The 142,910-nt window shown below is 47.2% G+C and overlaps 3 protein-coding genes across 4 annotated transcripts in view; 2 read left to right on the top strand and 1 right to left on the bottom strand.

Moving 5' to 3' along the window:
- The first annotated feature begins 7,640 nt into the window (after positions 1-7,640).
- Positions 7,641-72,529, top strand: PINX1 (PIN2 (TERF1) interacting telomerase inhibitor 1). Of its 2 annotated transcripts, none has more exons than XM_068974398.1 (7): positions 7,641-7,766; positions 12,277-12,386; positions 14,661-14,753; positions 16,647-16,725; positions 24,738-24,830; positions 30,943-31,016; positions 71,820-72,529. In XM_068974398.1, the coding sequence occupies exons 1-7, from the start codon at positions 7,748-7,750 to the stop codon at positions 72,288-72,290; spliced, it is 939 nt and encodes a 312-aa protein (XP_068830499.1). In that variant the 5' UTR covers positions 7,641-7,747; the 3' UTR covers positions 72,291-72,529. The 2 variants fall into 2 exon arrangements, with proteins under 2 accessions (XP_068830499.1, XP_068830498.1); XM_068974397.1 differs by lacking the exon at positions 7,641-7,766 and adding an exon at positions 7,893-8,014.
- A 16,930-nt stretch (positions 72,530-89,459) lies between these two features.
- Positions 89,460-94,095, top strand: SOX7 (SRY-box transcription factor 7). Its single transcript, XM_068973515.1, has 2 exons — positions 89,460-89,697; positions 93,176-94,095. Exons 1-2 carry the CDS (start codon positions 89,460-89,462, stop codon positions 94,093-94,095), a joined length of 1,158 nt encoding a protein of 385 aa, XP_068829616.1.
- Positions 94,096-117,487: 23,392 nt separating this feature from the next.
- C6H8orf74 (chromosome 6 C8orf74 homolog) overlaps positions 117,488-142,910 on the bottom strand; it is a 27,217-nt gene continuing 1,794 nt past the window's right edge. The window contains exons 3-4 of the mRNA XM_068974751.1: positions 118,423-118,826; positions 117,488-117,724 (exon numbers count right to left, since the gene is read on the bottom strand). Of these exons, the coding sequence (XP_068830852.1) occupies positions 117,488-117,724; positions 118,423-118,826 (641 nt within the window). The remainder of the gene's footprint in view (positions 117,725-118,422; positions 118,827-142,910) is intronic.

A 142,910-nucleotide genomic window follows, 5' to 3' on the forward strand; every position in this document is an offset into this window, starting at 1 on the left:
CTGACCTCATAGTAGATAAAATACCCACCGTATAACATCCTAACCAACCACCTAATGCTACCTAGGTGTTCCAGTATGAATCTTCTCTGTTTCGAGGTCATAAAAATTGGGTACCAGCCCGCGAAAGGGGTCAGCTCTCCCTTGAGCCAGCTCACTGTTCTAACAGTGTCTCCCACTCTAATAAACTTTATTCTCTCATTTTGCCTCATATTTGGAAATTCTTTTCCAACCCATGCACAGATTATGACAGAACACAAAGGAACAGTCAAGAATTTTCAAGGGTACATGGAGCCCTCCTCTCCACCCCTCACAACTTTATTTGGATGGTACGCTCATCCTGTTATGCAAGCTCTCCTCATCTATCTGCTGAAGAGGAAGAACCTTAGGCATCTGGGGAGGAATTTTAGAAGCTGTACCAGGAAGATAGAAACTCTGCTATGTCTGGCCCTGTATCTGGAAATACCACATAAACATGAACAAAGAGAAGGAAAGAAAACACTTGGAAATTTTTTCATTTGCTGTTTGTTTTCTGGGAGCAGCTGATCCCTTATAGACCTTGAATCAAGAGCCTAGAATCGTAAAACGATGTCAGATGACTTCAAGAAAACATCGATACGCCTCCAGAAAATAAGCTCGGCCTAGAGCCTGGACTCCTAGAATTGGTTTTGTTTTGTTTTTCCACCTGCTGCTTCTCCTTGGGAGGGAGGTGTCCCAGGTTTGCTGTTAGTTGTCTGTGGTCCAATTATGATTTCCAAAAAAGGTAAAGTAGAACATACAAACAAATGGGATGAATGGAGAGAGTAACATGGAAGCGTATACACTGCCTACAATGTGCGAAACACACAACCAATGGGAATTTGCCGTATGGCTCAGAGAATGCAAACCAGGGCTCTGCAACAACCCAGAGGAGTGGGAAGGGGTGGGAGGTGAGAGGGAGGTTCACGAGGGAGGGGACACATGTATACCTACGGCTGACTCACGTTGATGTATGGCAGAGGCCAACACAATATTCTGAGGCAATTTTCTTTCAATTAAAAATAAATATGTTTGGAAAAAAATAAATAAAACAACTTCAGGCTCTGCTAGGTTTAGCCTTAGAAAGTGACTCTCCATGGGATATCTCTGTGCCTGCCACTGCACCAGCCCCAACTCCCTTCACTGCCGGAGCTTTCCAAATGCCCTTTCTAAATATCAGGTAAGAGTGAAAGGGCGACGAATACCTTTGCAAACAGCCAGGCTCCCACACTCTGGACTCCTCACCACATTCTACAAATGACCTGAGCTATTTCAGCTCTGGTCCCAGTGGACTAGCGTAGCCTCCAGACTATGTCCGCCTTTGGTAACCAAGTCAGCCCTTCCTCCTTCATCATCCAACTCCCACTCTATGTCTCCTGGCTCCCTTTGCAGGCATCTCCGTGACCCCACTCCTACACCTTTCCTCCCCACCGCCTATAGTCCTAAAACCATCCCAAGATAAAGAAACTAAGGTGTTATCGCTTTGCTCAAAGGCCAGAGAAGGCTCACCTAAGACAGTAAAGAAAATGATCACAAGGCAGTCAAAAAAATCAGATTTGATCTCTGGACACAATTTTCCATTGTTGAGATTCACAGATTTAGTGGAGGCTAAAGCTTGAAGTCACAACATTTTGATAGGCAGGATTAACAGAGGAGGGATGGCAGGCCAGAACTGCTGCTGGGGAGCCAGAAGTCATTTCTGGACTGGGATCAAGAAAGAGGGTACTCTGCCCACAGCAGTTGGCTAGGGCTCGGAAGGAAAGTTATGACCAACCTAGATAGCATATTCAAAAGGAAAGACATTACTTTGCCAACAAAGGTCTGTCTAGTCAAGACTATGATTTTTCCTGTGGTCATGTATGGATGTGAGAGTTGGACTATGAAGAAAGCTGAGTGCTGAAGAATTGATGCTTTTGAAGTGTGGTGTTGGAGAAGACTCTTGAGAGTCCCTTGGACTTCAAGGAGATCCAACCAGTCCATTCTGAAGATCAGTCCTGGGTGTTCTTTGGAAGGAATGATGCTAAAGCTGAAACTCCAGTACTTTGGCCACCTCATGCGAAGAGTTGACTCATTGGCAAAGACTCTGATGCTGGGAGGGATTGGGGGCAGGAGGAGAAGGGGACGACAGAGGATGAGATGGCTGGATGGCATCATTGACTCAATGGACATGAGTTTGAGTGAACTCTGGGAGTTGGTGATGGACAGGGAGGCCTGGAGTGCTGCAATTCATGGGGTCGCAGAGTTGGACACGACTGAGTGACTGAACTGAACTGAACTGAACTGTCTTCCTATTTGAGCTTCCACAACAGATAATGACTGCAAGAGAGGACAAGATAAACTACCCAGGTGGCCTGGAACATGAGGGCTGCGAGTTGGTATTTACTGGGCTTGTCGATTTGAAAAACAAAACAAAACAAAAAACACTATCAGGGACTTTCCTGGCATCCAGTGGTGAGAACTTCCTCTTCCAATGCAGGGCAGTAGGTTCGAACTGTGGTTGGGAGCTGAGATCCTACATGCCTCCAGGTCAAAAAACAAAACAAAACTAAAAGGTTAAAAAAAAAAAGAAGAAGAAGCAATATTGTCACAAATTCACCAAAGACTTAAACATTGTCCACATCAAAAACAAAGAAAATTTAAAAAAACAACAACAACCCAGAATGACTGACACATTCTCCTACTCAGAGGAAGTATAAGCAACTGAAATGGGATGGAATTTAAAGCAGATTGAAGGGGGAAGAATCCAGCAACACCAGACACTCCCCATCTCCCACAATGGGTAAATAAATCTCATCAAGCAACTATTTCCAGTGTATTGCATCTCAGGGTGGGTAGATGCTTCTCAACATGTGTTCCTCGTGGGGACTGAGGAAGACACGGCCAGGATTGCAGGAGAAATCCTCCAGGAGCAGTGAGCCTTTCCTTCTTTGGGTAACAGCAACTAGATCTGATTAAAGCAATTCTCTGAAAATCTTTCAGATTTTGGAAATGATCCCAGAGATCATCCTTTTTTCATAGATTGGAAGGAGATATCGAAAGAGGTGAATTGACTTACCCAAGGGCTCATCCCAAATTGGCAGCAGAACATAGGCTTTGTCCGTGTTCTCTGACTGCTCTGTATTCCCCAGCCCTGCCTTGTATCCCTTTAGTGCTGCTTAGAAATGAGCTAAATTAAACTGGCAAGATTCAGCTTTATTTCCTTTATAGATACAATGTTAGTGATATATCTGGGATAGAAAATAAAGATGCAACACAACACATAAGAATTCTTTTTTGTGATTGTACAGAAATGTGTAGCTAGTTTTTACAACTAAGATCATGGCATCTGGTCCCATCACTTCATGGGAAATAGATGGGGAAACAGTGGAAACAGTGTCAGACTTTATTTTGGGGGGCTCCAAAATCACAGCAGATGGCGATTGCAGGCATGAAATTAAAAGACACTTACTCCTTGGAAGAAAAGTTATGGCCAACCTACACAGCATATTCAAAAGCAGAGACATTACTTTGCCGACTAAGGTCCGTCTAGTCAAGGCTATGATTTTTCCAGTGGTCATGTATGGATGTGAGAGTTGGACTGTGAAGAAAGCTGAGCGCCGAATAATTGATGCTTTTGAACTGTGGTGTTGGAGAAGACTCTTGAGAGTCCCTTGGACTGCAAGGAGATCCAATCAGTCCATTCTAAAGGAGATCAGTCCTGGGTGTTCATTGGAAGTACTGATGCTAAAGCTGAAACTCCAATACTTTGGCCACCTGATGCCAAGAGTTGACTCATTGGCAAAGACTCTGATGCTGGGAGGGATTGGGGGCAGGAGGAAAAGGGGACAACACAGGATGAGATGGCTGGATGGCATCACCGACTCGATGGACATGAGTTTGGGTGAACTCCAGGAGGTGGTGTTGGACACGAGGACTGGCGGGCTGCAATTCATGGGGTCACAAAGAGTCGGACACGACTGAGCGACTGAACTGAACTGAACTGAACTGAAGTGTGTAATGGGGTGTGGCGGTGGGGTGCAGGGGGCAAGGATGGATATGAGACTTAGCAGAGGTGTGGAAAAGAAGCTGTGACCTTCAGTCCCTGATTCTGGTCTTTACTTGCCTGAAGGTAGGGGCATAGCACAGACGACTTACCTAAATCATCTGGGTCCAGTTCTTTGAAGTGCTTTGAAAGTGTTTATCACCATCATCTAAAGTGCTCTTCATAAAATATTTCTTGAACAGGAAAAAAAGAAAAGAGTATATCTTAACCCTGAGTTCCTTCCTGACTTTGGTTGTTCGATGGCCTGCTATACACAGTAAGGCCATCATCACCCACATCCTTGGAAGCTTGTTAGAAATACAGAATCTCTGGCACCATTCCAGACCTGCTGAGCCAGAAACTGCATTTCAAAAAGATTCCCAGTTGATTTACTCGCAATTTAAAGTTTGGGAAGCCCTGCTCTATGCGGGTCTGCCATAAGACTAAAGAATAGAATGGAATGTCTCACACTGCCACCTATTTTTTATTTATTTTATATATTTTTAGTATAAATTTATTTTAATTGGCGGTTAATTACTTTACAATATTGTATTGGTTTTGCGATACTTTGACACGAATCAGCCATGGGTGTACATGCGTTCTCCATCCTGAACCCCCCTCCCACCTCCCTCCCCATCCCATCCCACTGGGTCATCCCAGTGCATTAGCCCTGAGCATCCTGTATCATGCATCGAACCTGGACTGGCGATTTGTTTCACATATGATAATATACATGTTTCAATGCCATTCTCCCAAATCATCCCACCCTCGCCCTCTCCCACAGAGTCCAAAACACAGTTCTATACATCTGTGTCTCTTTTGCTGTCTCACATACAGGGTTATCGTTACCCTCTTTCTAAATCCCATATATATGTGTTAGTATACTGTATTGGTGTTTTTCTTTCTGGCTTACTTCACCAGTTTCCTCCACCTCATTAGAACTGATTCAAATATATTCTTTTTATTGGCTGAGTAACACTCCATTGTGTATATGTACCACAGCTTTCTTATCCATTCATCTGGTGATGGACATCTAAGTTGCATCCATGTCCTGGCTATTACAAACAGTGCTGCAATGAACATTGGGGTACATGTGTCTCTTTCAATTCTGGTTTCCTCAGTGTGTATGCCCAGCAACAAGTGGTGCTGGGAAAACTGATCAACCACTTGTAAAAGAATGAAACTAGAACACTTTCTAACACCATACACAAAAATAAACTCAAAATGGATTAAAGATCTAAACATAAGACCAGAAACTATAAAACTCCTAGAGGAGAATACAGCAAAACACTCTCCAACATACGTCACAGCAGGATCCTCTATGAACCACCTCCCAGAATATTGGAAATAAAAGCAAAAATAAACAAATGGGACCTAATTAAAATTAAAAGCTTCTGCACAACAAAGGAAACTATAAGCAAGGTGAAAAGACAGCCTTCAGAATGGGAGAAAATAATAGCAAATGAAGCAACAAACGAATTAATCTCAAAAACAGACAAGCAACTCCTGCAGCTCAATTCCAGAAAAATAAACGACCCAATCAAAAAATGGGCCAAAGAACTAAATAGACATTTCTCCAAAGAAGACATACAGATGGCTAACAAACACATGAAAAGACGCTCAACATCACTCATTATCAGAGAAATGCAAATCAAAACCACAATGTGGTACCATTACATGCCAGTCAGAATGGCTGCGATCCAAAAGTCTACAAGCAATAAATGCTGGAGAGGGTGTGGAGAAAAGGGAACCCTCTTACATTGTTGGTGGGAATGCAAACTAGTATAGCCACTATGGAGAACAGTGTGGAGACTCCTTCAGTTCAGTTCAGTCGCTCAGTCATGTCCAACTCTTTGCGACCCCATGAATCGCAGCATGCCAGGCCTCCCTGTCCATCACCAACTCCCGGAGTTCACTCAAGACTCACGTCCATCGAGTCAGTGATGCCATCCAGCCATCTCATCCTCCGTCGTCCCCTTCTCCTCCTGCCCCCAATCCCTCCCAGCATCAGAGTTTTTGCCAATGAGTCAACTCTTCGCATGAGGTGGCCAAAGTACTGGAGTTTCAGCTTTAGCATCATTCCTTCCAAAGAAATCCCAGGGCTGATCTCCTTGCATTCCTAGGGACTCTCAAGAGTCTCCTCCAACACCACACTTCAAAAGCATCAATTCTTCAGCGCTCAGCCTTCTTCACAGTCCAACTCTCACATCCATACATGACCACAGGAAAAACCATAGCCTTGACTAGAGGGCTCTTAGTTGGCAAAGTAATGTCTCTCTTTTCAATATGCTATGTAGGTTGGTCAAAACTTTTCTTCCAAGGAGTAAGCGTCTTTTCATTTCATGGCTGCAACCACCATCTGCAGTGATTTTGGAGCCCAAAAAAATAAAGTCTGACACTGTTTCTACTGTTTCCCCATCTATTTCCCATGAAGTGATGCAACTGGATGCCATGATCTTCGTTTTCTGAATGTTGAGCTTTAAGCCAACTTTTTCACTCTCCAATTTCACTTCATCAAGAGGCTTTTTAGTTCCTCTTCACTTTCTGCCATAAGGGTGGTGTCATCTGCATATCTGAGGTTATTGATATTTCTCCCAGCAATCTTGATTCCAGCTTGTGTTTCTTCCAGTCCAGCCTTTCTCTTGATGTACTCTGAATATAAGTTAAATAAGCAGGGTGACAATATACAGCCTTGACGTACTCCTTTTCCTATTTGGAACCAGTCTGTTGTTCCATGTCCAGTTCTAACTGTTGCTTCCTGACCTGCATACAGATTTCTCAAGAGGCAGGTCAGGTGGTCTGGTATTGCCATCTCTTTCCAGAGTTTATTGTGATCCACACAGTCAAAGGCTTTGGTATACTCAATAAAGCAGAAATTGATGTGTTTTTTTTTTTTTCTGGAACTCTCTTGCTTTTTCCATGATCCAGCAGATGTTGGCAATTTGATCTCTGGTTCCTCTGCCTTTTCTGAAACCAGCTTGAACATCTGGAAGTTCACGGTTCACATATTGCTGAAGGCTGGCTTGGAGAATATGGAGCATTACTTTACTAGCGTGTGGAGACTCCTTAAAAAACTGGAAATAGAGTCGTCACCCTCTTTTTAAAAGTGCATTATCTACTGAAAAATAGTTAAAAAGTTGCGTCGCTCAGTCGAGTCCAACTCCTCGCGACTCCATGCCCTGACTAGCCCCGCTCTCTTCATGGAATTCTCCAGGCAAGAATATTGGAGTGGGTAGCCGTTCCCTTCTCCAGAGGATCTTCCCCACCGAGGGATGGAAGTCGGTCTTCTGCCTTGCAGGCATTTTCTTTACCGTCTGAACCACCAGAACTTCCAGCTGACAATTTAAAAATATCAAGATTCTGTAATTTAAAAAAACACCCAAACTTAATAACGGTTCTTTTTAGTGGATGTTCCTCATAGATATTTCACAGACACACGGAACGCTGAAGTTGAAACAAGCCTTGGAAACCATTAGTCTACCCAGTTTCCTACCAAAGAGAGGGCTACGCTGCCCGCACCCCGCCCATTCGCCGCTGCGCGCTTCAGGAGCGAGTCGCGCCTCGCTGACGTCATCAGAGTGCGCCTCCCGCCGCCGCCACTGCCGTTTCCCCGGCGTGCGAGTCCGGCAGTTTCAGCTTCTCCTCTTGTCTGCCCTGCGGTAATTGCGGTCGTTCAGGTCCCGAGATCCGCAGCGTCACAGGCTCGGCGACATGTCGATGCTGGCTGAGCGTGAGTGTTGGGCGCGGAGGTTTGATCGGGCCCGAGGGTGAAGGTTCCGGGTGACACGGTGGCCGGCGGCGCTCAGTGGGCCGGAGGGGGCCGGGGGCCGGCGTCCTGGAAGCCCATCTCGGCTCTCCCTGGCTGGCGCGGAGATTTCCCAGCTCAGCCTTCCTCGAAAGTTAGCTACAGGTCTGCTGATGAGACCGAGTGTCCGCTTGGGATGCTTGTCCTCGCTCTCAAACCTGGACACGTGGGCGGTGGGTTCCAGTGGGGGGTCAGGACTCTGGTTTGGGGGACCTGAACTCTTACTTCCCCAGGCCTCAGCGTCCTCTGGCTAAAAGGAAGTTGTTGGGCCAGCAGTGAAAGCCCGTCCTTGAAGATATATTGAATCAAGAAAAAGAAAAGCCAAGAGCTTAGAAGCAGTAAACACTGGAAGTTAGTGTTTTTTAGGGGAGGCAGGACTAATGAGTGATTCTAAGTAAAATCGTGGTGGTTGTGACTTTGGTAGTTGGAATTAGTAACAGTCTTCTTTGAGAGGAGTGTTGGCCGCAACGCCCGCGGTGCTTGGGTTTGCCTTTGACATTCACTATTATTTTGTGAAGTTCGTCAATTTCCTTTTTTGGCGCGGCTTTTTAACTTTTGAATGGCACCTGTAGTTAAGGCTCCCGGCCACCAGAGAGCAGTCGTGCTTTGGAACTGAAAAGACGGCCTGTCCCTTTGAAAGTGTTTAGTGAAGGAGAACCAGAAACAGTGTCTTTAACAGACCAACAGCAACTACACAGGGACTCCATGAAATAAATGCTGTCGGCATCCTCTCATCTAAAGAGGTGGGGGAATGGGAGCACGAAACTAAGTGGGTAAGACACCATTCAGGCTTTACAGGGGCAGAAGTTGAGATTCAGAGGAAAATAATTCACCCCAAGTCACTGAGGTAGAAAGTGACAAAATCGGTCTAGTTGTCTCTGTTTCTTTACATTCTTGTCACTAGGGTCAGCAGACTACTATTGTTTTTTAAATATGGACTTACAAAAGTGCGTATGTATGTGTTCGTGTGACCCCGTGGGCTCTGTTTCTTCATCTGCATAACCAGCGTGGCTAAATCTCTTCTGGTTTTAATATTCTCTGATGTACACTTAGTTCAGCATGTAGGTGGAAACATTAGCCCTAGTTCTGCTATTCATTTATGTCTCTTTCCATGATCAGTTTCTCTGGGGCTATTAAAAACATCTTCGATTACGGTCATCACTAGGTTGTCTTAAAAAAGTCAATGAGATGGTGAATGTGAAAATAGTTCAAAATACGGATTCGCGGTGCCATCTGTGGACATCAGTAATTCAGACTGCAGGATTTCAAGAGAGTATTCTCCCGCCAACCCCATGTCTCCAGATCTTCATATCTTTGGCATAGTAATAGGTAACATTGGGTTGGCCAAAAAGTTCACTCAAGTTTTTTCCATGCCCTATGCTTTGGCCAACCCAGTATTTTCTGTTGCCTTTTAGTATGATTTACTAAATTAGAGGCAGCCCCTGTGATTAGACACTTAGGACTGGTGTTCTTGTTTCAGAAGTGAGAAAATAGAAAATTAGCGAAATCCCAGCCCGCCATTTCACTACCCAGCAATTATTTTCTCTGATAGTTTATACAATTGTAACAGTTCTGTAGATACAGTTTTGTAACCTACTTTTTCCCGATGATTCACCTTAAGTTAACATTTTCACTTCAGTAAGTGCTCTGTTTCCTTTGTCTTCCCTTGCCATGTGGACTAGATTGTGTTCTCTTTTATCTTCCCAGGCATCTGTTCCTGTTCTAAAAATCTCGCAGTTTTCTTTATGTTTCTCAAAAATATCCTTTATCCTGCATTTCTCTAATTGTCAAATATATTTTATTGATTTCCCCCTATTTAAGGTAAGAAATCTAGCCTACCAAAACATAAGAGAAGAATTTCATTTATCACTCTCACTTCTCAGTCCTTATTTAATTTGGAGTCTTAGGCCCACATTTTATTAGGACCAGTTTTCGACACTTGCAATTATTACATTCTCTAATCAAATGACAGTGCTATCATTAACGGATTTTAATGGTCATTGCATTACAATTTTATGCTGCTGTTTCCTTAATCTTGACTCTATTTCAGGATTAATCTATGCCTTAATCTATGTCTCAAAAAATGTTTTAATAAGAATACATGGGTGGAGGATATTTTTTTGAGGTCTTGAATATCTGAAAGTGTCTTTGGGCTAAAAGAAAAAAAGATAAAACTGCCCCTGGCTCTTGGCACTCAAAACTCTTCTCAGGGTAAGGTGAATCCTGGCATGAACTTTGTGGTACTGGGCGTGGAGTGATCAGACCTGGCACCTCTTGTGTGCAGGGTTGTTTGTTGGGGTTACCCTGAAAACGTCTGGCTAGATCTCCATATAGGAGGAGTCCCTGCTAGAGGATGGTTACCCCTTTCATCCCAAAGAGTGATTCTGCAGATTCAGGACGCTCTATCCTGAGTCCTCCCCTGCATTTAGCATCCTTGCTTGGGAAACACTACCCTACTCCATTGCTTCCCAGGTAGTACACTGGTAAAGAATCTGCCTGCAGTGCAGGAGACACAGAGATGCAGGTTTGATCCTTGAGTTGGGAAGATTGCCTGGAGAAGGAAGTGGCAACCTACCCCAGTATTCTTGCCTGGGAAATCCACTGGACAGAGGAGCCTGGCAGGCTACAGTCCATAGGGTCGCAAAGAGTCAGACATGACTGAGCGCATATGTGTGCACTCTGTTGGTTGGAGATACCTGCCGTTTCCCTGGGGAAGAAAAGCTGACCTCAGCTGACTCGCCAGTCTCTTGCGCCAGTGTTATAGTATATGCATTTGTGACATAAACTGTATGCCGTCTTTATTGCAGAAGATGGGCACAGTCATTCTCAAAAATGTCTCTTTCACACATGCCCCAGTCAGAGACCCCTGGCTGATACTAGTTTGGAGACATGCACTCCAACATGCACCCAGAAGCAGCCTTGCAGAGAGAGCCCTAGTTAGCCAGGCTCATCTCATATGCTGTTCGTTAGCAGAGGTGACGTGAGGCTGTGTATTTACTAAGATAAGTAAAGTGGTAACTTAGTCTCCTTAGTAGCATTTTGGTGTCCCCCTTTCCCTGCGAAACAGGATACATCTGAGGCCAGCTCATTTTCCTTTTTAAGTAGTCTTCTTCTGCCTGCATGCCTGTAAAGGTTTACCTATTTTTGCTACAGTGTGGATGGTTAAGAGTCTCTGTATTGGTTTTACGTGCAGTAAATCAATTAGGACACTGCTGAGGCATGAGCCGCTGTTGGTACTCTGCTTCCATAGGTGCAACAGGTAAATGATGATGACATTTGACCTCCAGATTTCCCCCTTGGCCACCATTTACTTTTGGGTTTCATATGCTTGTGTAATAAACTTCTGGAGTCCCTTTTTTCTGTTGTCATTTTCCTTAAAAGTGTAGTGATAAGTTTGAGTTTCTAATGGTCAGTTAGTTATATACATTAAAAAACAAAAACAACTGTAGGGACTCAAAGCAGTTTCGTCAATTCAGTTATCTTCCTTTTTTCCCTTTTCCCCTTTTCTTGTTGCCTTTCTTCTTCCTTCCCTCCTTTTTTTTGTTTCTCGGTCGTTTATATATTCAATCATGTTTTTCCTGAATGCCTGCTATGGACAAATGCAATGAAGCATAAGGACAAATAAGAACATAGATGTGAGCCTTAAAGAGCTTATGGCAGAATAACAAATATGAGAGATGGATATAAACAATCGCAATACAGAGGAGTGTTAAATAAATGCCAAAGAAAAGAAACAGGGAATTTATCGTGTGAGTTCAGAGAAGGGGTCACATATGGCTGTAGGCTGTTTCAGTGAAATTAGTTATCTGCAGGTCATGATTAGTACCTGTAGGTTGTTTCTCCCCAAGTTCATGACAGTTTTGTGTGCTGTGGATTAAGAATGTAAGCTTTGGAGTTGGTAGGACCTTGGTTTGTATAAAGACTCTGGTGCTTGCTTGGGGGTATTAGGCACATACCTCCTGAAGGCCTCAGATTTTCTCATCTGAAAAGTAGAGATCAGACTGCCTCCCCTCATTGGGTTACTGTGGAAACTGAGAGTATATGGATGCATTTGGCACTTACTGTGTGTGTATTGACTGGTGATGGCGACCTTGGTGTCACAGGTGCCTTATGTTGCTGCCAATCACTGAATGGAAGGCCCGATTGACGGTACATCATGTATTTCGATTTGTCACATTTGGAGGAAACATTTTTATTTCACTTTTCCAAGATCAGTTTGTATGTTCAGATTATAGAGTTTTTGGGGAAACCAGGATAAATGATCCAAGCTGATGCTGTGTCCCAGTGGATGCCAAATCTGATATCTGTATCTAATACAACAGTGTATGTTGCATTTATAGAAGTATCGTATGTATGCCATAGGTATGTGTGTGTTTGTGAGGTATTTTCCTGGTTTGAAAGATAAGCTGCTGACGCAATACTTTGTCATTGACAGGTCGGCGGAAACAGAAGTGGGCTGTGGATCCACGAAACACTGCGTGGAGTAATGATGACTCCAAGTTTGGCCAGAGGATGCTAGAGAAGATGGGGTGGTCTAAAGGAAAGGTATCTTGAAGAAGAGCCAAGGAATTGGAGCCATGCAGAGAGATTATAGATCAGGAGATTATATCTTTCTTAGGAGACTGGAAGAAATTTATTTTGGATCAATAAGTGATTTTGGAAGAATAACTAAATTTAAAAGATGTTGTGATAGTAAAATTAGAATTGAACATAAAGGCCAGCTGTCTTTGTTAATCGTTTAACCTGTTGATTGTCATAGATGGTGCCTTTTAGTTGGTTGCATTTGGAATCACACTTAACCATCAGAGTTTTATGTTGCTTGGACTAAAGTTTAGTTACCCTTATAACTGGACTACACATTTTCTCCTTTTCCTCACATTTCATTTATTCCTTACTCAAATAGGGCTTCTGCTGACATCTCTGTACTTAAACGGTTCTTGCCAAGGTCTTTAAAGATCTTGTTTCCAAACCCAGTGGATCCTTTTTTGGTTCTCATATCACTTTGTCCCTTAGCGGCTTTGGATGTCACTGACTACCCCTGCTTGGCTTCCACAATACTGCCCTCTGTCCTGGTTTTCCCCTCTGCTTTACCAACCACCCCAAAATGTGTTGCTGGCTCTTCCTCCTCTAGACTGTTGAGCTTTGGAATTCCTTGGGGTTCAGCCCCAGGCCCTTTTCTGTCCTCTGCTTGGGTGAGCTCATTCATTCCATGCCATGCTTTGAATTACCTACATTCTGAGAGTTGTCACTTTTCTGTATCTACTCCAGATTCAAGTCTGTCCTTTGAGCTCCAAGGTTATAAATTCATCAGCCTGCTTGGCATTTTTACTTGAGTTAGCATCTTAAGTTGATTATTTTTATTATAAAACTTTTTGTTCCCTCCCAAATCTTTTTCTTCTCAAGTTTTCTTCATTTTGCAAATATCCCCTGTCAAGGGTTTATTTACTTAAGCCAGAAACCCGGCACTGGTGCTTGGTTCCACCACCTCACTCACTTCCTGCCCCTCCGGTCATCATTCCTCTCTGCGGGCCCTGTCCTGGACCGACCACCACCACTGCCTGTCCTGATCAGCACAGCAGCCTCTCAGCTGCTTCCCTGCCTCCCTTCTTTTCCTTCTCTGGGCCATTTGCCTTACAGCAGCCATTGTGAGCTTTTAAAATATAGAAATTAGATCATGTCATTCCTTTGCTTAAAAGCTCAGTGATTTCCTATTGTTTTAAAGAAATAAAATCTGGAAATTCCATGGCAGTCCTTGATTAGGACTCCACACTTTCACTGTCAAGGGCACGGGTTCAGTCCCCGTCGGGGAACTGAGATCCTGCAAGCTGTGGGGCATGGCCAAACCAAAACAACAGCAGAATCCAAATTCCTCCCATAGTGCCCAAGGTCCTTGAGATCTGGTCCCTTTATATCTCTTCTTTGTTTTCTCCATCCACTCTACTAGAGCCACCTTGGGTGACTTTTAGCACACTAGGTGCTCGGGGACAAATGAGTGTTAATGAGGCAGGGGCACTTGGGATCCCCTTCCTCAGGGCTGTTTTGTAGAATTATCGAATGGAAAGCGCCACGGACTTGTAGTGCCTCCAATGGGCCTCTGTTGGTTTGGTAGTACTGTTCTGCTTTTGCGCATCAAGAAAAGGCATGTTCTTTTCAGTGTTTCCATGGTTTTTAAAGCTAGCCTCAGGGTGAAGAATTGGCATTCCCTGGTGGCTCAGATGGTAAAGTGTCTGCTTACAGTGCAGGAGACCCACGTTCGATCCCTGGATTGGGAAGATCGCCTGGAGAAGGAAATGGCAACCCACTCCAGTACTCTTGCCTGGAAAATCCCATGGACAGAGGAGCCTGGTAGGCTACAGTCCACGGGGTCGCCCAGAGTCGGACACGACTGAAGCAACTTCACTTTCACTGTGAGTGCAGGGCTTCCCAGGTGGCGCTAGTGGTGAAGAACTCGCCTGCCCATGCCGGTGACATAAGAGACACAGATCTGATATCTGGTTGAAAGATCCCCTGGAGGAGGTCATGGCAATCCACTCCAGGATTCTCGCCTGGAGAATCCCACAGACAGAGGAGCCTGGGGGCTACAGTCCACAGGTTCTCCAAGAGTTGGACGCGACTGAAGCGACTTAGCCCAGCACGGCACTGTGAGTGCATCCTTGGTGTTACAGACACATCTTGAAAGACTCCACTAGACTGTCCTCTTTGAGGACAAGGGTAGAGCCTCCTAATGTGAGTGATGAATCCGTTAATGAAGGAAGAGAGAGGTAATTTCTTTTTCTCCCTGATGAAAATGCTGACTCTCTTTATGTTTAATCTCCACAGGGTTTGGGGGCTCAGGAGCAAGGAGCCACTGACCATATTAAAGTTCAAGTCAAAAATAACCACCTGGGATTAGGAGCTACTATCAATAACGAAGTAAGCAACAGTGTGTCTGCTGGGGTTTTCCTTGCATCGTTGTTATTTTTGTCAGTATATATATAAAAAAAATTAATCCAGTCAAATTGATTGATCAGTTTTAAGCTGTTCAAGAATGTACAGTCCATGTTTTGGATAACAAGCCAGTGACTAAGCTTCTGTGCATCATGTAACATGCAGTCATTTTGCCTTATTGCTTATGCATAAAAGATTCCAAGTAGCCTTATTGCTGAACTTTGCAAAAAGTGGGGTTTTTTATTTTTTATTTTTTGCACTTCAGGGCAGAGAGGAATTTTCATCTTGACCTCTGTTGGAATATTAGCTTATTGCTAAAATTGGTGGCATTTTGTTTCGGAAATATTGCAAGAGAGTACCGTCCTTTTCTTGTCCCATTGTCTGTTTCTGACTGTTGGTGTATAGCAGTTGAGATAATTCACATTTCCTAGTAAACACTAACACTTTGAAAATATGACTCTGTAATTAAAAGTTCATGGCTTGCCCTGCCTTTCATTTTTGGTATCGTTGCTCACTTTAGAAAGCATCTAAACTGAAAGCTCTGTTCTTACATTTTTGCAGCCAACAGAATCTGGTAGAAAATCTGAAGCATTACTTTAGGTGAACTGGATTACTGTGCTTTGTTCAGTTGCTCTGAGGGGTGGACTGGAGCAGCTAAGACTGTTTGGGCTAACAGCTGAAAGCTTAAACCACTAGAGGAAGAGTTTATAGCTTTGTCAAACCATCATGTTGTACACCTAAAACTAATACAATGTTTTATGTCAGTTATGTCTCAATAAAACTGAAACAAATGCTGTGACTATCTGACAAAATCCAAGACCAGTACTTCAGAAGGTTCACAGTGCACACATTTAGTAGATGGAGTGCGTAGCAATATCTTCTGTATTTTCATCAATTAATAAACACACCGTGGACAATTTTTTAAAGAGTTTACATAAGGTTGATTTTTGCAGGTAGCTTTTTAGAGGTGGATATATAGATATACTTAATTTTTTAGGAGAAGCATTGCCTATTCAATAGGCTTGAACATTTTCAAAGGTAACATATTTAAGCATTCTTTGAAAAGTACCTATGAGGCAAATTCCTAAAGGGAAACCCTGCTGTTTGATATCAAAACAAGTTGATATTATTTTGGAGATGCTCATTCTGTTTTAAAGTCAGATTCTCTTTATTATGAAGAAGTTACTAACTGAGCACCTTATCAGTGGGTGCTAATTGATTTGGGGGACTTAGAGCCCTTCCCCCACCCTTCCCCAGTGGTGTTTTCTCAAATTGGGATGGATGTAAGCAAATAGAATTGGCATATAGGCTCAAAAAAGCAAAGCAGAGAGCCCTCAAATCTATCCCTGTTTTTTTTTCCTGTAACCTACATAATTTTCCCTTAGTGTGAAAAAAAATTTTTTTGTTTTGCTTTATTTTAATATTTAACACAAAGGTTGCCTGCTGTTTATTTGACTATAAGTTGACTTGATAAGTTACCCACATTTGAAATCAGGGCTTAAGCTTCCAAGATGCTCAGTGGCTCAGTAGTAAAGAATTTACCTGCAAGGGCAGGAGACTGAGATTTGATCCCTGGGTCGAGAAGATCGCCTGGAGAAGGAGATGGCAACCCACTTCAGTATGCTAGCCTGGGAAACCCCATGGACAGAGGAGCCTGGTGGTCTGTAGTCCATGGAGTTGCAAAAGAGTCGGACACAACAACAAATAGATAAATTACAGTTCAAATTTTTACTATTTCTTCTTCTTCTTTCAAATTTATAAAGTAATATTTTGGTGAAACATTTAAAAATTCAGAGATTTCCTTGATTCCAATTATATCTTATCTTAGCATAGGTAGATAACAGGTTTGCCTCTAATTGTTTTTTTGGTATTTTTCAGGACAACTGGATTGCTCATCAAGATGATTTTAACCAGCTTCTGGCCCAGCTGAACACTTGCCATGGGCAGGAAACAGCAGGTGGAGAAACCTTTGCTTTTTATCCATTAGATGCAACTGAGTGACTGAACTGAACTGAATCTCAATATAAAATATTTTTATCAATTTTTTTTTTTTACTGTTAATATCATATCTGAAAGTTAACTGATTGTACCTGTCACAAACAGTCATTTCTGTTTACATTTCCAGGTACTCGCATTGAATTAACATTAGTCGTAACCAGAGGCTTTTTCTCCCCATTAAGAGTTTGAGAATGACAAGATCCATTTACTTAGTTTCCATTTCTCCGCTGCAGTTCCCTTATCCCGGCCTTACAATGTCCAGGGTCCTGCAGTTCAGGCCTTGTTCATCTTTCATCTGCACGCTCTTGTTATGCCATCCGGTCTCCAGGGGAGTGTGGTGACCATTGCCACCCTTCTCTCTGTTGCTTCACCCTCTCTCCTGAACCCCAGACTGGTATTGAGCCCCCTGCTCAGTATCTTCATCAGGGCTTCCTTGACTTCTAGAGCTCAACATGTCCAAACTTCAATTCTGCACCTCCCCAACTCCCACCCTGTAAATTCTTGGACCTGCATAACCCACAACCTGTTTTATCCACCATCTTCCCCATTTCAGTTGATGTCAGCTTCATCCTTCTAGTTGTTCCAGCGAAAGAACTGTTGTCGGTTCTGCCTCTAAAATGTATGCAGACCCTGACTTCCTCTTGTCACCTACACTGTAACCAATGTGGTCTGAGCAGCTGGTATTTCCTGTGGATTATTGCAAGAGCCTGTAAAGCCTTTCTCAGCCATGGCACTGCTGATGTTTTTGGCCAGATCATTCTTTGCTGTGAGACACGTCCTCTGCATTTAGGATGATTAGCAGCATCCTTGACCGCTATCCACTGGACACCATTTGTACCCTCTCCCTAGTTGTGACAAAATATCTCCTGATATCGCCAAATGTCCCCTGGGCACAATGCCCCAACTCTAAACTCTGTCCACCCATGGACTTACCTCAAGACCACTAGAGGTTGCTGTCTCCCTGTGATACGTACGGTGCTATTATTAGCCTTGCTGCTGCTGCTGCTGCTGCTAAGTCGCTTCAGTCATGTCCAGCTCTGTGTGACCCCAGAGACAGTAGCCCACCAGGCTCCCCCATCCCTGGGATTCTCCAGGCAAGAACACTGGAGTGGGTTGCCGTTTAGCCTTAGCTCAGTACAATTCAAACCAGGCCTTGCTAACTGCCAGTTTCAGTACTGAAAAGCCTTTAGAATATTCCTTTAAGGGAAAACCTGGCCAGGGACCTGGAGAGCTGAGATCATTTTTCTGCCAAATCATCTTTGGTAAATATAATATCTTCATCCAGATGAATTTTTGGTCATATTACTTGAATTAAAGCTGACAGGATAAGCTAGTAACCTATTTTTCTGTTTTAATATTTTTAAGTTCTTTAAGATTGCTTACCTAATTACACAGTTTGCCTTTCAACTAAACAGATTCCAAACTATTTTCTTCATAGAATCTTGCAAAAATTTTAGAAATAACCCTTATTTCTTAGTGGGACACAAGAAAACTCCATAGTCTTTAAATTTTTATTTTTTAAAATTATCCTATCTCAAGTAGTTAACTATGACTCTGCTTGGCCTTTTGGTGGGCTTACCTCATGGTTTTAAGAAATGCTTGTTACTTCTAACAGATATTTTGTTCCTTGTGATTTTAAATATTTTTGGAAATAAATTGGGATGCTGATATCCTGTCACCCACAAAGGACAAGAATCTTCAATATTTTTTGCTCCCAGAGCCTCTGAGGCAATTTGAAAAACAGTAAAAGACACTTACTCCTTGGAAGGAAAGTTAATATGCTGCCAACCTAGACAGCATATTAAAAAGCAGAGACATTACTTTGCCAACAAAGGTCCGTCTAGTCAAGGCTATGGTTTTTCCTGTGGTCATGTATGGATGTGAGAGTTGGACAGTGAAGAAAGCTGACCACCAAAGAACTGATGTTTTTGAACTGTGGTGTTGGAGAAGACTCTTGAAAGTCCCTTGGATTGCAAGGAGATCCAACCAGTCCATTCTGAAGGAGATCAGTCCTGGGTGTTCATTGGAAGGACTGATGTTGAAGCTGAAACTCCAATACATTGGCCCCCTGATGCGAAGAGCTGACTCATTTGAAAAGACCCTGATGTTGGGAAAGATTGGGGGCAGGAGGAGAAGGGGACGGCAGAGGATGAGATGGTTGGATGGCACCACTGACTCAATGATTGTGAGTTTGAGTGAACTCTGGGAGTTGGTGATGGACAGGGAGGCCTGGTGTGCTACAGTCCATGGGGTCACGAAGAGTCAGACACGACTGAGCAACTGAACTGAACTGAACTGATACTGTCTCACGTTTTTAGATTGACGTCTATAATGTTTTTAATCATAGTTTTAAATAGTTGCCAAGAATGTGTATCTGGCCTATTTGGGAAATATCGACTTTTGAAAACAAGAGCTTTTCATCAGTCCCAAATGTGTTCAGTAGGTATTTAATACTAGAGCAATTTGATATCCATGGTCTTCTGTTTATAAATAGAAAAGCAAGTCCTTTAATACTCAGCAATACTATATTTTCTAGTTTCTTTTCCTCTGAAATAATTCCATTGCATATACCCCATGATATTTTGTATTAATATATTTTTTGCTTGAATTTTTAAAAACTCATCACCTTGTCATGTTTTTCTGCTACAAAACAAATACATGTAAATTTTTGGTTTATTTCTAGTAACCTCAAGGCCTACATGTAAATATTTTTCCTTTGGATTCAGTTGTCATTACTAATTAGTGGGTTATAACTAGCAAACTAGTATTTTGGTCATCTGATGCAAACGGACACCTCATTGGAAAAGCCCCTGATGCTAGGAAAGATTGAGGGCAGAAGGAAAAGAAGGCATCAGAGGATGAGACAGCTGGACAGTATCACCGACGCAATGAATTTGAACTTGGGTAAACTCCGGGAGATGGTGAGGGAGAGAGAGGCCCGGTGTGCTGTAGTCCATGGGACTGCAAAGAGCTGGACACGACTGGGTAACTGAACAACAGTTAAAACCAGAAAAGGCAAGCTTTGATAAATAGTTGATAGAATGGTAAAACCTTTCTGGAACTGCCTCTCTTGATGAGATAGATAGGGTGGGGAGGGGACTGGCTTTGATGAAAGGACCCCTCCCTGACACCAGCACTGCGGCTTGTTCCTCACTGATCCTGGTGCAAGGAGACCTGTGCTCCTCTGGTGTCAAGTGGGAGGAGGACCAGAGTGATGTATCTGCACAGGACAGAGCAGCTTTAGGGAAGCGTGCGTGTGGACAGGCAGGTAGAAACTGGTGCCCTAGGACACGTCAGGGCTCAGGTTTGCTCTGGGAAAGTGGTGAGGCTCCCAGGAGGTTCTCACCTGCCCTGAGTGTGAGCACAGCTCTGCGGGGTCACAGTGCACAAGTTAAGGATGTGCACTCACACGTATCTGCCTGGCTCCCAGCCCCATAGCCACCTCCTCAGTGGGTCTTACTCTACCCTCCATGCTTCAGTGTCCTGTGAGGTTGGTTTAATAATCATAGCAGCTATCTTCTAGGGTGGTTGTGAGATGAAATTCAGGAATGCATAGAAAGCTTAGCCCAACACGTAGTACTTAATAAACCTTCCATTGGTAAAAACTACTTCAGTCTGGTATGATGCTTGGTGATTTGTGTTTGGAACATCAAAATTGAGAATGTAATGTGGTATATGAAGTTTTTTGCCTGCAAAAAGAGCAGGAGAAATTTACAGGTAGGATGTCTTTGAAAGAAGGTGCAAGTTGTTCTTGGGAAGTGATCATGGAGAATGTTTCAGGCTGTTGATGTGATTCAGTTCACTTCAGTCGCTCAGTCGTGTCTGACTCCTTGTGACCCCATGAATCGCAGCACGCCAGGCCTCCCTGTCCATCACCAACTCCCGGAGTTCACTCAGACTCACGTCCATCGAGTCAGTGATGCCATCCAGCCATCTCATCCTCTGTCGTCCCCTTCTCCTCCTGCCCCCAATCCCTCCCAGCATCAGAGTCTTTGCCAATGAGTCAACTCTTCGCATGAGGTGGCCAAAGTACTGGAGTTTCAGCTTTAGCATCATTCCTTCCAAAGAAATCCCAGGGCTGATCTCCTTCAGAATGGACTGGTTGGATCTCCGTGCAGTCCAAGGGACTCTCAGGAGTCTTCTCCAACACCACAGTTCAAAAGCATCAATTCTTCGGTGCTCAGCCTTCTTCACAGTCTAACTCTCATATCCATACATGACCACAGGAAAAACCATAGCCTTGACTAGACGGACCTTTGTTGGCAAAGTAATGTCTCTGCTTTTGAATATACTATCTAGGTTGGTCGTAACTTTTCTTCCAAGGAGTAAGCGTCTTTTAATTTCATGGCTGCAGTCACCATCTGCAGTGATTTTGGAGCCCCAAAAAATAAAGTCTGGCACTGTTTCCACTGTTTCCCCATCTATTTCCCATGAAGTGATGGGACCGGATGCCATGATCTCCGTTTTCTGAATGTTGAGCTTTAAGCCAACTTTTCCACTCTCCTCTTTCACTTTCATCAAGAGGCTTTTTAGTTCCTCTTCACTTCTGCCATAAGGGTGGTGTCATCTGCATATCTGAGGTTATTGATATTTCTTCCGGCAATCTTGATTCCTGCTTATGTTTCTTCCAGTCCAGCGTTTCTCATGATGTACTCCGCATATAAGTTAAATAAGCAGGGTGACAATATACAGCCTTGACGTACTCATTTTCCTATTTGGAACCAGTCTGTTGTTCCATGTCCAGTTCTAACTGTTGCTCCCTGACCTGCATACAGATTTCTCAAGAGGCAGGTCAGGTGGTCTGGTATTCCCATCTCTTTGAGAATTTTCCACAGTTTATTGTGATCCACACAGTCAAAGTCTTTGGCATAGTCAATAAAGCAGAAATAGATGTTTTTCTGGAATTCTCTTGCTTTTTCCATGATCCAACAGATGTTGGCAATTTGATCTCTGGTTCCCCTGCCTTTTCTAAAACCAGCTTGAACATCTGGAAGTTCACGGTTCATGTATTGCTGAAGCCTGGCTTGGAGAATTTTGAGCATTACTTTACTAGCATGTGAGATGAGTGCAATTGTGCGGTAGTTTGAACATTCTTTGGCATTGCCTTTCTTTGGGATTGGAATGAAAACTGACCTTTTCCAGTCCTGTGGCCACTGCCGAGTTTTCCAAATTTGCTGGCATATTGAGTGCAGCACTTTCTCAGCATCATCTTCCAGGATTTGAAACAGCTCATCTGGAATTCCATCACCTCCACTAGCTTTGTTCGTAGTGATGCTTTCTAAGGCCCACTTGACTTCACATTCCAGGATGTCTGGCTCTAGATGTGTGATCACACCATCATGATTATCTGGGTCTTGAAGGTCTTTTTTGTACAGTTCTTCCATGTATTCTTGCCACCTCTTCTTAATATCTTCTGCTTCTCTTAGGTCCATATCATTTCTGTCCTTTATCGAGCACATCTTTGCATAAAATGTTCCCTTGGTATCTCTAATTTTCTTGGAGAGATCTCTAGTCTTTCCCATTCTGTTGTTTTCCTCTATTTCTTTGCATTGATAGCTGAAGAAGGCTTTCTTATCTCTTCTTGCTATCCTTTGGAACTCTGCATTCAGATGCTTTTATCTTTCCTTTTCTCCTTTGCTTTTCGCCTCTCTTCTTTTCACAGCTATTTGTAAGGCCTCCCCAGACAGCCATTTTGCTTTTTTGCATTTCTTTTCCATGGGGATGGTCTTGATCCCTGTCTCCTGTACAATGTCACGAACCTCAGTCCATAGTTCATCAGGCACTCTATCTATCAGATCTAGGCCCTTAGATCTATTTCTCACTTCCACTGTATAATCATAAGGGATTTGATTTAGGTCATACCTGAATGGTGTAGCGGTTTTCCCTACTTTCTTCAATTTGAGTCTGAATTTGGTAATAAGGAGTTCATGATCTGAGCCACAGTCAGCTCCTGGTCTTGTTTTTGTTGACTGTATAGAGCTTCTCCATCTTTGGCTGCAAAGAATATAATCAGTCTGATTTTGGTGTTGGCCATCTGGTGATGTCCATGTGTAGAGTCTTCTCTTGTGTTGTTGGAAGAGGGTGTTTGCTATGACCAGTGCATTTTCTTGGCAAAACTCTATTAGTCTTTGCCCTGCTTCGTTCCACATTCCAAGGCCAAGTTTTCCTGTTACTCCAGGTGTTTCTTGACTTCCTACTTTTGCATTCCAGTCCGCTATAATGAAAAGAACATCTTTTTTGGGTGTTAGTTCTAAAAGGTCTTGTAGGTCTTCATAGAACCGTTCAACTTCAGCTTCTCCAGCGTTAATGGTTGGGGCATAGACTTGGATTACCGTGATATTGAATGGTTTGCCTTGGAAATGAATAGAGATCATTCTTTCGTTTTTGAGATTGCATCCAAGTACTGCATTTCGGACTCTTTTGATGTGATTAAGCCGTGCTTAATCTAAAGGTTGAAGCATCTACCTTTATGTTGTCCGGAGACTTACTGTGTAATTTCCTAGGAAGAATTACAGTTAGTTAACATGTTTAATCATGTTAAACAAGCATGCGCTTGTGTTGCTTCAGTATTAAGGTGAAACTTTCTTTTTTCTCATTTCTCTAATCTCATGTTTTTATGTTTCCTTATGACGTAACTATAGGGAAATTCAGTGTCCTTTCTGCTTATGAGGCTCTCTTTCTGCTACTTGAATTTGACAGATAGATAAAGGTGAGGGCATACAGGCAGCTTGTTAGAGTCCTGTCACTGACTCTTACCCCACATCTACTTGCTTTGATGTTTCAGGTGAGGGACTACATTCTCCCCCACATTTTCCTCTTTCGTCAAAGGGATATAACCACATGGCTTCATTCCTCAGCGATTTGTTTTTATTGTTGTTTTTACCCTGAAAGGTGGGCCTCCAGCTAAATCTGGAGTTTGAGGCGGTGGCTCAGACTCAGCGGAGTGCCAGCTCTGCTTCTCATCTCATCTCTGACCTGTTTTTGGATTATCATTAGTCTGTCTTACCTTTACTCACTTTCTAAAGAAACTTTTATTTGAAACAATTTTAGGCTTACAGGAAATTGCAGAAATAGTTGTAGAAAGAGTCCTGAATGAAAGAAGAGTACCTTTCATCCAGTTTCTCCAGCGATGAGATCCAGCAGAGCCATAGCATGATATCAAAACTAGGAAACTGACCCTGGTGTTGACTGTTAACTAGCCCACAGTTCTTACTCAGCTTTCACCAGTTTTTTGGGCTTTTTTAGCCTTCATTTAATTGTGTGTATGTAGTTCCAATGCAGTTTTACCACATGTATAGATTCATGTAGCTGCCACCACATTCAAGGTATGGAATTGCTTTGTCACCACAAAAGAGCTGCCTCATGCTGCCTTTCTGTATTTGTACCCGCCTTACCCCTCCAGCTTCCAAACTCCACTTTCGTCTTTGTCCCCTTTCAACCTTTCACTGTTCTCCATCTCTGTAGTCTTTCCTTTCCAGAATGTCCAAGTGGATCATTTAGTATGTAGATTGACTTTTCTCACTTAAGCATAATGCCCGCCAGTCGCCCGCCAGTGAAGTCCCTCCAGGTTGTCACACAGTATCAGTATCTCCCTCCTCTTTATCGTGGAGTACTGTTGCCACGTAAGGGAGTACCAGAATTTGCTTAGCCATTCACCCATTGAAGGAATTTTGGTTTATTTCCAGTATCTTATTATCACAAATAAGACTGTCATGAACATTCATCTGGGGGTTTTGTGTGAACACAAATTTTCATTTCTCTTCCTCCAGGATGTTATAAATTTCTGGAGAATAGCCTTGCCTGATGGGTAGTACACAGTTTAAGAATATTTCTAATCTTTGGGTACAGTTTAGTAATAAATGATAAAGCTCCTCAAGATTTTATTTAGACAAGACTGTGTCACCATAGGGGATTGAGAATGGAATGCAGAGAGTTTAATGAAATGCTTTTCATCCTTTTTTTTTTTTAAAGACTCCCCAGACAACAAGGAAAAGAAGTCTTTCAGTCTCGAAGAGAAGTCCAAAATCTCCAAAAACCGTGTTCACTATATGAAATTCACAAAAGGTAAAATTCTACATTTCTTTATTTGTTTTAAATCTCTGTGTTCACATCTGGGTTTCTTAGAGCATTTTTAGCCTCTTCACCAGCATCACTTGTCTCGCATACAAGATAGAGAAGGAGGGACTCACTGGCCGGCTTGATCCAGAGCAGTGCTGAGGTGTCCGCACTGTTGTGAGTCACCGGGGGTCTTGTTAGAGTGCAGACGCAGCCTCACTCATGCCGAGGTAGGCCCCAGCTTTGCCCTTAGACTGCGTGCAAGCCCTCTGGCAAAGCTGAGCGCGGACGTTAACTTGCTATTAATATTTAGAGGAGAAGGCAGGCTTTTATGTGGCTAAATTTATCGCTCAGTACTTTTAGTTACATTTCTCTTAGTTGCATTAAGCTATTTTCAGAATTTAATTTTGGTGTTGAACAGCTTTTAAAATGGACCCATTTAGAGAATCATGTAGAATCTATATGAGACTCATAAACATTCATGAAGTGGTCTCCATATTGAGTTCTCCAGTATGAAAGCTCTCACTGCCGAGCTGACTCTTCTATTGTTCCGCACCGTTTCTCTGTTTCACGTAGTGCATACTTAACTGTCCATGGTCGTTGCAAAGTTATTGTTAGAAGCCTTGTCTTCCTCCATCGCCTCCTCCCTACTCCGGTTCCAGGGCTGTACATGGTCAGTCGTGAGTGCAGCTGTCCTCTTTAACCAGGAGGTGGCAGTCTTGTATTGGAAACAAACCGTTTAACTGGGCTTCATCAACTCCCCAGATATTTTCCCATTGTTACGTATTAAGCATACTTCTCAGGTACAAACCCCTGTTTATTATATTAATATACTTAAAGTATAAGTGTGATGATAATTATGTTATCTAGTCACTTTGGGATGGTTCATCTATGGAAGACTGGATGTATATTTCTACCTCTATATGGCAGGAAGAGCACATCGCTTTGCTGTAGTCTTGTCGACCTGACTGGGAATTCCCTGACTCCTAGAACCCCCTGAACGGCAGTAGGACCTGGAGTTCCCACTGCTCTAAACTGTTCATGGTGGTTCTCATTTGGAGCAGGACCCCACAAGGTAGACTGGGCTCGGTGTGAGGGATGGCTCATGGCGGAGCTGGTTAGTTTTGGGGACATGTGCAGAGAGAGACTGGGGCTTCCCCCTTCCGTCTCCCGGCAGACATGGTCATCTGGCTCATCATGTGAGCCCCTCCTCTTTCTCCCAGGATAGAACCTTCTCTGTCATTCTCCTGTATGGCTTCTGAGCAAGGGTCCTCTCCACTCCTGACCTGCTGCAGGATAGAAAACAGTCCTTGGTGGCCCCTCAGTCCTTTTCAGGAAGGGCTAAATGGCCACTTCATCCCCATCCCTGAAATATCTTTCCTTTTCATTAGGCCTATAGGAAAAAAAAATTGATACAGCAGAAGGGTGCTGAGCAAACTAACGAAATTGAAAGTGCCCTGTGACTTTTGGATAGCATGGCCGCCTTTTAAGCTTTCACTTTTGCAAATAGAATCTTCTTCTTATGGCAGCCTGCACGCATGATTTCACCTGAAGCATTTGCTGAAGCCGGAATAAACCTCTTCGATCTACTTTAATCTGTGGGTGCCAGGAGCGTCTTCTTTCTGTTTCTAGTTGGGCCATCCCCTTGCCAGTTCACCCTGTCAGCCTGCTTGGTGTGTTCTTCCTTCTTTTTCTCTCTTTTGAAATGATGTTGTGGGACTCCCCTGGTGGTCCAGGGGTTAAGACTTCGCTTTCCAGTGCAGGCGTGCAGATTCATTCCCTGGTCAGGGAGTTAGGGTCCCACATGCCTCAGGACCAAAGCACACAAACCAGAAGCAATAGTGTAACAAATTCAATTGAAGACTTAAAAAAAAAATCCTAAAAATAAAATAATATGAGGTTTGCTTATTTATTACCTTTGTTTGGGGAGAAGGGAGGCATTGGTAAGCAGGGAAGATAATTCAAGATATATTTTAAAGGTAACAGAGAAGATTGGGCAAACAGGGGAGAAGCAGAGTGGAAATCAGTAGAAAACACAGAAGGAGGCAGAAATCCAGGGAGTGAGGAAATAATCAGTTGCCGTCTATTTTAACAGTCCACAGTGTAAGTTTATTTTAAAGTTCTTTAATTTATTGAAAGAAGTCTCCCTTGTAGAGCAGCTGTTGTCACTGAATGCGAATGATAAAGTGTGTTTCCTCCACGGCAGACTATCTTAGGTCACAGGAACCTGGGTTCTGGCTGTGACTCAGACAAATCACTTAACCTCTTGCCTTCTGTCAGCCTCAGTTTCCTTTTTTGTGAAATGAAAGATCTTTTTAGGTCATTGTTGAGTTCTAAAATAGGTTCTCTTTTAGAATTTATCAGAAATGATGCCATTATATGGAAATCATGGGTGTTCAGCATAATGGATAATAAGGATTTTAGCTCAGGGATCTGCTCTTAGTTACAGTAACTCACTCACTGGATGAGGAGGGTTCATATTGTAGCTCCATCAGTGATCCAGAAACCCCAAACATGAGAAGGTAGCATTTTAATTTCAAGATGTTAATTTCATCCATATTCATTTAAGGGCCTAAACTCAGTGGTAGTTTCTTTTAACCTATAAAACGTTTGGTGAGGCTGTATCTGCAGAGAAAAGAAAACTAGGGAAGATGGCAATTTCTCCGAAGCTGCTTTTGATGTTTTTAATATTTAACAGGGAGAGGTTGTCCAGAGAGCCTGCTTTTTGCTCCCAGTCATGTGGTGGCTGAGTGGATGGAAGGTTGTGTAGACAGTACTTGTGCAGCTTCGTTGTATTTAGACTTCTTTTTCCCGTAACAATCTCTGATACTTCTCTCCTTAAATAAGGAAAGGACTCGCGCGCCTCTTGCTTGTCCCGATGGTCAGCTGCTCGTCTGACGCTGGCTTTAGTGTCCTGACGAGGCTGGCTCCCTGCAGCCAGACTCTGCTCGAGGTGGGGGTCCTGCTGCTTCTGGCTCTTCTGACATTTAAGTTAAAGGAGCACCACTGCAGGTTTTAAAAAAATATTCCAGCTGTCTTATTATCAGGTGTGAGGATCTCATTTCACCCCCTGTTTCGATTCTCCCAGGGTTCCTGATTTTCTCACATTATTACCCTTTCAGAGAAGTTTCCTAATCTTCCATTCCTCGGCTTATTATCAGTTCTATATGTTTTCATTAAAAAAACAAAGTCAAAATATAATATTATCTGTTTTATCCTTCTTGATTGGGGAATGCAAATAAATTTGTGAAACAAGTGAAGCTAGCTACCTCTGTAACACTTCAGTGTTTTTCGTTTAACTGGTATATTTTTCAACCGGCATTTCTTTCCCTTGTGCCTTTCCTGTGAGTTGAAAAACTCAGCTTTTTGAGCTCTGGTTATAACACAGTGCTCACTTGTTGGGCTCAGTATGACTTTTGCCCTTAAACTAAGAGAGGCTCTACATCTCCATGATTCTTAAGTTCTTGTGTTGGTGTTTTACAGTTTTACTTGCTTCCCATGTGGACTTCTTGCTGTTATAAGTGAGTCTGGCTGTAGCGGTCATGTTCTTCTCTCCAAATTGCTACACTGATAGACGGGAACACCTGAAAGTCCTCATTATTAGAAAAACAGCTAAAATGATCATAAGTAAAGTGCTGTTCTCTGAAAGAATCAGATCATCCTTTCATGACTTTGTTACATCAGCTTGGCTACTGGAATCTCTTTTATCCTTGGTTCTTGGAGTATTGTGGCCAGTTGAAGACTAGTGGGTACAGAAACCAAATCCAGGCAGATGTCATATATTTCCTATTCTGTTCAATTTTTTGATGTCCTTTTCTCTAAGAGAGAAGTTCATCAACAGTATTTGCGGTGATTTGACCATGATTGAGAATGGAGACCAGTAACTTTCCAACTCATTTTTAATATACACATTGTATTCAGAACTGGCCAAAATTTTATAACATGTATAAACTCTTCAACCAGGACCATTAACTAATAACTATTTCAGTATCACTTCCATCTTCACATTTTCATCTACCTTTAAGTTCCTTTCCTTTGGTCTCTGACTCTTAATTCTTCTCTGTGTTTTGTTTTCCAGATCAAATCCAGAGCAAGGCCTGTAACAGTCCTGGTTTCCACATTTGCTTAAGTGAACTTTGCTAAAGGATAAGCATTTCTGATACAAGAACCCGTCACCAAAACTTTAGAAACACTTGCACTTTCATTGGTACATTCTCTTATTAGCTTGACAGCTTTCCCTTTGGTTTTTAGCTTCATTTTTTATCTCTGCGTGTTCATGTTTTGATATCCTGTTTTAGAATTGTGATCTTGCATGTTCGTTCCCTGCCTTTCTAATCCCTCCAGCATTCTTTTTAGTTGAGTTGTTGTAAAAGTGATCGTCATTTGCATTTCTTTTAGGGTGTGTGTTCCGTTTCAGAAGCTAGCTTAGGGGTGGGTGGCCACTATGTATTTTGATCCCAGTACAACTCCTTTTTCTGAAATAGAAGCTGCCGCCCTGAATGTTCTCTGCAGTGTGGAATGGGTTACACTGAGGACTAAGCTCAGAACAGACCTCAGGCCTCCTGAGGGTTGCCCATGTCTCCCCTCAGTGGCCAGCTTTATCCTCCACTATTCCTGTACATTGTCTGTGTTTCCGTCTGGGAGGCTTCATTTTGCTCATGAGTAGGCTTCCTCTGGGATCATCTGTCTGGGCTCTATGGACTAACCAGCTAGAGCCAGGAAGCTTCCTTCATTTCCAGCTCAGGCAGAGGTGAGAGCAGTGCAGAGCCTGCCCTCCAGGTGGGAACAGGTCGTGCCGACGGGACTTATAAGTCTGGTACGGCAGCCTCAGAGACTGGTTTTGGCACCTGGTTTTGCATTACATTGCAGGGTGGTTTTTTTTTTTTTTTTTTTAATTTCATGGAGTCACTGAGCACTATCATATTTGAATGCCCCAGCGGTAGCCAGTGAACTGGAACCCTTCTGGGTCACGACAGTGCTGTGCCAAGTCAGGCTGCTGCAGGAAGCCAAGAAGATAACTGAGTCCGTGACAGTGGAACCCAGGCTTCCAACTCAAAACACAGATTCCTGTGTCTAACCCAGAGCCTCACTCCCCCAGAGCTTCCAGACTTTATATATACATGAAGTTGACAAATGGGAATAGATTTGGTTGGCTGCTCACACAGTATTGTCGGTAGAAGTGGAAATTCCACAGAAGTGAATTTTAAATTAGTTGGTTTGTGGGTTTGAAATTAAGTTAAAGAGTTTAGTGTTTTTAATAAGAATCAAGGATCCTTTGGATACCGTTTTTGCCAGAAGCCATTTAATTTCCTACTCATTACTTATCCTTTTATTTAAAATGATGCACTATTACAGTGAAAAAAACAAACAGGAAAAGTCTGAAATCTTTTCACCCTAATGCAGCAATTTTTATTTGCATTTCTAAAAAAGTTCATACATTCAGTTAATTATTGAGCTCGTATGTGTCAATACAGGACGTTCTCATTCCTGTGCACAGATGGGGTTTTGGAGCTATGTATCTTAGCAGCATATTTTTATTCTGCATTTTGTGACCCTCATTGAGTATAACTCCTGTCTCCTTGAAGTAATGGAATTTTACTGTTTACTAAGGGAACCCAGAGGCCCAGAAATTATACCTTGAAAGTGTACCAGTAGTAGAGCTAGCTTGAGAATTTAGTGTTCCTCTCCACCTGCATGCTCAGGTTTGTTTGCACCATTAAGAGGAAGTCAGAGGTTCTGGTTCACTTGTTTGATTTTTAAGTTTAATTAACTGTATTTAGTAATTAAACAGTGTGACTCTGATGCTGGAAAAGATTGAAGGCAAAAGGAGAAGGGGGCAGCAGAGGATGAGATGGTTGGATGGCATCACTGACTCAATGGACATGAATTTGAGCAAACTGTGGGAGACAGTGAGGGACAGGGAAGCCCGGCCTGCTGCAGTCCATGGAGTTGCAAGGAGTCAGACAAGACTTAGCAACTGAACAACACAAAAGTCTGTGAGAGGGAAAGAGAAAGTTGGTCATTTACAAAATTGTTTATTTATTTCCAAAACCCAGTTTCATAGTTTATATTTGTGCTCCTTATTCTAGAATGTATTACTGAAGGCATCATGTATTTCTAGGGAAGGATCTCTCATCTCGGAGCCAAACAGATCTTGACTGCATTTTTGGAAAAAGACAGAAGAGGACCCCTGAGGTATTAAACCACCTACGATTGATACATTGTGTCTCAACACTGATTTTCAACTGTGTATAGAGCTATATATGTTTATTACTAATACTACTTTCCAGACAAAGTTACCAAAAAAAAACTTTTAGAGGCTTCATACAAAGGCTCTTAATAATAATTGATAGATGATAATAACAGTTGATAGATTATGAGGAGCCTTAAAAAGAATGTGTATTATCTGGGTTGTTTTTCCTCCTGATGTGTGGACTAGACTAACCTCGGGGAAGAACACCTTTTGCCAAAAGCCTGAGCCAGAGGCGTGTTTAGAGAAACAGAGCAGGAATGCTGGGGGCAGACTCTCGATCCTCTTTGTGGTTTAGGAGTATTTTCTCTAGTGATAAGGCTGAAACAGGAAACAAGCTGGATAGCGGAAGGAAACTGGGAACGTGGGGGAGGGAAAAACTGAGAGAAGGAAAAAAAAAAAGGAGTATCAGGAAGTTCAACCAGATAGGAACTAATGGAAATAGTTTTTTAGTGTCTCCCATTTCTTGCTGATTGTCAAATCAGAAAACTAACTTCCAAGCAGACTTTTCTTTTTTGGTTGGTTAAATTAAAAAAAAAAAAAATTATTGATTGATTTCACATGAGATCTTTAGTTGCAGCATGTGGGATCTAGTTCCCTGACCAGGTATGGAAACCCAGGCCCCTGCATTGGAAGCCCCGAGTCTTAGCCACTGGATAATCACGGAAGTCCCTGGTTGGTTGGTTGTTTCTCATTAGTTCTGAATTTTCATGTTCTTTTTTGTGAATTGGGCTGAGTTTTATCAGTGGTTTGCTAGATGTGGACTCTTGAATTTGAATTTCCCTTCTGCCTACAAGTCTCTGTCACTCTGTCTCCCCCTCCTCACCCGGACCTGCCATCACCATTCATGAGCTGAACTGCTTTCCCAGCCTAGAGTTTGCTAAGGTCGTTTTATAAGGAAACACCTTTTGGTTAGCAGTAAAATTAAACTAAGCCCACAAACAAGCTCATTAACACATTTTAGGTGTGTATTTTTTGGCCAGCAGTGATGACTTCAGTAATGTTTATCAGCGTGTTGACCTGATTTTGAATCAAGATTCACAATAATCTCTGAGCTGGGACATTTGACCAAAGTCAAATAGATCAAATTTTGTGAAGATGTGTAAAATCTCATTGAATCTTTGAAAAGAACTCATCTGAATGAGAATTAACTTAGAGGCTGGGAACATGTAAACTGACCGCAAGTCTGACCTAAATCAAAATAAGAAATGCAGTATGATAACTGTCCTGAGTTCAGGCTTGGGGTGCTTTAAGAGCAGCTGGAAGCAACAGATGTTGGGGGTGTTTTCTGCACTGGTGACTGTATTTGAACTGGGTGCTGTATTTTATAAGAATGTGTTCAGAGCACGGCAGTTGGGCCGAAGCGATCTGGAAAGCAAGTTTTGCACAGGACTTAGCAGATGAGCAGTTAGGAAATTCTGCCTGGACTACAGAGAGACCCTGACTGTGAACGTGTGGATGGTTTCAGGGTCCTCTAGGAAAGGAACAGATTGGTTTGGTGAACTTCAGAGGACAGACTAGAACTGGTGGGCGAAGTTCATGGGAAGATTCCTCCTCAGAGGAAGGAAACAGCATGGCTGGCAGAGCGGGCCAGCCGTGCAGGATGCGCCGCGTGGCTAGCTTCCTGGAGGGAGGCTTGTACTAGGTGACCGTGAGCTGTGCGCCTGTGAGCACTTCCGGGTCTAAAGTTCTCTGATTCTGGAGGAAAGCGAACACGAAATACTCACATTTGAAATGGTACTTGACTTGAAGGTTTACATTTTCCTAGACTACAAAGGAGAGACCGTTACTCCGATCGCTCTTCCTTATCTTCAGGTATGTGGGCAGTTTTGACTTCATCTACTTACCTTCTTTTTCCAGGAGATGGGTCTGAATTGTTTGATGTGTTTAAATAAGAAATGAAATAATGTTGAGGTGCAATAGCAGGCTGTCCTCAGAGGGGCCGGAAGTCCCGCGTGACCACGCCTCCCGGCTTTCACGCGCGCTCGCGGCCACTGCCGTCCCCGCTGGTTCTGCCTGCGGCTCTGCCCTGGTCGCTCTGGCCTCCAGTCCCTCCAGTCCTCAGGAGGCCCCCGCCTTGACTCTCGGCACTCGGTGCCTGTGCTGCATGGAGTGCTTGTCCCCAGCTCACAGTTTTGTGCAAATGTTGCCTCAGCTGGCCTTCCCTGACACCCTAATTTATAGCAGAAAGTACAAACAGTAACAACAAAAATCTGTGATGCTCTCGTCCCCTCTCCTTTGCTTTATTTTTCTCCATAGCAGTTATCTCCGTCTGAGGTACTAAATAGTTCACTTGTGCCGTCTGTCTTTCCTTAGTAGACTGGAACCTCCATGAGGGCAGGAGTTTTGTACTCCATACCATCTAGAGCCAGGCCCGCCATGGAGCAGGTTCTCCACGGAGTTTTTGTTGAATTGAATTCAGCTGTTGATCAAGGATACTTTAATCTTTGGGGGAACAACACAGACTAGGGCAGCATTAACACTACTACTGGGAGAAGGCGATGGCACCCCACTCCAGTACTCTTGCCTGGAAAATCCCATGGACAGAGGAGCCTGGTGGGCTGCAGCCCATGGGGTCGCTAGGAGTCGGACACGACTGAGTGACTTCACTTTCACTTTTCACTTGCATGCGTTGGAGAAGGAAATGGCAACCCACTCCAGTGTTCTTGCCTGGAGAATCCCAGGGATGGGGGAGCCTGGTGGGCTGCCGTCTAATGCGGTCGCACAGAGTGGAACACAAATGATGGGACTTAGCAGCAGCAGCAGCAGCAACAACACTACTACTGGAGAAGTTAGAAACAGTTACAGAGAAAATTGGTGGGCCCTTACCTGGGCCCAAAGGGCAGAAGTCTCTGAATAGACAACGCACAAAAAAGAATATGTATCATGAGTAACAGCTCTTCCCAGGCCCCAAACTCAAGTGCCAGTGGGTCCAGGCATGTGACTGGAAATGTGAGTAGTCTGACTTTTAAGATGACAGGGAACCAGGGAAACTCATAGCCTGGTCTGAAAGTGTGTAAGATTCACAAAATAATAACCATGATGATGGTGTTGGTGATCTCACAGGACGCAGACTGCTAGTTTGTAATCCTTCACTTACCAGCAAGTGAGAAAGCTGGGCAGTGTTATGTACGCAAGAGTGGAATTGCGTAGTGGAGACTAGCTGCTTGGACTGTCTTGTTGAGTGTGTTTGGCAGTGTATACTGAGCGTGTCTAAGATGTGCTTCCTGTCTCCTGGCTGTGTGAATACTCTTATCTGTCCTCTGTAGGAGCTTGTATTCCTCTGATACTCCAAGTTCTCCTTCTGCATGCTTTGCCTGGCAAGGGCACAGAGAAGGGTAAGAAGCTTAGAAAACGTGTAGCACCGTGGGCAGCTGCCTGTCTGCAGGTGTATAAATAGTGCCTTCAACCAGGTTCCTTGCTGGCCGCGTCTAATTCAGAGTGCGGGTGAAATCGTTCCAAGTGAGGAAGAAGCATTGCAGAGCGAGATTTTCTATTGAGCACAGCTTTTGATAAAAGCAAGAAGAGCTAGGTATTGACTTTTTGGTGCCTGTTTTATCAGTGGTCTGTTAATCAACAGAGGATAAATTATTGCTCTTGAGAAGCAGGAAAGGATCCCCCTTGGCTTGAAGGCATTTCCACCCTTCTTTTCTTTGTTTTTTTCTCTTTATTGGTAGAGAATCTTTCCTCCAGCCGTTTGCTCCTTGGGGGTTTTGTTAAGGACTGAAGGGAAACTGAAGGGAGCTCTTTTGATTTATCTTCTACCCTTTCCTTTTGGTCACTCCACGGGGCTAAAATAGCCGAGTTGGCTTTAATATGTTGCCATTAGAGACCAAACATTAGCTGGAGTAAACCATCATGCCTCACAATGAAAAATGTCCCCTGATTGGCTAATTAATCAGTCAAAGGGGAATGACATGGCTCTCGGCTTGAGGGACTCGGCTGGGGAGAAACAGGCTGTTGATAAATGGTTTTCCAACAAATTCATATATCAAGGAAACTTAGTCATTTTTTAACTATAGTTTGTGTGACTGCAATTTTTTCTAACTTTTCCTTTTCTGCTGCTCTTGCTGTTTAGGCTGTGTTTTCTGTTGTTGTTGATAGAAAAATATAGGATTTTAGATATGAGAAAATAAATGCTTTCTCCTTACTCGTGTCTGTGAGTCTGATTGCTTTTGATTGTCTAGGCTTATTAGGAGGTGAAAGAAAATCAGATAGCTGTCTCTAAAATAATTGATGGGTTATAAATTTTCCGGCCTTCTTTCAACGTTAATATCTTCAGATTTGGGTCCATACTGTCTGAATTTGAATCCTGGTTCCAAAGTAATATGTGCACATAGATTTGAAAAATTAAGCTGCACTAAACATCACAATATCAATAACCTCAGATATGCCGATGACACCACCCTTATGGCAGAAAGTGAAGAGGAGCTAAAAAGCCTCTTGATGAAAGTGAAAGAGAGTGAAAAAGTTGGCTTAAAGCTCAACATTCAGAAAACGAAGATCATGGCATCTGGTCCCATCACTTCATTGGAAATAGATGGGGAAACAGTGGAAACAGTGTCAGACTTTATTTTTTTGGGCTCCAAAATCACTGCAGATGGTGATTGCAGCCATGAAATTAAAAGACACTTACTCCTTGGAAGGAAAGTTATGAACAACCTAGACAGCATATTCAAAAGCAAAGGCATTACTTTGCCAACAAAGAAAGGTCTACCTAGTCAAAGCTATGATTTTTCCAGTGGTCATGTATGGATGTGAGCATTGGACTGTGAAGAAAGCTGAGCACTGAAGAATTGATGCTTTTGAAGTGTGGTGTTGGAGAAGACTCTTGAGAGTCCCCTGGACTGCAAGGAGATCCAACCAGTCCATCCTAAAGGAGATCAGTCCTGGGTGTTCTTTGGAAGGACTTATGCTAAAGCTGAAACTCCAATACTCTGGCCATCTCATGTGAAGAGTTGACTCACTGGAAAAGATTCTGATGCTGGGAGGGATTGGGGGCAGGAGGAGAAAGGAACAACAGAGGATGAGATGGCTGGATGGCATCACTGACTTGGTGGACATGAGTTTGGGTGAACTCTGGGAGTTGGTGATGGACAGGGAGGCTTGGCGTGCTGCAGTTCATGGGATTGCAAAGAATCGGACACGACTGAGCAACTGAACTGAACTGAAACATCACAAAAAACTACATTCCTCAGTCATACCCCTCACCTGTTAATCTCCTAAGCCTGTTTCTTACAGCCCCTTCATTTTTCACATGGTATCTTATCCAGTATTTATCTCTACATCTAAAGCACAGATCTTACATTGACTTTCTTCATGCGTTAGTTCCTGATGTTACCTGGACTTTTATTTTGGTAGGTTAGAATTTAGGCCTTTTACTGCTCAAAATACTGATACATTATTCTTATTATTTATTATAGTGTTATTTTAGTATTTGGTGTTTATATTTTTATGATATTTTTATGACTGTAAATGGCGTTCCCTGCTAAGCCAAGTAGTGTACTCTAAAGATGTTTCTTTTCACACATTTGTGATGTTTTCTGGTGGGGGAGTGGGGTGCAACTGTGTAATTTTCCCCATACCCTCTACTAGCCACAGTGTAGGAAACTTTCTGCCGTGCCATTTATGTCTGATGGTCTGTCAGCTCGGTGTTTTCCCCAGGACACCGCCCTCTTCAGACCCTCTCGGCCTGTTCACTCTGCATCGGCCGTTGGGTTTGCCTTGTTCCTGTCCCTGTAGGTGGTCCACTCCACCTGGCTCCTGTTACCTGCTCTGGCCTGCATCCCACGTCTGTCTCCTCATTCATCTTCCAGCAGCTTTCTGAGAAGGCCTGCAGTTCTGAAAATCTCTATCAGAATATCATGGCAGATTGTGTGGGTATAGACTTCTGGACTGAACATTATTTGCTTTCAGAATTTAGAGGGTATTGCTCTCGTGTCTTCTGATATCCATTGGTACTCTTCTTATTTCTCTCCATGACACATATTTATTTTGTTTATTTTGTCTTCAAGAGTTCTTAGAATCTTCTTAACCTTGGATTTCTGAAATCTTGTGGAAATGTCAATTGTTGCATATTTTTATTCATCAGACTCTTGCTAGGCCTCCCAGTGTGAAGATTCATGTTATTCTATCAGTTCTGAAAAGTTACTTTTTATTCTTTAATTTTTTTTTTCTCTTTTGTTTTATCTGGAATCATTAGGTAAGTGGTGGACATCGGGTTATTCCTCAGATTTTTCTTATCTTTTGTCTCCTATTTTGTTCTTTTGGGGAGATTTTCTTGATTTTTATCTTCCAATTTTTCTATCAAAATTTTGAGTTTTGCTCTCATATTTTTAATTTCCCTGAGCTATTTTTCATCACCTGATTGTCCCCTTTTATTTACTTATCTTTAAATGGCATCTTGTTCTTATTTCATGGATTCCATACATATTCCCTTGTCTCTGAATGCATGATGTTATGAGATGTACAGGTTGTTTTTCTGTCTTTGTCCCCCGGGCTCCTTTTCTCTCTTAGTTTTGACTTGTTTCTTTCGTGTTGGAGGAGTTCCCCACTGTCTGATGTTCCTTTGCTCTGTGCTCTAAGTCAGTGAGCAGCAGATTGAGAGCTGTTTGCCTCGGCAGCACTGCTCAGCGGCTGAGTTGTGCTGTGGAGTGGTCATGGTGAGTTGGCTTTTTCCTTAGGGAACCCCCAGAGATCAGAATTCTTGCAGGCCTTGTCTTCCGTGGGTTCAGCTTTTCCAGAAAGGCGCTCTTGCCCCGAGGAAGCCTGGGGCGGGAGGCCACTGCGCACACACTCTGTCTGCTCAGGTGGCTGTCAGCCTGCCCTCCAGCTGCGGCCTAGCAGAGCGTCTGCGTAGCTGAGCCACCCAAGCTCAGTCTCCCTGAAAGAGCAAGCCTGGTGTCTCCTCACACATTTTTATTTTAGGGGGGGGGAAATGTCTGTTCCTCATTCTGTAAGTGGATCGGGACATTCAGCTAATAGTTACTAAGGAAAGAAGGTTAGAAACTGAGAGAAAGCCCTTTTGCATCAAAAGAAAACCTTTGTTCAAAATTTAACAACCCTTTTCCTCATTTATCAGTTCCAAATTGTAAGCTGTTCTATCTCAAAAGACTTGGGTAGAGGTGTTTTCGTATCCTGGCCCCAGCATTTTTCCGATTCTAAAACAGAAAACCGAAAGCTTGCTTTATTTGCTACTCAGATTTTCCTCCTCATATGAAGTGTCTTTAAACAGGGTTGGTCTAGAAATAATCTAAACTATAAGTTGTCCCTGGCCTCTCCTGTGGACTTCTTCCTGCTCCCCATGCTCTTGGGTATCTCCCACTCCCACGTTCAGAACATGAACCTGGTAAGACTGAAGAGCCCCCACTTCAAAGTGAAGGAGTTTGTATTTTTTGTTACTCTTCTTTCCCTTGACTCTAATGAAAAGCGAAAATGAAAGTCGCTCAGTCGTGTCCAACCCTTTGCAACCCCGTGGACTGTAATTCTCTAGTCCAGAATACTGGAGTGGGTAGCCTTTCCCTTCTCCAGGGGGTCTTCCCAACCCAGGGATCAAACCCAGGCCTCCTGTATTACTCAGTCGGTAAAGAATCCGCCTGCAATGCGGGAGACCCCGGTTCGATTCCTGAGTTGGGAAGATTCACTGGAGAAGGGATAGGCTACCCACTCCAGTATTCTTGTGCTTCCCTTGTGGCTCAGCTGGTAAAGAATCAGCTCTAATTTTCACCTTTGTTATGAATTTTAGCACAACTCATTCGCCGAGCTCCTCGGTTGTCTACAGTGTGTCATGGAAATGTGCAGTTCCCGACTCAGCCCGTAGCGGTGTGTGAGTGGATTGCAGAAAGTACTCTGAGCGTCCAGAAGCACGTGTGAGTGGATTGCAGAAAGTACTCTGAGCGTCCAGAAGTACACTGCTGTTGCTGTGAGCCCGGCGCGGAAGCCTCTTAGGCTGATTCCTGTAGCCGGCCAGCCGCCTCTGTGTGCGTTCTCCGTGCACACGTAGGAGGTCGTGGGCCATGTGTCTGCCCCTGGCTCCGTTTCCTCTCCCACAGAAAGAATGCACGGCGTTCTGCTGGAAGACAGGGGCCTCGCCTGCTGCAGGCGTGCCTTTCTCAGAATTATAATCGCTCTGTTGGGAAAGCTGCGTGGACACTAGTCATGATGCTGAAGTGGAAAGGGTCATGAACTCAGGGACAAGAGCGTCTCCTCTTTAGTCTCAGGTCACCCTTGTGACCCCAAGCCAAGCTTTTAACGTCTCCGGGCCTGAGTTTTAGATGGAGGCATCGGCGGGTCACTCCAGGTGAGAACAACTGTGAGTGGAGGAAGCACGTACCCCAGGTTATAGGGGGAAAGCCTAAGAGCACGAAGCGTCTTTCTCATTGTGGATCTTATTTACCCTGCGTAGTTGGATCGTGAACTTGAGGATAATATTTGATTTGTTTCTTCCCTTTAACGTTCATATCCTGTCAGACATCACCAACTCTGCTGATTTTGTATGTTTAGCATAGCTACTGCATTCCTACTGGTTTTCCATGTTTGCTGAGGTCCTGATCATTATTGCCCCCGAATTTCTCTTGGAACTGGAGAAACTCTCCCTGACCCCAGTTTTTCTTCTTTTCAGAGTGTGCTGCTATCATCTATTCTCTCAAAGTCTCTCTCTTGTAGTATTAGTGTCTTCTCAGTCATCGCCTACATCCCCCCGACACACGCACACACACACTCACTCACTCCCTTTGACCAGCGCACCAGACCCTCCACCAGCTCGCCCTGCTCTCTGTTGCTGGTACAAATGCCTGCTTCTCCGAGCTGCAGAGCACCGTGCCCCCCACCAAGGACGGTCCCCTGCAGCCCCAGGCAGCGCCTGTCCTCTCACACCTTCGTGTCCCCGCTTCACTGCCTCCGCTTTCATTGCCCTTGCCTGGTCTGCTCCGCCTGTCCGAGCCCGAGTCCTTCCTGGGCAGCTCTAGCCCTGCTCCTGCCATCGAGGAAGGAAGAGGGGACACACTGTTGTTCAGGTGAGCAAGCACTGGACTTAAAGTCCTGGCTCGCTCATGCGTTCCACAGATTTTGACTAAATGCCTCTTTGCTGGGCACTAGTGATGCAGCCGTGGCAGGGCAGACAGGGAGTCCTGCCCTCGGGGGCCTGCGTTACAGCTGCACCTTCAGGAAGGGATTCCTCGCCGCGGCCTCTCTCTTCACCCACCTCCGCAGTCGTTTGAATTTGCTCTCCCTGTGTGCTGCCTTAGTGAGTTACCTCTTCATTTTCCTTTGCATTGCGTCTGTCTCACTTCTCTCTTAATTTTTTTTTAAGATTTTTTTTGTTTCACGCGGACCATTTTTGAAGTCTGCATTAAATTTGTTACAATATTGTTTCTGGGTTTTTTTTTATTTTATGTTTTGGTTTCTTGGCCATGAGTCCCATGGAATCAGCTCCTCAGCCAGGGATAGAACCTGCACCCTTGCACTGGAAGGTGATCTCAGCCACTAGACCACCTGGGGAGTTCCCATCTTACTCATTTACCCATTAGACCATGGCCATGACTTCTGTTCATTCATAGGCCCTAGCCCACTGTCTCTAGTAGTTGCTTACTAAGAAACTAGATAACTGTGAGTTAGTTGGTATAATTAAATGCTTAGATAGATTGAACTTTTTTTTAATACTCATGGGAATCCAAATGTATCGTTTTAGTTACAGGTTAATTTTCCTGTTTCTTAATCGGTAACTGTACTTAAGAATTGTTAAGCTTCTGGTTACTGTTTTTAAAATTACATTAGCCAAAAAAAAAAAAAAATTACATTAGCAAAGAACAAAAGAACGAAGTAATGATGCGGCAAAACCTAGCTAGTCATTGACAGAAATATCGGGAGTGCATCGATTTTGTATATATCTGAAAGTTTTCATAATATAAAATCTGCCAAAGAACCCGCTCGTTGTAATATTCTTTAATGTTTATTTCACTCTGCGCAAAGAATGGCTGGATTATTTTCCTGGTAGGCCAGAATGTCATGGGCATTCTTCAAGTGCAGAGTTGTTAGCGCCCAGCTTATTTTTGCCGCAATGTGTCCTGGTTTGCCCCTCCCGTAAGGCCTTCCGATAAGTCCTCTTGTCATCTATGTTAATATTCATAGACGTCAAGGACGGAAGCCAGAGGAGAGAGGGAATAAAGGTGGATGAAGGATGCGTGCCACCAGGGAGCAGATGTTTTTGATTCTTTCACAGAACGTAATTTGCCTGTTCTCTGAGCTCTTCCTCCCCCGGTACCTAGAGTTCGGCCGCGGTCCTTACAGTTCATCATCCTGATGGCGAGGCACAGAGATGAGGCGTAGAGACAACAGAGCCCTTGGTTTCTCCTGGGTCCACCCTCCTCTGTCTGTTCGTGCCTGCTTGGAGTGTAGGGTAACTCTTAGGTTTTTGTCATCATTTGCATTCTGGGAAAGAGACTTTAGTCCCAGAATGGGAACAAGTTCGAAAAATGGTGGTTTTATCATCAGACTTAGGAGTGGAATGCAAAGGTTTTCCAGGCCTACAATATCCAGATTTGATCAGTGATCCACAAGTGCGGGAGACTCTGGCTCAATTCCTGGGTCAGGAAAATCCGCCGGAGAAGGGATAGGCTCCCCACTCCAAGATTCTCAGGCTTCACTTGTGGCTCAGTTGGTAAAGATTCCGCCTGGAAGGCGGGAGACCTGGATTTGATCCCTGGGTTGGGAAGATCCCCTGGAGAAGGAAAGGCTTACTCACTCCAGTATTCTGGCCTGGAAAATTCCATGGGCTGTATAGTCCATGGGGTCGCAAGGAGTCGGACACAACTGAGCAACGTTTCATTTTCCACGAGTGAAAGTTGTTTTCATAGTGAAGTTTACCCTTGTATGTGCAGTGAGAAATTCAGAGGGAATTGTCTTTGTCTCGTGAGTCACTCACTGCGTGAAGTCTCCGAGGTTGGTCTCACCAGGTGTCGTTGGCTCCCTGAGCTTATTCCTGAAGCTGTTCTGTGTGCTCCTGGGGAGGGAGTTCCTCCGATTTATGACTTGCTCCTCTGCTCCCCCATCCCCCAAGCTCTTTATTTGCTCATCTCTCTGACATCTTTGTCTTCCTTTCCTTATCTTCACTGTGCGTTTTCAGCTTATTCATAGGACAGAGTCATGGCTTGTCAGGCATTTAATACGTCTCTTACTTCCTTTTCATGCTGGAGGGACAGTGTTGTAAGTTGGCTACATTTCAGTGGCTCCCTTGCAAGATGCGATATTTTCTTTACCACTCTTAGTCTGTGACCAGCAGGGTCTCTCGTGGGGCTGTGGTGAAATCGAGTGGTGGATTTCACGGTCCATGATAGAAGTGCTTTTATCTTTTAGTCAAACTTGTTTGGCTGGTAGTTAGGGTTCTTGAGTTACTGATCACAGGCTTAAAACATCCAGGATCAGATTAGAAGGACAATGGATGTTCTATTTATTAGAAGGGGCTTGTCATAGTTCAGTGAGTATTGATTGTTTCCAAAGCCAGAAAACTTAGGTGCAAATCCCCATTCTGTCACTCAATCCTCTGTGTGACTTTGAACAAGTTGTAGCGTTTTAGAGCAGAAAGGGACCATCTAGTTCTCCCCTTGACTTTCAGAAAAGGAAACTGAAGTCTGTAGAGGTTGGGCTCAACACAGGCTAGGTGAGAGGATTCCATTCTTCACTTGTGGTTGAGGGACTACACTGTTATCTGGCTACTTAATTGCCCTATGCTTCTGCTTCCTCATCTGGACAGTATGGATAAGATTGTGTGTGTGTGTGTGTGTGTGTGTGTGTGAGAGAGAGAGAGAGAGAGAGCATTTTTGAGACTCATTCAAACAAAAAGCACATGTAAAGAGTGTCATTATCTTTCAAATGATAGGCAGTAAGTACAAACAAATAACCTGGATCATATTCATTTTCTTCTGCTTTAGCACATGAGAAATTGAGTTTGAGGTGCAGCTGTGTGAGTCTTCAGTCTTTACTCCCACCTTGCTTCTCTCTCTGTAGGATGGATGAGCCCAGATTAATCCATGAGATTAGGAAGAATTCACTTAAGATTGTGTGTGTTCTGGCATTCTATTTTTAGTAGCAGTATGTACATGAAATGTATTTGTCTCTATTTTGCTGAGCTTGTGATGCTAATATGTAGCAGACCTCTGCCACGGATCCAGCGGGGCCACCACGTCAGCATAGGCAGAGTGCAGAGGGGAGAGGCGGGCAGATTTACTGTCCACGTGCTTTGTTATGTGGGTTCTGCTGAGTGCGTGTGTGACTGGAGGCTCTGGGGCGCAAGGACAAGAGAGTGGTGGCCTTCCCTCTGGAGGCTCGTGTCGTCTTAAGAATGTGTACTTTATTCCCAGCCACCGTGTGTAGATGAACTCCATTCTATTGCTTCAGTTAACCATGACCAAGAGAAATCCAGCTTACTCACAACAGTGCTTACAGTAAAACAGCCAGAAGATCATTCCCGTTGACACTGTGTGACTGTTGACACCGTGTAGAAGTCTGCGGTGACATCCGATCGCATCAGTGTAGTTCAGCGACACTGTCGGGTTGTCGGTCACTCAGTCATGTCTGGCCTTTGTGACCCACGCACTGCAGCCCACCGGGGTCCTCTGTCCACGGGATTCTCCAGGCAAGAATACTAGAGTGGGTTGCCAGGCCCTTCTCCAGGGTGTCTTCCCAACCCAGGGACTGAACCCAGATCTCCTGCATTCCAGGCGGATTCTTTACTGTCTGAGCCTCCAGGGAGCCCAGTTTAGTGACAGGGTCACCCTTACGTTGGCCACTGTCTTCACACATTTCCAGTGTCAAAGCAGCCACGAAACCCTAAAGCCCGTGCCAAGTAACAGACTCTTACTAGGTAATGTACCTGCGCCCAGGTACTTTGTGGCAGTGACAGTGTCAGTAGAAAATGTACTTTAAATTAAAACTAAGATGAACAGAAGTCTTAAAGAACAGAGGTGACAGATGGAAGAACGGTGTGGGTTAGTAGATGAGGTGCAGGCTTGCTGCAGACCTGGGTCTCAGTCTTAACTCAGCCCTGTGAGTTCTCTGACCTTCAGCAGGAGTTTTGCCAGCTTTCCAGGAGGCAGGTGGTGACAGGTAGCCCAGCCAAGACTACCTAGACTCCAGTTTGGAACAGGTTCCCTCTTCAGCTTTGCCGGAAGTTGGGAACAACCCTACTTTTCCTGGTGACATTTCTAAGATCCATGTTCAAGTCCATACTCCTCGAACACTGTCCTTTGGCCCCTGTCGGCTGACCTCTCATCGCTCGGCCCCTGTGCGTGCTCAGGTGCGTGCAGACACCTTGTTCTGTTCACTGCACCCAAGCTGAGAGCGGCAGAGGGGGACCCCAGACAGCTGTGGGCTGCTTGCCCGTTTGGCTTTGGCTCAACTGTTTGTGCTTCTTCCTGCATGCTTCCTCTGGCCTAGCCACTCGCCTGTGCATTTCAGATCCCATCAAAGGTGGCCTTCCATAAGCCAGGCAGATGTGGCGGCAATGACCTGGAATCTTTCACAGCAGCTGTAGGACGCAGAGTAAGGTGGGTAGCAGAGCCAGGCTGGAGAAAAGGAAAGCAGGAGCAGACAGGCCCATTCATCTCCCCAGCACCTGCCAGGCTTCTGGGGCCTGAAGGGAACTGTTTATCCTGTGACATAAAAGCAACAACGCTGAAATGCTTCAGGCGTGAACACACGTTTTGATGTCCTGTCAGTTTTACTGAGACTATCTTACACTGATAACATATTCAAATATAGCTAATAGTATAAAACATAAATACAGGCCTGTCATACATTTATCTAGGCCTACCATTTTTTGAATTTTTTTCTTCTGTCCAAATAGTAGAATAGATTCCAAATGCACTGAAACTTAAAATATGGACAAATAGAAAACCTTTCTCAAATTCTGTAGTTTTATTCAACTAAATCTTAAACATCATGCTGCACTTATTTTTCTAAGAAAATAGGAATAGTCCCCATCTCTAATTTCTTTTCTGTAAAAGTGTTTTTAGGTATTAAAACACTGTCTAACAACACATGTGTGATGGAAGGGGCAACTCTTCTTAGAGTAGAAAGTGAGGGACAGGCAACATGTGTAACTCAGCACATATCATCCCTAACCAGACTAACAACCGAGGAGAAGGGAGGGCTTTCTCACTGAGGCAAGCCTTTGTGGGGGCCAGGGGGAGTGATGATTGTTTTCCTAATATCAAATAATTGTTTCTTGTGGATAATTTGGGAAAACCATTATTTTCTGAAAAAAGCTGACACTAGAGGGAGCTACTGAGCAGTGACTTATTTGCAGCCCCCAGACCCGCACCATATTAGTTGCAAAAGCAATTGATGATGATGTGGAAGGGTTCCAGTTTCCAGCAGCTTACTGCCAAAGGACTTCTCCTAAATACCCACCCAGCACAGCTTTTGACTTTTCATAATCAGGAGTCCCAGCTGCAAGCTTGAGTGATAATAAGAAATTTTATTTTTTCTCTTCTTTAATAATTTGGATTTTATGGTTTTCTTTTATAAATATATATCAATTCAAAGTATACCTTCATATTGACTTTTCCTTTTTGAACCACCTGCTATTTAAAAGCTGGTAAGAAAAAAAAATTTTGTAGCCACACTACCTCATTCATCAGTTATGTTTGGGGCAAATGGACGTGGGAAGGCCTGAAAGCCATCTTTAAGTAAGGCCTTGGTGCTGACCATTATGCGTCTCTCAGTATTCCAGTCCTACGCACATGCACACACTTCAGTGGGCTCTGAAAGCTTTACCCAGATCACACATGCTCTGGGAGAAGTTAATCAATATACAGAAACCTACATTTCTATACACTAGTAATGAGCAATGAGAAAGAGAAATTAAGAAACAGTCCCACTTATAATTGCCTGAATAAGAATAAAATACCTAGGAACTTTGTAACAAGAACAAATTTAACCAAGGAAGTGAAAGACCTATAGTCTAAAAACTATAAAACACTGTTGAAAGAAGCTGAAGACAACACAAATAAATGGGAAGATATCCTGTGCTCATGAATTGGAAGAATTAATATTGTTAGAGTCTTCGTACCACCCAAAGCAATCTATAGACTGAATGCAACTGCTCTCAAAATACAGAACTGTAACTAGTAATCCTAAAATTTCTGTGTATCTACAAAAGATCCCAAATGGCTAAAACAATCTTAAAAAAAAAAAGAAGAACAAAGCTGAAGGTATCATTCTCCCTGATTTCAGCCATACTACAAACTGTAGTACTGTAGTCATCAAAACCAGTATGGTATCGGCACAAACATAGACACATAGAATATAGAGCCCAGAAGCAAACCCGTGTTTATATGGTCAATTAATTTATCACAAAGGAGCCAAGATTAGATTATACACTGAGGAAAAGACAGTCTCATCAGTAGTGTTGGGAAAATTGATCAGCTGTATGCAATAGAATCAAACTGGGCTACTTTCTTACACCAGATACAAAAATAATCTCAAAATTTATTAAAGACTTAAATGTAAGACCCAAAGATTAAGTAGAGTAGCAGTTGTTGTTTTGGCTTAATTCATCATTTATAGTTTTTACACATTTTAGGAAGACTGAGATTCTTCTGACATTGATGTGTTCATGCAGATTTCTTCCCTCCACCAGAAACTGAAAGGACATTCGTTACTATTGTACCATTTTGTAATTACCAAATAATTATGAATTTCTCTGTGACTGAAAGTATGCTACAAGTTTACTGTTTCTTTAAATTGTTAGAAATTACCAAAAGATGTCTTGGGAGCTTTTTATCGTGATGATGAAGCGCTAGGAATAAAAGTGAATTTCAGATATCTTTGTTTTTTTTAATATAAATTTATTTATTTTAATTGGAGGTTAATTACTTTACAATATTGTATTGGTTTTGCCATACATCAACATGTATCCACCACAGGTATACACGTGTTCCCCATCCTGAACCCTCCTCCCTCCCCGTACCGTCCATCTGGGTCATCCCAGTGCACCAGCCCCAAGCATCCAATATCATGCATTGAACCTGGACTGGCGACTCGTTTCATATATGATATTATACATGTTTCAGTGCCATTCTCCCAATTCATCCCTATGAGGTACCATTTCACGCCAGCCAGAATGGCTGCTATCCAAAAGTCTACAAGCAGTAAATGCTGGAGAGGGTGTGGAGAAAAGGGAACCCTCTTACACTGTTGGTGGGAATGCAAACTAGTACAGTCACTATGGAGAACAGTGTGGAGATTCCTTAAAAACCTGGAAATAGAACTGCCTTATGACCCAGCAATCCCACTGCTGGGCATACACACTGAGGAAACCAGAATTGAAAGAGACACGTGTACCCCAATGTTCATCGCAGCACTGTTTGTAATAGCCAGGACATGGAAACAACCTAGATGTCCATCAGCAGATGAATGGATAAGAAAGCTGTGGTACATATACACGATGGAGTATTACTCAACCATTAAAAAGAATTCATTTGAATCAGTTCTAATGAGGTGGATGACACTGGAGCCGATTATGCAGAGTGAAGTCAGTCAGGCATCTTTGATCCCAGGCGTCTATGATTTAGATTTCTTTCCTGTACCTCTGACTCAGAGGTTCTCTTTTTATTTTGAATAAAATATTTGTGTGCTGATACTCTCAGACTGCAATAATCTACATGACTCAAACTTGTTTCTGTCTTTAGAAAGTTTCTGCCGTTGTTGTGAGTTTCACTGTTGTTGTCACTTGGATCACAATTATATTGCCTGCTATAACCAACCGCGGGTTCAAAACTTTCATTGAGATCAGTAGAACCACTGTTGACCGGTTCAGACTCTCCCTGGCAGGTCTGAGCTAAATACAGAAGGTCCAGGCTGTTAAACTGAAGCCTTTTTATTAGACAAGGAGTCGTTCTGGTCATTACAACAACAACAGTAATAATAATGCCTTATTTTTTGTGGCGCTTTTGGGTTAGCTTTTACAGTCTCAATTTTGTTTCATTCTACATCATGAGATACCAACTCTGAGAGGTGGGCAGGGCAGGTGTTGAATATGAGGAAGATTCAGAGATTTTATTACTTTGTTGAGGATTCAAACTAGTGTGAGGACCTGTGCCGTAAAACAGGGATTTTGATTTGAACTCAGGAGCATCTGTGCTGTAGTTCAGCCTCCTGGTGCTGTAGATGGACCTAGGGGAGCTGTGCTGAGGGTCAGAGACTGGATCAGCTTCAGTTCACACCGTGGTGCTGTTTCTTGGGGTTGGTTCTTACTCTCAACATTGCTGTAAGGGAGGGATTCCCCCCAAAGATGTTCCTCAAAACACGAGACTGTGTTAAACAGATATTTGAGGGTGGGAGTTGATGATTGTCATGTCACATATTTGAATACACTTGGGAAACACCTGATGACGCGTGTAATTACATAACGTTTTTTTTTTTTACTGCATTCTTAAAATTCTTTATATGGTTATGAACATGGTATATCTTCAAAGCTTCTATTACTTATTTGACTGTGGACACCTCTTTTTGAAAAACCACCTGCTTATGCCTCTTGCAGAAAGTTGAGGTTACTAAAAGAAGAAATTACCCATAAAGAAATGTAGCCAGAGCCACAGATTTTTATTATCTATCTGGAGTTAACAAGTTAGTTTTCTAGGACTTTCCTATGTCCTCAACATTGTATGCTTAGAGGAAAATTTATTAGGATAAATCTAAACAAATAGGACAGCAGTGGACAAGGCATGCCTCGCTCACTGGCTCTTCTGTATAAGAGGGAATTAGTCATTTCTTTTCCTGCTCTGTTCTCTGGAGTGTGATTTGATGGCCAAGTGGATATCATAATGGAGGCTGTAATGTAAGTTTGAAAGGTTCTGACTCATCGGATTTCTTACAGATTGTCTTCACTCTGGTGGAAATTAACCAAATCAAAATTGCCAGCAGCTCCGTCTAGCCCGGGGGACAACATCTGTGCCCCTCACCTGCCTGGAGTCCTCTGACTTCAGATGGGAGCCCTCCTACACAGGCTGCCCAGTACCTAGTTTTTGCATACAGTTCCGTAGAAGTCTTTCTTATCAGTGCAAACAAGCTGCTTCGTGCATTCAGGGGTTCTTAGATATGCTTTGCAGCATTAGAAACCTTCCATCTCATTCTTTTCTGAGCCCACTGTTTCTCCAGATCTCTGAGCTCTTTTACCATTTGGCATCCCAAGTCATCAGCTAGTTCTCTTTATGCAGTGTCTTTACCTTTCTTCTGTGGGGACAATAGTTTTGCTTAAACTGCAACTGGCAATTAAAGGAGTCTCTTCATTTTATTCACCCGTACAAATTCTATGTTCAGTGGAAAGGAAGGGATGGTAGGCAGTGTGAAAAGGATTCAAGTAATATTCGTGGATAGGGGCCTTTTCGGTTGTTTTTTTGTGACTGTCATAATATTTGAAACTCCCTATCATAGACTCGAATTTTAAAAACTGTTGGATCACCTTAATTTTAACTTTACCAATTTAGGTATGCTTTGGCAGTCTTGATTTTTTTTTTTCTTTTCTTTTTTAAATAAGTAGTGTTACAAGGTAAAGACTTTCTTTTACTTAAGGTGACATTGATTGTTGAAAATTTTTGTTGGCACCTTTAGAAAGGACCCTTTCTACCTCATTGATTATAGCAGCTAAGAAAGACAGCATGTGGGAGTGAGCCAAGTTCTTTGTAACCAGGTCAGAGGAATTCTGTGAGCTTACTTGGCTGAGGAGGAAGCTTGATAACCCTTAGCCCTGTGGGTCTGGTGATATTTTTTTCCTTTGATATTAGCACTTTACCCCCGTCCAAGTGGTGGTTGCTGTTGCTGTTGAGTGCATTAATTTTAGACTTTTTCACTTCTAAAATCAAGAAACTTGAATTTTCTGATTCTCTAAATGAATGCCCACTGGCTCATGGGCAGAACATTGACCCTCTGTAAATATTTGGAAATGTGTGCTGTGCTTTTTCTGACTTCCACCTCCTTTATCACTCTTTCTCTTCTACAGTGATGTTAAAGTTCCCGTTCTGACACACGTGAGGAAGCTTGCCCTGAATAAGTACAGTAAATAAATGGTCTTTCTCTTCCTGGGAAGAATTCAGAGCACTTTCTGTTTTTGATGTCACAACACAAAAAATGCCATCTTAAAAATACTGGTGCAGTTGGATTTTAGTTTTAAATTCTAAAAGTCTAATTTGAAGGCATACATTATTTTCCCACTCATTTTAAAACTAGCAATAGGGACTTCCCTGATGGTCCAGTTGTTACGACTCTGTGCTTCCCTTCAATCCCTGGTCAGGAACTAATATCCCACATCTAGCACAGCTGAACAAAAGCCAAAGTACTAATAGGCAAAAGGTCTGATGCTTTTTCCTTCGCCATATTGCTTCAGCCTTCAGCAAATATATAACAAAGCTACTTCTTGTGAGAAAACAAAAGTTCCTTTTCTTCTTGGCTAAAGGAGGTGTATGTGTGAATGTTTACAGAAGCTATATATTCATAATTACAGATTTTAATTGGTGACAAATTACCAATCAGTGAGCACTGGTAACTTTGGTTCTTATGAGACCGTTCCTAGAAATACCCCCTCACGGTTCTTCCGTCGCATTCTTGTTTCTGAACGGAAAAGTCAACGAGGAGAGTTATTATATTAATTGACGAACAACTACTAGGCCACTAGCAAATCCATTTTTTAACAGTTTACATTTTTTCAAATTCCTGAATCTTTGGATGTAGTTTTCTTGTACAAAAGCTATGCTGGACAGCGTAGCTTTCACACACCCTGTTTGAGTTACCTTGCTTCTTGTTTGAATATGTTAATGGATACTCATTGCAATAATATTTGTTTTAAGTCTATCTTAAGTCAGATCTCCACAGGTAATAAGGAACACACTGAAATGACTCATGTTACCATGATTTGTTATAACAACATTCGTTAACTGTGTTCATGCTGCTGCTTTTTGGCAGAGGCCCCCAAGGCTAAATGACTTGTAGACTTACTCTCCTTTTATTTTTGAAGATAGACTCCTTTATGTTTGGTTATTAAAACTAATGACCATAAAAGTTAAAGCAAGTGCCTACGTTCCAGTGGCTCTCTGAGTTCTTCCCTTAGCGTTAGCCCATTAGAAGCTCTTGAGTGGGAAAATAATCGTCTAGCGCAAGACATTTGAACAGACCAGACCCAGGAACATAAGCCTTGGCTCAGAAAACTCTTGTGTCATAAGTAATCATTTGGCTTGACAATTTTTACACACCAGCTAATAGAGGATTATATAGACACTTGCTCGTTAAAATAGTTTAGGGAATGCAAGCAAGAGTGGATACACATTTGAGGGCAGAACTACTCAAGCTTATGCTTCTAGAAACTCCTCAAGGTAGATCTCCACCTCCAGCAAAGTCTTGGCATGCAGTAGGCACGCAGCAGATGGTGCGAGGGTTGGAGGTGTGCGTGCACGCGTGCACTGAGGGCCACAGCCAGGGCAGCATGGCTGGGGAAGGAGACTGTGTGGACTGGACTGGGAGTGCGTGGGGAGGGTGAGCGCCCGCCTGGCATGGCAGATGCCTGCCTGGGCAAGAGGTGGGCAGTGACCTGGGGTCGCCCGTCAGGTGGGAGTCTCCAGTGAAAAGGGGTTTATTTTGTTCAGTTGTACATATGATATATTATAACTATATGTAATTGAGAGTCCCTTGGACCGCAAGGAGATCCAACCAGTCCATCCTAAAGGAGATCAGTCCTGGGTGTTCATTGGAAGGACTGATGTTGAAGCTGAAACTCCAATACTTTGGCCACCTGATGTGAAGAGCTGACTCATTAGAGAATACCCTGATGCTGGGAGGGATTTGGGGGCAGGAGGAGAAGTGGACGACAGAGGATGAGATGGTTGGATGGCATCACGGACTCAGTGTACATGGGTTTGGGTGGACTCCAGAAGTTGATGATGGACAGGGAGGCCTGGGGTGCTGCGGTTCATGGGGTCGCAAAGAGTTGGACATAACTGAGCGACTGGGCTGAAGTAAATATACCTCACGACATAAGTACTATCACGGGTTGTGACTATATCGTATATGTTTGTGATGTCTGTATACACACGTGCATACAACATAGAATGCTGTTTGTTGCTGATCCGAGTCATGTACACTGTGGGCTGCACATCACACATTAGAGCGGTCCTGTCCTGTCCCTGTTCATGGTGAGTTGCTTCAGTTGTGTCTGACTCTTTGTGACCTATGGACCATAGCCCGCCAAGCTCACCTGTCCATCGGATTCTCCAGGCAAGAATACTGGAGTGGGTTGCCATGCCCGCCTCCAGGGGATCTTCCTGACACAGAAATTGAACCCATATCTCCTGCGTCTCCTGCATTTCAGGCAGGTTCTTTACCCATTGAGCCACCTGGGTAACCCACCTGGAAGCACTTAGTTAGTGCTTTTTCCCTATCATGTTCACCTGTTGATAAACTGTTAGTCTGAAGGTCCTAAAAAATCATGAAACTTTACATGAGTCCCTTGTCTGCATATGGCATGCCATTTGCAAATCCCTCGTAAATCCAGTCTAAGACTGTCTTACTGTGAATCTGCTCTACTTCCTTCATTAATCATGAGCAACGCCTGAGTCTGCCGTGTGCCGGGCGCTCTTCAGTGCAGGCATACTAGAGACAGGCATCCAGGGCACCCTGTGCAGACACGCACTGGGAACTCAGCGCCGGGAGCTCTGCATGCACTTGGAGCAGCTGAGGGCTCTGAAGCACAGAAGGGGCAAGACCATTTCTGCAATTTAGAAAGATCCCTTGGCTGCAGGAGGTATGGGAAGAAGAGTGAAGGCGGGAGGGGGCAAGACTAAACAGACCCCTCAGTGGAGGGGCTGTTGTTCCAGAGGGGCCTGGAAAGCCTGGGCCAAGCTGGAGAGAAAGGAGCAGGTTTGAGTGATGCCAGAGGGCAGGGTGGACGCCCCAGGACTTGGGGTCTGACTCGGCTAGGCAGCTGCATGAGTGGACGGTAGTGTAGTTCCCAGGGACGGGGAGTACCGAGCGGGGAGCAGATCTGGGCTCCTGATCAGCGCAGCAGAGAAGTACTAGCTCAGCCCGAGTGCATGTCAATCCGGGCCTTCCCTGCTGTCACACTCTTTTCTCTCTTCCCACTCACTATGCATTCACTTGCCTCCCATTTCCTTGCTGTTGCTATTGTTTTTTCTCACCTTTCACCTGATGCCACGATGTCCTTTTTCTGTGGACCCATCTGCCAAAGCCTCTCTTCCCTTGAGCCATGTCTTCCTACTTACTAATCCTCCTTCCTTGTCACTGGGCTCCTTTCTCCTGTCACTTCATGTGATTGAAGGCGTTCTCCCTTGGGTCTCCCCAGAGTCCCTGTAGACACAAGCTAGTGGGTTTGAGGGGGAGGGGCCTTGAGAGAGGCATAGGGACTCCCCCTGGAGATGCAGGGATGCGGGAAGGGGCTGGGCGAGGGCAGAGGGAACTCAGAAAATGCCTCCTGGAGTTATTAGTTCAGAGTCAAGGTTACACCTGCCACTTGGGATAACAGCAGTCTGCCGTAAGTGCGATTATCCCGGAGGAAAGAGCACTCTGCCCTAAGCTTGTGGGGTTTTTTTTTTCCTGTTTATGTGTGTGTAAATTTCAAATGATCTCTTTATTATAAAAGCAGTAGTCACTGTAGAAAAACTACTGCCTATAGGTATGCATTTAGAAGCAGAAAAAAGCCATGATCCAGGGACTTCCCTGGTGGTCTGGTAGTTAAGACTCTGCACCTTCACTGCAGAGGGTGTGGGTTCGACCCCTGGTCAGGGAACGAGGATACACCATGCTCTGTGGCCAAAAAAAAGACTTTCTCGTTAAATTGAGGGTAAGGAAGAAAGGAAGAAAGCCATGATCCAAACACCCAGAGATAACCCTAATTAAACCTCAGAAGGAGTGGAGGCATGCTGGAGGTGGTGTCTACCACCTCCTGGTGTCTCAAAAGCAGGATCACAGTGTACACCCCCTGGTGCAGCTTTTTCAAAATGTGCACGTCTCTTTGGGAGCTTGCGATTTTAGCTCTGCCACTGAGCCTGAGAAGCGCGCTGCTTACGGGCCCCACACTTCCTGGCCGATTCCTGAAGGCACCCCACTGGACTGCTGTTCTTTCTACAGTGAAAGTGGCCTGCCTCCCCATCATTAGCCCACTGTTCTCTTTCCCTAGGATCCCCTCAGTTCTGCTTGTTAGCTATGGAGAACAGAGGCTTTTTCACTCCCCCATCAAGTCCCCCCACCCCCTATCATGTTTTGATGGCCTGAAAGTTGCGTGGTAATCCAGGGACTGAAGGAGCTGGCTGGAAGGGGTGAGGCAGGCAGGAAGCTGTCCTGGGCTGGGCCCCTTTCACGAGCCCACGGGCAGTTTCCATTCCCCGCCTCCACCTTCATCCTGTGCTCTTCTCTCCCCCTCATCCTGCTTTTCCCAGCCTCCTCCGTTCCCTGGAATTACATAATATTCCTGTAGAATCAGTTCCTGTTTTGCTAGCAAAGAGGAATTGTGACTCTTTCAGGGAAAAACCCTGTTCTAACATTAGTAGTGACTGTCGGTGGCCAATCCATGATCTCACATGGGAAGCACACCGCCGTGCTGGCCTCTGTTCCCGTCTGAGTCAGCACGCGTGTGGGATTACCGCTCGGCCGCGGTCGGGTTCCCCTCTGCCTTATCCCTTCTCGGAGCCCTAAGTATGTCTCTTAGGATGATGGAACCACCAGCTTCAGTTAGGCCACTTGGTTAGTGATCACTTTCACTCACCAGTAGATGCCTTGGGTTACTCACTCTACTCCAGGGACAATTCTCCTTATATACCGGCATTCACTTTTTAAAACATTTTATTATGGAAAACTTAACATGTAAAAATGCAGGCTAATCAGAGTCCCTACCTATCGATTCCCAGCTCAATTCTCAGTGATCAGTTCGATGGCCAATATCGTGTCAGCTGTACTCCACCCACTTTTCTCTCCAGTTATTGAAGCAGTTCCTAGACATCATATCACTTTATCTTATTATTGAATTTTAGCATTTCATTATACTTCTCTAACAGATAAGGACTCTTAAACACACCACCCCAGCACCGTTATCATACCTAAATATTGAACCACAATTTCTAAATGGCATTAGATCCAGTCAGTATTCAGAAATGTTCCCAGTTGCCTTGTAATTTTTTAGTTAGTGTGTGTGTTTGAATCAGGATCCTATATACAAATCCTATGCAAGATTTGTATATTGCAGTTAAATGATAATGTCTTTAGACTCTTATAACCTATAGGTTCTAATTCCTCCTCTCTTCTTTCCTTGTACTTTATTGTTGAAGAAACCTTGAGTTCCGTGTCCTACAAGCTTTTTCCGTCTGCTGGATCTTGTTGATTTCACCTCCAGCATCCTTTAACATATTGACTACATTCACTTTTTAAGTCCTACAATGAATCCTTTTCCAGCGTAAATCACCGTGCCTGCTGACACCCATCTTGTATCATAACGGAGCAACTTGCCTGGCTCTTTACCAGGTGAATGGTTCTTGCCTTCACGTGACTCGGTGTATTCTGAAAGACAGTAGTTAATATCGTAAGCTCTTCCAAAGTACCAGTGTCCAGAAATAAATATTACAAAGCATAATGTCAAATATAGGCTTTCTGTTAAAACGCAATGTGTGTGTTCTTGAAAAATGTTATATTTTGCAGAATTCCATGTTAAAAATAATAGAGTTTGTGGGGAACCTCAGGTAAAAGGTAAACTGCCAAAATCTATGCAGTTTTGTATCCAAGACCACACACGTTGGCCTCCCCATAGCACCTTCCTCCCCCCCACCCCATACCACCCCCCCACACACACTGTTGCCTCATGAAATAATTCACTCAGACCAAGGAGACTACTCAGGGGGATCTTTAAAACTCAAAAACAGTAGCATGAACATATTGGCTTGTAGCTGCTAAGTTACTAAGGACAGAAGTGGAGCTCTGAACTATGGGGACACCATTAAGCCTGGTTCCCCGGGAAGCAGACTCTCAAATGGACATTAATTAGCATGAAGGAAATATGTTGCGAGGTGCTGCGTGGAGACTTAGCTTTGAGGGGTGCTCAGGGGGAGGAAACAGGATCGGGCGGGGAGAGCAGCTGGGCCTCCATGATGTAGTCAAGTCTTCAGCTGGCTCCCCAGGACCTCCTCAGAATCCCTCCAGATCTTTCCAGGAGCTGGGCCTTCATGGCCCTGCCGTGAGCAGTCACTAGGGCCAGGCCCCTGTTCCCCAGGAATGGGAGTGTGACCTTAGGTCAGGTGGCTGCTCCCAGGAGGACTGACCCAGGAACAAACCCGTCAGTCCTGAAGGGCAGGTCTGGGGATGCAGCACAGCCGTTGCTGCCAGAGCTCATTTTAATTTTCTGAAAAGAGAGCCAAAAGGGTTCTGCCTGAGCAACAGCCAAACTGAGAGGTTTGGGGGGTGTTTTCCTTTCCTTCAGGGAGCATGTGTCTGCTCACACTGTCCTGGCTCCGCTGCCGCTGCTAAGTCGCTTCAGTCGTGTCTGACTCTGTGCGACCCCATAGACGGCAGCCCACCAGGCTCCCCCGTCCCTGGGATTCTCCAGGCAAGAACACTGGAATGGGTTCCCATTTCCTTCTCCAATGCATGAAACTGAAAAGTGAAAGTGAAGTCGCTCAGTCGTGTCTGACTCTTTGAGACTTCATGGACTGCAGCCCACCAGGCTCCTCCATCCATGGGATTTTAGCCTAGGAAAGATCACCCAGCTTCCATGTTTTACTGTGACTGTTTACCTGTGCCAGACAAACTGCTTGTTGTTACAGATACAGCTGTTGTCACACTACAAGCTAGGCAAGAGAAGAGAAAAGGAATAATATCAAGGCCTCTTCACTTTTTCACTGACGTGAGAAAGTGTCGCCATCCACAGACTTGGTCCTGGTGATATTATCAGGCTTAATGGCCCTGAAAAACTCACCTGAAATGTAAGTCTCCTGCCACGGCAGCACGTGATCAGTTGTACCTGACTTAGGCATCCTCTCCCACCAGATGTCACATCACAGACTTACCTGGTTAGTTACTACAGAACAGCAGAGGAACTGAGAAAGGAGCCGTTTCTCTGGTCATCAAAGCTCTCAGCTGGCTAATTCCTCTCAATGACTCTTCACATGTGTTGACAAAGAAACAAGTGGTGAAGGGCTAATTCTATAGCATTGCAAGGCGTTTTGGATTAATGAAAATGTGAAAAAAATGACCAGTGTCATGAACTCCAAATAGCTTTTCAACACGTGCTTAGACATGTTTTATGTGTCTGACTTTAGTAACCTGGATTTGGTGAGGTTTCTGTTTCTATAAATAGGGAAGCTACTTTGCCTAAGAACAGTCTGAACGTTGCGTGTCCCGTGGAATCTCTGCATCTTCAGTGGTAAAATGGACAGTCTCATCTTTCCACACAGCATGTCCTAGTTCTCCGAGGTTAGCCACACAAAAGCCCCTCAGCTCCTAGCCATAGCACCTGCCCAGGATCTTTTAGGTAACCAGTCCTTTCGTGTTTAATTAGATTTCCCTGGCAACAAATCGCTCCTTGTCTTGCTGAGGAGGAAAGAGCTGTTCACAGTACATTGCCGTATTCCTTTTAGGATGCGTGACTCCATCCTCACGTGGAGAGTGTATACCCACATATTGATATAGAGAGAGCTATAGAGAGTCATAGACCACAGCATGCATTCATAAAAATTGCTGTTTCAACACTGGCTTGTTCAGTGTTGTTTAAATAAGTATTTCTCTTAGGCACTCTTTGTAATTTGGACTATTTTGTGATTAAGTCGTTTGGAGAATTGATCATTGAAACACTATTGGATGAAGCATAAGAATCTTGTCTCCTGTAGACTTTGGATGGGAAGTATTAAGGAGGATTCTGACTTGTTAATTTGCCAGGCCATAGAGATAATGTGGGAAGCTTAAACTCAGCCTTAAATTAGTAGGATTTCACGAGGAGCTCTTAGTGCAGTTTAATAGAATTCTCAATGCTTATCATCATCACCTCGTAATCGTAAGTAATTCCACTGGATCTACTTTTTAACAGCCAAGAAGTTCTGTTTAAAACAGAGAATTTTCTGGATAATTGTTTCCTTCCATAACGTTTAAATGATAAGTTCTCTGTGTTTATTGGGAGTCAGAGTTCTGGTAGGTCTTTCTTTCTTTTTTGGTATTATAATGATATTGTTATTTTAATCGGAGTGTAATTGCTTCACAATTTTGTGATAGTTTCTGCTGAACAGCAAAGTGAATTAGCTGTACATGTACGTATACCTCCTCCCTCGTGGCCCTCCCACCCCTCCCCCGCGCCCCACCCTCGAGGTCAGCACGGAGCACGGAGCTGAGCCCCCTGTGCGTTACACGGGCTCCCACCGGCCATCTGTTTTACCCGTGGAGGTGGCTGTCGTCAGGCCTAATCGCCCTTGTCATCCCACCCGAAGATGGTAGGCCCTTCTGCTAGTCAGGGTTCTGTTACTTCATAACTGAAACCCAGTGAGGTGCTAGGAAATTCACTCAGCCTTTCTTTCTCTTCAAACAGCACTCAGTCTCTGCAAACAGCACAAGGCCAAAGCGGCTGGGTTTTGTTTTGTCACCTGTTGCCTTTCTGATGTTCTCTGCATTAGAAAGAGTCATTTTAAGCAGTGTAGTAGCTGCAGTGACAGCCAGCCTGCTCACCTGCATCCCCTGACATTTGTCCAGGGCTCCTTTTGTAATTCTCACTCCAACTCTTAACATCATATGGAGGGTCTCAGTTTTACTTGACCAGTTTTGAAACATTTTGTGGGCCTGAACTTTAAATAGCCTTAAATGCATTTAAATGCTTAAATGCATTTTATGTCTGGATTTCTGTAACCTAGATTAGATGGGGTTTCAAACGGAGAAGCTGACCTGAGGAAGCTGCTTCCCCTAAGTGCAATTGGAACATTCTTGTTGGTGCTCTTTTTAAAAAGAAGCCTGTAGGCCTCCCTGGAAGCTCAGTAGTAAAAATCCACCTGTCAGTGCAGGAGACACAGGTTCGATCCCTGGTCCAGGAAGATCTCACATGCCTCGGAGCAACTAAGCCACAACTGCTGAGCCTGTGCCCTGGAGCCACTTTCTAATCATTTAGGCTCCGCCTGGATCTTATAGTTTAGCCAGTACTGTGTAACAGGCCAAGTATAAAGAGGCTCCAGGTATGGTCACAGCTCCCTGCAGTATAGTCTCTCATTATTTCATCATTCTTCTTTTGAGTAACGTTATTTTAATTGCTTTCTTCCTTTATAGTTCCCTTGATCCAGACCCTTCCAATTCCTTTTTCTTCTTAACTCAGATGTTTCTCCTTGCCGTCCAAGAGCATTGCTGAGTGACAGATGATTAAACAAATAAGACACAACCCTTTTTGAATGATAAAGTATATCATGAGTTTATATTCACATTGCTCATTCAAATTCAGGACCACAAGACTTAATGTCATTAATCTTTTGTTTTTATTTAGCCACAGTAAGAAATCTAGGAATTTCTCAATTCTAGAAATAAAAAGCATGCAAATGCCACATTATTCATTTGCTTATTTCCCATTGAATATACAGTAGTCACAGAATAACATCAATAACTTGATTATCAAAGAGAAAAAGTAGGTTGAGGTGTTTTTTAAAAAAATTTTTTTGGCCAATTCTTTTTGTCCTTTATGGTATATCTATTAGGTTATGTACAGTCAAATTACAGTGTTTCAGAGTCGTTTGGAATTTTGTTCTGTAAAATGATTCAACTGACTGGTTGCAAAATCCAGTTCATCTCATTTTGTTAGAATTTTGTTTGTTTATTTTTGGCCCTCTTGGTCTTCGTTGCTGTGTACAGACTCTCTCTGGGTGTGGAGAATCGAGGCTCCTCTCTAGTGGGGGGCGTAGACTTCTCGTAGTGGCGTTGCTTGCTGTGGCTCCCGGACGCAAGTTCAGGCTCAGCAGCTGTGGTGCGTGGGCTTAATTACTCCACGACGCATGGGATCCTCCCGGACCAGGGATAGAACCCGTGTCTCCTGCATTGGCAGGCAGGCTCTTTACCGCTGACCCACCAGGGAAGCCTTCATTTTATTTTTAGAGATTGCACTCTTAAATTTTACTTTTGTTATATGTCCACTGATTCCTGATTATATTCTCCATTTTTATTCTCTTCTGTTGCAAATTAATCACTTCTGTAATTTAAATTCTGCACAGACTTTCTGCATGGAGCCTGATTCCAACATCTTTCTTCTTTACCTTGTTACCCTTTGGTCAGGCTGTGCAGCCCTTACTGCTCACACATAATCCCCGAAAGAAAACACTGGTTGTCTAAATGAAAGCACACCTACTGCACAGCAGAAACTTAAACAGCAGTGTACAGCAGCTGTACTCCAAGGAAAATTAACTTAAAAGTCAAATACGGGGAGGCACGTGTGCCTGCAGAAACCATTCTGTCTGCAGCCTCTAGTTTACAGGCCTCCCGCCGCGTGCCCCTCATCGCGCCCCTCCCACCGCCAGGCAGACAGGCAGATCAGACTCCTGCTACGTGCCCGGAAGCCAGTATCGCAAAGCAGTTAGGGGCAGGGCTCAGAGCAAGGAAGGTGGTAGTGCATTCCAGCCAGAGAGGAAGCTCTTATAAAAACGTCTACCCCTGTGGCTGCAGTCTTAGCAAAGTGAGATGTAAAATGTGGGTGTTCTTAACTTTTTTTAAAGACAGTTTTATTTGGACCGAACCATTTTGAGATATATTAAAAACCTCACAACTTTTCTTCATTCTGCACCCTTCCCTCCCTCCCTCCCTCCCTCCAATCCCCAAGCTGCCCGCCACCCAGCCCCTGCTTAGGCTAGTTTATTGCCAGTCATGGTGCTCTCTGCTCTGGAAAGTAGCAGGAAGAGCTGATAAGGTGCCGAGGACAGAAATCTCTGGTCTTATCTCTCTCTAGCACACGGTGCCGAGAGTGCGTCCTTTTCCTGTCCTCGGACAAGAGACATAAACCGACCATCTCCTGGCAGCCCTGACTTCAAACAGGGCTCAGGGGCCTGCCTCTACTTTCTGTAAGGCCAGAAAGGAGAAAGTGGGTCATCACTTTTTTGAAGGTTGTTTTAGTACCACTAAATATGTGTGTCATCTTCCAGATCAACAAACATAACTTCATAATAAGACACGAATGAAAAAAAACAGAAGGAAAGAAAAAGCAGTAAGGGCTGAGGGAAAGAAAGGGCTACTGAAACAGCCAGAGCTGCAAGTCCCTGGGCGGTTTTGTTTGGTTCGACTTTTGCCAGCTTTGGCCTGAAAGGATTAGATTTGGCTTTTTGTTTGTTGACAGATCAAGCAAAAGGTTTAAGAGCTTTTGTGATAGTAAGAAATCAACACATAGATGGCCCAGTGTTGGAGAAGAGTGAAATATTGGTACATTTTTCCTTTGCTCCCTCTGGCTGGAAAGCAGAAATAACATTCTCTCCCAGGTCTCCATCCTGTGCTGTAATGAAAATAGGATCCAGGGGTGCCTTCCTTTGGGTTAGAGCACAGCTAGTGGCTAATGAGGTGGCTCTCTGCTTGTCTTGCTGTAGTCTGAAGTGACTTGTCGGGACGCTGGTGGCGCAGGTCGACGCGTTAACCATTTCTCCGCTGGGTCCTCTTTGGAGCCACACTAGGTAGGAGTCAGTCAGCCTTGACTTCATCCTCAATCAGTTAGACCATCAGAGTCTACTTTGCAGCTTAAGACTTTACACTATCGAAGAGAGCAGGTTTGGTACTTTGCTACCACTTTTGGAAGACACTGGTCACGGGCCAGTGCTCACAAACAGCCAATTGTTGGAATTCCAAAAGTTAGTAACACCTTAAGAATTGTACTTACTAGGTAATGGTAAATGTCCAATTTTATTCTTGAAAGCTTCTTAGTCTCCTGTTACTGAGTGCTGTGAAATTATCTAGGCTACAATGAACATTAAAATTGTCATGGACCTTAGCAATAGCTGCTGCTTTTCAAACTGTATTCCACAGAGCACTGGGTTTGTCGGGAGCCTGACAAGGGGAGAGGAGGTATTTGAGCTCTGGTTCCCCCAGTGCCACCTCTACCGCAGACCCCTCAGGTGTTACACACTAACCTTCTGTTTAAGATTTGCTTGGAGAAAGGCACACACTGCTAAAACCATGTTTGAAAAAGTCACTGAGTAGCCCTCCTGCCTTGTTTTGCAAACGATTTGCTTTGAGGTCCAAAAGGACAGATTTCTTGACACCTAGGTCATTGCCATTTCTGTTGTACCAAACTCAGCCCCTTTCTTTCTTTCCTTTGAATATTTCCTTTGAATACCAGTGCCACTCAAAGTATGGCCAGCCTGTGACAGGGCAAGAAATTGAGAGTAAGCATTTAGAGACTTTTATAATAGTGTGATATTAATTTTTAGAAATTGGAACTTGTGTTTTATATGTCTTTTTGAAATTTTGTCCTCCCTAGTAATTTTAAATTTTCTTTTAAACCAAAATCTTGGTCCGCAATGGGTTGGAGATTTTAAAAAAGAAAAAAAAAGTTAAAAATTGTCCTTCTTTGATAGTTTGGGAAGCGCTCTGCTGTAGGCATTGAGTTGAGCCAGTCAGGGGGCTACAAATAAGCGGCAGCTCTTGCTTTAGGAACTTTTTGGGTTCTGAGCAGACAGGGAGGTAGTATATTACTTGTTCTTTCTCTAATAATTTTTTGCTTATAAAATAAAATTATAGCTTACGTGAAACTAAGAGATTATATATTTAGTAGCAGTAATAATTTTATGTAGTTTTTATGAACTCTCTGGAATTGTAATCTCAGTTTAATTGGTTAGAGGTTTTGTTGAATGGAGTTGTGTTGTAGTTAGTTTTCTTGTTTAGTTTCTGTCTATTCTAAAAAATAAATTCTCCTGATGTGTTATTTAAAAAAAAAAATTATTGTGGTAAGAACACTTACATGAGATCTCAGACCATCCCGCCCCCCTTTTTTTTAAACTGTGTGTCTCCCCCAGGTGGGAGCTCCTTTCTGGGCCCCAGGCCTGGTCAAGTCAACAGTAGCCACTCTGGTGGCTCCATGAAGGGCTGGATGGCCACATTTTGGGTCCTCAGTCTCTCTGTTTTCGTATCATTTACTTTCATTGCACGACTCAGGGACTTCAGAACTTTATCTGATTTACTCTTACTAACTTGTGCATGCATGTTGTCGTGCCTGACTCTTAGCAACCTTGTGGACTGCAGCCTGCCAGGCTCCTCTGTCCATGGGATTTCCCAGGCAAGAATACTGGAGTGGGTTGCTATTTCCTCCTCCAGGGGATCTTCCCAACCCAAGGATCAGACCCACATCTCCTGTATCTCTTGCATTGGCAGGAAGATTCTTCACCACGGAGGCACCTTAAATATCCTTTAAACACAGAGTCATTTTGCCCTTCCAAATTTACTCCTCAAAGTATTTTAGAACTATTTTTATTTGCTATTTTAATTTCTGGTCAATTAAAAAGAGGTCTATAGTAGAGATTGTCATACTGAGTGAAGTAAATCAGAGAAAGACAAGTATGACATCACTTATATGTAGAATCTAAAGAAATGGTACACATGAACTTGTTTACAAAACAGAAGTTGAATCACAGATGTAGAAAACAAATTTGCGGTTACGGGGTGGAGGGGATAAATTGGGAGATTGGGAATGACGTATCTACTATATTTTAAATAGATAATAATAACCTATGGTATGGCACAGGAAACTTTACTCAGTACTCTGTAATAACCTATATGGGAAGAAAATTTAAAAAACGGTGGATACACACACAGATAAAACTGACTTCACTGTACACCAGAAACTAACATAACATTGCAAATCAACTCTACTCCAATAAAAAATTTAAAAAGACATCTATATAATAATTAATTTTATATAGTACACAAGAACAGAGGGAGAGGACTTAATAATAACTTTGTTCACCTAAATTAATGTATCTCTCTCTTCTTAATAATGATGACTCTTCCACGTAACTGTTCATATTCTATTCCTTGTTTCAAAATACTAGATTCTCTAACATCTTCAAAAGATGCTATGCTTTCTATAGTAAGAGGCCTAAATTTGAGTTATTATGATTCTTAAGCAATTTTCAAGTCAGTGGAGTAAAGAAGGAAGAGACGGACCCTTTGTTAGCTGCTGCGTCTGCTTTTGGAGGTCCCGGCACTAGCCTGCAACCACTTATCAAAGCTATTTGTCCTGCCTCCAGAGAGCAGGGAATGGAACCAGTTGACCTAGAATTATTAAATACAGTCAACTTGGATTATTTTTAGGCTTCATTCAAAGCAGTTGGTACCTATGTCACATTGATCATTTCTAGCTTTGGAGGAGCCTCGTTTATCTTGTAACAGCTGATGTGTTGTGAGCTGTTGCCACATGGATCGCTGCAACTTTCCAAGCCTTGAGACCTTTCAGGGAGGCTGGAAACCTGCTCCTTTCTTCTTTCCCCAGAGGCTGCGTGACTCTTACCAGGAGCTCTGATGTCAGTTACTTGAGAGGAGTTGTTGTCATAGAGAACCAGCCTTTTAAAGTATGTTTATGTTGGCTTTTCTTAATGAGTGGTCATTTGAGCAGCTGATGAGGCAAGTGGAAAAACAAAATGAACAGCTTTGTTAGCACTGGCCTTCCTATGAGGAATTTGGCATCATTTGTATTTCACTGCTGTTGTCCAGGGAAAAGCATGATATTTTGTCCCTTCCAGTTCCCATTATCTTCTCTGAGATGCCCAGTTCATTTCTCTGAGTCTGTAGGTTCCAGGCAGTGTTCCCGCGTTTTACCATTAGAGAGGCTACAGGGGGTTGTGGGTTCTCTTTAACATCAGATCACTTCATAACCAAACTTCCTTGTCTGCCAGAAATCAAATGGCAAATAGCAGCCCTCTCTAGGACTCACCAGTATAATTCAGTAAAGTACCAAGAGACTACTTTACTGAGATTGGAACTTCATCAAAACCCAAAGCCCTCCGACTCGGTGTGTGTGTGTGTACTTCACATGCATCTAACATTTCCAAATAGCAGATTATATTTCACAATCAGTTTATTCATTCATTCAGCAGGTATTTACTTAGCTTAGTTACTTAGTTTACTTATATACTGGAGGAAAAAACACATTTCCACAATTTTTTTTTTCTGATGAAATTCAAAACTTTATTTAAGTTTGAAATTCACATAATTTTCACATGTCATGAAATAGCCTTCCTTTGATTCCCCTCCCCCTCCCCCCGAACTATTTATAATGTAAAAAGCGTTCTTAGCTTGTGAGGTGTGCAAAGATCTGCAGCGGTCGGATTTGGCCCTTGGGCTGTTCTCTGCTTGCCCTGTTCTAGACAGAGCCTTCCCGAAGACTTCCCTGGTAGTCCAGTGCTCAAGACTCTGCATTTGCAACGTAGGGGTGAGGGGCACTGGTTTGATCTCTGGTTGGGGAACTGAGGTCCGTATGTTGCATGTTGCGTGCTGTGGCAAAAAAAAATAAGAGAGAGAACTCGGGCCCTCCTGGAACCCCTGCACAGACCCTGGATTCCTAGAACCTGTATGAATGCGCAGATACACGTTACACACACGCAGAAGTTAAGAGGTGCTGCGTAATTCTAGTCCTGTTGTGCTTTTTTATTTTTAACCCCTCTTCAAATCAAACCTCCCCTCTGGTCAGTAGAGTCTGGTATTTGTTTTTAACTCTTAGGATACTTGCCCACCTGAAAGTGATTATGTCTTCCAGGCAGATTCCACAAGGCTGGTTATTTCCTGAGACTTTGTATGTTTAGCCTAACTCCAGATGTGAGTAAATGATAATCTTGAAAACAAAAACAAAACACGCAAGATTTCACACTTGAGTAAACTTCTTGTGAGTGCAGAAATAGCTCTCTGTCAGTGAAACACTGTTTTCAGTCACGTGGAAACCAAAAGATGCCACAGAAGGCAAGAGAAGAGGTGTCAACAGAGTTGCACCATCCGTGCTTTCTAAGCAGCGTGCTGGTCACTTCTGAGCTTAGCCTTTGGAGGCAAACCATTTTGATGACTGCCTGCAGTCAGCAGCTTCGCCAGTTGTGTGACCAGCTCAAGACAGCCTGCAGGCTGCACCTTAACACCCTGCTGTCAAGGTGGGGCTCCTAGCGGAACTTGACCCGACTGTCTTCTCAGAACGTCTCCTGCCTTTGCCTCTGATGTACCCTAGAACTCTCTTGCTTTGCAGCCTCTTCTTCTGACGGCGAGAACAGTTAAGCCATACAGGTTATTTTATTGCTTGTGTTCAGCTCACCGCACAGCATGCCTGTGACAGTTCCCCTGCAACACTCCACCTCGTTTTGCCGATTTGTTAATACCTAGTCTTCTGGAAGGTGGTGTGATAACAGGTGGGATAACAGACCAGAGGAGACACAAATGGACCATTTGGCAGAGCTGGGCATCGCTCAGGACCACAGGGAGTAATCGGCTGATCACGCTAAAAAGGCTCTGGGATGTACCTGTGCTAGCGCCCCAAGAGGCAAGGTGGCATCTGGTTAGAGGAACATGGTTTCATCCTGTAAGAAGAACAGCCACCTCAAAATGCCAGCTCTCTCTTTCCTTCCCACCGTTCCACGCACCTTCTAGTCATTAGCCCTGCCTGGCTTGCAGGGCAATCTGAGCCAACAAACATGGAGCTTCTGGAGCAGTGGGGGTGGTGGGAGTGCTTCCCAGCCTTGAGCTGCCCGGGGTTGGTGTCTGTTGTGCTTTCCTGGAATCCTCACCACGTGTTTGCTCTTGAGAGGCTGTGCTACAAATGAAAGAGGAGTGGTTCCTGCCTTCAGGGAACTTACAGTTTTCATGGGAAGATGCTTAGAAAACAGACTGTGTAAGACCAGAAGGTAAAAGTAATGAATTGCTAGTCACAGATAGTAAAGAAGAGAGGTTGTTGCCCAAGGGACCAGCTTCTGGGGGGAGGCACTTTTGTACTTGATCTTTAAGGAAGTGATGCCCACGGCTGCATATGGAGGGTCTGAAGAGCACTGAAGCGAACACAGTGGATGACCCCAGCAGCGTCCTCTGCCCCCTCTGTCGGCAAAGCGTTTCGTGCCCCTACAGTCAGGCAGTGCCCTCACCTCAGCTCTGCCCTCCTCTTGATGGGACATGAAATCACTTCTGACCTGAATTCATCACTGTCCTAAGTGGATGGGTGCAATTTCTACCTCCCACGATAACATCAAGACATAATTAATTTGTGTTTGTCAGAACTGTCCCTCTGGAAAGCTTAGAAAATATGCCAAGTGTTCTTTCGAACTCCTCACTTGCCAAGCTCTCTTAACTCTTCCCAGACTGATCCAGCGCAAGCTGACGACAGGCCAGGGCGGAAGTGAGCTTTTGTTCATCACCAGCCACAGCACTCAGAGCTCATGCCCCCACTGCCGAGTCTACCACCCTGGGGCTCTGGTGTCTGATTTTCCTTTCAGTGAGAAAAGCTCACTGAAGGATTACTGTTGCACCCTGATCTCTGTGTCTTGGCGTGGAAATCAAAAGGCTTCAATCATCTTGTAACTTAAGATCAGCAGTGACACATGAGAAAGGCTAGGTTGCTAAGTTTTGCCTTTAAACTTCATCCTGGACTGTAAGCTTATCACAAGTGGTAAGATTTTAGGTTTAAAAACCTAAACACCTGCCATAAACATCTCTCTAAATTCTCCATCCAGACTGCTATGTTTCCCTGCCTCAAATGTTACTGACAACAGTCATCTGAGAGTAATAAAGAGAATCCTCTTTATTTGGTCCTTTTACTGTTATTCCAGCTGATTAGATATGTTTGAGTGACACGGAGGACAGGGAACCCAGGAGAGCCTGAGCACAAGGCTCATTGAGCTGCCCAGCCTCTAGAGAGAGCACCTAACAGAAGTAAATAGCAGCCTCTTCTGAGAAAAGGAGACGGGCATCTCTCAGGCACCTGAGGTGACTGCGGTATGTGTGTGTGCTCAGTCGCTCAGTCGTGTCTGACTCCTTGTGACCCCACTGACTGTAGCCCGCCAGTCTCCTCTGTCCACGGGATTTCACGCTCCCAGTGCAGGGGGTCCACGTCTGATCCCTGGTCAGAGAACTAGATCCCACGTGCTGCAGCTAACACTTTGCATGCCTCTATTAAGACTGCGTACTAAGTTGCTTCAGTCGTGTCCAACTCTGTGCGACCCTATGAACTACAGCCTGCCAGGCTCCTCAGTCCATGGGATTCTCCAGGCAAGAATCCTGGAGTGGGGTGCCGTGCCCTCTTCCAGGGGATCTTCCTGACCCAGGGATTGAACCCACATCTCTTATGTCTACCTACATTGGCAGGTAGGTTCTTTACCACTAGCGCCACCTGGGAAGCCTACAACCAAGACAAGATGCAGCCAAATAAATAAATTAATAATAATAATTTTAGAAAAGACAAAAAACCTTAAGTACAAAACAGGATTGTTATTTTAAAAGTTACAGCTTCTTACCACCTTTTTTAGAAACATTAATGTGATTTCCAGGAAGTAAATTTAAAATAGATTCATATTCTAGTTAATAGTCAACCCCAGTTTCTTGCTTTTATTGATTTTAGCTTCTAATATATAGTGTCAATTCTTTTAAATGTATTCTTACAAATTATTCAGTGCAATAGTATTTGGCCCCTTCTGCTCTCCTAAGTGGTGTTACTAGATCTGCTCTCTGGCAGATGGTTGGTATAAAATGCTTTCATACGGGTGGTTAGTATGAAATATTTTCCTGTGCACGGACTTGTAAGTGCATTGCTAGCGCTTCTACGTCTCGATTCGGCAGTTGGGGTGCTAGTCCTCTCTGAGCCGAGCCCTTCCTGCTGCTTGCTTGTCCTGCCTCTCTCTTCCTCCTCTGCTCTCGGTGTCACAGAGGGATGGCTGCCCCAAAGACCATTTCAGAGTTCAGTGACTTTTAGACTTTCAAGTTGAATCTAATCTACTTATTTGACTTGCTTAGTAACTGAGACCCAGAGAAGTTATGGGATTTATCTAAGGCTCTCCATTAGTTAATAGCAGGAATGGGAATTTTAAAAGAAGAGGTTTCCTAAATCCCTGAGGTTAAGTCAAATATTTGGTAAAATCATTAGTTAGCCAGACCTCCCTTGCTAGTATTTTGTATGGAACAGGAAGTTTTCCAGTTATTTGTAAACTTACTTTACTCATTTTTAGAACACTGCTAGCAAATTTGGGATTCTCAAAGTTTATGAAGTAGTGTAAATTACATTTGGTATTACAGAAGTTACTTTTTGAGGTTGCATTATGTGTTTAGTGGAAACCTGGGAAGAAGCAAGTGGATTCTATTTCAGTACTAAAAAGTTTCTAGTGAATTTCTCAGAACTTATTTACTCTGAAGAAGTGACCAGATATGAAAAGTATTAGTTTTCTTGAAGAAGTGTACATTTTTCACATTTGTGGCTGAGAATATAGAAACAAGAATTGTAATCACTGCAGTAAAACTGGGTGTCGGATTTGTAAAAGCCTAAGATACGAGACCAGGGCCTTCCTTGCTCCTACAGCACTCAGATTTGCAACCTGTCCCTCCTTCGTTTCCATGGCTTTTAAATCACATGCACTCTTGGAGTGTGGGAGGCTGCCCCTGGCGTTCCCCAGCTCTCCCCGAAAGTCATTGTCTTGCCTGTACTCTCCTTGGGATCAATAGCATTTGGGTGCTGGCACCTCTCTGGCTCGTCTCCATGCCCTGCTGAGCTTGCTGTGCAGTGGCCCGTGATTATCAAAATCCTTATCATCAGAGGAGTTGATTATGAGCAGAGTTATTTTCTGGCCCTAGAAAGGCCCGCTGAATTCAACAAGTGACTCAAAAACGATCTTAAAAAAAGTGTGATTAATACCAGTAATTAGTTCCTGTGATTTAACTGTTAAAAGCAGGAATTCAGAAGGTAATAAATGGGTGAACAAGGTAAGGAGCCATAGGATATAACTTGAATTTGAGCTCCTAAGACACAGAGACGCTCCAGAGGAGTTGGCCCACATAAGATAAACTCCTTTAATACTGTGAAGCTAAATGAGCCCTGTTTTATATAAAGAGGCCGCCTTCATACAGACTTGCTGTGTGTGGCTGTGTGCCCTTACTTCATGGAAGGCATGACCTTTCTTGTCCATGAGACTGGGATTGGCTGGGATCAAGAGAGTCTTAAGATTTTTCATCCTGTTCTGCAAAACTTCAGATCTTTTTCAATATTTGAGGAACCAAAAGACAAAGTGACCTTGGTTTTGACTTCTGTGCAGCTATTTTTAAAAATTTTCCTCAAAATTACTTCATGGGCTTCCAGGCAAAATCGAATACTGATAGATAACATTTAAAACACTCAGTTGGTTTATTCCACCTTGGTAAAAGGTGTTCTACATTTTACCTTTTGAAGTTTAAAAAACTGACTACGTGATTTTGTGGTTTTAGCCCTGGAGTAAAATTAGGTTTGTGTTGATCGGATAAGTTTGATGTTGTTGGTAAGGTATCTCTGGTGACAGCTATCTGGGGCAATGGCCATTCAAAGCCCCATTGCCCACTGAAATAATACTGAGTCAGTCAAAGCTTCAGGCTGGAGGCCACTGGGCTGGGTCCGGAGTGCTGCTGTAACAAGAAAATATGTAGTTCAGTTATATGTGTTGGTTGTAATAAAGTTAGCTGCATGAGCAATTTTGCCCACCAAGTTCAGAATAATTTGTGGACTCCAATTGGAAATGGATTTATTTAGAAAACTGTTTTCCAGCTTGTAAAGGGTCGGACAACCGATCTCCTCCTGTGCGAATAAGTGAATATGAAGGAAGAACCCAGGAAATCATGAAAACCCAAGTTTAGCTTAGTTGCTTAATGGCTTGATTACTTTAAAAGACTGTGGGCGAAATTATCCCAGACACTGACTTTACTTAAAACACAGTCCTTATATTCTTCCACTCGAAGGTGCTTCCTTTTTTACACACACTTTTTCACCTCCTTACTGCCAGCCAGCCACAACCTATATGGTGTGATACCAGCCATTTCATTTTTTCTCCCAACCTATTAAGTTAGGGTTTTTTTTTCCTCTTCTCAAGCTTTATAACCGGAGTATATTATTTAAAATTAAAATGTAAACCGCAGTTAATCCCAGTGGTTACGAGTGAGTGATTCCTCCATTTAGAAGCAGGACGGACACAGCCACGAGTGTCTAGGTCATGGCAGAGTCGAGGGGCAGGAGGGGACGTCTCCCGTCTCCCAGCCCTGGCGCCTCTTCCCCCGAGCGGCTGCCAACAGGAAAAGGAGGTGCCTGGACACATCAAGGTCCAGGCTGGCACATGGCTCCTGGGGTTTACATACACACGGTTTCTAAGCTTGTGGGTCAGGGCACAAAAGCCTGTGAATCCACAGCGAGCCGAAGGAGGTGTCTTGATGGCACCACAAAGCTCCAGGCTTTCAGGGTCTCTGTTTCTGAGCCTCTAGGACTTTTGTTGCCATTTATCACGTTGTTGCCCAGGAGCTGTTCACGCAGAATTCCATCCAAGTGACTTGCCCTCTACCTTGTGAAGGGCGTCTTCCGGTCCGGCCTCCCACCCTGTAGAGTCTTCAGCTGGCGCATCTGGCCGCCTTGTTCCGTGTGGTGCAGCTCAGCTCTGCCCAGCAAGGAGGAGGAAACAAGGGGAGACCTGGTCCCCTAGCCAGGTCTCCGGGCTGACAAGCGTGTGGGGCTCCGGGCGGAGGCCTCCTAGATGTGGCGAAGCATAATTAGCTGATAGATAACCGTTTTTCACTCTTCCCCACCCCAGGACCACCCCAGCCCGTCTGCCGCGGAGGAGAGCGACACCTCCACCACGACCACCAGTGCCTTCACCATCCGCGAGTACTTTGCCAGGCGCTTGGCGGAGCGGAAGAGCAAAGCGCAAGGCATGGCTGCAGGGCCAGAGGCTCCAGAGACCCCAGTGGAAAGGAAAAGGGGAAAGAAAAGAAAGAAAGAGGCAAAAGATAAAAATGTGGAAAACGACGTCCAACCTAAGGCCAAGAAGAAGAGAAACCAAGTGGAATGTGAGCTGGGGGACCCTCGCTGGGACGAGAATCCTGGGGTTTCTGCTGAGGCTGGAGAGGGTCACGTGGGGCCACTCGACGACCAGGACTCCCCGCCAAAGCCCAAAAACAGGAAAGAAAAGCAAAAGGGACCAAAGCAAGTTGAGGCAGCAGTGGATAGTACGCTAGATGAAACACCAGTGAAAAAGAAGAAAAAGAAGAAAGGTTCCCAATAAGTTCTCTGGAGCGGTGCCTCCCAGCTCCCCTGCTGTCAGGGCGCTGCCGGGACAGACTCCCCTGGCCGGGAGTCAGGCGGGTTCACCCAGGGAGCCGTGTGCGCGCCGCCTCCGACATGCCTGGCCCCTGCCGTGTCTCGCCCACACCACGTTTTCCCAAATCCTATTCCCAGAACTTTTCAATGTTCCAAATCATGGCTGTCACAGACAAATAAATTCCTTACTGGACTCTGAGTCCTTTGGCACATTCATTCACCTTCATATGAGCACAGTGTTATATGTACACACACGTGTGTGTCTCTTACAGTCTGTATTTGCTCTTGGTTTCCTTCAGTAACAACGAACTGTGCTCACTTCTGAAGGACTCAGTCTAATTAAAGGATTAAAAGGCATTCAGAGAGTTCTTTTTGTTCTATAGCCAGCCCCCGCATTTTTGCCAAGTCGGTTTTATATGATTACATTCCCAAATCAGAGAGTTGTTTTGGTCTGGTGTGGTGGTGATGGGGAAATTGCTTTAATGCTCTCTCTTCCACTGAGCAGTGACAGCCGTGTATTTTGAGGTCCTCTTCCCCAAAGCCACAGCTTGGAAGCAGCGAGGTGACAGTGGACACAGTTTGACTTCCAGCTCTCACAGGAGGCCTCTCGCGGCTCCTCAGCGGGAGTCTGTGGCCAGACATGCATCCAGGTGGGCTCCCTGAGGACAGACCCCTAGAGAGGGCTCCTCTTCACCTCTGACCATCAGGAGATCCTCAGGAGGCTAAACAAAACAAAACAAAAGAATGAGACTCTTAAGTTTATGAAGTCAATTTCATCATGATTGAGACTGCCGTAATATTAATAAAATAAATGAATATTACATAAAGTGTAAAAGATACCTTCAGCCTTGCTCACACCAACTGGTGTCACCTCCTGTGTTTATACCCGCCCTGACACACCCTGGCATGTCTGCCTGTGTGATGGTTCAACTCTCTACACGCGGGTTTCCCCAGAAAACTGCAGACACCGTCACACCCTCTTTGAGACACAGAATGAAAAAGAAAAGTGCAGCTGGTTTTGAGGCCCAGCGTGTGGTTTCCTCTCTTCCGCTCTCTTTGTTCTCTTGACCTCTGCTTTCTTCTCTTCTGCATCCTTTCACCCTTGCACTCCCTCTTCCCTGCTCCCCTCTTCTTTTCAGTTCCCGGTTTTCCTCTTAGCCCTTGCTGGATGCCTGCTCCCCATCCTGCAGACCTGTCTGGAGCCGCGGGACTGTGGCACGCAGGCTGGCAGTGTGCTGCCTTCCACCTATTTGTAGATATGCTCCTGGATAAGAGGAATGAAAACTCAACCACCACCTGATGAGCTCGTGCCCTTGACTTGAACCCCTGGGGTCACACATTATATATGAAGAAGCATGGCCCTGAGAATCTTAAAACAGAAAAAGTGCAGGAAGTATGTTTGATTTTAGTCTCCTAAGGCTCCGAATGATGCTAACTGCTTAAAAGTACACAGACACATACCACAGGGAAAATTCTAATGCAGTCTAGCTTCTGAGTTTATTGTGGCCCTCAGCATTCAGAATTCCAAACAAGGTCCAGTATAATAAAGCACCAAAGATTTTTAAAGTCACTTTTCTCCCCAGAAGGCCCATGCCCAAGTTATCTCTGCTTGTCCTGTCTTGTCATGAAACTAGAGTTTCAGAAGGGAGTGGCCACGTAGAAAACCTAAAGATAGTTATCTTTATATGTATATAGACTGGGGTGGGTTTGTTTCTTTTTTGCCTTTTATTTACTTTAACTTCCTTTACCAATAAAAATGAAGAGTCAGAAGAATATGCTGAATATTGTGCAGGAGGAGGAAGTGAATGGGTGGGAGCAGGGAGCTGCACACCCGTCATCTGGGGTTCAGGGGGTGGTGGGAAGACCAGAGGAGGGAGGGGCTGCAGGGAGCTCTCGGAGTTGGAAACCCGAGGCAGTGACATCGCGAGACTAGTGAAGTGTGACTCTCACAGAGAGCACCTGTAGACTGATGATTATTTTAACGGGCCACGGAAAGAACCAAATCATTTTAATAATCGAGAGGGTAGCCTAGAAAAAGGCACACACACAGCAAAGAGCAGACAGTGTGACCGTTTGCTTTGACACAGAATCTCTGATTTTCTCTAGAAATGCTCAGCTTTCATTTTTCTGAAGTATCTCTTTCTCAGGTCGCTTAGTTTTCTGGATCTAAGGTGGAATTTAGAACAATGAAGTGCATGCTCTCTGGACACTTGAATTTCATAGGCATGATACTTTAAAAACAGTTAATATATGAGCCATGTTTTTTGCCTTAGGTTATCTCACTAGATGAAAATATATTAATACTGTAGCTCAATGCTTTCTTTGGCATCCTTCAGTTTTAAGAGGGGGAACATAGGTGCCCAGGAAAATCTTTCTGCCATTAGGGGTTCTTAAATGTTGTCAGTAATGCCCTTCTTTCCTCTACTGTTAATTGTAATAGAAAATAATTATTACTACATGTGGTCTTATGTGCCCGGCCTTGTTCCAAGCACTTTAAATAAATCAACTCATTTAGTCTTCAAACAACCCAGTAAGATAACTATTATTGTTATCCGCTTTTATGGGTAAACTGTATTTTATAAAAGGACCTCTTTCAACTTTTATCACTAGGTTGATGCTGCTCCCAGGGAACCAGTGATGCTCCAGTCCCTTCTCTTCCCTGGCCACACACCCACAATTTTTTATTTAGTCCTCACCCTTGTGACATCACGTGTCCTAGCAAAAGAAAAATTTTTTTTTAAATTTTTGTGGCCATGGCCGTGTGACATGTGGGATCTGAGCAAGATTTTCTATGGCTGATGCTCTTCACATGCCCTAGTTACTTTTAAATGAGAATGTATGTGAAAGCAGCTGGCCAACTGCAAAGAGTTTTACAGTAAACTTGAGTTAGTATTGTTTATACAAACTGCGGAAAATACTTTTGGGTTCATGGCACGTTAGAAATTCTCAATAGGTTTTCTTTTCCAGCGTGGTCAAGAGGTTGATGGGATATTGTGTGTGTAACTCAGCTTCCTAAGATCCATTTGCCAGTCTATGAAACAAAGATGGAATTCCTTCCAATTTGTAGAAAATACTCACGCTACTGAAAGATGAAACCAAAACGAGCATTTGTTTCATACCACAGTGCATAGCTCTTCTCTACTCACCTGCTGGCTGACCCTGGCAGAACAAGCCAGGACCTGCCTTTTTTAGGAACAACATCAGAGAAATGTGTCAGCACCATCTGCCCCAGCGATCGCAGCCTCTGGTCCGGCCAGCAGCGCCTTTCTTAGACGCTTAGTAAGAAATTACTAGTAAGAAATTCCCTGCCGTCACCCAGTTCGTCTCGAAGGTTCTGCAGCCACTGCAGTTTGGAGCCTGTTGCACTGGCTCGTGGAGCTGACCAGGTCAGATTGGAAGCTCTGATATCAGGTTTTATAGTGCTCAGTTATTACTGAGCAAATTAGTATCGTGTCCTAATAAAGAGGATGACTAGACGCCTTGAGGAAAATATGCTCTTCAGTTAGGAAATCCTGAACACACTAAAAAGTCATGCTCAAAGCCGTGATGGGGTCCGCGCAGGGGATGCAGATAGAGGTGGTGCGTAGGAAAGGGTAGGTAGGAATGGGCGCATCTAGGTTGCCAGCGAGGAGTGGCTGCAGGGTGCTTTCCTCCCACCTGAGCTGAATTTTTGCGTAAGCGTTGCTGTCTAATCACTAAATTGTGTCCGACTCTGTGACCTCATGGACTGGAGCCCGCCAGGCTCCTCTGTCCATGGAATTCTCCAGGCCAGTATACTGGAGTGGGCTGCCATTTCCTTCTCCAGGAGATCTTCCAGACCCAGGGATCAAACCCACGTGTCCTACATTGCAGGGGGCTTCTTTACCGCTGCACAAGTAGTCAACTTTTAAGGAAAACTACAGTACAGTGAGTTATTTGACCAAAGGAAGAATTGCGCAATCAGTTTCATCTTAAATTTTCTGTTAGTATGTCCCATGTCGCATTTCCTCAGAGAAAAGTACATGGTTGCTGAAAGACATTTATTAGTTCTGAAAATGTCTACTGAGCCCCAACCTCAGGCTGAGCCCAGGCCAGTTCAGAACAGAGAAACAAATTCACTACAGGGTCCACCCACCCTCAAGACGTACCAACTTGTGTCATTGAAAATGCGCTGCCATGCCCTGGGACACACTCTGTGGGCTACACCTGAGACCTGGCTACATTTACACAGGCTTGATGCTGCTGCACCTTCCTCAGCTTCATGCGGGCGTTATCAAGTTGGGTGGTGAGCTTTGGGAAATTCTTTGCTGACTCATTTGACCTGAACCTGAAGAGTGACTTTCTCCTACAATCTCCCTTATTAACAACATTTTAAACCCTGTGATAAATGAGCAGAATTATATGCACATTCCTCCATATGTGTGTGTGCTCAGTAGTATCTCTTTGTGACCCCAGAGACTGTAGCCCACCAGGCTGCTATGTCTGTGGGATTTCCCAGGCATGAATACTGGAGTGGGTCCCCATTTCCTCCTCCAGGGGATCTTCCCAACCCAGGGATCAAACCTGCATTTCCGGCATTGGCAGGTGGATTCTTGACCACTATGCCACCTGAGAAGCCACATTCCTCCATATAGAGTAATCTAAAAAGTGTGTTTTGTGTAAGTGGGGAGTGTGAGAAAGACCCCCGCTTCTATCTCAGCCTCCCCTTCCCCTTGTCCCTCCTGTCACCTGCACATCAGCTGAGGGAGCCAGGTGTGGAAGAAGTAGAGGGGGTGGCCTTCAGGTAGCCTCACTTCACCTGACAGCCGGGACACCCTTTGAACCCAGATGGAACAAAAGCCTATTAACAGGACTTCCTGGTGGCTCAGTGAATAAGAATCCGCCTGCTAACACAGGGAACATGGATTCGATCCCTGATTCGGGAAGATTGCATAAGCCACATGCCACAGGGCAACTAAACCCGTGAGCCGCAACTCCTGAGCCCACACTCTGTAGCCAGCCCTCTGCAGCAAGAGAAGCCGCCACGTGAGAGGTCAGCATCACAACGGGAGCGCAGCCCTGCTCAAGGAACCCAGAGAAAGCCTACACGAAGCCACAGACACCCAGCACAGTCACAGGCAAAATAAATAGACAATTACAAACAAACAAGAAAAGATCCTAGCAACAAACATTTGTTAAGAAAATGGAAAACAGCTGAAGGCAGATCCCAGTTCCATCCAGCCTTCAGAACCGGGGGAAATGAAGGTGTGAGAGCTCAGGGGCGATGCCCAGCACCTTGGCTGGCAGAGAGTGCGCTTCTCCCTCATCCTTGCGGCTTTCCCTGCTGAGGGGCTGCATGAAACCCCATGGCCTGTAACCCGCCAGGCTGCTCCGTCCATGGGATTCTCCAGGTGAGAGTACTGGAGTGGGTTGCCGTTTCCTTCTCCAGGGGATCTTCCCGACCCAGGCACAGAACCCGTGTCTCTTGCGTTGGCAGGCAGACTCTTTACACGAGAGCTGCCTGGGAAGCCCTGTGTTACAACTTTGGGATGTATCGTTTTCCCCATTCAGGTCGAGGGCCTCTGGACGCAGAGTTAATCTTTGTATTCCTGGAGCGCCCAGGACAGTGCCTGGCGCACAGCAGGTTCAGGAGGACCCGTAAATGAAGAAGCAAATGAAGAGACCAAAGCAGGGACCACGCTCTGAAGGCCTGAAGTGTATCCCAAGATGAAGATGCTTGATCAGGGCTGCACTGCCGTAGCCACAGCCCCAACTTGGTAGTTCCTTCCAATTCTCGATACGAGAGCCCTCCACACCCAGCCTGAGGTTTGATCACGAACTTCTCCCCACTTTACCCCTATGCCTTCCTTGTCACCTTGCCACTGGGAGCTCAGGGCCCCACTCTCAAGGACCCCTTCCTCCAGTGGTGGTTGTAGGATTAAACGGAAAAAGGACTTAGTGAAACACCTGGAGAAGACCCCCAATGCAGTTCCTCTCTCCCTCCAAGCCCAAGAGGAGAAATGAGAGTAAGAGCTGCCTACAGGAAGCCCCATGGACAGAGGAGCCTGCCGGGTTACAGTCCACGGGGTCGCAAGAGTTGGACACAACTTAGCAACTAAATCAGGCTTCTCTGGCGGCTCAGCTGGCAAAAAATCTGCCTGCAATGTGAGAGACCTGAGTTCATTCCCTGGGTTGGGAAGATCTCCTGGAGAAAGGCAAAGGCTACCCACTCCAGTATCCTGTCCTGGAGAATTCCATGGACTATATAGTCCGTCGGGTCGCAAAGATTCAGACAAGATTGAGTGACTTATCACTTTCACTTCACTTTAGCAACTAAATCACCACACGAATTAAGGACCCCAGTCATGGGAAGGCACTGGTGGCCCCTCAGAAGAGGAAGTACCGGCAGCAGAGCCAGCTCCCTGTCACCGGGGCTCCCGAACCCCTTTGTGGGTGACCAGCTCTGGGTGCAGCAGAGGAAGGTGTGGCCAGATCATCCTGAAGACATAAGAGTCCCAGGAAGGCTCAGCACTCCCACTGGGAGGTGAGCTGTGGGCTGGGCCCTGAGGCTGGCCGGGTGTGGTCACATTGACTCAGATTTCCCAGGTGACAGACTCCGGATCCTGCCCTCCCTGGGTCTCCTTGGTGGGCTGAGTCGAGCAAGTTGTTGTAATTCAGCCTGGAGGGATTACAACATCCTGCCATGATGGGGTGAGGTGCTGCCAACCTGAGATGAGCGCACAGTGTGAGCTGGTGCCAGCAGAGCGGCGACAAGTGTACTCGGGCTTCCAAACCAGAGGACCCTTCCAAATATCCATCCCTGAGAACAGTGATTCTGCTCTCCTCAACACCGTAAGAGCCACCGCATTACATTCCCTGTCTTGAAGATGAAGAAAAAGGCTCAGAGTTTCTAAGTACCTTGACCAAGTTCATTCATTCATAAACTAGCCGTTGGAATGGTGTCTCCCCAGGCCCAACCGTTTTTTTGATCCTGGAAAGGTGATGGGTACTACATTTGATTTTTGTTTTGAATAGTTGAATTAATTTTGCTCAAGGTATAACTTAGTCTATTTGGGCATGGAAGCCTTGGTCGGGAAGATCCCTTGAAAAAAGAAATGGCAACCCACTGTTGTATTCTTGCCTGGGAAATCCCATGGACAGAGGAGCCTGCGGGCTACAGTCCATGGGGTTGCAAAGAGTCAGACATGGCTGAGTGACTAACACTTCACAGCTTTTGTAGTTGAATCACTGTTCTTGAATATACTGTTTCTTTTTTCTTTTTTCTCTTTGCTTTACAGTTTGGGGCCTTTTTACTGACATGTCCTCAAGCTCACTGACTCTGCTCAGCTGTGTGCAGTCTGTGAACCCATAAGGCATTCTTCACTTCTGTGACTGTTTTTGATTTTGAGCATCTTTTTAACTCTTTCCTGGAATTCCCATCTCCCTACTTATATTACCCATCTGTTCTTGCGTGTTGTATAGTTTTTCCACTAGACCTTCAGCACATTTAATCATAGAGATTTTTCTCTGGTTTTTTGGCCACACTGCAAGGCTTCTGGGGCCTTAGTTCCTCGATCAGAGGTCTGAATCCATGCCCTTTCAGTGGAAGTGAGGAGTCCTAACTGCTGGACCACCAGGGAATTACTGATCACAGTTAAAATCCCCAGTCTGATAACCACAACATCCCTGTCATATCTGAATTTACTCTGATACTTGCTCCTTCTTTTCACACTGTGTGTTTTGCCCTTTAGTATGATTTGTAAACTTTTTGTTGAAAGCCAGACATGATGTGCTGGGTAAAAAGGAATCTGGTGCTGCTTCCTGAGGCGGTTTATCCTCAGGGTTTGTCCTCTGGTAAAAGGACCATTCTTCCATATCCATCTTTATGTCTCTCCAGTCCCAGGGGTGTCAGTTTGTCCTGTGTTTGGATAAAACCTCAGTTTTTGTCTCCTGAATGAGGCGGGGCGATAGGGGATGCGGGACGCAAACAGACCAGTTCTTCCCTACTGTATGTTTCTTCCCGATGACTCTCCTTTACTAACTCACACAAAACACTTCATTTCTGGTCACCAAATGTGTGGCTTTTCACCAAGAAATTTTCTGCAATACCACCTGGGTGTTCTACAATTTAACTCACTTCTGACGCTGTCTACCCGGAGATAGCATCAAACCCCACAGGTTACGGATTCAGTCTCAAAAGACTGGCCCTCTCCCCGGGGTCCCCTGCCCCACTTCAGACCCCAGCTGCAAGCCCAGGTTATCACCTGCTTCTGACCAACAAACTACAGATCAGAGGTTCCAATACCCCCCTCCTCGGGTATGATCAAATTGCAAGAACTCAGGGCATCTCTTCCTTATGCTTGCCAGTTTATTAAAGGATGTGATAAAGGGCACGCATGAATAGCCAGATGAAGAGATACATAGGTCTGGGAGGGTCCCCAGCATAGGAACTTATGTCCCCTGAAGCTGGGGGCACATCACCCTCCTGATGTGGCTGCGTTCACCATCTTGAAGGCTCTCTGAATACTGTACTTTAGGATTTTTATGGAGGTTTTTTCATGTAGGCATGATCAATTGTCAACTCTATTTTCAGCCCCTTTCCCTTCTCAGGAGGATGGAGGGTGGAGCTGAAAATTCCAAGCTGCTAATTATGCTTTGGTCTTTCTGGTGACCAGCCCCTGTCCAGATGCCCACCCAGAGTCACCTCAATAGAACAAAAGATGCCCCTAGTGCTCTTATCACTTAGGAATTTACAAGGGCTTCGGGAACTCTGTGCCAGGAACCAGAGGCAGAGACCAATATATATTTTCTATTATCTCACATCCTGTGACCTAATTCTCTGATGGATCTAAAAAGATTGTTGATTTTTGGTGTGTTCATCTTTTTTTCTTATTGTTAGAATATGACTTGGCTGGTTTAAAACTCAACATTCAAAAAACTAAGATCACGGCATCTGGTCCCATCACTTCAGGCAAATAGAAGGGGGAAAAGTGGAAACAGTGACTGATTTTACACTCTTGGGCTCCCAGATCACTGCAGACAGTGACTGTAGCTATGAAATTAAAAGATGCTTGCTCCTTGGAAGAAAAGCTATGACAAACTTAGACAGTGTATTAAAAATCAGAGACATTACTTTGCCAACAAAGATCTGTATAGTCAAAGCTATAGTTTTTCCAGTAGTCATGTATGGATGTAAGACATGGACCATAAAGAAAGCTGAGTGCCAAAGAATTGATGCTTTTGAACTGTGGTGTTGGAGAAGACTCTTGAGAGTCCCTTGGACTGCAAGGAGATCAAACCAGTCAATCCTAGAGGAAATCAGCCCTGAATACTCATTGGAAGGACTTCGGCCACCTGATACAGAGAGCTGACTCACTGAAAAAGACCCTGATGCTGGGAAAGACTGAAGGCAAAAGGAGAAGGGGGCAGCAGAGGATCAGATGGTTGGATGGCATTACTGACTCAGTGGACATGGATTTGTGCAAACTCCGGGAGATAGTGAAGGACAGGGAAGCCTGGCACACTGCAGTCCACGAGGTTGCAAAGATTCGGACATAACTTAGCGAGCGAACAACATGAATGTGACTGATAACTTCTAAGACCCTTGCACGGCAAACTAGAAACCAGAATTCCCATTCTTTTACTTTTAATTCATCTGTATCTTTGTGGACTTCTTTACAGTGGATTTATTTACAGTCACCATGCAGTTGAGTCTTGCTTCTTTTTATCCAACCTGACAATTGCTGCCTTTTAAATGGAGTAGCTTGGTCATAAATGCTTAATGTGATCATTGATATGGTTGGGTTTTAATCTAACATCTTATTGTGTTTTCTATTTGTCCCATATGTTTTTTGTTTGTTGTTTCTTTTTTCCTCTTTTCCTGTCTTGGATAAATTGGATTAACTGATTTTTTTTTTATCCAGTCCCTGCCCTTAAGGAGTTTCAAAGTTAGTGGCAGTGGAAGCAGCATTCTCTTACAGGATGTGAGCGCTGCTTACGCAGGTGTGGTCCCTGTGAAATCTCCGCCAGCACGCACGTCTGTGCACTTCTCTGTGGGTACACTGCACCTCAGTGAGCATCTGATTAAAAAACAAAACATAAAATAATGGTAGCTTGAAACCCACCCAGTAAAGCAATCACCTAGAGCCAAACAAATAAGAAAGTACCCTTGTTTTCTCACACCAGCATTGCTGGCTGATGACAGAGTGCCCCGCAATGAGATCGCTATCAGTCCTGCCTCACCGTGTCACTCATTATCCTGACATGTGTACACATAGGCTCAGAAAAGACATATTCCCCATTCTGTATTAATTATAGGCGATCCCCAGTCAGTTCCTCTCTTCCTCTGAGACATTTGGAAAGAAGAGACAATAGGATTGCAGAGATGGAAACATACCTGCTCGAACCAGTTGTTAGTTTTCCTTGCCGTTTGCTGGTTCTCCATTTAAATTGGTCTGAGAGTTTAGCTTCTGACCAATTAAAGATCATTTCAGGGACTTTCCCTGGTGGTCCAGTGGCCAAGACTCCACACTCCCAATGCAGAGGGCCTGGAGTCGATCCCTGGCCAGGGAACTAGGCCCCACGTGCCACAACTACGAGCTCGCCTGCTGCAACTAAAGGTCCCTGCTTGCTGCAACGTAGACTCGGTGCAACCAGCACACACACACATAAATACATAAACGTTAAAAAAATAAAGATCATTTCAGCGCAGTCATTCTACACGCACGCTGCCTTACAGAAGGAAACCCGATCATTGTTCAGAGTGGAGCAAGAGAAAATTAACGCAGAAAATGTCTGTTCTTGACATGGAACTCTCCTGGCCCTCAGTGCTAGGGAGGGGGCAAACACAGATCCCAGGATGAGCACCGCTTACCTGGGCGCTGTCTTGGGTACGCACGCAGCACAGGCCAGCCCCTCAGCGGTTCCCTGGGTCTCCACCTGTGTGTTTCCCTGGGCTTTCCACCCTGTATGCTGGCTGAGAGACTTGCTCAGGTGCACAGATGGGACTGGACTTCTGGCTCTAAGTCAGGATCTGTCCCCCATTCACTGGGAGACGTGACTGATCAGAGATGAACACACGCAGGTTCAGGGGCATTCTGTAGTAACCAGAGAGTCTGATCTGGGAAACCCCAAGTTTCTCTACCCGTGGGATTTCTCTACTCTCAAATCCAAACATCAAGGGTTTGATGGTACCAGGGTTCTCTGCTACCCACAGTCAGGAGCAACGTCATCTGAAAATCCTATTCCCACCTCCCGTAAATGCCCTGTAGAGCAGCTGTCACATCTAGGATGCTGTGGAAGTCTGGCCAGGTGTCCTGTGTCCACTCAGGTAACCCTCCAGATATATCACACAACTCTGCTGTCTGGTTTAATCCCCCCAAATTATTCTGAGTCCAAGAACGTGATGAATTTCTCCTAAACTTCTGACTGTGAAGAGATTTCTGTTGGCTGAAAGAGAGGAACTCCGTTTCTTAGAGGGAAGTCAGCCCTGGGGCCAGGGGGGCAGGAGGAAGGAGAAGGCAGCCAGCAGGCCTGGACCCTATCCAGCCTCTCCAGCATGCACTTTCCCTGTAGCCAACAGGGGTAGCCCATTTGCTTTTCACCTTGCCTTGAACTTCAAGTGCCCTTTGGAGGAGGAAAGGCCCAGTGGAACTTGAGGGATGCATCTGGAGGGGGTGGACAAGCAGGGGTTAGAAGCACTTGTGTTCTGATTAGAAGCACCAGAACTGGCAGTAACCATCAGTGCTGGTGAGAAGGACTTGTCTGGTGCGGGGCTCTGATCTGAGTCGGAATCCGGCACAGGGGAGCCCCAGAACTGAGGAGTAGAGACCTGAGGATGGGATGTGTGTTCAGGTCTCTGCTCTGCCACCTGCCTTATCTGGGAATTAATGCTACCATCTGGGCTGCCTAATTCAGAGGGCTGTATGGAGCCAAGGATGAGCTGGGAATGACCTTTGCAAGGACTGTCAGTGGAGTAAAGATAAATCAGTGTGAGCAAAGGTGATCATGCTGGTGATGATGCTTTTGACCTCCAGCCTGGTGTGAGGGACAGAAAGCCCTGGTAAGACACGTGCACAAAACTGCAGAGAGTAGGGTTGGGAGCCGTGGCAGCCCCAGCTCAGTGTGGCCAACCAGCACGGGGTACTGAGCAGAGTCCAGGGTCAGGAGCCAGGGCTGCTGCCTCGAGGCAAGAATGTGTGCCCCCTCCCTTCTCTCTCCTTCTAGAATCACCAAAACTCTTCAGCTGCAAATAGAATCAGGAAAGCTCCTCGAGGGGAAAGTTTTGTGGGCTGAACCCTATTAATTCTATATTTAAGGTTCCATCCATTCATCACTGTATAACATTTCACAGTTATTTAAGGTGCACGTTCAATTCAGTTCAGTCGTTCAGTCGTGTCCGACTCTTTGCAACCCTATGAACCGCAGCACTCCAGGCCTCCCTGTCCATCACCAACTCCTGGAGTTCACTCAGACTCACGTCCATTGAGTCAGTGGTGCCATCCAGCTATCTCATCCTCTGTCATCCCCTTCTCCTCCTGCCCTCATCAGGGTCTTTTCCAGTGAGTCAGTGCTTCGCATCAGGTAGCCAAAGTATTGGAGTATCAGCTTCAACATCAGTCCTTCCAATGAACACCCAGGACTGATCTCCTTTAGCATGGATTGGTTGGATCTCCAGCATCACAGTTCAAAAGCATCAATTCTTTGGTGGTCAGCTTTCTTTATAGTCCAACTCTCACACCCGTACATGACCACCGGGAAAACCATAGCCTTGACTAGATGGACCTTTGTTGGCAAAGTGATGTCTCTGCTTTTTAATAGGCCGTCTAGGTTGGTCATAACTTTCCTTCCAAGGAGTAAGCGTCTTTTAATTTCATGGCTGCAATCACCATCTGCAGTGATTTTGGCGCCCAGAAAAACAAAGCCAGCCACTGTTTCCACTGTTTCCCCATTTATCCGCCATGATGTGATGGGACTGGATGCATGAGGTTCTTTCAAAAACAGCATGTCAGGAATCCTGTATTATCCCCATTTTACTGGCAAAGAAACTGGGGCTGAGATTGGGTGAATGAACTATAATCACACCACTAGTAACTTGAAGCAACCGTTTCTGACTTCAAGTCCTGTGTTCCTGTAAATGCTGTTCAGTGAACTACAACCCTAAAGGAAGATGAGAGGGAGGGGAGATGGGAGAGAGAGGAGAGAGGAGGGAGAGAGGGAAAGCAGGAGAGAGGAGAGAGGAGGGAGAGAGGGGAAGGAAGAGAGAGGAGAAGGAGGAGAGAGGGGAAGGAGGAGAGAGGAGAGAGGAGGGAGAGAGGGGAGCAGGAGAGAGGAGAGAGGAGGGAGAGAGGGGAAGGAGGAGAGAGGAGAGAGGAGGGAGAGAGGGGAAGGAGGAGAGAGGGGAAGGAAGAGAGAGGAGAGAGGAGGGAGAGAGGGGAAGGAGGAGAGAGGGGAAGGAGGAGAGAGGAGGGAGGAGGGAGAGAGGGGAAGGAGGAGAGAGGGGAAGGAGGAGAGAGAGGGGAAGGAGGAGAGAGGAGAGAGGAGGGAGAGAGGGGAAGGAGGAGAGAGGGGAAGGAGGAGAGAGGGGAAGGAGGAGAGAGGGGAAGGAAGAGAGAGGAGAGAGGAGGGAGAGAGGGGAAGGAGGAGAGAGGAGAGAGGAGGAGAGAGAGGGGAAGGAGGAGAGAGGAGAGAGGAGGGAGAGAGGGGAAGGAGGAGAGAGGGGAAGGAGGAGAGAGAGGGGAAGGAGGAGAGAGGAGAGAGGAGGAGAGAGGGGAAGGAGGAGAGAGGAGGGAGGAGGGAGAGAGGGGAAGGAGGAGAGAGGAGAGAGGAGGGAGAGAGGGGAAGGAGGAGAGAGGAGAGAGAGAGGAGAGAGGAGGGAGAGAGGGGAAGCAGGAGAGAGGGGAAGGAGAGGGGGCGGAGACTAGAAAGGGAAGGAGGTGAGCAGTGAAGCAGGGAAGGAGGAAATAGAAAAGGGAAGAAGGAAAAAAGTCACTTGAGAGAGAGGGGAGGGTTCGCACAATACATGCTGCAAGAGTATGGCTCAGTGTGTGAGCAGACAGGTCTACTGCCCCCCTGAATCGTCACATGGCAAACCCTCGGCTCTACTCTCCACGGCTGCGGGAACCCCCATCCCATCCCAAAGCGGGTCCAAGCACCTGCAGGACCCGGCACCGCAGACTTACACATCTCAGTCCTTCTTGACATAGTTGCCCTGAATCCACCTCGCCAACAACTGGCCAGACAGGTCCTGGGCCCAGCGCTGGCCAGACAGGTATGGGGATGCCTCGGAGGACGCCAGTCCTGGCCCCTCTCGCTCAGCCCTCTAAGCCCCGGGCTTTGGGGACGCTTGAGGTCCATGCGGAGCTCAGGTACCGAAGGTCCGAGAGGCAGCCGGGGTCACAGCTACTCAGCACCCCTGAGCGCCGCCCGCACCAGAGCGCGTTTGCATAAAGTTGCTCAGGTGAATCAATGAGTAGATGCAAGTCAATGAAGAAATCAAGAAAGGGAGAGAGCGAGAGAGCCCGAGTTCCTGCGTGCTCACAGCTCACGCGCTCGGGGCGGAGCCCCTCCTGGCAACACGGCGTTTAACGCCCGCCCGCGTCCTGCACAATCCAGGCTCTCGCGCTCTCTCCGGACGAAATGCCAGAAATTATTACCGTAGACAACAACCGCAATACCTGTTCTCTCTGCCCTCGCCGTTTTCTCCATCTTGCTGTCGGACTTTGGAATCTTTCTGGACAGCTCTGCGCTCCCCGGCGCCCGAGCATCCTCCTCACCTGGTGCCTGACGCCGTGCACTCTGCTCCGGAACCGCGCACTGAGAGCGCCTGAGGCTGCAGGCGGGGAAGGGGACTCCCGCGGCCGGGAAGGGGGCGCTGTCCCCTAGAGGCTTCTGATCCTGCGGACCATCGTCCTGTCCGGGAGAGGCAGTGCAGTTAGAAAGGGCAGAGTCCTTCCAGGGGTCCTGGGCTGCCGCGCAAATACCCCTGCGGGAATCCCTTCTCTCTCTCCACAACTAGGGCCACCCCTGGCCAGGTACGGCCGTAGCACTCCGAAGTTCCCAGAGCATTCCGGTCTAGGGATTTTAATTGAGATTTCTGGCAGAGGAGTTCAACAGCGGAAACGGCCTGCTGCTGCTGCTGCTGCTGCTGCTAAGTCGCTTCAGTCGTGTCCGACTCTGTGCGACCCCATAAAGGGTAGCCCACCAGGCTCCCTGTCCCTGGGATTCTCCAGGCAAGAACACTGGAGTGGGTTGCCATTTCCTTTTCCAATGCATAAAAGTGAAAAGTGAAACGGCCTAGGCTTCCCCAAATAGGGAAGTCCACCAACACATTCAGTATGCAAATCACCCCCATCCCTCCCGGTCCCCAGTGCTAGCCCGCTCCGCCCGCTCCGCCCTGTACAGAGCTCGAGCCTAGGGTGCTGCCTCTGGGTCCTGGCTGGAGGAGGTAGGAAAACTAGGCAATCTATTCTACGTGTAAAACCCGGGGCATTGTAGACTGAAACTGGGACTTGAAAACGAGAAGTTGCGTTTTTCCTTCCACTTACCAAGTCTTAGCCCTGGCGCCGCTTCCGGAGAGTATGTTGCCCACAGAGGCGCCTGTGAACTCAGTCCCTGCAGGCAGGGACCCTGAAGTCCGGGCTTAGAATTTACTGGCTGCATGTGACCAGTTATATTAACATCAACCGTCATGTATGTATGGAGTTTCAGCTTTCACACACAGCCCTGTGAGGTCAGTCTTATCCTCCTCCCCATTTTGGACTAGGAGAAGAGCCCTGAGTCATGCATTAAGTAACCCAGAACTGAAGACAGGTCCTGCCTCCAGACCCAAACCCGTGGTCCCCTCTCCCAATGCCAGTGCCTTCCGGGTCACCTCGGCGGAGCCCGGCGGGATGGCTGCTCAGTAAATACACCGTGGATCTGATTCCAGGATAGGATTCCCCGTGATTCCCTGTTTTATACAGTAGTGTGTGTCTGAGCCCTATCTGCTCACTCATTTATTCACCCACTTATTCAGCCTTTCCTGACCATCTACTGTGTGCCGTTGCTCAAGTGAGGAACAGCCCTATTCACACGATAAAGCAGGATGAGGAGCTGTCCTCTGAGCAGGGCTTCCCATGCCCAGTGGAGAGAGCCCTGAGCTTCTAGCCGGCAAGCCTTCCAGTGGAGGGCAGGCCCAGTCTGGTCTGGGGGGGGGTAAGGGGTGGGGGTGGGGGATCAGGAGGAGGGGAACCCGGGAGCCCGGGTTGTGCCAAAGTCTAGGATGGTGAGCAGGGGTGGAGGGACAGAAGGACTCTGCTCTGAGGGAGCTGGAGGCTGGGACGCCAGAGACCCGGGTGGGGTGGGGGTAAAGGTACAGAAAGAGAGACAGCAGCGGCCAGGGTGAAGGGGAGAACCGAGGCCGCAGGCGCGCTCTCTGTAAGAGCCAGGGAGCTGCTGAGCGTCGAGGCGACCCGCCAGTGGGGGCCACGGAGAACCCGAAACGGGGTCCAGCCCCCTGCAGTCTCGCTGGCTGCCCAAGTCGGCTGGGGGTGGGGGGCGAGGTCGTCGCCGCCCAGGTCATTTACAAAAGCACGAAGTGTGTTCTGTCAAGAAGAGTGCACAGGCCGGGTGTCACGGCCAAAAGTCACTCGTGCCCGGCCATTCCCAGCAAAACCTGTTTGGCTTCTATTCTTCGTAGGATTCCACGCACGGGAGGAGCTGGCGAAACCTGGCCCCGGGAGGCCGCGGCCAGTCGGGACGAGGGGCTGGAGTCCGGCTCCCGCTCCCGGGCCCCGCGATCTCCGGCGGCTCCCTCCTCCCAGCCGGAGGCACCTGCGCTGTGAGCTAGCGGGCCGAGGGGCGGCCTCGGGGCTCCGGGGCTCTGATCCCCGGGAACCACCTGGGAGGCGGAGGGGCGGGCCAGGGGCGGGCGCACGCTGGGCAAGCGGCCCGCCTCCCGCCTCTCCTCCTGGCAGGTCGGAGCGGGGACGCGGCGGCCCGGGACGCAGGGGGGGCCCGCGCCGTGAAGGAGGGAGGGGCCGCGCCGCCTTCGAGAGTCATTGGAGGACGCGGCCTCTCGAAGCTGATAAATAAGGGGCCGGGCCGCGGCTGCCGGCCAAGTTGGACGCCGCAACCGGTGCGAGGGCCAGGTCAGCGCCGGCCCGACGACGCGAAGCGAGGCGACCCCCGTGCGGCCATGGCCTCGCTGCTAGGAACTTACCCGTGGCCCGAGGGCCTCGAGTGCCCTGCCCTGGAAGCCGAGCTGTCGGACGGGCTGTCGCCGCCGGCCGCCCCCCGCCCGCCGGGGGACAAAGGCTCGGAGAGCCGTATCCGGCGGCCCATGAACGCCTTCATGGTGTGGGCCAAGGACGAGAGGAAACGTCTGGCGGTGCAGAACCCGGACCTGCACAACGCCGAGCTCAGCAAGATGCTGGGTGAGTGAGCGGACGGGGCGCGGCCCGAAGTCGGCGGGCGGGGGTCTGGCGGCTGGAGGCCGGGTGGGTGTAGTGAGGGCGCGCGGGGCGAGGCTGGGACAGACTCGGCGTGGAGGACGCACCGTGCCCGCGAGGTGGGCATCTGGGCGAGCGTGGGTGTGCGCGCGGGAACTGGGATTCCGAGCAGGGACGCGTGGACCAGGCCCACAGTGAACTGGCACGGCCCGCCCGGGTGGCCGGGGAGGCCCACTGGAAGGGACGGGAGCCGAGTTAGGGGCCCTGGGGCACGGGCGGGTCTGCGCTGCGGCCTGGCGCGCACGGACAGGTCGGGTGTAAGGGAGCAGGAAAACCCATCATCCGCTGAACTTCACCACGGGCACAGTCACAGGAGGTCGTACCTCTCATTAACGAATATTCGTGAAGAGAGACCTGGCGGTGGCGCATTCCTGCTTTAACTTAATTATCGAGCCAACAGCAAAATGGGCTTGATTCAAGCCGCTCTTCCAGTCGCAGGAGTTTAGAAAATTTGATTCGGATGCTCAGGACGGCCTGTGCGGGTATGTCTGAGAACCCGGCCAGTTCCGGGGCTGCCCTGCGGTCCCAGCCCCGGACGCCGGGCTGGGGACAAGTCAGGCCAATAGAGAAAGGATGTTCTGGAGGTCGGGGGCTTCTTCTGTCTCCACTGTCGGAAGCTGGGCACTGTATCAGCTCCAGCCAACGCCTAACCTCTTTGCCCTTCGTGGTAGTTTTTATTCATTTTGACGGATGGGAACCTTTCAAAGCACTTTGTGTGCCCAGCAGGCGCCAGGCCCTGTAAAAAAGGACAGTGTGTGGTCACCCGAGGCTGGCCCTGCCCCCAGCAACCCCACCCGGCCCATCTTGGAGCCTTTTCTTTTTCCTTTTTCCACTGGAGCTTGGGGCTTCTTCCCCAAATCGGTAGAATGAGGCCTGACACCCCTCTTTGTGCTGCTAAAGCCACAGGCCCTCTGGAAGAAAGGGTCCTCTTGCAGTTTGATTGCCCTTTCAAAGCAGCTGATAGAGTGCTGGTTTCAAAGAGCCTCCCACCCTCTGCCCAGCCCCGTGGCTAGCTGTTCCCATGACGAGTTAGTGGACCAGTGTGTCTTAGCGAGCCCTGTCCCAGATAAAAAATACTTAAAATCATACTTTATAATGTGTTGGCATAAAGACAAATATATTAAGATATATAATAATAAAACAGTTTCTTCAAGCAGAAAGTTTATATTTTTTCTTGAGATTTCTAAAGCAATGAAAACACTTTTTTTCAGTGAGCCCCTAAATGTAATTTTTTGGTGTGAGCCAGGTGCTATGCCTGTTGCCCAAGCACAGCTCTTGTGACGAGGATAGAGCAGGCCCAGCCAAAGGCGGGAGAACTCAGTTTGGAGAGCCTCGGCAGGATTGGGGCTGCCTGCTCCCAGGGAAAGGACAGGCAAAGGGACTTGGGTGACAGATGCCTCCTGTGAGCTGACTCCTATTGGTAGTTGGCACTTAGGCTTCTAGAGGTCACAGTGCAATTTGCAGGAAAGATACGGATTCCTTCCTGCTTAGCCACACAGCCCCTGTCACTAGGCAAAGGAAACTGACCTAGTGTTGCTTTGAAAAATATGGATTTTCTACACCTGCTGAAGCGGAGGGGGCAGCAGGATGATCTATTTCCATCCCAAGCCCGTGATCTTGCCCAGCCCTTTCCTTTCTGACTTAGGAAAGGGAAAGGGCTGAATGCAAGAGCGCAGACTTTTCTGGCTGCTAGCTCTCCAGTCTTCGACTCTAAAAACTTCACACAGCAGCACTCATGTCTGTTATGAATGAGAAAGCAGGTAAAGACAGTTATACATTTAGTGGTTTTTAGAATGAACCTATATTTTATGAATACTACAATATCTCGATACACTCAGAAACTTTGAGTCAGATTTTATATTCAGTCCACAGTCAGGGTGTGGGTGTGTCTGGGTCTTGGGCCTCTTGCCACAACTTGTGGCCTTAACCACAGGCTGGAAACTAATGGCCAACTCCAAACCTGGAGTTCCTGACAGTGCTCGCTTCGGCTGCACATATACTAAAATTGGAGTTCCTGACACTTTTAAAGTTGTCTTTTCAAGGGAGAGCTAACTGTATTAATTGACAGCTTCACTGAAATAGTGTTATATACTTTTATCCAAAAGGTACTGGATGATCACCTCCCTCCAGCCCCCTCTGTGTACCTGACACCCAGGGCCAGCCAGCACCCCCATGAAGGGCAGCCACACACATCGCTCTGGACTTGGCCCTGTGCCGAGGGCTCTGGGTGGGAGATGCAGCCCCTTTCCTTCCAAGATTTGGGGCAGGGGGCTGCCCTCTGGGCTAGTTTGTCTCAAACTTCAGGATACAGTAGAGTCATAGGGGAACTTAAGTTCCCAAGCGTACCCTAGGAGGTAACCATCTAAGGTGTCCAGAAGTGACCTTTAGAAAACCTGCAGCGGGATGGGCAATGTGCTTTAAGAAAGAAAGAGACACTAATTACGCAATAACACACAAGTGAAAAGGATGAATGGAAAATGCCCACGAGAGGAGCATTTGTGCACCAGTGGCACACGAGTGTGGGATGCTTCTTCAGAAGAGCGTTTTGGGGAGCATCACAGTATGTTTTTTACTGCAGGGAAAACAAAGATCCAGGGAAGGTAAGGGGTTTACTTCTGTGTGGAGGGTCAGTGACTGATAAGGTGCCCTCTCCCATGGTCACAGCAGACAGTTAGAAGCCACAGCGTGCGTGTGTGTGCATGTGCGTGTGCGTGTGTGTGTGTGTGTGGCATGAAGGTTCTGTTTGACCTTCAGATGTAAGGGCTAATCCTCTGTTGCCATAAGTGAGATCCTGTAATTTGCATCTTGTAATTCTACCTCCATCTGTGAAGCTGTTGACTGATCCTGAGTACCCTCACAAGAAAGCCTGTGTTAGATGTATGCCACAAATAAGTAATATAGTGTTACTTCCTGAAGGGCAGCGATACCCTAGGAAGGCAGAGTTTTCATTAGGATGCACAAATGATAAGAACTGGCCCTCAGAAGGTAAAAGGGAGCCCAAATCAATGTTGTAGTCTACATATATTTGTCCTGTGGGTGGCACTGGGTCAGGTGGACCCTTCACTGAGAATCTCACACTGTTCGTACATTCCTGTTGTCTGGTGGCTTTGATAGGAGAGGTGCCATGATCGTGTGTGTGTCTTCTGCATGAGTGCCTTGAAGCATGCAAGTGGGAGAGGTTGGTTTGGCCTTACTGCACGTGCAGGATGTGGGCTGAGAAGAGGGTGCGGAGGGTGGGGCGCCTTGTGTGAAGAGGGGGCACTGGGGTGGGGGGGGAGGGACAGGGGACCCGAGGCAGCAGGCGTGTGTGATGCTCGGAGGCCCCAGTCGAGACGGGTGCACCGGGCGCCCCGAGCCGAGCTGCGCAGAGGCTGACACAGCCTTGTCTGACTTGTGCGAGCAGGAAAGTCGTGGAAGGCGCTGACGCTGTCCCAGAAGAGGCCCTACGTGGACGAGGCGGAGCGGCTGCGGCTGCAGCACATGCAGGACTACCCCAACTACAAGTACCGGCCGCGCAGGAAGAAGCAGGCCAAGCGCCTGTGCAAGCGCGTGGACCCCGGCTTCCTGCTCAGCTCGCTCTCCCGCGACCAGAACTCCCTGCCCGAGAAGCGGGGCGGCGGCCGAGGGGCGCAGGGGGAGAAGGAGGACCGGGGTGAGTACTCTCCGGGCTCTGCGCTGCCCGGCCTGCGGGGCTGCTTCCACGACGGCCCGGCCGGCGGCAGCGGCGGCGGCGGCACCCCGGGCAGCGTGGACGCGTACCCCTACGGGCTGCCCACCCCGCCGGAGATGTCACCCTTGGACGTGCTGGAGCCGGAGCAGACCTTCTTCTCCTCCCCATGCCAGGAGGACCACGCGCACTCCCGCCGCATCGCCCACCTGCCCGGGCCCCCCTACTCCCCGGAGTACGCCCCCAACCCCCTCCACTGCGGCCACCCCCTGGGCTCCCTGGCCCTCGGTCAGTCCTCGGGCGTCTCTATGATGTCCACCGTGCCTGGCTGCCCCCCGTCTCCGGCCTACTACTCCCAGGCCGCCTACCCGCCTCTCCACTCCAACCTGCACGCCCACCTGGGCCAGCTCTCCCCGCCTCCCGAGCATCCCGGCTTCGACGCCCTGGATCAGCTGAGCCAGGTGGAACTCCTGGGGGACATGGATCGCAATGAATTCGACCAGTACTTGAACACTCCGGGCCACCCAGAGTCTGGGGCCCTCAGCGGGCAGGGCGCGGTCTCTCAGGTGACACCGACGGGCCCCACAGAAACCAGCCTCATATCCGTGCTGGCTGACGCCACGGCCACGTACTACAACAGCTACAGCGTGTCATAGAGCCCGGCGGCCCCTCCGGCCCGGCCTCGCCGCCGCCGGCCCCTCCCGCGCCGAGCGCAGCGCCCCGCGGTGGGCGCGCACGTCCACGAGCCGCGCGACGGCCGGCTCTGCGGCTCCGGGGTCCCTTCCCCGCCCCTTCCCCGCCGCCCCGCCCCGCCGCGCCGGCGTTCTGAGTATATTCCTTCAAAAGAGTTTCCATTGGCTCCACCCTGGGAATCAGGCGCGGGCGTTGCTGAGGACGCTATTTCCCGGTAGAGTTTTCACTGACCTCTCCTCCCAGTCTTCAATCCGGAAACAAAGTCGGGAAAAGCCCAGCAGCATTCGCATCCCTGCCGCTTCTGACACAGCCGCAGGGCTCCTGCCGTCCTGACCTTTGGTCTTCCAGGTGAGGAGAGCCCTGGGCTAAGATTCGGGGGACTGGCGGGCCAATCCCAGTTCTGTCTCCGGGGGCTGGGGAGACCTGACTCCCCTCGCCTCCCCTTCCAGCCCATCCCCCCATCTGCGGAGTGAGGGACAGAGTCCGTATCTTAGGTACCCTCCGCTCCAGGGGTTTCCGATTTAGGGTTCTCTCCAAAGGAAGCTGAAGCTGGCCTCCGTGAACTCATTCATGTGCAACCTGGTGAGGATTCCGCGCACTGCCCAAGGCCCAAGGACGCCAGGCTGCTGCACTTGGTCACCATCTTCCAATATAAATGATCCTAGTCTTCCAAAAGGACCCTTTAAGAATTTGAGAAAAAAAACACTCATCGTGATTTGGGGAATTAACGCCGGGGTTAACTGCATCACTGACAACGAAACTGAATTCAAGCTGCTTTTTTAAAAACATACTTTTTTTTTTTTTTAAGACAAGTTCTTTGATAGCTCAGTTGGTAAAGAATCTGCCTGCAATGCAGGAGACCCTGGTTTGATTTCTGGGTCAGGAAGATCTGCTGGAGAAGGGATAGACTACCCACTCCAGTGTTTTTGGACAGCTGGTAAAGAATCCACCTGCAATGTGGGAGACCTGGGTTCAATCCTCGGGTTGGGAAGATACCCTGGAGAAGGAAAAGGCTACCCACTCCAGTTTCTGGCCTGGAGAATTTCATGGACTGTATAGTCCATGGGGTCGCAAAGAGTCAGACAGGACTGAGTGACTTTCACTTTCTTTTCACTTTCATACATTTCAAAAGAAAATACATGCCTGAATATTTACCGTGTGCATGAGACACACACAACATACACACCTTCATGCTCAGCCTGAATCAGATACCGTTTGCTGACCTTGGCAACTTCTTGTCAGCCTTCCGTTCCTAATGACCCAAAGAGCAGGGAGCTGGAAAGAGTTTCAGCACCGTAGCATCAGTTTCTTTCAATCTGAATGTGCTGATTTATTAAGCAAAATTTCACCATGCTCTACCTTCTGCAGATGCAAAAAGATCTTCCTTTCCTCTGTTCCCATCTTCCTTTCCTGGACTTTCCTTTTTCTCTTCTTTTCTGTTCTTTCTCCACCCATGAATTGGCCACTGATTCAAAGATCCCTTGACTTAAAAATTCCAGGCATGATTCCTATGGCAGAAATGAGATTTTGTTCTCCTCACCAGCCCTCTGGTTCTTCAGGTAACATCTTCGGCCAACACATCAAAGCAACTTCCCTTTATTATACTTACTTCCCAAAGAATAGAAATGCACTGTGATTCAGAAAATATTTCTGAGCCCTGACCCCATCCCAAAAACATTTCCATCCTTCCTCCAAGTCTCCATTGAAGGAACATACCTATCAGACATGAAAGACAGTTGTCTTATGATTTCAGCATTGTATTGCCTGTATGAAATATGTAAGTGTTTTTATATATTCTCCTATTATTTTCACCTTATATTTTGTATTGTTGAAACTCCTTTTTTTTTTCCTTCCAAGGAATTCTCTTGTAAAATCACTTATAAGATATGATTAATCTTTATGCTATTACTGTATGTGACTTTTGGTAATAAATAATAAACCATGGACAATATGACTGGTGCAGTCCAGAATGTGTATTAATAATCTTATAAAACAGTATCACAGACATTAAGCTAAACTGTTCCATTTTCTGTAGGAACTATATATGCTTTGGAATGGTTGTAGATATTGGTTTGCCTAAAATATTTAATTTAAATAAACATTTTTGTACCATGACCATTCTGTCATTTGAAATACAGTTTGGTGAAGGAAAAAGTTTTCAAGTGAGGCATAGATATTATGCCAGTTCTCCTTCCGGTGTTGGTCAAAATGTTCTCTCCATCATCTTTTTCATTTTAAAAAACTTGTCTTGTTGGAGTGGTTGATTGGTTGATGTTATGAATTACGGTAGAGATAAACCCTAATTTTACACCTTAGAAACAGTGTCATTCTTCTTGATATTGAAAGAAAAGACAAATTCACAGCCTAGTTGCAAAACAATTTTCTCCTCAGAAAGGATGACTTCACACTTGTAAGGTGGAATGCAGTGGTTGTTAGACTGTCTCAAGACGGAAAGTGGGGCCCAAGTATTTGCTTCCTTAAGGCTTCCTTAAGGGGAAACTCCATTTTCCCCTTCTTTTTGAAATCATCTTTCGAAGACTATTTAGATTGTCCTCTCCTATGCATCTAGGGATGTGGTCTTACAAGAATCATGTGCTCTCAAAGCTCCCTGGAATGTTGCAGAGAAAACAGGGCAACACAAGGGTGGGTAATTAAAGGATGTAATATCTTGTTAAGGTTTAGGATGAAAATCCCAGCCAAACAGTGTCCGGAAAAAAGCGATGATTCCTCAGTCCCCAGGCCATTCACTACATCTGGCTCGTCTCTGTGGGAAAGCCGTTGTAACTTGTTCAAGTCAATAGAAGCCCTGTGTTCTTCCAGGGCCTCTGGGCCAAGGAGTGGGTCTTGGGAGGGTCCGATCAGGCAGATGTTCTTTCTGCAAATTGGATCGTAATCTCTCGTCATTACTTTAATAGCACTTTATAGATGTAGGGAGTTTTACAGCAAGTTTTATGATCTGTTTCTCATTCCCAGCCCCAGATGGGGCCCGTCGTCACTCCACCCCATTGCACAGTCAGGAACACTGAGGCCAAGGGAGGGAGGTGGCACCCTGGGGTCACCCTACTCAACTGGTGGAGGCTGGGGTTTCAGCACTTGGTCAAATACATTCGCTGGCATTGACAGTCTCCCAGTTAGAAGGCTCATGCCTTTTATAGAGACTCACCAGACATAGGATTACATCCGGCCTGTTTTTACCTCTCACATCCCAGGGAAAAAGGATGGACAAAGGGGAAATGACAAGGCTAGCATTAGATGACACCCAAATTCCTTGCTGCCTAGGCCCGCCACCGTGGCCAGCCAACAGTGGTCGCCGGCAGCGTCATCACCTGGCAGGAGAGCTTGTCCTGCAACGTCCACTGGCCGTATCTATGTGTCAGTGTCCGGCCCTGGACGGGACCAGAGGGGCGTGCTTCATTTCGGGCCATACTGTGGGGCGAGGGTGGTGCCCCGGCCCCCGGGAGGGCAGGACACTGGCCTGTGACAGGGAGCTTTCTCACTTTTGCTCAGCTGTGAGTAAAACGGCCATGCCCGGAAGCCAGGGGTATTGTAGAGTTTTAGCTGCCCCTCCCAGGTCCCCAGCTCTCCTGCCTGCCCCTCCAGGGACAAGCGTACTTTTGGCTTTGGCCGATGAGAATTGATGCACGTGCACCGTTTTATGGGTTGTTTTCCTAAAACACGAATGTTACCACGTCACACTTCCTTAAGACCCTTCAATGCCTGTGCGTTGCCCGTGGCGCACAGGGTCCCCAGGGACCCCGCGAGGTTCATGGATCCGAGGGGGGGCCGTGGTACTGTGTCCACCCCACCCCCTGCCCCTTCCCCACAGTGTACCCAAGGCCCGGAAGGCCTATTGTTCTCTGAAAATGCTTTCTTTCCCCACGCTTCTGTGCTTTTCCCAGCACTGTTCCCCGACGAGGGAGACCCTCACCTTCATGGCCTGTGTGATGACATCGACCCACTGTCTAAATCCAGCTCAGACACTCCCATTCTTGCTGGCCGGGGGTGGGGGGGGGGCGGGGGAGGCAGGCCACTCTCCTCTCTGAGCTCCAGCGGGGACTTGATGGGATCTAGCTCTTACAGCTGGTGTTGATGTCATCCATTTGTGTGAGTCTTCCCCAGCAGGGCGGATAATAGTAGCTGCTCAGCAAGTAAGTGGATGGACAAATGAATAAGGTGAGCATCTGGGAAGTTCTGTAGGTATTCCAGTGAGTCCTGGCGCTAAAGACCTGAAATCTTCTGGGCCCCTAATCTCCTCACGCGTCTCTCTGGAAACCCGGGCCCTGGAGCCCGAGTGTGTGCAGTTCTCAGGGCTCTGAGACAGAATGTGACGCAGCAGCCGTGGCCTCATAGCCTCCCTTTTACAGGAGTAAATGAGTCAGGAGGTGGACACAGAGGACCCAAGCATCTCCTCTCCCTTCTCATCCTAGAGTACCAAAATAGAGCTGAGGGCAGATGATTTGTAGCACTTGTAACTTCCTACCTTTCTTTTTGGAAAGGCTTTGCTGTTGATTTCATCCCCGTGAAAGGGATTTGGACAGAAGGAAGGAAGGAAGGGAACGAAATATTTATCTGTGTATCATCTATCCATCCATTGGACCCATCCACCTACTTTGCTTACTTCGTCTTTCTACCCATCCATCCACCCACTTAACCATTTATCACCTATCTAGCTATCAGTTCAGCTCAGTCGCTCAGGCGTGTCCGACTCTTTGCGACCCCATGAATCGCAGCACGCCAGGCCTCCCTGTCCATCACCAACTCCTGGAGTCCACTCAAACTCATGTCCATCGAGTCGGGGATGCCATCCAGCCATCTCATCCTCTGTTGTCCCCTTCTCCTCCTGCCCCCAATCCCTCCCAGCATCAGAGTCTTTTCCAATGAGTCAACTCTTCCCATACTCTACTGATATTTTAATTTTCAAAAGAAACATAGTCTTTGTAGAAAGTTTAGTGAAAAGTATCATAGGTAAAAAAAAAAAAAAAAGTCATCTATTGTCAACAACTTAGCGACATTACTGGTAATTTTTTTTATACCTATCAGTGTATTTTGTTTGTTTACTCAGACCAGTCCTTTTTTGTTGGTCTAGCTCTATAGAGGCATGTGTGTTTCATGATAGGCATTTTTAGTCATTAATATTAAATAGACATTTTCTTACATCCTTAAATTTTATTTTTCTGCTAAGAGTGTTGGAAAGGGCAGTTGAAAAATCAACATGAGAAAAATATTAGAAAAAAAGAAAAATTACACACTCCATGACCTTGATACAACTGGTTCACTTTTGTATACTCAACTCCCGTCCTGTATTCAAGCGTTCAAGAGATAGATACCCTTGTATTTGGTTCTATCCTTTCAACATCCTATTATAGAAATTTTGCCACTCTGACAGTTGTCTCATGTTTATCACTTTTGATGGTAGCACAGTGCTTCAGTGTATGAATGTGGCTTGATTGACTTGGTACTAGATAACTGAGTTGTTCCGTTCTCATTTTTTGCCATTATAAATAGCACGGCAGTGCACATGTACTTGTTTCTGTCCTTGGCTAGATTCACAGTCAGGTATCGCACGTCTGAGCTATGAGTTTACAGCTTTTCATCGAGGCACAAAACGGCTCCATGCAAGCAGTCCCCAGAATGAACTCTCTCCTACCAGGAAGAAGGCAGCCTCTTGAGGACAGTTTTTACTGGATTCCAGTCTGCCCATGCCCTGTGGCCTTCCCCTGTCATGGCAGCTCGTCTTCCTGAGGACCAGTGATGAGCTTACCGCTGGCTTCACCGACACATTGGAGGGATTCCTTTCCTCAGTCACCACAGTAGACAGCACACCCTTCCCAAAGCATCAGTTTACTCTATGGAAGAAAGGCTTCCTCTGTCAGTGTGGGAACCGAATTGGTCCTCAGAGTCCCCCAGGACACAGGGCAGCTGGCTGCATTCACAGGGCGCTCAGAGCTCCAGGGAGCAGGAGAGGGTCTGGAAAGAGCTGGGAACCAGAGAAGGAGTGACCTCTCCCCATCCCTGGATTTTGATTGGAACTTGGGCTAATCTCTGGACCTGTTCTCTCATCCAGAACAGATAGTTAGTGAATTTCTGGGCTCGTGAGAAATTGCAAGGCTTTATACACATGTACAGAATAGCTGTTGTCTACTTCAGATCTCTGTAAGCAGTTTTTATTGCTTTTGGAGCTGGAGGCTGGTACTAGATTAAAAAGCCTGGAGCCATGTGTTTGTCAGTTTATCACACTGAGACCAATTGCGCAATAGACCTCACGATGTAGGAGAGGGGCTTGTAGAGAGGAACCCTCCGTTCCCTTGTCTGGCACCAAGCTGGGATTGACAGAGACAGTCTGGGTCATTGAGTCCATTTCCTTGTCTCTACTGAGGACCGAGTCTTAGCCATTCTTCTTCAGACGAGTTTCTATTTGATTTGAGTCCTCTACAGAAAGGGAGTTTTCTCTCTTAAGAGAGTCTAATGAGTTCCATCATCAAAAAGTTCTTTCTCAGGACTTGGCGATTCAGGAAGATCCTTGACTTGATAAGACTCTGAGCTTCCACTCCAGGAGGCACGGATTTGATCGCTGGACAGGGAACAAGATCCCATATGCTGCACAGTGCGGCCAGAAAGTTTTTTAAAAGTTCTATTTTGTACCTTTTTGTACCTCGCCTAAATCCCTCCTGCTCAGTTTAAATCCAAGTATGCTTGATGTCATCTGCAGAAATTAACAGGACTTGTCCCCAAGTGGTCCTCCCCCGGAGGCTGGTGGTCATGCTCTTCCCCTCTTCATCATGGAGCCATGTAGACACCCCAGTGCAGCCTGGATTCCCTCCAGATCCTCTCAGGCCTGCCTTCCCTTGAACCGGAGGGACATGGGATTAGGGTGGGGTGACAAGGAAGGTTCCCCCTGTTATACAAACCATGAGCAAGGAAGGCAGGGGATCACCCAAGACTGGGAGAGGACTCTATTATGGGCACTCCTGGGATGTTCTGCGTGTAGGCACGGAGTGTAGCCATCTCTCAGAGGGCCACAGCTGGGCCAGAATGTGAGTCCCCTAGCTCTGCTCACTGTCCTCTCACTGGACACTCACCTTCCGTCCATCCACGAGGCCTTGGGGAGGCACAGTTCTAGAACAAATTGGGGAACCTTAAAACAAGGAACATAAGCCCCTGGATTCTGGAAAAATCAGTGGATTCTGATGAGTGAAATATCTTTGCAGCAGGGGCCTCAGGGCCATTGTGTCTTAGAGGTCCTGCTGATGGGACCTGAGAGATGAGGTCGACTTCCACAGGTGGGGGCCCACCACGAGGATGGGTGCCACAAGGTGTCCAAGAGCTCCACACGTGTCCCTGCATGCTGGCTTGTCCTTATGACATCAGAGAACCCAAGAGGGCTGTGTAGCTCCTCCGCTCCAATTTTGACAAGCCTTACGACTTCCTTTTTCTTTATCCCCTTTCCTGAAAAACAGAAGCACCAGCTGCCACATCTCAGGGTGCTGTGAAGGTCCAGGAAAGCATGTGTAACATCCTTAAGGTCTGCAAGACAGGGTATGATAAGATAGATTGATTTGTCCCAACGTGGACCATCAGTCGAATTAGGTGTCCTCATGTAAACAAAGCAGTTACAATTTTACTGGAAAGAATTCTCATCCTAGCTCTGTGACCTTGAAAAAAATGGGAATTTTTTTTTTTTGGCTTTATTTATTATTTTTTTACTTTTGGCTGCACTGGGTCGTGTTGCTGCACACAGGCTCTCTCTAGTTGCAGCGTGTGGGGACTGCTCTCTTACGGTGCAGAGGCTTCTCCTGTTGCAGAGTACAGGCTCAGCAGCTGCGGCGTATAGGCTCCTTGGCACGTGGGATCTTCCTAGACCAGGAACTGAACCTGCATTCCCTGCATTGGCAGGCAGATTCTTATCCACTGGACCACCAGGGAACCCCACGAATTGTTATCATGTTGTCAATCCCCGGATTTGATGAAAAAGGAACTGGAGGCCAGGAGAGGTCAAGGGATTCACTTGAGAGGGAGCAGCTTGGAGCAGAAACTGGTGAAGGGCCTGGAGGGCAGAGCTGTGGAGGGGAGGGGCCAGGAGGGGCCCCGCCCCTCCGGACCCAGCCTGGTCAGTCATCCTCAGCAGTGCTGGCCCAGGAGGCTGGCTGGGACAGGGCTAGGGGAGAACTCCACCTCCCGTGGCCTCTCTACTGGACTGGGGGGGGTCTCACCCTTGAGCAGGGGTTGGGGGGGTTGGCTAGTGGCACAACAAGGACACGGGTGATGGGACAAAGTGTTCCTCAGAATGCAGCCGGTAGGGGATACAGGAGCCTGTGGGTGGGCATGCCCAGGAGACTTCCCAAGAAGTCTGGATTCCTGGATTCCTGCATCCCCTGGGTGCTGACCCAGGAGAGGGGGGCTGGGGATGAGTGTCCTGGGAAGGGAGAGCTTCAGTGTGCTCTGGTGGGAGGTGGGCACATGGCCCTAGGCTCCCAGCCCCTTCTGGGAATGGGGGAGGGGGCACAGAGGGACCCAGACGTCTCTGGGAGCCTGGGCCCCTTTGTTGTGTTTCTGCCACCCCCGCCTGCCCCCTGTGACCAGGCTGCAGGCACCCAAAAAGGTAGTAGGTGGTTCAGGGTTGGCAGAGGGGCTGGGAAGCCGGGACAGAACCCCGAAGTGGCCATCACAGCCCAGCATTGTCTGCCTCCCTGGTGGATGGGGGACTGAGAGGAGGACGAAGGGCTGCAGGAGGGGCCCGGAGAGGGCGGAGGAGCAGCCTGGTGCCGAGTGTTTTCCTGCCCCTGGGAGCTGCTGTGACCAGGAGGAGGAGGATGTGGCCTGAGCCCAGTGTTTCCTGCCTGATAAGCCGGCCCCTCCCTGGGAGCCACGGCCAGGCTACCTTCGCGCCCAGAGCCCTGCCCAGGGAGGGGCCGGCCGAGGAGGAAAATCACTTCTCCAGATTAGCTAGCCCATGCCGAGCCTTCCTCCCCCGCCCCGTCCCGAAGCAGCCACAGGAAATGGGGCTGGGGCCAACACGCCCAGAGGTCCCCACCTTCAGAGCACTCGGGCTCCAGGCCCAGGGACTCCGGCCTGTCTTGGGGCCTCAGAGGCCACGTCCCCCGAGAGCAGACGCCTTCCTGCTCCAACGTCAATCATCTCCAAGGAGGGCAGGGAGTGTAAACCTTTTTATGTGTTTGTCAGATCTCTCAGACTGCAAAGCTGGTCCATTTCTTCAGTGTCAGTCCATGCACCAGCCCCCTCCTACCGGGCCGCCATCCGAGGGCAGAGGGCGGACAGCGGTGGGCTTGGCAGGCCCGACGTCAGGCTGGCGCAGAGGGAGGGGCCAGGGCTGCCCTGGGCCCCAGCTGCTGCCCTGCTCTGCCCTAATGGGCTGTGTGGCCGGAGGGAGATCTCGACCCTCTCTGAGACTTGCTCCCTTCTAACTGGAAGGGTGAGGAGCAGTAGCCGCACAGGAGCAGAGGGTCTCCCTCCCAGGGACTTGGGGAGCCACATGGGCAGTGACCACCCCCCTGAGAAGGGCTGGCTCTCAGAGAGCAGCCAATCCCCACTGAGGGAGGGAAGGAGGGCCTGGAGGGGCAGCGCCTGCTCATTAATGTCACCTCGAGCTGACTTGCCCCTGCTCTGGTTTCATCTCCTGTAGAGAACGTCCTCTCTGGTCTCGCTCCCACCATCCTGTCCCTGGGCCCAGTCTGCTCCCTGGGAGCCAGGATACCTGGGACTCCAGGTTAGGGGCAAGGATTATGCCTAGGACCCCAAGGCAGGCGAGAGGGGGCTTCCCAGAGACACCAGTAATGGAGAGGGTAGGGGGCTGCTCAGACACACAGCCATCAATGGGGACCCTACCAGGACTGTAGGCTGCCGACATCCAGGCATGCCCCCCGTCAACCCAGCAGCTGGCTTTCTCACAGGCCCCCTGCTCTAGGCACTCTGCCCCCAAACTGAGGTGCACCTCTTCACTCAAGCCCAGACCTGCTCCCCAGGCCCCTGATAAAGGCACCCCTTCCACCCTCATCAGGAAGCCAGTTCTTGGTCATTAAAGTGCACAAAGGGAGAATTTAATGCCCAGCACAGGTGAAGATGTGCTTGCTTTGCAGAAAACATGCGCATAGGTATTGATGGACACCCCAGTGGGCACGTGCACGAGGACACGTGGGTGGCACTCTGCCCTTCACGCTCGGGGGCACTGTCTACAAAGCGCTTCTGTGTTCGGTGTCTCCCGTAACCATGGCAGCCTTCTGATGCAGGTATGATTATACCCTTTCAGAGGTGGAGCTGATGCTCAGGTGAGGCACAGCAGGGCTGAGTCAGGTCCCGTCGCTGATAAGCAGAGATGGGGATCCCGCCCATGGAGCAGGAGACAAACGCGCCCTCCCCGGTTCCTGCCTCAGAGGAGGGACTGTCTCTCGGCTGTGCCTGGGGTGAGTGTCCACCCACCACAGCTGACCCTGAACAGCTGGTGGGCGGCGGAGAGCAGGGTGGGGAATTCTCTGGGCTGCTCGTCGGCTCGCAGCCTGGCTGATGGTGCAGGACCTCGTGAGCTGCCTGGGTTGTGCCGTCCCCTGATCTGGGGTTACCTGGTCATGGAAGGCCTGTAGAGAGGAGAGGTGGGTGAAGGAAGGAAAACTGTATTCTAAGCGTTTCCATTTTATGCTCTGCAGAGCTGGCTCAGCCACTTGTCTGCTGTGTGACCTTGGGCAAGTTGCTTTCCCTCTCTGGGCCCCTGTAAATTAGGAATCTGGACTTGAGCGTTTCTAGAGGCTAGAACACCCTGGTTCTCTGAACCTGTGAAGAGGAGCAAGAAGCAGAGGTGTTCCCCTTCTCTCTACTCCTGGCCTCATCCTGAGAGTGGTCTCTAGGGAGGCGGCAGTCATGGGGGGGAGGGTCCCTGGATGGGGTCCCCCTGAGCTGCGCACATCTGTGCTGGGGATGTGGCTCCCACATTCAGGCCCTGAACACATCCTTCCTCATCATTCCTTCTTGCCTCAGCTGCCTTGGGCTCTCGCCAAGCCTTGTCACCAGGCCATGGCCTCAGGCCCCCAGACACCTGGCTGGGCCCCAGTTCTATGTGTCACCAGGCCTTGGCACCACCTCCTTGGAACTCTGTCTCACCTTGCCCAAGTCACCTGATCCATCTACCTATCCACAGAGGGTGTTTGGCCTGACAAAATGAGGCAAGAGGCCTCTGCTGTCAGAGCCCCCAGCCTGGTAGGTCCTCACGTAACCCTGATACCCAGGAGCATCCCTCCCATCAGGCGGGACCAAGTGAAGGCTGCAGCTGGGCCCTCCATGGCCAAGGGGGACTCCAGGACTCCATCCTCCCAAGCCCACAAGTGCTGTCCACTCCCAGGCCTCCCCACAGTCGCTTGAGTATGGTCCTGATGCCAGCCAGAGGGGCCCATAACGTCTGCAAATGTCCCTTGGGGACAAGCTTCTGCCTGCCTGCTACTACCAGCAAGGTGAGGCCCAGACCTCTCTGAGGGATGCTCAGGCTCCAACCCAGCTGGCAGCCTCCTCTCCCCTGACTTACTGCCCACAGCGTACTCTGTGTTCTGGGCACAGCAGATTTCCAAATGGGGCTTGTTTCCTCATTCCCCCATGTCTTTGCTTAGGCTGTTCCCTCAGGCTGAAACGCCCTTCCCCGCATCTTCACTTGGCGGACTCCTACTCATGTCTCAGGACACAGCTCGGATGTTTCTCCTCTCAGAAAGCCCCTTCCATGCACTCTCCACCCATCCGACCCACCTCCCCCAGCCCGCGTCCCCAGAGAGTGTGTGCATGTTCCCACCAGCCTCTCACGCAGCACCGAGCATGTGATAATGCAATCTGTTTTCCAGCCTGTGTCCTCCCACTAGTCTAGGAATGGATTTATCTGGGAAAGGCATCTTCTTTATCTTTGATTCCACGGGGCCTGCTCCATCCATGCCAGGCACACAGTAGATGCCCTGTCAGCATCTGCTGGATCACAGAAGCTGCTCAGGGCTCAAACACTTCTGGTCCGCCCTCTGCTCAGTGTTTCATCTTAGACGAGTTGCTTCATTTTTCTCTGGGACTCGGCTTTTCTACTTGTAAATCGGTCAGTACTCACTTATGTCGAGAGATTTCAGATCATGGTAATTAAAAATAGAAACTCAGGAGATGGTCGATGGTGAGGTTTCCATTCATAATGCAATCTCTCTCTCTCTTCTTTTTAAATTTGGCTGCACTGGGTCTTCGTTGCTGCGGGGCTTCCTGGAGTTGGGCTGCAGTGGGCTGCTCACTGTGGCGGCTCCTCTTGGTGCGGAGCACAGGCCTCACTGGTTGCAGCATGCAGGCTCACTACTGCTTCACTGGTTGCAGTAATCGTGGCGCACAGGCTTCGTTACTCCTCAGCATGTGGAATCACCCTGATCCAGGGATCGAACCTGTGTCCCCTGCATTGGCAGGCAGATTCCTATCCACTGTACCACCAGGGAAGTCCCACAATCACCTTTTGATGATCACTGGAAAATTTTAATTCTGCACTGGCCTTCTGCCACCTTTTAGTCTGTCTGTACCCCACCCTTGGCCATCTGTCAGGAATGAAAGCTATTTGTAATGTCCCCAGAGGAGCAGGTCAGGAAGAAAATCGGTGCTGCATGTGGGGAGATGATACATACAGATATATGTTACACAAACTCATATATATACGTATATCACACACACATATGTATTATATACATATATATATACACCTGCACACACATCTATTGCACATAATCAGTTATACATAAAAACATATTGCACACACATGCACACATATCATGACTTTCCAAGGCCTGATACAAAAGATTTTGGGACCGCTTATCCTCCCACCCCAATGGGGCCCATCCAAGCAGCTGACTCTAATGATTCCCATCGCTGTTGTTGTTCAGTTGCTCAGTCGTGTCCAACTGTTTGTGACCCCATGAACTGCAGCACTCTAGGCGTCCCTATCCCTCACTATGTCCCAGATTTTGTTCAAACTCATGTCCATTGAATCGATGATGCTATCCAACCATCTCATCCTCTGTCACTGTCTTGTCCTGCCCTCAATCTTTCCCAGCATCAGGATCTTTTCCAGTGAGTCAGCTCTTCACATCAGGTGGCCAAAGTATTAGAGCTTCAGCTTCAGTGTCAGTCCTTCCAATGAATATTCAGGGTTGATTTCCTTTAGGATTGACTGGTTGGATCTCCTTGCAGTCCAAGGGACTCTCAAGAGTCTTCTCCAACACCACAGGTCAAAAGCATCAATTCTGTGGTGCTCAGCTTTCAAAGTAAGGAGTTGGCTGCTAATTCTATAGTAATAAGGATGTAAGTTCTCTTTGGAAGTAAATTTAGCCCCTTGGTAAGTTATCTTTTCCAGGCCTAATTTAAAAACCTTTTATTGTTTTTTGTTGTAGTCCTTCTAGACTTTTCTCCCCCTAGGTTTATGTATGTGTTTACCCCTGTATTTTTAAACCTTATTTTAGGATATTGGGATTACATTGCTTTGTAAATTCGCTTCTGTAAAAAGTGAAAACGTAGCCTGAATACATTTCTGCAGCAGTGCAGGCCTCTGAACAGGCGATGAACTCTGTTGTAGGCTCTTCTAGAAGTCACGTTTCCGATCCCCATGTTACGGAACCCCACAAATGCCCCCACAGTTTGCTGAAGAAGTCTGAATTGCCGTGTATGAGGACCCACTTCCTCGACCAGAGAGTTGACCTGCCGGTCACACTGAGGAGGAAAGGTGTACAACCCCAACCTTTGGGGTACCTCAGCCTTCAGCAGGGCCCCCTCTGCAGAAGCCATCCCATCTCAGGACTCTCTCCTGAGCATGTTCCCATTGCCCAAAGAGTGTGGGGGGCTTTCTTGCCACAGAGATAAGGAGGCACATGTTCACTTTCTAAATGTGGGTTCTGGGACTTCCCCGGTGGTCCAGTGGTTAAAACTCTATGCTTCCAATGTAGGGGGTGCAGTTTCGATCCCTGGTCCAGGAACTAAGATCCCACATGCTGGGGAGCTAAATAAATAAATGTGGGTTTTATTTGCAACTGAATGTCTATTCTCAAATGACGTGATCCCTGCTCCCCCGAGTCATCTGCCAGCTGGCTCTCAAGGGAAGGCCCCTAGGGCCCAGGTGCAGGCTGCAAGGATGCCCACTTGCAAGGCCAGGCCGGGCACCCAGAGGGAAGTGACTCGTCCGTGGCTGCGCAGTGAGTCAGCAGCTTGGCCCGGCCGCCCTGAGTGCTGGGAACCAGCCCGGGGCCCAGCACGGCCGCCCGGCCTCTGACGTGCACCGTCTTGCTCAGGGCGGAAACCTCTCTTCCTGGGAAGGAGGGTAAAGGCCCAGGGGTGCCTGGGCTTGGAGGTGCGTCCTCTGCTAGAAACGGCCCAGTGACTTTGGGGTGACCTTTTCCTGTGCATGTCCCCTCGGTCCAGCTTGGCTGTGACTGTGCAGGACATGGTCTTCCTGTCTCCCCGATGTCGGGGAAGAGTGTGCCTAGAGGGCAGGGCTCCCCCTCTTGCTGCCTGTGGAGCCTGGGGTGAGTCACTCACTTCCTCCAGCCTCAGTTTCCTTAGCTGGAAGAACAGGGATCCTGAAGCCCCCCTCACTGGGTGGGAGGGTGGATCGAGATTCCAGGTTCTCATCAAATGATTCAAAGCTGGTGCTTAATAAATACGCGCTTTTCTTTTGGTTTCATCCTGTTACTGCCCATCTGGGGACACGACTCACACTGGGGGCCCTTTTCCACAGTCCCTCCCAACCCTGGTCTGCACCAGTCTGGCCTAGTGGATGGCGCCTGGGTGCACAGCAATCAAAATACAATAGGGTCACTGTGCAAATGCAGCTTCAAGACAGGCTCCCTTATTTCCCTTTAAACTTGGACTCCAGGAGGCTCCCAGCAACCCTCTACACACAGACATTCTGAGCTCCAGATTCCACCAGCCAGCCTTTCCTCTGACGCTGCCACCCACCTTAACCATCACCCTCCTTCCAGCAGGAGCCCTTACTCAAGTGCCACCTGTCACTGAGGCCTCCCTTCTGGTGCCCTCCTGACCTGTGTGCCTGTGGGCTGTCACTCACGGTCACACAGCACCCTGTGGATAGGGTACCAACTCCTTGGGGCTCACCTCTAGCTCCAGCCTCCGAGAGGGGAGGGGTTGCATTGCTGTGATGGCTGGTTTAGGGAGAAGAGTAGACGCTTAGGGTTAGGTGTGAGGGGCCTAGGTTCAAAACCCAGCAGGTCAGTTATTAGCTTGGGAGCAGTAGCTGAGTTCTCTGGCTCCTCTGAACTTCAGTGTTCTCATGTGTAAAATGAGGGTATTGAAATAAGGTGTCTGGCGCCTGGTAGTTACTTGGTCTTAAGTTAGAGATGACCTTCACTGTGCTAATTTTTGGTCTTCTCTGTGTCTCATTCATTCCAGGGGTTCCACAAATGCTCCTTGAATGGAGTAGCAGCCAGCATGCTTGACTGGGTTGTGCGCCAGTGATGGTCACGAACATGGAGCAAGCAGAGCTGTTCCTGGAGGCCTTTTTGGTTCCAGTCTGAGCTCCTTCCCTAGGTTGATACCCTCAGCCCTTTCACAGACTCCCTCCTGCGCTACACATTTGAAAAGTTTTCAGTAGCTGTTCACAATAGATCTGAGTGTGGGATTTCTGGGGAGAAAGACTTGATGGCAGGGAGAAGGCAGCCCTTCTGGCACCCTTCCACCCAGCATTCCAGGTATTTGAGCCCTGAGTTGGGGTCATCACCAAAGACCGCAATGGTGACTGACCTTGGGCAATTCCCTTTCTCTCCCTGTTATTCATTCTCCTCAGCTGTACTGCAAGGTGGCCAAAGTGGGTACCCCTAGGATCCCTTCATCTCTGCTGTTCTACATCTCTGAGGAAAAAAAAAATCCTCCTTATATCAAATAAAAGTAGTGGTTTATTCTCAAATTTCAGATAGAATGACAGTAGCCATACGGGTTGCAAGGGATAGTAGTTGTTGAGTATTGGTGGGTAGCGTTAATTGGTGAATTTGCTTCTGTGATTAGCAATTTACTTAACTCTGCATTTACCCTACGCTCTGTGTCAGTGTGGCAGATCGAAGTCGGTTAAGGATGCTTTGTCACTCCTTGCCCTGAAAGGCATGTCTGGTTTCCCACCCCCTTGACTCTGAGCTGGGTCTAGCACCGCTTTGACCAGTAGAGCAATAGAGTGCAGTTGAAGTGATGCTCTGCTTTAAGAGGGTTGCCACCTTCTATTTCCTACCGCTTGGAACCTGGTTGTCATGTTGTGAGGAAGCCCAAGCAACCCTACAGAGAACTCACATGGAAGGTCAGGGCTCCGGGTCAACAGTCTCAGCTGAGCTCCCAACCAGCCAGCAGCACGAACATACCTGCCAGCCACACAAGTCAAGCATCTTTGAAGCGACTCCTTCAGCTCAAGTTGAGCTATTTTAGCTGATTCCAGGTGGAGCAGAGACAAGCAGTCCACGTGAACCCTGCCCAAGTAGAACGATCCTGATTGCTGTTATTTTATTGATTCTGGAGATAGTTTGTAACCCAGCGACAGTCACGGGACCTTCAGAGCTAGTGCTGGTATGGTGCTGGTACGGTGGTGGTTCAGTTTCTCAGTCGTGTCCAGCTCTCGTGACCCCATGGACTATAGCCTGCCAGGCTCCTCTGTCCATGGGATTCTCCAGGCAAGAATAATGGAGCCGGTAGCCATTTCGTTCTCCAGGAGTGCTGGTATGCGGGAACCCAAAGATAGATAAATTCATGTCTTAGCCTATGTTCCTTTTAAAACCAGAACCTAAGACAAAGGCTTGCTTGTAGCATAGAGTTTCTTTGAGAAGTGACCTCAAAAAAAAAAGAAATGAAGCCCAAAGAGGGAAGACAGAGGAGGGAAAGCCAATACCTAGCTGTGTCTCTGAGTTGTCTGCAACTGTGGGCAACTAGTGCTTGATCCCATGGGGCCTTCTGAGGAGCCCCATAGATGGTGTCTCAGAATGGTCTGCCTGAGAGAGGACAGGAAGAAGCATTTAGCCACAGGCCCCTGCCCACATTGGCTGGAGTGTTCTGTGATAGGCCCCCTGCCCTTCCAGGATGTGCATGGTTCCCGACAGTGCCTCAGGCTGCGACAGGAGCAAAGTCCTGGGCAGGAAGCAGGGGACATTTGGCAAACCCGGGAGTAAGGACAGGCAGTATGGAATGGACAGAGTTGGCACGGAGCAGTTACTGTAGGCTTGGCTGGAATCTGAGGTGAGGCGCCTGAGAATGAGAGGTGGCCCCACAAGAAACGTCTGGGATGACACGGCTGTTGAAGAAGCTGAACAGCTGGGGACCTTCTTAGCGCATGCGCTGTGGCTACTCCATGAAGCTGTGAGTTTCTCTCAGTTGCCCCTGCAGGGTGGTGATAATTCTGGGCTTTGAGTCCCGATCACCAGCAACCTCCTGGTTCAGAGTTTGAAAGCGAGTCTCCTCAGGATACTAAGACGTCCCACTGGCTTTGTCCTAGAGGCAGTAGCTGCTGGCCCACGTTAGTGCTTCTTGCAAAGAATCTTGAGCAGCGCTGCCCACCTTTCAGCTCTATCCTTTTGCTAGGTGAGTTCCAAAGCTTTTGTTCACCTATCTGGCCTAAATTATTCACAAAAACGTTAGAGGCACTTGGAGTCTTCCAGAAGAAAATGCCTAAGGCCAGTTTACAGGAGAGACTCTTTCTAGCTGCACGACTTCCTTTGCATGGGAATCATGGAGGTGGCATGTCCAGATTGTGCTGGAAATCTGAAATCCACAGGAAGAACAGCCTCCCAAGAAACTCATCTGGGATGATGGTGCCTGGAGAATACTGTCTTTTTCCTTTCCCAATTGGAATAGAGTCGCTTTACAATGTTGTGTTTCTGCTGTACAACAATGTGAATTAGCCATAAGTGTACATAGGTCCCCTCCCTCTTGGATCTCCCTCCCACCCCTCATCCCATCCCTCTAGGTCATCACAGAGCACCCAGCTGAGCTTCCTGCACCATACAGCAGCTTCCCACTAGCTACCTATGTTACACATGGTAGTGTACACATGTCAGTATTGTAGCAAGTTCAGAAAACTATGTCTCTGCTCTCATTCTGCCTTGGAATCTAGGCTGGGAACTACATGGCCAAGTTCTCAGAAGATTGGAGTAGGTGGGATCCTCAGATGATAAAGAACCCACCTGCCAATGCAGGACATATAAGGGACGTGGGTTTGATCCCTGGGTAGGGAAGATCCCCTGGAGGAGGGCATGGAAACCCTCTCCAGTATTCTGGCCTGGAGAATCCCATGAACAGAGGAGCCTGGCGGGCTACAGTCCATGGAGTCACAAAGAGTCGGACACGACTGAGTGACTAACACTTTCAATTTCAGAAAGGTTACCAGGTTACTTGCTCCTCGTTTCAAAAATGTGGGCACTGGGGATGGTCTCTGTTTCCTCAACCTTTGGAGCTGGTATGAAAGAACTTTACAGAAAGTGTCAGAAAGTCCTGGGGTCCTTTGGAGGACATTTTAAAAGTACCATCACAGGGAGTTATAATAATGAAGCATGAATGGTTGACAGAAGTTTGGACTTAATGAATTTTATAGCAGAGATTACTGAATGAATAGGGTATGATGGAACTGCTCTTGGGGTGAATGTTTTCTGAAGAGGGAATGATAATGATGGATAAACTCAGGTCAGTTCAGTTCAGTCGCTCAGTCGTGTCCGACTCTGCAACTCATGAATCGCAGCACACCAGGCCTCTCTGTCCATCACCAACTCCCGGAGTTCACTCAGACTCATGTCCATTGAGTCCGTGATGCCATCCAGCCATCTCATCCTCTGTCGTCCCCTTCTCCTCCTGTCCCCAGTCCCTCCCAGCATCAGAGTCTTTTCCAATGAGTCAAATCTTCGCATGAGGTGGCCAAAGTACTGGAGTTTCAGCTTTAGCATCAGTCCTTCCAATGAACACCCAGGACTGATCTCCTTTAGGATGGACTGGTTGGATCTCCTTGCAGTCCAAGGGACTCTCAAGAGTCTTCTCCAACACCACAGTTCAAAAGCATCAATTCTTCGGCGCTCAGCTTTCTTCACAGTCCAACTCTCACATCCATACATGACCACTGGAAAAACCATAGCCTTGACTAGATGGACCTTTGTTGGCAAAGTAATGTCTCTGCTTTTCAATATACTATCTAGGTTGGTCATAACTTTCCTTCCAAGGAGTAAGCGTCTTTTAATTTCATGGCTGCAGTCACCATTGCAGTGATTTTGGAGCCCCAAAAAATAAAGTCTGACACTGTTTCCACTGTTTCCCTATCCATTTGCCATGAAGTGATGGGACCAGATGCCATGATCTTCGTTTTCTGAATGTTGAGCTTTAAGCCAACTTTTTCACTCTCCTCTTTCACTTTCATCAAGAGGCTTTTTAGTTCCTCTTCACTTTCTGCCATAAGGGTGGTGTCATCTGCATATCTGAGGTTATTGGTATTTCTCCCGGCAATCTTGATTCCAGCTTGTGCTTCTTCCAGCCCAGCGTTTCTCATGATGTACTCTGCATATAAGTTAAATAAGCAGAGTGACTTTAAAAGTCCAGGTTCCCGTAGAAGAGACTATTCGGGTTCTGTCCCCTGGCCCCTGAATAGTCTTCCATCTAAGAGTGGATACTGTGGTCTGGCTCAGAGTCCAGAACAAAAAGTGTGGCTTAAACCCAGGATCCATCACACATGCAGGCAGGGTGGTGGTCTTGGCTACAGGGACCCTGCCTTTTGAGATAGTAGAGAAGACAAAAGCTCTCTTCTAGAGGTTGGAGCTCTGGATGCGTCTGTCATGAACTTCAACCTCCCCCCCACCTCATTAGTCAAGTGACCTTAAGTAATCATTTCACCTGTGTGAGCCTCAGTTTCTTCACCTGTCATGGGAGAAGCATTCTCTGCCTTGCCAGCTTCCTGACGTCAATCAAGTAATGGGTGTGTGCTCCTTGGCTCACTGACAGGGTGGAGCTGCCTCCCAGGCGATTGGATTAAGGAGCAACCTCTCTTCCGTCTCTTCTGCTTCCCTTTGCGTGGTGTCTTCCTTCTCTCAGCCTGGAATCTTAGCTGCTAGAATATCAGTCTCCTAGAATTCTTATAGCCTCCCACCAAAAGGGAGGGAACCCTGACAGCTCTAAGTGGAAAAATACCTGAATCGATCACCAGGGCTGGAGGTGTGGTAGGTGGGGTGATTATAGTGCATTTTGATTGGTCTAGCCTGGGTCATGTGCCCCTGCCTGGCCCAATCACCGTGGCCCAGCACAATGGTGTACTAGACTGGTCCACGTGTGGAATGTGCTCTTGCTTTGGCCGGGGAGGGAGGCACTAAGGCTAAGAGCCTCCATCAGAAGCCTCTGGTTGGTGCAGGCAGCAGAGACCAGTTTTTCAAAGAAGTTGTTGATCTGGGCAGTCAAAACTGTATGTGTGCACTGAGGCGTAGGGCTACCTTGTAAGCCAATAGGTGCCGGGTCCCTGTAAAGTAATGTCAATATTTCTGCTGTTAGCCCTGTACCTGAATTTCTGTGAGGATGACCAGGGCCTGAGACCCTGCTCCAGTCTGAGTATCCTGGCCAAGAAGGTTGAGGACTTGATTTATCACCTATTAATGAAAATTCCATGTCTTATTGATAAAACATTTCTCTCCTTTTAAAACAGAGAACACTGTGTGAGTGCCTTTAAAGGACCTCTCCCATCATGGTTTTCTTTTTCTACTCTACCCACACATCCGTGTTTTGCTGAACTGGTGGTTTTTGGCAACGCTCTCAGGTCTACAGACATACAATGTGCCCGACACCATGGGACGGTCTAAGAAGACATCACAGACGTACAATGGCTCCTGGCTCTCAAAGGAGTTGTAGGCTGGCAGGAGTTGCAAATGAGGACCAGGAGTGCAAAATGATGCAAAACAATGAGTGCTCAGGAGCTGTTGCAGTGGAGGAGAGCAGGGAGGCTTAGGGACTCAGGATGTCTGGTCTGGGGAGAGGAAGGCCCCTTCTTGTGGACTTCTCCCCACCCCCTGCCATTGCCAGGCCTCTGATACTTGAAAGGCAGTAAAATGGGGAGGCAAAGAATATGATCTCTGTCTAGACTCCCTGGTGTTTCTTAGCCCCTGCCCATCAGCCTTCTCATCTGTAAAATGGTAATAATAGTACCCACTTCATAGAATTGTCATGAAAATAAAATGTTACTACACATCAAGTGCTTACAAGAGAACCTAGCACACAGTATATGTTCAACTCATGTAACTTGCCATCACGTCACATCAAATATTTGCTTGTTAATTCATTGACTTTCTCTCGTCCCACCAGATTATGAACGTGATGAGCAGGGGCTCTTTTTTTTTTTTACTGTTGGGTGCAGTGTTCTCAAGGCTCAGAATAGTTGCTAGCACACAGTAGGTACTTACTAAATATTTGTGTACTACATACCTGATAGTTAATATTATACTTGGCTTGGATTATTTTAATAGCTTCCTTCCTAGTCTCCCCTCTTCCAGCCTCTATATCCCTCCAATCATTTTGCTCTTGCTCAAGAGGTCAGGGTTTGGGTTTATTAAGCCTTCAACTGATTGGACAAGGCCCACCCACATTGGGGAAGGCAATCTGCTTTACCCCACCTGCAGCTTCAAATGTTAATCTCATCCAAAACACACCCTGTCAGAAACATGCAGGATAATGTTTGGCCAGGACTTTAGACAGTCTTTTGAGTTACATGCTGATGAAACTAGAGCAGATTTTTGTCTTGTTTTCAGTAACATCAGTATGGTTCTCAGGGTGGTTGCTAAATGCAGAGAACCATTTGCATTAACCTTCTTAAAAAAGAGGAAGTCTAGGTCCTTACATTTTCCTAACTCACGCACTTTCTTGTTGAACTCATTGCTGCTATAGGTGTGTTGGAAAATGAAAATGCAGTTGCAAACACCAAGATAAACAGTTGCAGGTTTACACCCTCCAGTAAGTGGCAAAGTTGCTGCAGCAAGACTGCTCCAACGACTGCCTCTGAGCCCTTCAACACGATTCCTGCCTTCGAGGTCCTGCACGTCACGAATATACCCTTCGCCTGCCACTCCCGCTTCCCCACTGGCCTTCCGGTGGACAGGTGGCCTTGTGACTCTTGCAGGCCAGACACCACCGGCTAGAACGACAGTCCATCCCTTTGCCCACCCCAGAGCAGAAGTCAGCTCTCCTGAGTTGCTTGTACCCACCGGAATTCCAGCATCCCAGGGAGAGCCGCACACGCTGTCTTTGAGAGGGTTACACCAAGGCAGGAAAAGCTTGGGAAGGAGACAGAGGTCAAGCCTTGTCATCTTCCGGTTTTAGCCTCAAGTTTACTGAAAACTCACTCACTGCCCATGTGACTCACAAACCGGGAAGCTGGCAGGAGCTGGAAGTCCAAGAGGAGGGGTGTCAGTCTTGTTCTGGCTTCTTATAGAGATTCTGAATAACACCCCACTGAACAATGACCCACCAGGCAGGACTCCAGGGCAATAAAAGTCAACCAAGACTGTCCCAGACCAACCAGAGCGGATGGTCACCTCACCTTTGGAGTGCTTTATTCTTGGGCTCGCGGGGGTGATTCATCTCTCTCTGAGGGTGTTAGTGTGGGAGTGCGCCTACAGGCCAGCAGGTCTCCCACTTGACAGAAGGGAGCACTGGGCTCAGAGACAGAAAGGACGTGGACAAGGTCACAGAGGCAAACAGTGCTGGGTGCAACGCTGGGCCTCTGGCCTCCGGGATGGTGCCCGTTCCCCTGTCTCAGGCTAAACAAGATGGATTCTCACAGAAGGAAGTGTTTTCTAGAGGTGTGGGCTCTGCGCCCTCCAGCTGGAAAGCCGGTGGGTACAGCAGGCTGCACGTGGTAGATCCTCAGAGAGGAGGGGGTCCCAGCACCTGCTCCCCCGACGGTGCTGCAGGTCTTCCCTGAGGGACAGGACCACCCTCCCTCTCACCTGTTGAGACCTTCCCGGGGCTGTTGTGTTGTTCGTGTCTGTCGTCTGAGCTCAGGCTTAGTCACCAGTGGTGTCTGACTGGCCTCATGGGGACAGCCCTCTCCCACCCTGCAGGGAAAATCTATTTGGATTGGGTTTTCAGGAGGCGAAAGGTGGTGTCCAGCAAGAAGATACAGAACACGCAATATATGTTGTGTCTTCCCTGTCCCCACCTCCTTCACCCACGTAACTCAGTTACGCAAGAAACAGACATTCAACAAGTACTGCAGCCAGGACTTCTGTGTGTTTCTTTTAATCACTAGAAACCTCTGACCTATCGGGTGCTGAGTGCATCACATAATCCTTTCATAACTGAAAATGGGTCTTCCTCAATCAGAGTTTTCAGACCGTAGACATCAGGGGCCTTCTACTTCTTTGCTTTTGCTTTCTTCCCTTTGTTGGTTTTGGACAACTTAAGAGCTTCGTCTTGGCCTGACTGACCAGCAATGGGGACCAAGGGAGGGATGGGAGCGTTGAGGTTTAGAGTCTTCTTCTGAAGTTTCAGGTCCAAAATATCAAAGGTTATCTGTATCTCATACTGCAGCAGCTCCTTGAGGCACTCGATCTGGATGTGAATGGCCTCATTGATGAGTTTCTCTAGCTCCTGCAAGAAACAGAGTGTGGCTGGTAAACAGGGTCTGGGGAAAGCTGAGGCCATCTGCAGGCAGAGTCCCACCACAGGTGCCACTTCTCAACCCAGCTGCCTCCTTTCTCAGTGTGCTGGGACCTTCTATCCCCTGCTCCCCAGACTTACTCTCTGTCCATCTCCACCCTGCTCTATGCCCCAGGAGGCTGACTTTTAAGAGCTGCATCAACCAGCTCCGTTGACCTGTTGCTACTGACTGGGTTCAGCCAGTGGGAGGCCCTGGCAGAAGATCAGAAGGCGGGGAGAGGAAGAAACCTCCATGGCCCTTCCTTCATCCCCCAGGCCTCCATGAATGCCAGCTCTGCAGGCAAGCAGGGCACTGTGGGAGTCTATGGTGGTTTGGAACCGGGGGCTCCTCTGGTGGAATCTGTGCTAGAGAGAACTTGGCCTCAGTCCAAATGTAAACTCGACCACATGCCAGCTTGGGGACCTTGGGTGATCAGTTAAACCCTCTGAGCCTCAGCCATCTCATCACTAAAATGGGGACATGAATTGTATATCTGAGGGATGTTTCATGAGACATGTGCACAAAGCCTGTGCCCTCCTGCGCCGTCCCAGGGGGGAGGACCCCAGGGTCCCGCCCGCAGGTTCTCTTGGCGGGAAGGGACGTAGACTAGGGCAGGAGAGCCGCCCCCTGCCCCACGGGCCCCTCTCACTTCTCTGTTCAGAGTCTGGTGCTGCTGCCCAGGCAGCCTGGAGAACATCTTCCGCAGCAGGTGCTGCTGCTCTAGGCGCAGGGCCCCCTTCAGCAGCAGCATGTTGGTCCGCTTCTGCACCTCGGCCGTGCTCAGCCCCTCCAGCTGCTGCTCGTGCTTCCAGACTTCCCGGTCCTTGCCCTCGGCCAGTGGGAGCGGCTGGGGCGGCGTGCACACCTCCAGGTTAGTAACAGTCAGGTTGACATCCCGGTCCTGGCCCAGGACGTACTGGTAGAGTTTGTAGTGGCGGATGAAGGTGTTGTGGAAGTAGTCGCACAGGGCCAGCAGGTGGGTGGTGTTGAACTGCCCCTGGTAGTCTCTGAGCTTGTTTCCTAGGATTGTCACGGCCTCGGTGATGGAGCAACCTGGGGGCACAGAAGGGCCTGGTAGCAAGTATGAAGCAGACCAAAGCAGCCGGGACGGCTGATCAATGTGTGCTGACCCCAGAGACCATGTCCTACCAACTGTTGTACGTCACCATTGTTTAGGTTGAGAAAGCCATGGAGTGTATCGTGTTTCCCTTTTTCCCTTGGCTCCTGGGAAGCTCAGGAGGCAATTTTATGCAGTAACTTACATTTATCCTATTTTTTTCTTATATGATTATCCCACTCCTTGCCTATATTTTGTCATTTAGCTCTTGTTTTAAAGGCTTATTTCAGCTGTGCTTTATGCTATTTCCACTTCAGACCCTTCAGGAAGGAGGTGAGAGTATAAAAGGGATTCTGATATGAGTGGAGTGTGAGATGGTTGCAGAGACAGGGACATTATACTGGCCACTTGGGTCACTGACTTAGGCAAGTATTGTTTAGACCATGTAGAGATCAGCCCTGAGGGTAGCACTGAGCAATGCTCCTTGGAGGATAAACCATCCTCTCCCATCTTCTTCCTTTCACATCTCTCTCTTTTTAATTTGTTTGCTTTTCAGCCGCACCGTGTGGCATACAGGATCTTAGTTCCCTGACCAGGGATCGAACTCATGGCCCCTGCAATGGAAGTACAGATTCTTAACCACTGAACCACCAGAGAAGTCCACCTTTCACGCCTCTTGCTCACAGCTCCATCAGAGGCTCAGGGTAAGAGTGTGGTCAGGAGGGCAAGACTCTCCCCAGCATATGATTGCATCTCAAGACAGAGGTGGTTCAGTAAAGGGTCTTGCTGAGTGAGGTGTGTGGCCTGTGGACAGATCTCTGGCAGGGAGAGGACAGGACAAGTGGCAGAGAAGGACCCTGGACCCTCACACAGATGCCACCAGCAGGGGCACCGTGAGCTCAGCCATGTCTCTCTCGCCCCCTGACTCAGTGTCAGCTCTGCAGGACAAAAGCTTGGGCACAGACAGGGGGATTCCACAGCTCCCGCTATGAAGACGGAGACCAGGTGCTGCACGCAGGGAGCCTGGCTTTTCTCCTGGGGTGGAGGCCAGCCTGCTTGCAGATCCCCCTCAACCGGTGACCACCTTCTTCAGGCCCTGCCAGAGTGCCCCTGGGCCTTCAGGAGGGGCTGTCTCTGCCTGGCCCATAGGGCTATTTCTCAAGCCCTCCCCACCCACTGATTCGGCCTTCACTTTGGCTCCTCAGTCCTGGCTCTGCGTGAGTGTTATCACCTTAACTCTCCCCAGAGTCTGAGAGCAGGGCTTTACAGAAACGTTAGCACACAGAGCACTGCTCCACCTTGAGCCTCAGTAGAAAGTGCTGTGAAGCGTCACTAGGATGTAGGCTTCAGGCTCCCAGGGGAGATCAAGCCCATCTATTCCAAAGGAAATCAACCCTGAATACTCATTGAAAAGACTGTTGCTGAAGCTGAAGCTCCAATACTTTGGCCACCTGACATGAAGAGCTAACTCACTGGAAAAACCCTGATGCTAGGAAAATTTGAGGGCAGAAGGAGAAGAGGGTGACAGCGGATGAGATGGTTGGATGGCATCACTCATTCAATGGACATGAATTTGTGTAAACTCCAAGAGATAGAGAAGGGCAGGGAAGCCAGGCGTGCTCCAGTCCATGGGGTCACAGAGTCAGACACAACTGAGCTACTGAACAGCAACTCCTGGGGGAAGGGAGAGCCTCTCCATCCTGCAGAATTAAAGGTTAGTGGGCTGTGTTTTCCCTTCCTTTCAAGGCAAATCAGCAACTCCGAGGTCCAAGATAGTACCCTGTCTCAGCATGGGGTAGGGGAGGGTGCTGGGCCTCGACGATGGACACAGCTCTGTCTCCTCCTAGTTGTGACTCTTGGACCACCATTGCCTCAGATGTAAAATGGGGAATAGTCATGTTTACTTCACAGGATTGTTAGGGGGTCAAATGGGATGGCGTGTCCAAGTGCCTTATACAGAGCCCACTGCAAGGCAGTAGTCAATGAGCTCTAGGAAAAGAAGTGTTTGTTTCTGCACTGTGAGAAAACTCTCCAGGCCACATCTTTGCATCTCTCCATAGGTCTTTCCATTCATCCATCCCTCTCTCCGTCCATCTGTCCACCATCCGAATGTTCACTCGTCATCCGTTCGTCCATCTCTCCATTCACCTACCGTCCATTCACTCACTATTCAGTCACTCATCTCTCCACCCAACCATCTTTCCATCCATGCGTGTGCGTCCACCCATTTATCCATCCACAATAAGTTTGTCAAGCTGTTACCGAGGTCCTATTAATCACCGTCTATGGGGTCGCATAGAGTCGGACATGACTCAAGCGACTTAGTAGTAGTAGCAGTGTGCTAAGTTCTAGCAACATTAGGATGTTTTATTAGGCACATCTCTTGCCTTCAGTGTTCTCACCGGAGAGATACACAAGCTGATATTGACACGTGTGTAAAAAAGGAACAGAATCAGGTGACGGGGAATGCTCCGTTGAGGATATGGGTTCTCCTGGAGAGGACGAGACTTAAGCAATCTCTCAGAGGCTGAGTGGGACTGAGCCAGGAAAGATTATGCGGGAGGCACGGAGTGGGTGCGGCCTGAGCAAGATCCACATGGCATGGGGTGGGGGGGAAACAAGACTGCATTTGTTGTCGTTGGCACCTGTCGGGGGAGGCGGAAAACCGCATGTTGAGTGGAGAGGTGGGAGGAAGGCAGATGGGAGGGCCGTGAGTGCTGTGTTAGAAGCCAGGGCTTTGTACTCCAGGCAGCCCAGGGCCTGCCCAGGGAGACCGTGGTCATGTGGTGGCCTGCGGGGAGACTTTGGCCCAGCCCAGACAGGAGGCACTGTGGCCCGAGAGTGCCAGGTCAGCAGGCACGGGCAGCAAGGGCAGATTTGAGCGGCAGGACCGATGGTCGGGTGTGGAGGGGGATGGAGGCCTGCCTGCCTGACAGCCTTTTCCTGGGGACCCTTAAGGAGCAGGAGGGCCACCAATAGGATATGGCACAGGTGGGACGTACCTCTGTTGTGACCCCTGCCCTCAGAGAGCTTCCAGTCTGGGGGGTGGGGGGGAGACAGGTGGGCAGATGACATCCCGTCTTTTTTTTCAGCCCCCAGCTCAGCGCTCTGTGCTCAGTGAGGGCCAATACATATCTAGTGAGTAATGGACAAACTGACATGTGGAGTGTAGTAACGGAGCTACTCACTTATCCCTTCAACAAGTGTTCATTAGGGGGCCTTCCTTCCATGGCTCAAGAACTCATCTGTGGTCCAGGAAGGTGGTGGAGTGCTGGGGGAAACACACACAGTATAATCGTGCTCAGGGCTGCTTAGTGCTGGGTGGGCACACCGTGGAAAGAAGGGACTTTCTCAAGGAAGTCAGGGAGCAGGTCCCTGAGGAAGTGGGGAAGGAGCTGGGATGGGCTGTGTCAGAGGGAATCACTGAGCAAAGAAAGGTGGGAAAGGAGGAAGCAGACAGGAGAAACGGCGTGTACAAAGGCCCAGTGGTTGGAGAAAACGTGGCTCATCTGAGGAATGGGAATGCTGAGGACTCGGGGCTGGTAGGCTAGAGAGCAGCCAGTGGGGCCCCTGGTTCTCACAGAGGCCTCCTAGACCACCCACCCCACATCCCTTATCAGCTGGTTACCTCGCTGTATTAAGCAAAAGTTGAAAGTTAAATTTACTGAAAATAATCTTAAGGAATTAATTTTGCCCACTGTTTTCCCAGGAAAATAACAGTTTTGAATGACATTTTAAGAATTGTTTGCATTGCTCTTGTCACGATATATTTATATAAATTTTTCAGTACTCTTGCCTGGAAAATCCCATGGAGGGAGAATCCCTTGGAGGGAGGAGCCTGGTAGGCTACAGTCCATGGGGTTGCAAAGAGTCGGACATGACTGAACGAGTTCACCTCACTTTTCTTTGCTTATATAATTTGACAATTACAAATTAGGTACATAAATAAGCTACATTAAAAGTTACTCAGAAAGTACAATTAAGTTTGATGTTAATCATTTTTCAATTTTTAATTTAATTTTAAAATGTTATTTACTCATCTTTAACCTTGCATTGAATGTAAAGAGTAAGCTTTATAATGTATAAAGCGGATATACACATAGAATATAATCAGACATACAGAATACCTATGTTATTGAAATTTGATGAGGTTGGGCAATTAGGGGGAAAAAAATCTCTAAAACGGCTTCTCAAAAGGCTCCAGCAATCCCGCTTCAGAGTACACATCCAGAGAAATTAAACCAGGATCGTGAAGCTGTGCCTGTACCCCCACGTTATTTGCAAGAGCCAAGGTATGGAAACAGCCTGTGTTGGGTCAGGTCTGTTGATAGATGAATGGTTAAATAAACTGTGATTCACACACATACAGTGGAATACTATTCAGCCTTAAAAAGAAGGGAATCCTGTCATTCGCAACAACATGGATGGACCTGAAGGACATTATGCTAAATGAAATAAGTAAGACACAGAAGGACAAATACTGCATGATTTCACTCGTATTTGGAGTCTAAAAAGGTGGAACTCGCAGACGCAGAGGGGGACACACGGAGCTGTGAGTCAAGGACAGAGCTTCAGTTATACAGGACGAGAAAGCACTGGAGATGGGCCACGGAGGACATCCCCACAGCTAACAACACTGCTCTGTGTATTCGAAATGTGCTGCAAGAGTCTATCCTGAGTGTTCTCACTACAAACGGGAGTGGTGACTCTGTAAGGCGGTGGATGAGGAAATCATGGGGTGTTACTTCAGCACTTATTTCTCAATTATTGACAAATTGATACATTTTAATTTGTCAGGAGACTCAGGTTCGATCCCTGGGTTGGGAAGATCCCCTGGAGAAGGAAATAGCAACCCACTGCAGTATTCTTGCCTGGAGAATCCCATGGACAGAGGAGCCTGGAGAGATACAGTCCATGAGGGTCGCAAAGAGTAGGATATGACTTAGCAACTAAACAACAACCACCCACCCAGAAAAATAAATAAAATGACAGCTTCTCAGGGAAATGATAGTGATAAAACCACGTGGGTGGAGACACAGCTCCGGCAGCTCCAGAGCAACGCACTTTCCTCCCGTTTCTAATCGAGCCCCATAGCTTCCCACCTGTGTCACAGAGACCAGTGACCCATGCATTCCTTGGAGTGTCTCTTGTGCCAGGAAATAAGCTGGCTGCTGATCCTGGGGTCCCCTTCACCCCTGAACCTGTGCCCCAGGGACCAGCGGGAGCCCTGGGTTCCATACAGCACCCCCTCCCTCCCTATATACACATACTCCCAACCATCTCAGAAAAACAACCCCTGACTCCAGGATGGGGTCTGGATGAGAACTGCTGCCTGACTTCCACCGGAGTTATGAGGCAGACTGAGCCAGAGAACTCAGACTTTCATACCCAGGGGCCATCACAGATTGACCAACTGGTAGAAGGCTGGAGCCAAAGCCCCATAACACTCTTCTCTGCCGAGAGACCATGACACCTGGCGCCTGGTCTCTTCCTGCAAAGACATGAGCTTTGCACTGCTCGGATTCGGTGGGCATCTGTTCTACTCTTTTTTGCTTTTGTGGAGGGATGGATAGAAAATGACAGTCTCTGGTTTAATTCTTTTCCACTTTTTTGACCATAATACTGCACAGCATGTGGGATCGTAGTTCCCCAACCAGGTATCAAACCTGCGCTCCTTGAAGTGGGAGCGTGGTGTCTTAACCAATGGACTGCCAGAATGGAGTCCCTGTTCTTTTTGTATGACACTTGTGTACACGACATAATGACAGCAAGAACTGAGGATTCCTGCAAAAGCAACATGCGAGCAGGTGCCCAGGCTTAGGACAAAACCAGGCACCAGGAGAGATGTTCACACGGGGGAAATGTCCTGACCCAGGTTGCTGAGTGTAGGAGCGGGGGAAGCTTTCCTTCAGGGGGGTTGTGGAGTCCAGTGTGGCACAACGAGGAGGAGTTTGGCGGGAGTCGGTGGGAATAGGCAGTGCTGACGGAGGGTCAGCAAGGGGAGAGAGCAGAGGCGAGTGGAGTGCACTCTGGACGCGTAAAGGGACCACACCTGGTTTGGAGTTTCTGGGAAGCAAAACTGAAGTCTGAGGGTCTGATCTTGGGGACAGAGGGCTTGAAGGCTTCAGTCTGCAGAGGGCAAGCTGTATAGATCCTGTGAGAGCACTGGACTTCACCACAGAAGCTGGGCTCTTGAACTGGAATTCATGAAACGTGAGGACATCCAAGGAAGGCTCTCAGGACTGACCGGGGCCCAGAATTGCATCTGGAATTTTGCATGCATTTTTTTTCTGAGGAGAGTGTCCATAGAGAGAATCGTCAAATTCCTAAAGGAAAGGTTAAGAATCTCAGCTGAGAGCCCCGGGCCACTCAGAGGCCTTAACTTGAGAAGTGAGATGCTGGGTGGGTATTACAGAAGGACAGCGTGTAGGCCACTCAGAGGCCTTAAGTTGAGAAGTGAGATGCTGGGAGGGTATTTCTGAAGGATGGTGTGTGCAGGATGATGGAGAAGGCCAGCGAATGTGTCCCAGAGGGTGGGTAGCAGTGTGAGGTCATTGGTTTCTGATGCTCAAAGCTGGACTTCAGGCCTGTGTGGAGGCACCTGTGGACTTGGGGAGGTGAATTATGGAAGTTTTTCTGGGCTTTGCAGAGCTGAACTTGCCGGAGGGTGCTCTGCTCTCCTCCTGTCTGGCCGGGCAGTACCTGCGTGGAGCTGGGGTCACCCACACTCTCCTGATGGGGGCAGCCATCACTGTCCCATTCAGCCAGGCCAGCAGCCAAGCACGGAGCCCAGGTTTGAAGTGAGAAGTCCTTGGGCCCCGTCGTGCTAACACCCACAGGTGTCCCAGCTGCCTGTCATCCTGGCAGATGCCCTCCTACAGTCTTGGCCATGACCTCAGCCATGAAACGCAAGTGTGGGCCTTGTCCTGGGCGGAATTCTAACTTTCAGCCCCAAGACACTCTTTGGACCAGTTCTGGTTTTTAGCAGAGGTTGTCCAAAGCTGGATTACAAGACACGCTTGGCCCCTGGACCACCCTCTGTTTTGTCTCGAGCCGAGAAGCCCCCGATGACTCAGAAAGCTAAGGATTAAGTCTCCCGGAGAAGCCTCCGGCTGCCAGGCGGCCAGATCTGTCCTTGCAAGTTGCTCTTCAATTACAGGGAGTGGCTGGCTTCATTTGCATTGGCTGCTGGGAACTTCCTGAAGACGGTCCCCAAGGGCCTGGAGGCCAGCACCTGCACGGAGCTGGTGGGAGTCGGGAGAGGAGCTTGCGGAGAGCGTGGGTGGGATGACAGCCTAGATGCTCCAGAATCAGGGCAAAGGGGCACGGGGCCTGGACCAGGCAGGCTGGGCTCCCTCCCTTCCTCCCACCCAGACTGTAGGATCTGGGGCTGGGCAAGGGGGAGCACATGGAAGAGGGGGTTTGGGAAAGGAGAAGAGGAGCTGCTCCTTTTGGGTGGGCATGAGGGGGAGAATCCAGGTGCCACTGGTGGCCCCTGACAAACCAGTTTGGTTGCCCTGCTGCGAGGGGAGGAAACCGGTCAGGCTGCAGCCCGACCTGGCTTACAGTTCCCAATACCTGAGCTCCTGCCAGGGCAGCCTGGGATGGTGGGAAAGCAGAGGAAAGCCAGGACCTTCCACCCCACCCCCATTTGGGGTCCCGAATGCTGCCCCCGACGGCCCCCTTTCTGCCCTTGACAAGGTTCTGCCAAACTCATCCATCCCAGGGTGCTGGTGCCAGCTCAGAAGAGGGTGTGTGTTTTCTTTGAGCAAGAGAGGGCTCTTGTTCAGGGAGTTCCCTTTGTTGGCCCGCATGCCCTGGGTCATCTCAGGCTCTGCCCAAGGCCTCCTGGCAAAGTGAGCAGGTATAACCACCATCCCCACTTTACCTTCGAGAGAAACTGAGGCTCCAAGAGGTCAAGGGATATGCTGCAGGGCACACAGGTGGCCCTAGTGGTAAAGAACCAGCCTGCCAATGCAGGAGACATAAGAAACGCAAGTTCAATCCCTGGGTCCGGAAGTTCCCCTGGAGGAGGGCATAGAAACTCACTCCAGTATTCTTGCCTGGAGAATCCCATGGACAGAGGAGCCTGGTGGGCTACGGTCCAGAGTGGCAAAGAGTTGAACAAGACTACTGAAGCAACTTAGCACGCATGCACACACACAGCTAGAGGGTTGCAGAGAACAGAAGAAGAGACAACCCTTCTGGTCAGACCATGTAGTGAGGACCCAATAGCTCACAGCTCTCCCCAGATCTCTGGAGTGTTCTCTTCTCTCCCTGCTACTGTGAACTTCTCAGTACCTGCTGGAAAGGACTAGATTTCTCATTTCCAAAGGATCTTTCCAAAAAGCTCCGGACATGTAGTTGCTGCCCAGTATTCAGCTCTTAGTAAATAATAATACAACCAGCCTGCACGGGTGTGCTACTTTATAGGTTTAAAGCATTTAATTATCCATCAATTTATTTAATTGGTCACAATCAACATATGAAAGAGGTAATTGCTGCCATTTAACAGATGAGGAAATTGAGGTTTAGTGTTTGCAAGCAGAATCAGGACTCAAACCCAGGTTCTCCAGCTCCAAGAAGTGTGCCTCCGCTACTGGGGTATTTTTAAGGTGAACAGAAGACATGGACTCCACAGAACTACAGTACTTCTACTAGAACTTCTTAATTTTAATTTTATTGTGGTAAAATACACACAACATAAAATTTGCCTTCTTAACCATTTTTATGTGTACAGTTCAGTGGCATTAAGTCCATTGTCATTGTGGAACGATCATCACCACCCGTCTCCAGGACGTTTTTCATCTTGCAGAACTGAAACTGTATCCATTAAACACTACCTTCCAATTTCCCCTCCTCACAGTCCACCGAAATCCTTTTCTATTTTCTGTCTCTACAGATTTGATCACCCTCAGTTCAGTTCAGTTCAGTCGCTCAGTCGTGTCCGACTCTTTGCGACCCCATGAATCGCAGCACGCCAGGCCTCCCTGTCCATCACCAACTCCCAGAGTTCACTCAGGCTCACATCCATCGAGTCGGTGATGCCATCCAGCCATCTCATCCTCTGTCGTCCCCTTTTCCTCCTGCCCCCAATCCCTCCCAGCATCGGAGTCTTTTCCAATGAGTCAACTCTTCGGACCTTATATAAGTGGATTCATACAGTATTTGTCTTTTTGTGATTGGTTTCTTTCCTTTAGTAGAAGGTCCTTAAAGTTCATCCATACTGAAGCCTGTATCAGAATTTCCTTTCTTTTAAAGGCTGAATAATATTCTATTTTATGTATAGAACACATTTTGTTTATCCATTTGTCTGTTGATGGGTTACTTCCACTGTCTGGCCACTGCTGCTATGAACATGGGTGTACAAATATCTGTTCCAGTCCCTGCTTTCACTTCTTTTGGATGTATCCCCAGAGTGGAATTGCTGGAACATAGGTAATTCTATGGATGGGGTAATTCTATGTTTAATTTTTTGAGTGAGTGCCTTAATGTTTCCCCCCATTCACTAAATTTTTGTGTTTATCTTAAAGAAAAACCAATAGCCACATTAAAGGAAAAATCTACCCATACATTAAGATTTAGAAAAATTTTGTTGTCCTTTTAGAGATTTCTTCCCTGTTCACTTTCTTGCAACTCAAGGAGCAAACACAGGATCAGGTATTTTAAAGAATGTTATGAGCTTTTGCCTAAGCTCTTCTCTTTGTCCATGGTGGTCCTCTTGCCTTTTCTGCTCAGCAAATACATCCTTCACCATCCTTCACCCCTGGTCCTCGAGAAGTTGGCTACTGCTAAATAGCTTTGGCAGGAAGGACAGACTCTGGTGCCAGGCAATCTCAAGGTTAATACTGGTATTATTTTTCGCTGTGTGACGATTTGCAAGTTACCTAACCTCTCTGAACCTCAGTTGCATCACTGTGAAATGGGGACAGTAGTACCCACCCACCCGAGCTCGGTGTGAACATTAAATGAGGTGACCCATGCGGAGAGCCTGCGCATCACGACTGCTGAGTGGTTGCTTGCTCTTCCCCACCCACTGGTGCAGAGCTCTGCCCATGCTGGCTGGAGGATGGCTGAGTGAGCGGAGCAAGGATTAAGCTGACTTGGAAAGGTTCAGAGGTCAGAACAGGAGCCATCAGATGCAAGCCTCGGAGAGACAGATTTCAGTCCAGCAGCAGGGAGAACTTTCTAGGAGGGAGAGCTTTATCAGTGGAGGAGTGAGCAGGCAGTTAGCTGGTATGTGGTGGTGGTGGGAGGGAGGGAGGCTTGAATCAGGTGACTTTTGGGGTCCTTTTGATTCTAAGCAGCCATGGTGATCTCCACCAAGCTCATAGTCCCCCATTCTAGGGTGAGGTGGGGGCCTCCTGCAGCCGCCTCAAGTTTGGTGAAGGGCCCTGAGTTTGGATCTTCATCCTCATACTCTTCATCACCCCCAAGGTGAACATGACCATGTAATCTCACTGTCTCAGGGACAGGGCACTGTACCAAGACTAATATTTGGTGACTTCATACCATTCTTTGTCCCCTCTGCCGATGGGGGACTCAGAGACCGACCAAAATCTCCAACCAACCGAGGAAAGACATGGGAAGTTAGAGGTAGGGCAGGGGATCACTCCAAAGGGCCAGAAGTCTGGTCCCAAGGACACTAGTACCACCCCCCACCCCACACAAGGAGCACGTCCATGCCAGAACACATCAGCTGATGCTGAGCGTGCAGTCTCACTCCTGGACACATACCCCGAGAAAACCATGATTCAAAAAGACACACGCACCCCAATGTTCATCATAACACTACTTACAACAGCCAAGTCATGGGACAACCTAAATGCCCATTGACAGATGAACGGATAAAGAAAATACAGATATATAACGGCACACTACTCAGCCATAAAGAGGGATGGAATTGGGTCATTTGCAGAGACATGGATGGACCTAGAGACTGTCACACAGAGTGAAGTAACTCAGAAAGAGAAAAGCAAATATCACACATATGTGGAATCTGAAAAGCGGTACAGATGAACCTTTTTGCAGGCCATGAATAGAGACGTAGAGACTAGACATGTGGATTCGGGATGGGGAAAGGTAGGGTGGGATGAATAAGGAGATTAGGATTTACTCTAGACACTACCATGTGTAAAACCTAGAGCTAGCGGGAAGCTGCGGCAGAGCCCAGGGAGCTCAGCTCGGTGCTCTGTGATGACCTGGGGGGGTGGGTGGGAGGGAGGTTCAAGAAGGAGGGGATATATGTATGCATAGCTGATTCACTTCATTATACAGCAGAAGCTAACAACACTGTAAAGCAATCACACTCCAATTAAAACAAATAATGTCTCTGACACAAGGTCACAGTGAGGCTGACAGATGCTACCTGTGAAACCGCTGAGATTTCTGTTCCTTCCTCTGCAGCAGGTGCAGCCTCCCAGGAAATGTTCCAGTGGCACCTTGATTTCTGGCGGGCTGACCGGTTCAGCCCACCTGGCGGTCTCAGCATCATGGGCTGTATTAACTCAGTGTCTCCCCCACCCCTTGCCGTTCGCGGAAGTCCTCACCTCCAGGACCCCAGAATAGGCCTGTACTTGGAGACAGGGTCTTTACAGAGGCAATTAAGGTTAAATGAGGTCACGAGGGTGGCCCTAATCGGCTATGACTGATGTGTTTACAAGAAGAGATTAGGGCACAGACACACACAAGAAAGGCCGCGTGCGGCATATAGTGAGGAGATGGCCATCGGCAAAGCCCGAGAGGCCTTGGAAGAACGCAGTCTTGCTCACCCCTTGATGCTGGACTTCCAACCTCCAGAACTAGAGAAAATACACTTCTGTCGTTGAAGCCGCCAGTGTGGGGAACTTTGTTACAGCAGCCTGAGCAAACGAATACACTCAGGGGAAGATCTCTGGGATAGAGCTGCCCCTTTGGTAGGGAGTTTGGGATGGACATGTACACACTGCTGTATTTAAAATGGATAACCAACAAGAACTTAGTGTATATAGCACAGGGGACTCTGCTCAACATTATGTGGCAGCCTGGGGGTTGGGGGAGAAAGGATACATGTGTATGTGTGTCTGAGTCCCTTGCCCATACACCTGAAACTGTCACAACATTGTTAATCGACTGTATGCCAATACAAAATAAAAAGTTAAAAAAAAAGAAGGTTGCCTCTTTGCCCCAAGAGATGGTCTCCTAAGATCTCAATTAGTGCCCTCTGTGGGAACGTCCATTCTCCATCAGCAAAGTTGTCTCCAAGGGTTTAGTCCAAGGGGTGTGGTGTTTGGGCTGCCCAGGAGAAAGCCGCTGGACTGACAGGCTCTCAGGAAGGCAGGGGGCACCTGCTGTCTGCGGCGCTGGTCCTGAGTCACTGGAGGTTTCCCCACGTGGGCAGATGCTCAGGGGCTGGCAGGGTGGCTCCTGGGCATGGCTGTGAGTGCTCTGGGAGGAAGCATTCGTGCAGGGAGCTTGGGGGTGTCATTGCCCCCTCCCGCCACCCTACAGCTGCCTGGATGACATTTCCTGGAGAGTCAGGAGTGGCCGTGGGTGGGATCACAGATGCCGGGGCCGTTAACAGTTCACTGGACCCTTGCCTCCACTGACTGGTCATCAAGGCCCACTGCCTCCCAGACTCATAATTTGGGGACCAGGTCAGCAGGAAAGAGGTGTTCCCCAGCCCAGATGTGCAGAGGAGGCCGGTGCTCACCAGATGTTGATGATGCCAAGAGGCAGAAGCTGCAAAGTGGCTCCAGGGGTGCTGGGCAGGTGTCCCAGGTCCCGGGTGAGCTCGGGTGCCTCCAGCCCTCAGTTCCCCGCGGAGCGAAGCCTGAGTCGGAGGAGGCTGCTCCCTGCTCCCCCCCTCTGCTGCTATGGACCCACTGGAGTTAGGAAGCTTGGGGTCTCCCCAGCACCCTGCATCTCTGCAGCTCCCTGAGGACCCCAAATGCCCCAGTATCTCTCCCCACTCCTCTCCTGGAGCTGAGGTAGAGTGTGCAAAATCTGCCACTTCCTGCGGTTTCCTCCCACCGGGCCGGAGCTGGCAGGCTTCTGTCCCTCTGCGCTGAGAGCGGTGACTTCACCCTGGGCCCCAAGGACACAGCAGGATAGGATCTGCCCGGGGCTTCCCGGAGCCTGGTTGAGGAGGGGCCAACACAAGGACTCTTTCTTCTGGCTTGGAGCTGAGACCCGAACACGCCGGTGAGCCGTTTGCCGGAGCGGAATCAGCTTCTGCTTTTGAGTAAAGGGCCACCCTTTCCCTCTCAATTCTGGGGCCCCGATTGGGCCTGGAGATAAGCTGAGCTGGCGGCCAGCCTGGCGGAGCTCTGAATCACTGTTGTGCAAACATGACCCTCCTTAGAGGCTACCGGCCAACTTTGTTACCTTGTCTGCAAACAGAACTCAACCACCACAGCCCCGGATTAACTAAACAAAAACAAACAAAAAAAATCACCCTCAGAGAAGCTGCCTTCCAAGAAGAGTGACAGCCCAGTGTGGACTTTAGCCGAAACAGAAGCTTGAAGGTGAGCTGATAGCCAGTGAGAACCCTGGCTGTTGGCATCTCGCACCCACAACCTGTGATGGGTGGGCCAGGCCTGGGGGCAGGAGGCAGGCAAGAGATGAGATGAGGCACGAGGTGAGAAGGACTATAGCTCATTTGGAATCTGATCTGCCTGCCCCTCACGGCCTGGGTCCCCTAACAAGGGGAATGCGTGGTGAGTACTGGGGTCTCCTCGCCTGTGTGCCACGGGCAGGGCAGCTGTCTCACAGGCCAGTCTGGACCTCCCTTCCTCCGGCCCCTGACTTGAACCCAGCTGCAGCCCTGCCTGCAGGGAAGGAGGAGACAAGATATGGGCCAGGCAGCAAGCCCCCCAGTCTCAGGGGTGGGGATGGAGGGAAGCGTGCAGCAACTTCTGGTCCCGGACCACCAGTCTCTGCTGTGTGACCCGCTTCACCTCCACGCCTGGTTGGGGGGCTGGCCTTTGCCAAGCACTTCCTGTCTGTCACGCTATCATCCTCTGCAGGCCTGTGTCTTTTTCCAACCCCACTGTGAGTTGGAACTCTTATGGCCCTCGTTTTAGAGGTTAGGAACTGCAAGCCCAGAGAAGCAAACTGATGCTTTCAAGGCTGCACAGCAATACATGCTGGAGATGGGCTTGACCTCAGGTCTACGGACTGGAGAGTTCGGTGCCTCCTGGTTCTGCTGCGCGGCCTTTGGCCAGGCCCAGACTGGGCCTGGAGCTGATGCAGAGTGAGAAGGAGTGCCCTGGGGTGGAAGGCACTCCCAGCTTCGGAGGACTGAGGTGCTTGTTCATGCCCTTGAGTGTCCTGGGGATGGGGTTCTGGGAGGCAGTACAGACATAGCTGATGTCTGGGCTGGCCTGGCTGCCTTCTGGAGTGGCAGATATCATCTGGTTGGTGCCGTGGCAGGGCTCGAGTGCACGGGCCCAGCTCAGGAGGCAGAGTTTTAGGGTGGCTCCCACCTGTGGGGTTCCCTGCTGTACCGCACTGTCTGCACCCTCCAAGCCCGGAGCCAGCCAGGTCGACACTCCTGGCGGGTCAGTAACCGGGGCCGTCTTTTCTGCCTCCTTCCTTGCGCCCCCGCTTCGGGGGTGAGTCTGCCGTTTGCTTTACCTCAGGTCCCCTGCCCATTGTCCTGCCCCTTTTCTTCTGATGCATCTGAGGAGAAAGGGTCTCGGGGCCATCTCTGCTGCTCCTGAGAAAGGGCTGATGACTTTGGTATGTTTGGAGGCTGATGAGAAGTAGGTTCCGCATGAAGCATGCCTGGCCGCGCTTGATCAGGCCATCTCAGAATCACATCACCCACCTCGAGTCTCTGGGTCTTTGTCCCTGTGGTCCCTCCTGAAAATAAGAGCCAGTCCTCACCGAGCCCCTCCATGTACCAAGAGCCACGCTGGGGGCTTCATCTTCATAACCTCAGTCCTACAAATTGGGTGCTCTTTTTCGTTTTTTCCCTTTTGATGTGTAATCAGAGGCTCAGTGGTGGTGTGGCTGCCTAGAACCACGCGTCCTACAAGGGACTGAACTAGGATTTGAGTCTTCCGTCTGGGCTCGGAGCCTCCAGGTGAATTATAGCTTCAACGAGTCCAAGTTCAGGCACTGGGAGCCCTCCCAAGAGCGTGTTCCTACTTGATATTTGTAACAACCAAGTTTCACAAACTTTGAGCGGATTTAAAAGTAAGAGGAAGATCTTGTAAGCTGGATGTCCCAGGATCAAGATTTAAAAGCTGCCAGAAGGAGGAAAAGACGGGTCAACAGTGACAAATGGAATCAGTGGGGATGATTGTAAAGTCCTGCATGTGTGTTCCATATCGCCAAGTGCAAGGGCAGGATGGGGAACACGACTATGGGCGGTGCACTGCCTGCCCACTATGACTGTGACATTGATGCTGACAAAGTAAATGTGCCCATAACAGGAGCATCACCACCAGGATAAGGGTGATGGTAAAATCCCTCATCACTGCACCGGTCAAATCGCAGGTTGTATTGTGTTGGGATCTGGATGCCATATTTTGAGAATGACATTAACAAACACAAGGATGCTCAGAGAAGGGCAGCAAGAGAGGGGGCAGGATGAAGAGGTGGGGTAGAGGAAGGAAAGTGAAAGTGTTAGTCACTCAGTCCTGTCCTACTCTTTGTGACCCCATGGACTGTAGTCCACCAGGCTCCTCTGTCCATGGAATTCTCCAGGTAAGAATACTAGAGTGGGTAGCCATTCCCTTCTCCAGGGGATCTTCCTGACCCACGGATCAAACCCAGGTCTCCTGCATTGCAGGAAGATTCTTTACCATCTGAGACACCGGGGACACCCATGGGGTGGAAGGGTCTATAGAAATGACATCGTGGTAAGAATGATAAAAATGATAAAATGCACTTGGGGTTGTCCAGTAGACATGTGAAGACACGATGATCAGAGTATATGAAGGCCATTAAGTATTTGCAGGGCCCACCCACTGCTTCTAGAGGACAGGCTTTGGGCATGTGAGTATTAATAGAAGGTGTCCGAGGAGGGTGTAACTAGATATGAGGGGGAATTACTAATAACGAGAGTGGCTGTACAAAGGAATGAACTTCCTCAGAAGGAAGGAGCTCCCTGTTGCTTTACAGTGCCATCAGAAGCTAGGAAAGCCTTGCTGGCTTGTTGAGGGGGAGTCCCTTCCGTAGAGGGAGATGAGTTTTCTGATCACTAAGTCTCCTAGTAACTCTGAGGTTTAGGAGTCTAGAGACATAGATAGATTGTGTATTGGCAAGGTATACATTAGCCAGAAATACTGCAAGCGCCAGAGCGATCTAATCTCCTTGGTTTGAAGTCGGGTTTGCATCATCGTCGACTGTTTCTCAAGGGCTCAGCCTGCGGAAGGCTCTGATGGAAACTTGAAAGAGCCCGAGTTCCCACCTGCTTGGGGCTGACATTCTTCTCCTGCTCATCACTGTTTGTTCTGGCCTTGAGCCACGGCAGAGCTCATACCACAAGGCTGAACCTGGTACCCAGGCATTGCTGTGAGCAGCAGGGAGGGGGATCCAGAGGGATGCCAGGACGGCTCCAAAGGGCGGGGGGTTGTCTGCGGTGGGATGAAATTTCCTAAGGATCCCTGAAACCAGCCCCTGAGTGCTGCACGTCTTGCTTCAGCCTTTGGGCTGTGATCACTGGGTTGGAATGCTGGCCTGGAGGACAGACACGGAAGGGTGCCCACCTGACAGCCCCAGAAATAAAAAGAAAGGGCTGCATCAAGTGCACGTAAGATATTCCATAGGAACACTGAGTGGCTTGAAGTAGAGGAGTGATGGGATTTTATTTGTGTCTGAAAAGAATCACGGTGCGGTTTGGTGAACGGGTGCACGATGGGAAAGCAGTGAACTGGTTGAGAGATGGAGATAGGTTAGGAAGGGTGGTGGACAAGGAGGCGGTGAAGAGAGGCTAGGATGCTGAGGTGCAAGACATCCTTCAGTAGGTGAATGGACACGTCAGCTGTGATACATCCAGACAAGGGAATATTATTCAGTCCTTAAATGAACTATCCTGCCATGTAAAGACATGGAGGAAACTAAAATGCATATTACTTGTGAAAGTTGTCAGTCTGAAAAGGCGACAGACTGTAGGATTCTAACTAAATGACAAAAGGCAAAAGCTACAGAGGCAGAGGAAACATCTACTTTCTACTGGTTGAGGGGGAGGGAAGGAGGATGACTGGACTTGGAGAATTCCTAGGGTAGTGAAAGCATTCTCCATGATACTGTAATGATGGATACTTGCCACGACACATCGGTCAAAACCCGAGAATGCATAACACAAGTTCAGTTCAGTTCAGTTGCTCAGTTGTGTCCGACTCTTTGCGGCCCCACGAACCGCAGCACGCCAGGCCTCCCTGTCCATCACCAACTCCCGGAGTGCACCCAAACCCATGTCCATCGAGTCGGTGATACCATCCAACCATCTGTCATCCCCTTCTCTTCCCACCTTCAATCTTTCCAGCATCAGGGTCTTTCCAAATGAGTCAGTTCTTCACATCAAGTGGCCAAAGTACTGGAGTTTCAGCTTCAACATCAGTCCTTCCAATGAACACCCAGGACTGATCTCCTTTAGGATGGACTGGTTGGATCTCCTTGCAGGCCAAGGGACTCTCAAGAGTCTTCTCTAACACCGCAGTTCAAAAGCATCAGTTCTTGGGCACTCAGCTTTCTTCACAGTCCAACTCTCACATCCACACATGACCATTGGAAAAACCATAGCCTTGACTAGACGGACCTTTGTTGGCAAAGTAATGTCTCTGCTTTTTAATATGCTATCTAGGTTGGTCATAACTTTCCTTCCAAGCAGTAAGCTTTTGTTAATTTGATTGCTGCAATTACCATCTGCAGTGATTTTGGAGCCCAGAAAAATAAAGTCAGCCACTGTGTCCACTATTTCCCCATCTATTTGCCATGAAGTGATGGGACCAGATGCCATGATCTTAGTTTTCTGAATGTTCAGCTTTAAGCCAACTTTTTCACTCTCCTCTTTCACTTTCATCAAGAGGCTCTTTAGTTCTTCACTTTCTGCCACAAGGGTAGTGTCATCTGCATATCTGAATTTCATCAAATCCTGAAAGATGACGCTGTGAAAGTGCTGCACTCAATATGCCAGCAAATTTTGAAAAATCAGCAGTAGCCACAGGACTGGAAAAGGTCAGTTTTCATTCCAATCCCAAAGAAAGACAATGCCAAAGAATGCTCAAACTACCGCACATTGCACTCATCTCACATGTTAGTAAAGTAATGCTCAAAATTCTCCAAGCCAGGCTTCAACAGTACATGAACATGAACTTCCAGATGTTCAAGCTAGATTTAGAAAATGTAGAGGAACCAGAGATCAAATTGCCAATATTTGCTGGATCATCGAAAAAGCAAGAGAGTTCTAGAAAAACATCTATTTCTGCTTTATTGACTATGCCAAAGCCTTTGACTGTGTGGATCACAATAAACTGGAAAATTCTTCAAGGGATGGGAATACCAGACCCCCTGACCTGCCTCTTGAGAAACCTGTATGCAGGTCAGGAAGCAACAGTTAGAACTGGACATGGACCAACAGACTGGTTCCAAATAGGAAAAGGAGTACGTCAAGGCTGTATATTGTCACCCTGCTTATTTCACTTCTATGCAGAGCACATCATGAGAAACGCTGGGCTGGAGGAAGCACAAGCTGGAATCAAGACTGCCGGGAGAAGTACCACCAGGTGCGAACCGCAAGGTAAAGCATGAACCTGAAGTGATAATCACGTGTCAATGTCGGTTCATCAGTTAGAACACACGTGCCCTCTCTGGCGGGGGGTGTTGGTCATGGGAAACGCTGTGAGTGTGGCTGTGAGTGTGGGTGGGGAAGGCAGGCTTTCTGTGGGGAATCTCTGTGCCTTCTGCTCTATTTTACTGGGAACATAAAACTAAAAAGAACGTCTATTAAAAAATAGTACAGCCTGAAATCATAAAACTCCTAAAAGAAAACAGGTGAAAGCTCCTTGACATTAATCTTAACAAATAATTTTTGGGGTATGACACCAAAAGTAAAGGCAACAAGAGCAAAAACCAACGAGGGGGACTACATCAAACTGAAAGCTTCTGCACGGTAAAAGAAATGACCAACACAATGAAAAGGGCCACCCAAAGAGACTTCCCTTGTGGTCCAGTGGTTAAGACTTTGTGCTTTCAATGCAGGGGGCATGGGTTTGATTCCTGGCTGGGGAACTAAGATCTGCCAAAAAAAAAAAAAAAAGCCAATATCATCACAATAAATATTTAAATAAATAAAAGCAACATACAGAATGGGAAAAATATTTGCAAATCATATGTCTGATAAGTAGTACCTGAAATATATTGAGAAATCATACAATTCAACAGTAAACACTCAAATAATCCAAGTAAAAATGGGGAAAGTACTTGAATATACTTTTTCCAAAGAAAACATACAGGTGGACGACAGGTACATGAACAGATGTTCAGCATACCTACCATCAGTCAGTTCAGTCAGTTCAGTTGCTCAGTCCTGTCCAACTCTTTGCAACCCCATGAACCGCAGCACACCAGGCCTCCCTGTCCATCACCAACTCCTGGAGTTTACTCAAACTCATGTCCACTGAGTCGGTGATGCCATCCAACCATTTCATCCTCTGTCCCGTTCTCTTCCCACCTTCAATCTTTCCAGCATCAGGGTCTTTTCAAATGAGTCAGTTCTTCACATCAGGTGGCCAAAGTATTGGAGTTTCAGCTTCAGCATCAGTTCTTCCAATGAACACCCAGGACTGATTTCCTTTAGGATGGATTGGTTGGATCTCCTTGCAGTCCAAGGGACTCTCGAGAGTCTCCTCCAACACCACAGTTCAAAAGCATCAATTCTTCAGCACTCAGCTTTCTTTATAGTCCAACTCTCACATCCATACAAAACTACTGGAAAAACCATAGCTTTGACAAGATGGACTTTTGTTGACAAAGCAATGTCTCTGCTTTTTAATATGCTGTCTAGGTTGGTCATAACTTTCCTTCCAAAGAGCAAGTGTCTTTTAATTTCATGGCTGCAGTCACCATCTGCAGTGATTTTGGAGCCCCCCAAAATATAGTCAGCCACTGTGTCCACTGTTTCCCCATCTATTTGCCATGAAGTGATGGGACCAGATGCCATGATCTTAGTTTCCTGAACGTTGAGCTTTAAGTCAACTTTTTCACTCTCCTCTTTCACTTTCATCAAGAGGCTCTTTAGTTCTTCCTCGATTTCTGCCATAAAGGTGGTGTCATCTGCATATGTGAGGTTAGTGATATTTCTCCTGGCGATCTAGATTCCAGCATGAGCTTCCTCCAGCCCAGTGTTTCTCATGATGTACTCTGCACAGAAGTTAAATAAGCAGGGTGACAATATACACCCTTGACGTACTCCTTTCCTGATTTGGAAGCAGTCCATTTTCCGTGTCCAGTTCTAACTGTTGCTTCTTGACTTGCATATACATTTCTCAGGAGGCAGGTCAGGTGGTCTGGTATCCCCATCTTTTTAGAGTTTATTGTGATCCACACAGTCAAAGGCTTTGGCATAGTTAATAAAGCAGAAATAGATGTTTTTCTGGAGCTCTCTTGCTTTTTTTATGATCCAATGGATGTTGACAATTAGATCTCTGGTTCCTCTGCCTTTTCTAAAACCAGCTTGAACACCTGGAATTTCTTGATTCATGTACTGTTGAAGCCTGGCTTGGAGAATTTTGAGCATTACTTTGCTAGCATGTGAGATGAGTGCAATGTGCGGTAGTTTGAACATACTTTGGCATTGCCTTTCTTTGGGATTGGAATGAAAACTGACATTTTCCACTCCCGTGCCCACTGCTGATTTTTCCAAATTTGCTGGCATATTGAGTGCAGCACTTTCACAGCACCATCTTTCAGGAGTTGAAATAGCTCAACTGGAATTCCATCACCTCCTCTATCTTTGTTCGTAGTGATGCTTCCTAAGGCCCACTTGACTTCACATTCCAGGATGTCTGGCTCTAGGTGAGTGATCACACCATCATGATTATCTGGGTCATGAAGATCTTTTTGTATGCTTCTTCTGTGTATTCTTGCCACCTCTTCTTAATATCTTCTGCTTCTCTTAGGTGCATATCATTTCTGTCCTTTATTGTGCCCATATTTGCATGAAATGTTCCCTTGGTATCTCTAATTTTCTTGAAGAGATCTCTAGTGTTTCCTATTCTACTATTTTCCTCTATTTCTTTGCATTGATCACTGAGGAAGGCTTTCTTATCTCTCCTGTTATTCCTTGGAACTCTGCATTCAAATGTGTATATCTTTCTTTTTCTCCTTTGCTTTTCGCTTCTCTTCTTTTCACAGCTATTGATAAGGCCTCCTCATACAGCCATTTTGCTTTTTTGCATTTCTTTTTCTTGGGGATGGTCTTGATCCCTGTCTCCTGTACAATGTCATGAACCTCCATCCATAGTTCTTCAGGCACTCCATCTATCAGATCTAATCCCTTGAATCTATTCTTCAACAAATTAGAAATAAAGGTACCACATGATACAGTGGTCCCATTTCTGGGTACATAGTCAAAGGAAATGAAATCACTCTCGAAGAGATATCTGACCCCCATGTTTGCTGTGGGCTTCCCTGGTGGCTCAGATGGTAAAGAAGCTGCCTGCAATGCAGGAGACCTGAGTTCAATTCCTGGATCAGGAAGATCCCCTGGAGAAGGGAATGACTACCCACTCCAATATTCTTGCCTGGAAAATTCTGCAGAAATCACCTGGTGGGCTACCGTCCATGGGGTAGCAAAGAGCTGGACATGATTGAGTGACTAACAGTAACACATATTCACTGCGGCATTATTCACAGTAGCCAAGATACAGAAATAACCCATGCATCAAATGACAGACAAATAGATGAAGAAAATGTGAATACACACTATATACATGTGGGTGTATTTACATATTTGCATACATAGGTATACATGCATGCACATACATAAACGAATATTGTTCAGCCATAAAAGAAGGAAATCATAGCATTTGTAACAACGTGATGAACTTTGAGGTCATTATGTGTCAAGTGAGAAAAGTCGGAGAAAGACAAATACGGCGATCTCACTTACATGTGGAATCAAAAAAAGCCCTGAACTTCATCATGGAAATAGTAAAGATAAGTGGTTGCCAGAAGCCATGGGCTGGCACATGGGTGAAATAGGTGGAGGTGGCCCAAGGTACAAACGTCCAGTTATAAGATAACTAAGACCCGAGGATATAACATAAACCATGAGGACTATAATTAACAACATCATATTGTGTATTGGAACGTTGCCAAGAGAGTAGACCTTAAAAAGTCTCATCCCAAGAAAAAAAACTAGGTGAGGTGGTGTTCATTAAACTTATTGTACTAATTATTTCACAATATATACATCTATCAAACCATGTTGCATACCTTATATAATATTGTATGTCAATTATATCTCAATGAAGCTGGAAAAAACTAGTACAAAGAAAAATTTCCTGAACTACTTAAAGAACAAGTGATGCACTTAATGCCCCATCAACCAGGATCTTTTTGTGTCCATTTCCTACACAAGGACATTCACAACCACCACCACCAGAGTCCAGAGATCACCCTCAGCACAACACTGGTGTCTAATACCCAGACCTGACCCAAGGTTCTCCCGTTGTCCCCGTGACATTTTCTACAGCAAAAGGACCCAAATCGGGTCCACCTGTCACGTTTAGTAGACACGTTCCCTCAGTGTCTTTCAGTTTGGAGCAGTTCCTCTGTCTTTCCTTGGTTCTCATGCCCTCTGTGCTTTGAAGCTTACGGGAGAGGGACTTTGTGTAGTGCTCTTAATTGGAAGTTTTTTCCGATGATGTCAGGCCCTGTGTCACTGCTAGAACATCACAGAAGGATGCTGGCTGCTTCTTTTGCATCCCATTGGGTGGCATGATAAACTGTGTCCTCTTACTGACGGAACATTGATTAAGGAGGTGTCCACCAGGCTCCCTCACCCTAAAAGTATTCTTTTCCCCTTTGCCATCAGTAATGACGTTGTGGGGAGACTTCCTCAGAGTAATATCCTATTTCCCACCGAGCATTCAGCCCCTGACTTTAGCACCTACTGATGATTCTTGGTTGAGTATTACTACAGTGGTGGTCATGGAGGGGATACTCCATGTATCTGCTTAATGAGTGAATCTGCATCTCAGACAAGGAGTGGGACGTTGTGGCCACACCACCTCGTGCTGTGGATCACAGCGAGAGATGCTTGCCCTCTTCTTCTGAAGCCCAGCACAGGGTAGGGGTGGGAGAGATGCTCTTTCCACAACCTGACTCTGGTTCCCCCATCCCTGCCAGCAAGCTGACATCTGTAGAGGATTCCTCCAAGACATTCAGCAAAGCAAAAACGGATGCTGGGAACAATTTGCAGTCTCTCAGGAGTACAGTGGAAATTAAGTGAAGGATTTTAAACAGAACAGTGACACATTTAAGTTAAGCAAGACCAAAACAAAAATTCTGAGTTATTATTATTCCTTCTCTCTTTTCTAAAACAAAAATTGACTTCTCTTGGACCCTACTCTCAACTAGCTGCCCCAGAGATGTGGGTTTAATGATGAAGCTCATTGTTGTTGTTTATTTGCTAAGTTGTAACTGACTCTTTGCAACCCCATGGACTGTAGCCCGCCAGGCTCCTCTGTCCATGGGATTTCCCAGGCAAGAAAACTGGACTGGCTTGAAACTTCCATCTGCAGGAGTCTTCCCAACTCAAGGATTGAACCTGTGTCTCTTATGTCTCTTGCATTGGCAGGTGGATTCTTTACCACTGAGCCTCCAGGGAAACCCAATGTAGTTCGTACTAAAGTGTAAATGACTGACCGAAAAAAACAAACACCCCTGGTTGTTTTGTGAATAGCTTGGCGTGGGGCAAGAGTTCCCACCAGAGCGATCAGGATCAAGACTCAGCAAGGACATTCTGTTTGTTCCACTTTCCAGAAAGTCTGGACAGGGCCCTCTTTTGGGCCATATGAAGAGGCTAAATGCCAGGGAAAGAAAGCAAGTCGCTTCAGGCTCTTTGGAGGGCCCCTAGGGCTGTG

The sequence above is a fragment of the Capricornis sumatraensis genome, chromosome 6 (assembly GCF_032405125.1).
Source record: "Capricornis sumatraensis isolate serow.1 chromosome 6, serow.2, whole genome shotgun sequence".
In the NCBI taxonomy this organism is placed as follows: domain Eukaryota; kingdom Metazoa; phylum Chordata; class Mammalia; order Artiodactyla; family Bovidae; genus Capricornis; species Capricornis sumatraensis.

Bases quoted from the DNA above. Each gene is read 5' to 3' on its own strand.
- PINX1 (XM_068974397.1), top strand. From the start codon at position 7,978: ATGCTTGTCCTCGCTCTCAAACCTGGACACGTGGGCG. The intron at 8,015-12,276 runs GTGGGTTCCAGT...TGTCATTGACAG, and splicing joins CAAACCTGGACACGTGGGCG to GTCGGCGGAAACAGAAGTGG. The intron at 31,017-71,819 runs GTATTAAACCAC...TCCCCACCCCAG, and splicing joins GACAGAAGAGGACCCCTGAG to GACCACCCCAGCCCGTCTGC.
- SOX7 (XM_068973515.1), top strand. From the start codon at position 89,460: ATGGCCTCGCTGCTAGGAACTTACCCGTGGCCCGAGGGCCTCGAGTGC. The intron at 89,698-93,175 runs GTGAGTGAGCGG...TTGTGCGAGCAG, and splicing joins CGAGCTCAGCAAGATGCTGG to GAAAGTCGTGGAAGGCGCTG.